The sequence below is a fragment of the Tinamus guttatus genome, unplaced genomic scaffold (genome assembly GCF_059628265.1).
Source record: "Tinamus guttatus ecotype Peru unplaced genomic scaffold, ASM5962826v1 Tinamus_guttatus_pri_ptg000403l, whole genome shotgun sequence".
Lineage (NCBI taxonomy): Eukaryota > Metazoa > Chordata > Aves > Tinamiformes > Tinamidae > Tinamus > Tinamus guttatus.
Window position 1 is genome coordinate 2,706,217 of NW_028288937.1, and position 144,179 is coordinate 2,850,395.

Consider the following 144,179-nt stretch of genomic DNA (forward strand, 5'->3'; position numbering starts at 1 on the left):
CCCCACCAAGAACCTAGAGCCAGCAAAGGCTGAGCCAAGCAAAGGAAATAAATATCACGCGGCAGTTCCAAGGATCTCACTCCCCTGAAACAGAGAGTAAATATCTCTAGTATTTACAGTACCAGAGCTATATTGCAGAAAGCTCCCACAAAGACACTGACGCAAGGGGAAGAATTACCAGGGTTTTGGCTCACACATGGCTTTCTGTGGCCGCTGGAAAGCCTGCTAGTAACTGCTAGCCCAGATGCCGGGGCTCGGGGCTACCCAAAAAAGCAGTCTGAACCTTGCATCCCCCCAGCCACACAAAGCCCAAGTACCTGCAGTTACCGAACAGAGAGTTATTTGGATAGACTCTAGGACTTGTTGCAGAGGGCACAGGTTTCACACTGTTCAGTGACATTTGGACCTACCGTGTTTTGCTCCAGAACTGGCCGCCCACCACCAGTGCAGATGCAGCTGAACACAGGCTCTCTCTTACTGGCTTTCCAACAAAGCTGCTGGGCAGATGGAGATGCTGAGAGGAGGACCAGCTCCACCAAAAGTGGAAAGGCTAAATTTCTTCAAACTCACTTGAATTACAAAAATTGACTCACCAGACAAGCCAGACTGTGGCTAAAGAAGTTAATCTCCATTGCTTTTCTGTAATTTTAACAGATAATAGCTATATTTTTAGTTGCTCCCAATCTGAAACTTCACTTTCCAAGTTTCAGCCCAGACAGAACTTCTGCTGCTGAGTTATGAACCCTGAAATTAGACACTGAGAAATATGTGACTGCAATAGAAACAATAGCACTACCTTGACTTAAAAGGGGCATGATCAGAGCTTATAAATATCTTCAAGGTGACAGTAGATAAGAACCCAGGGAATTATTCATAATTTTAACAGATAGTGGCCATTTGCTGAAAGGTTGTAAGGGAGCAAAACCAAAAAATCTGTAGTTAGGGAGCAGTTCTTGGTAGTAAATGGGTAGCTGAGGACAGCTTGCGATAAGAGAAACCTGGGAGAGCCTACAAGTGAAATATTCACACAATGCAGAAACAATAAATTGTATTGAAGACTTGATTGGCCCTTGCAAAGAAACTATTTTTGGCCATCATCAGGTCTGAGTGGTGCCCCAGGGCTTCTAGGGATTTTTTGCAACATCAGTGACACAGAAACACCAGCATTCAAAGTCAGACTGTGGCTTGGACATGCGACCCTAGAGAGCCAGCATTAAAAAAAGGAGAATGGGTCACAAACTGCTAAAGTACGAGCAGAAACAGTCTGGCAACTTGGAGAGCTTTAGTCAGCCTCCAGTAAGAGGTCATCAAACAAAAACTGGCTTTTTCTCCTCCGTAAGAAATAGTGAAATGCATCTCTAGTGACTTCCATTGCGTAAAGAAACTGAAGGAGCTGGACGTGGATGGTGCATGGTGGCTTCTCATTTATTAAATCAATTGAGTAAGCAGCATCCCAAGCAGGCAACCTGCCACTGCCTTTGCAGGCTGACGAGCAAACACAAGAGCAGGGGGCTGGCTGGGGCAGAGGTTATCGTGCCTCTCTGATAAGCTCTCTGCAATGCCTCACTGCTGCTGCTGTACGTTTGACCTATGCAAAACATATTTTCCTTAGCCACGCTTAGGTGCCTTGCATAAGCTGCAGTGTGCTGGTGCCTCCCAGTATCGTGTTTCTAAAAAGCAGAAGAAAAAATAGAGAAGATCCCATTTTCCTTTTAGTGACTTAACAGGTTCCTTGTATTTCTTTGCAGCTTTTCCTTGTATTTCTTTGCAGCTTTTCCAGCTTACAGCTGCAACTCAACAGCCTGTGGCAGTAGCACAATAGCCTCTGGGCCCAGGCCAGATATACAGTTCCCTTCAAAATTTTCCATGGCAATGTTTTACGCTGTCAGTTTATGTCTACATCCCGCCATGCTGCAAACCTGTGGGCACGAGGGAGATGGCTGGGGCAATATTTCTTGCCTTTATTGCCCTTCATCTTCCAAGCAGCTTTGAGGCAGCTTTTCACTACTGTTTCAACGTTCCTTTGCTGCTTGAGAGTCTCCGCACATGATGCTCTACTTTGCCTAATTAATTTTTAAAGAGGCTTTGTATATTAATGCAAATTCTATTAGTGATGCTTCTTGGCAGCCTGTGTATTAAATATGATGCCAGTAGCATGACAACATCTGACAGTCTCCATAGTGGTAAACTACATGCATTATTATTTTATGCCCCTTTTAATGCTTTTAAGGCACATCCTTAAAATAAATCAGAACTGTTAGCATTTTTCTATTAAAGAATAAAAATACTCTCTCTTAATTTAGCAAAGCATATGCTAAATCTGTGTGCAGTGTGAAATGCAGTTTTAGTGCCTTCGATAGGATTACAGGCACTGATACCAGCTGAGGCTCCGACTTGCTCCTGCTTGGAAGCCACAACATGCTGCTTCTCGTTGGATGATCACTGCTAGGGGTTAATTCCCACATCTAGCAGCCAGGCCCTCGACTCTGCAAGCAGGCTTGATGATAGCAGTTGGTGAACCTCTACTCATGTACTAGCTGCTAGACAGGAACAGGGATACTTTGCAAGTACCAGTCACTGATTGGGAGAGTTTACAGCACAAAGTTTAGCAGCAGCATTGCCTGCCTTAGATTCAACCATTTCATGTTAAAGGAGAAAAAGCTGCTGACAAGTTTTATTCAATAGAAAATAAATTATGCTGACTGTTCATGCTTTAGTAGGACACAGGAAGGACACTTGGTGAGATTCAAGCGCAGATGCTCAGAAGCACAAAAGATTACAAGAGAAAAGAAAACTGAACAAGACAAGTATGTAAGTGAGGAGAAACTTTCAGGGCCCTTATCCATGGGACCAGCAGGGCAAAGAGCTTGGGACTGAACAAGGAATGAGAGGGGAAAGGGAAGGAAGGGGGAAAGGAATGGCCTGGGATCAGATGTGGTTTAGACCTGGACCTGAAGCGATCCATGGTGAAAGACCCTCTGACCTGCTGGATGAGTTCAGATCCAGGAGTGGAAGCAGAGATTCCCGCGGATCACCACAAAATCCTCCAGCAAAGCCTCGCTGCCCTCAAGTGCTTGATACTCAACAGTGTCGTTTACTGTGCTGCTAGTCCATAAAAGCAAAGAAAATTAATCAAAAGGTCTTAACTCCCCTGTGGGTGTTAAATGTGATGCTATACAATAAAGCTCATTGATTTCTAGTTCCTTTCCACTGCTTTTATTTATTTTTTCTTTCTTTCTCTTTAGGTTCTTTTAAACCATAGGAAAAGACACATGCACAGAAAGGACAGGAAAGCAGCAGCCAAGCTCTTAGAGGTTAGACATAGCCCAAGCAAAGCTGCACATGTAACCTTCATTCAGCCTTCTCTACGTTACACCGCAACTGTACGGTTGCACACACTTGTGTTTCTACTGCCTCCCTGTCTCATCTCATTGTGTGGGAGGAGCGACATGTCAGGAGACGGTATTTTGCTCCAGCAGACTTCGTTTGTCATCTCCTACGTTTGGCTTGGTAACCTTAGCATCTTTCAGATGAGAGCGGCAGGTTCACTGATAAGGTCAAGCTGCTTCCTGCCCCCGGCTCTTCATGGCTGCTTGGACAGGGAGTTTAACCGGCTAAACCGAGTAATGGGAGACAAGCAGGGCAGGCTGACAAAAAGCAGTCAAAACACGTAAGACACGTAAGTGCCCTAGTGAAAATGATTTGTGACTTGATCACATTTTGCCTGTGTCAGAAGCCAGCAAGTTAAAATAGGTTACGCTCGGTTTTATGGCTAGCTCCTGCTACTGAAGAACCTTCTGAAGATGCTGCCCACAGCTGCCTTGCTTTATGTGCATGCTCTTTTTTTTCTCCCTATAGCACCAGCTGTGACAAACAGCATTTGCAAACATGACACCCCACCAGCCAAAGACACATCTGCTGTGCCCCCACAGAGGGGGCTGCTTCTGCTGCGGGCAGGCTGATAAGAGCAGCTCTGACTTAGAATCATAGAATCATAGAATGCTCAAGGTTGGAAGGGACCTCTAGAGATCATCTAGTCCAACCCCCCTGCACACACAGGGTCACCTAGAGCACGTGGCACAGGACTGCATCCAAGCGGGTTTTGAAGATCTCCACAGAAGGAGACTCCACAACTTCTCTGGGCAGCTTGTTCCAGTGCCCTGTCACCCTCACTGTCAAGAAATTTTTCCTTAAGTTCCTGTGGAACTTTTCATGTTTCAGTTTGTGGCCATTACCTCTAGTTCTGTCGGTGGCCACCAGTAAAAAGAGGCCAGCACCATTCTCCTCACTCCCTCCCTTGAGGTCCTTATAGACACTGATTAGATCCCCTCTCAGCCTTCTCTTCTCCAGGCTGAACAGGCCCAGCTCCCTCAGCCTCTCCTCATAGGGCAGATGTTCCAGGCCCCTGATCATCCTTGTAGCCCTGCGCTGGACTCTCTCCAGCAGCTCCACATCCCTCTTGTACTGTAGAACCCAGAACTGGACACAATACTCCAGATGCGGCCTCACCAGGGCTCAGTAGAGGGGCAGGATCACCTCCCTCGATCTGCTGGAGACGCTCTTCTTAATGCACCCCAGGATCCCATTGGCCTTCTTGGCCACGAGGGCACACTGCTGCCTCATGGTCAACTTGTCATCCACCATGACACCCAGGTCTTTCTCCGCAGAGCTGCTCTCCAGAAGGTCAATCCCCAGCCTGTACTGGTGTCTGGGGTTATTCCTCCCCAGGTGCAGAACCTTGCACTTGGCCTTGTTGAATTGCATGAGGTTTTTCACCGCCCAGTTGTCCAGTCTGTCCAGGTCCCTCTGGATGGCAGCGCAGCCCTCTGGGGTATCGGCTACTCCTCCCAGTTTGGTATCATCAGCAAACTTGCTGAGGGAGCACTCTGTGCCTTCATCCAGGTCACTGATGTCACTGGACCAAGGACTGACCCCTGGGGGACACCGCTAGCTACAGGCCTCCAACGAGACTCGGCACCGCTGATCACCACCCTCTGAGCTCTGCCATCCAGCCAGTTCCTAATCCACCTCACTGTGCACTCATCTATCCCACACTTCCGGAGCTTGCCCAGGAGGATGTTGTGAGGGATGGTGTCAACATGACTTCCCACCTTCACTTGCATCTTCACCACCTTTTTCACTGAAAAGGCAAATAAAACACATCCTCAAGCAGGTAATTACAGAGCAACTGCAGAGTGTCCCTCCCTCAGCGTGACTTGGGGAAAATGGGCACCAAGAGACCTGCTCATTCCCTTGGGGATGGCCCCTCATGAAAAGCACAAATATTGTCCTTAAGCTGTGCCAGTGACTACGCTCCTTTGAGCTATGCAAGAGGTGCTGTGAGCCTGTTGGAGCAGGGCAGTGCTACCGTGCTGTTGGAGGAGCCTGTGGCCTTGGGCGGCCACCTGTGCTCCCCTCCACATCACAGCTTGGTACTGCTGCTTACTCCCCATCTGGCATGTGCCAATGCACAATTATTTTTAGGTTTCTTTAAACCCTTATTTCCATCAGCTGCAGCTTAGGGGGCTAAAGGGCAGCTAGGAGCAGGGGTGGGAAGGTGTAAGGAAGCTAATTATCACTCAGGTCTTGAGAATGTCTCTTCTAAGGACTCCAAGGCTTGGCTGCCCATTTAAACACAAAAGTGTTTTTCAGGTCAGATAGTCTACTCATCTCCACAAGGGCTTTCCAGATCCTCCCACCCCTCACCCATGCCTTTGCTCATCCAGAAAGCAGCAGGGAGGGGAAGCAGTTGCACAGCTCTGCGCTGGAGGATCACGTGCTGCTTTGTGGCTCTGCCTTCTCAGTCTCTGAATACCCAATTTCTCCGCTCTCGTGTGTAGAAATCAAACTACTGGAGGAAAACGATCTACATTTTTCTCAGCCGTAACATTTGACATTTCAGAAGGCGGTGCCTTGGCCTTCCTTCACCTTTTGGAGCAAAACACATTTCTTTCCCGCTCAGATTCAGTGGCAAGAGACACTTGAGCAAAACATGCTCTTCTGGAGCACATGGCATATGTGAGGTATCAATGGCAAACCTCCCCTCTATAATGTCAGAGCCTAAAAAGAGATTTAATCCCATGGTATTTGAAGATGTTAGAAGAATATATTTTCTTTTTTTATATATTCAGCTTTGTGATTTCCTGCAACTTAAATAATAAATGCCCAATTATTCTTTCCTGTGGAAGGGAAAACTTTGCTCAAAAAAATAAAAAACCAAAACAAACAAAAAAACATACAGTGATGCCTCAGAGTGGTTTTTACCTAGCTCCTTGGAACAAAGAGTCACCACAAGAAAAAAAGCAGGAAGCCAAGAACTTGCATGTTGCAAGGATCAAATGTAGGTCAGACCAGGGCTGCTTTGAATTTATTCCTCTGCGCTGAGCAAACGGAGGCCAACTCCTCCCAGGCCAGAGCGCGCAGACAGAGAGCATCTCTCCTGCTCCTCGGGGCCCTGCCTAGCCTTCCGGCTGCAGTTTCAGGAAGCTGCTACCTGCAGTGATGAAGAAGCTTTCAGCCTAAACAACTTGGCTTTTCCTAATCAGGAGGGTCACACAGGGGCTGCCAGAGTGCAGGATAAGGATATCGGCCCAGCGGCTCCCGCACGCTGCATGGGCCCCCATCCAGCTGCTCTCTGTGGCTTTGCACCCGGCTGAGCTTTCCATGGGGCTGCGCGGGTCCCGAGCAGCGCTCGCTCGAGGTGGCCTCCGCGTCTCCACAAAGAGCTGGATCACGGCTGCACCCAGCAGCTCATTCGCGAAGATGCGAGGCCAGGCAAAAGCAGCGAGACGGTGCAAATTCTGGTTGCTGCAAAGCAGGGCGGTTGTGAACGGTGAGGGCAGCGCGCACGGGCGCGTTTTCCAGAGGGCTCAGCCCACGGCTGAGTCACGGTGAGCATTTCCTACAAAGGCAGCTTGGCAAACACGGCTCTAGTAGGGAGAGCGTGTTGTTGTTTGGCAAGGGGAAGGAAAGAGAGAAGGTTCCTGTGAAATGCTGGAGGGAGAGGGAAAAAGAGCATGAGACCTCCACGAGCCCTGCTTTAAATCCTAGGAGAATTACAGGAAATGGCTGGGAAGCAAAAGAAAAAGCAAATATTCTGGGCTCCAGCTTTTGCTTCAGGTCAGGAGAGCAGGCAGTTCTTTAGGAAAGAGAGGATACACTGAACAAGAGGATAAACCACACCAGCCATGGCTACCCCTTGGCATAACAGGTCTCCAACACCACCCAAGCCAATCAGTCCCAGTGCCAACGGCTCCAGAAGGACAGGCCTGTTGCTGACAGCTCCCAGGTCGTTGCACTATTTGCAGTGGGTCAGTGAGGGTTTCAATGCAGGCTGCTTATCACTGGAGATGATATTTCATAGCTAGTAAAATGAGCAAATTTGGAACAGGGCTAACTGAAAAACAACTGAACTTTGGGAGACTTTTCACCCCCAAGATAATTTTCAAGGTATACCAGGCCCTAAATCACACACTGTCACTAAAGCAGGAGCACCAGATCTTCCACTGGTAACATCAGCTTAGCATCATGTAAATCACCTTGTCCCCACTGAAAATAAAATGCAAGCAAGCCAGAGTAATATGAACCCAGAGAGCAAAACTCTCAGCCTACAGCATGTTACCCTCAGCAGACCCAGACAGGGACCACAGAGCCTGAGAAGAGTGTGAGCCTCATCTCAAAAGTTGGCCACCTGAAGCCAGCAATACCAAATACTCTTTCAGATGGCCCTGGTAAGGAAGCATGCTGGGAATTTCGCTGCTCATCAGAAGACTGCTGGTTGTCACATCCTCCTTTTCTGTCAGGTTGAGAAAGAAACAGCCCCAGGAAACCTGTCAAGTGCTGCTAACATATATATTAGCCAGCCTCAAATCAGCAGAGGGCTCGGCACGAGGCAGGTAGCTGGCGTCCAGCTCCCCGCTCTGCACATGTCCCCGTCCCGTCGCAGGACGGCTGCGTTGACACAGAGCTGCCAGCACTGCCCGTCCATGGGCACCACTGCCTTTCCCTGCACCTATCGCTGCTCCCCTCCAGCTACAACAGTTGCCTTCTTCATGGCTCAGTCTTCTTCCCAAATAAAACAAACATGGGCCCAGGACAACAGTGGCTCGAGACAGCATCTGAACTCGTCAGTCTTAAAATGCTGATGGTCAGAATGGAAAATCCATTGCCAATAGGCAGCTCCTCAGCTGGTTTTGAGTTTTAACACTCAAGGCATGAAGGTAGATGAGAAGAGTTTGCTGCTGCTGGCTGACCTCTTTGCTCAGTCCTTGCTGAGGCTCCCTGAACGCCTATCAGTAACCAAGGAAGCGTTCCTTGAAGTGTAGCTTCCAGATTGCTGCACAAAGGCACTTTGTTTGCTTACAGTGCCTGGGATGCAGTGCTTTGGAATAAGGCAGGTATGCTTTCAAGTCCCTTGAAGTATAGGATGAATTGAGTATGAACTCCTGAAGAAGAAAGCCTGAAAGGGGGAAGGGAAAAGACAAAAATGTTTTTCAGACTGTTCCTTAATACTGTAAGCTTTGCTTTTTCTCGTTTCCTAATGTGATACAATAAAGCTGTCTAGAAACACAGGTTAAAAATTGCTTCCTGCCTGGGTCACTGTTCATTAATGAAGTATTGGATAAAGCCAAAACTGAGACTGAATGCTCAAAAAATAAATGCTAGTTTGCATTTATACAACTTCCAACCTTAAGCCCAAAGATCTGTCAAGTCTGTGTGAGCAACTTGCACAATAGCTTTTGAGGAAGGTTCTGGATATTCTGTGTAATCTAGAGGATCATGAATTAGGGCTGCCTACAACATCACAAATTTGTAATATACTGAGTCAGTGCTGGAACAAGATGAGTATTAGCAAGACTTGATAGACAATAGCATGACAAATCTCAGCACTGCCTAAAGTTCATTACAGTGCAGATGAACTGCATAATAGTTGCCACTGGAAAAAAAAAGCAGCGTGTAGTTTATAGCTAGTTTTCAAAAACACATTTTGCAGTGACTTTCTGTTTGAATACTAAAATAAAAAACAGGTCTTGCGGAAGTGAAAGAGATCTGAGCCAAATTTTGCTCTCAAAGAAATGCCCTTTTATTTATTTATGTATCCTAATGAGATCTTCTCTTATATAGCTGAGAATCAGAGCACTAAGATGCACTTTTCCTAACTGAAACAATGTTGATTCAGCACTGGTGGTGGCTTATATAAAAAGAGCTGTACAAAAAAAAAAAAAAAAAAAAAGAAAAAAAAAGAAAAAAGAAAAAAAAACACACAACCACACAACTTCTACATATTTATCTTCACAGATGTCAGAGTTTCATAAATTACAACTCTCAGGCCAAATTCTCCAGTAACGTGTTCCCTTCCCCAGTTTTGACTCCAATTAAATCAAGGGAAAATATTGCCTCCTTCTCTAGCAACAAATCATGGGCAAGGATTGGAAGAATATGAGAGAAACTTACCCCCTGCCCCAGATGGCTGTAGTGCAGTTGTATCCCCTGGCCAGTGCCTGGCTGGTCCCTGTCCCCATCCTGGTCCCTTTGCCCAGCTTCGCCTGGCAGAGTATCCCTCCCTCCAGCAGTTGCTCCCTTTTCCAAAGCCAAAAAGTGAGACACTGGTGAAGCTACAAGCCTGCAAATGGAAGAGGAGAAATAGCGCCATATGGCAGTTGTTTGATCTTTAAGTAAAAACTACTCTTTTTGTTTTTGCTTTGAAAACTGATACCTGCCTGGAAAGCTTCCTTAGAGTCCTATACACAGCAAACATATTTGCACATTGCTTTCAAAATAAAGAAACTTCTGAGGTTTGTTCTAGATAGTCACTAATTCCTGACAAATTAGGCAGGATCTGCAGTGGCACTCGTTTATTGAAAGATAATCTAGGATTGAATTTTCCCCACTGGAAATGTTACCAATCTTCAACTCTCAGACTTCAGCAGCTGAGGGGTTTTCTTGCTCCTTTCCTAGTGTATTGACCACAGCTGCAGCCACTGTGTTTGCACATAACCTCAGGTAGGCAGATAGACAAGGTGGGATAACAGGTGACATATATTAACAGCTTCCATTTAAGAGCATCTGACATTACCTTGGATCACATTTTTGAGACCAATAATTCTTGTTCAACATTTTTATGATGCTCACATCAATCAATTACTTTAGGACATAAGAAACTGCAATCCCTTTTGGGAAAAGGGACGTGTTCACTCTGACTTGCTCCATGGTGCCAGTGAGAGACCGACTGACACCAGGTCTGGTATGTCCTGGGTGTCATGCTGTGATGCTATCTGGATGGGCCTATAATGAAAACAACTCTAGGAAAGAGACAGGAGTAGAGAGAGCAAGCAAAAGTTCCACATGCAAGATGCTGGCTTTGCTTCCTTTCATGCTGTGCAACTATTTGCTAAAGGAAATCATTTCTCCAAGATGCTCCACTTCCTTTGTAGAATTACTCTGCAAATGCTGATTCTCCATCTGGTACACAGCTCCAGATTCTGAGAGATATTTAGGGACCTGGCTCCCAGCAACTGCAAATAGGGATTAGATATTTGAGGTGTTTTCAGCATTAAACTCCTCAGTCTTTACACATTACAATACAAATATGAGTTTGGCACTTATTTTTCACATTGAATGAAAAGGATTATTAAGTAAACCAGAAGTGATATGTTAAAAATGGACAGACTTGACCCTGAAACTAGGTGCAAATTGTTTAACTTGACATGAACAGGATGTTACTGACCAGATCTACATTTCTCATCCAGGTGCCAATATCAACCATGTGTTCTACTAATGAGGACTTACTGGTTGTTACAGGCTGTCAAGTGTGAAAGCAAATGAAAGTCAGTGTTTCTTCTCATTACACATGCTTCAGAGCAGGATTTTCTTTAGATAAACTCACTTACCACTAACATCTGGCTCCCAGGAACCCTGGCTGGGCACCCCAAGAGAGGTGATTACTTCCATACTGACCCAGGCCTGGTTTATTGAGTGGAAATGGAAAATTTCCTCAGTAAATAAATTCTTCTGATGGAAAACTGGCTTTCAAAGCTCCAGAGATATTGCTATCACCTAGTAGGCATCAGTCATAGTATTTCAAGGGTAAGGCAGAAAGAGTTATGCAAAGGCATGAGAGAGCAGTCCCTGGACCACAGCAAAGCTCCCTGACTTACTCCACTCATCTCCAACTTCACTTGATTCCCCTGAAAAGTCCATCAAGTGACTAAACACGAAGATGCTGCTGGCTGCTTGCTCATTTACTCCTTGTTGAGAGAAAAACTTGAAAATATTGCACCTTTGATGGAGGAACTCAAAAGTTTAAATCTCCTGGACTGTTCATTTTTAAATTGGTCTTTTTCTATACATCATTTTTTCACATTCACACACAAATTTATAACACATGTTCATTTTTTTTAAGAATCTGTCACATTCTGTAATTTGAAGGAAATTATTTTAAAGACATTTTAACAAGGAAACATTTCTTGCAAAAATCTATCTATAAAGCCCACTGCTTTCACTATCATGAATCTATCCACTCAGCTCTCCAAAGAATACACTAAAATAAGTTGCTATCTTAGAATCCTTTTGAGAAATGTAAAGCAATTAAAACCCAATTCATAGGAATATTTCACATCTAGAAATGTGTTGTACGACTTCATGGGAGCCTGGCTTGCCTGTTTTAAAGGTGTGAAGGTCTCAGACAACTTTTATAAATGGAGCCTAAACTCAGACAACATTGCAAAGATGGCAAAAAAAACCATAACAAGTCACACTATTTTAAGTCGTATATTCTACTTTTTTGTCACCATGGGATCTTCCACAAAATTGGAATCTTGCTGCAAAACCTTGGTCCCACTTCCATTTCTCACTGCACTTGCAACAAACTGCCCGTGGGACCGATATGCAGGTGTTGTAAATTTTTTGAAGTCAGTGGCATTACATCAACTCAAAGTGTCTGGAATTTAACTTCATCTTTCAGCTTCTATGTTTAAAAATTAACATTAAGAACTGTGCCAAGTTTTCTTCTTGGATATACAAAGGTCCAAAATGACAGCTCCAAGAAACAATTAGTTCTTTCATTCATCTTAGGATCTATTCATTCAGAAACCAGGTGATGACAGTCCTCCAGCCAGTCTTGCTCACATATTGGTATAGCAATCTACAGCACAACAAACCTTATATTACTCATTTCCAGATATCTGGATTAAAGCTGTGTCCTGTTTTGTTTGATTTGTATGCAGCCCAAAGGAGATCCCTGATCCTTTCCTCCTGTCCACTGCCACAGGCTTACTTCTTCCAGCCCTTCTTGCTTTGCAGTATTCACCTCACTTACACTGGCATTTATTGCAGGGCCTAGCAGAAGTTTCCGACCAAAAGCAAAGCCTGTTGTCCATTGCATGAGCTGTTTTCATACTACTGTGTCCTCCAAGTTCTTTCTGTAACTGTTGCACCTGCTCCCTAGCACTCTGGGGAAGAAACAAGCATCACTGCTGGCCTGAGGGACTTTGATAGCTGTTTTGCAGAAGAATATTGTCACCCTACTACAAAGCCAGCTGGCAGACGTAGGTCCTACCTATCACTCAAGCATTGGAGATTCACAGTTCTATAGCCAATGCCCCATCCACCAGAGCTAGCAACTCAGCTGAGTCTGTAGCAGGTTAACTGACTTCTGCCTGAGGCACAGACACCACAAGAAGTTCAGATTTTCACATGGGGAGTTTTTGTGTCACAATTGACAGCACTGACAAACCTTTCTCTAAGTCTCTCCAATCCCCTTTCCAAAGGGGGAGAGAGTCTGCTATGCTGTCACCTATATATATTTATACATTTACACATTTATGCACAGGGCCCACATAAGATACCCACCAGGCCAGTATAGAGCAGGTAATAAAGCTCCCAAGTCCCATGGGACTAATCTAACCCAGCCTGTTGCTCACCTCTGCTGCGAGGAAGCCTTCTCACAGGGTCAGGCTGCCCCTTCAGTCCCTTTCCAAGCCCCCTCTAATTCTGCTGCGGTGCTTCCTGGCAAGTTGTGCAACGCTTACTCTGGTTAGGCACCAGGCAATCAAGTTAGACAGGATATCCCTGCCACACTGAGCAATGTTCTTAATTTTCCCGGCCTTTTCCCTAGAGGCCAACAGTTACTGGGGCTCCTCAGTCCATGACTGGGAGCTGGCACAGTATGCACAGAAGCCCTGTAGGCAGTGTCTGAAGGCTGAGAGCTGCAACAGTGGCTGTCTAGGGACCACTCGGGGGCTCCCCAGCATCGCCCAGCATGGCCTGCTGTGCCAGCTGTGGTGTAGGAGCAGATATCCAGCAGGAATGGCTCCTTCCTGAGAAGATTTTACTTTGGAAAGAAAAAGGAAAAGGAAAGCACCAAGGCCAGGCAAATGATCTTTCTGGGCTTCTCCCAGAGATGCCACTGCTCTGCCCACACCTTAGACAAGCTCTTCCTCCCACCTTCCAGCCTCCTCCTCCAGCTGCACTCTTCTTTTGCACGTTGCTAAAAACATGAGTCAAGTGCCTGCTGCTGAACCCCGCACTGGAGCGCAGGGGAGGCAGCACGAGAGCAGATGAGCGCTGTCTCACGTGCAACCCAGTGCTGCAAGCAGTCGATGGTGCCACCGGGCAGCGATTCATTGAGCCCTGCGCTGCAGGCCACCAGCCCACAACAGCACCAGCCCGTCGTCTGCGACTCCTTCCCTGATCTTTGCTGTGAGGCCCAGCTCACTGCAGCTCTGCCTGTTTTGCTTCCTTATTAACACAGTTGCTCAGAGTGAGGCAATCAAAAGAAAGCATATGGGTCCTTGATGCATTGACTGGGACAAGTGGATTTCACAAGTAGAGCAAATTGCTCATTTCATCAGCTGCCTCCCACCGCCTTTTTTGCCCCTCACATATTCCCTGTTGTTTAGGCACTAATAAAGATAGCAAAATGATCACAAGTCTCCATGAAACTTTTTTTTTTTTTTTTTTTAAAAACTACTTCAAAGGCTGGTTTCATTCACGAAAGTAAAAACTTCTCTCCTAAGAATGCTCCTCAATGACTGGTTTATTCGATGGTAGGGATGCAATTCAGGTGAAAAGAGGAGAAATGTCCCTTTGCTGTATTACTACAGAAAAGAGAGATGATCAATATTAACCTGCACGCTTTCTCACCACCCTGCAAGTCAGCTGCTCCAGCACATGGGAGGAGATGACTAAGGATGCAAAAGAAGGGAAAAAACATTGTATGTCCTGTTCCCTCAGTATCTATAACTATTGAAAGCGCTGCAGGAAGAACACACTTGTGTCCTGGTATTTTCACCTAGTGCTCACAATTTGCCAGTGAGGAGCTTAAGGGCACTGCTGATCCCCACTGAGGGCTTCCAGGGCACAACTCTAACATTAGCCTTTCACCCACAAGTTTCACCCTTTACCCAAACCTGAAGCAGAAAGAGGTTGCTGTTAATGTGGTATTTTGTTAGCACATCTAATGAATTTGGTATCAGAGAAGCCTTTGGCATCTTTCTCTGTTAGAGAGCCACTGATCCCATCCTTCTCCTCCCCTCCCCCCTCTCCCCCCCCCCAAAAAAAAATTGAATAAATTCAGAAGGGGAGACAGTAGTTACCTTTTCACACATATGTGATCACTTTCAGATCCTCTACCAAGCCAGATCTGAGAATAGATTCAGCCTGCCTGAAGTTCAGGCCTCCTAGCTGGTTGGAAAGCTCAGTCTCACCAGGCTGCCAAGACCTGGGACTCTGAATGTGCCAAACCCCAACTAATAAACCTCCACCTTTATTAGTCCTGTCTTGCCTGGAAGGGGTGAATGTGAAGCCATGATACCATCACTACACTGGTAGCCAAACCTGGTTTTGGTTTGCCAGATGATCTGTGCTATAGGAACATGACCTAGATCAGCAAATGTAGACCGTGACAGTGCAGATAATCTGAACATAAGCAAGCACTCAGCCCTGGTATCCTAGACAGCACAAGAGATTCCAGTTTAGCTTCTGACACGGAGGCAAGGAGCCAAGCCACCCAGTCCCTTCTCCCAGAGGGCTCCCTCTCTTTCGGGGATGTTTCCTAATCAGCTCTATACTTTTCCATATCTCAAGTGCTAGGAAGCACCATTTATACTGCCATGGTGATGGTTGTCTTCTTGTGATGACTACAAGCTTTCTTGTAAAAGAAGAGGGAAGATAAGAGATAAGGTTCTCCAGTGTGGTGGAGTTACACAATACAGCCCATCTCCACCACTACCAGTAGAGGTCCTTTTAAGCCAGCAGAGGAACTCTCAGCACCTTTATTTTTCCTGCCCAATAGGATACTAATATCATATATAGTTAATAGGAGTGCTCTGTGAAGAAAGCAACTCTTGAAGGAAGTCAGTAACAGGACTGAAATATTTAATCTCTGCAACAACACTTAAATATGTTCAAGATCAGTAATGTCCATTAGCAACTGGTGGGAAACCAGGAGATATATCTGATAGAAAAGGAATTTGCACCACAGAAGCATTCATCACTACCCTTGGCAATCCTCAGAGGCAGATTATGGGGAGAGGCCAGATAAACAGAAGTGAGCTCTCTTACGAAGAGAGAAGAACAACGAGACATGTTGGCAGAGGATGGCAGGAGCCAACAAACATTGCTCCCTAAGGAGATGGAGAATTGCCTCCCTTGGCTGAGAGTCTACCAGCTCTCATCAATGGTGTGTGTGTGCGCGCTAGAATCTCTTTTCAAGAATTAAAGGATCCACGTGTTACTTGGAGAGGAAACGAAAGCAGTCTTGCCCAAACCATACTGCTTCTGTGGAGGCTGCAGGGGAAGTAGTCTGCACAGCCTGCTCTACTGAACCACAGGGAACAGACTCCCGTTAGCTACACTGCAAGCACTTCAGAGATGAAAGTAAGCACGCAACAGCAAACTGAAAAGAAGGGCCACACAGAAATTGGTACTGTCCTGCTAAATCAAAAGAAACTCCCTTGTGACTTTAAGAGCATGAAGCATCTTCCTCCATTCACATCACCCACAGCTGGGGTGGGTTTGCAGCTAGGAGCAGGAGAGCCCTTGACGAGGCAGCAGAATTTCCAACTCTTCCTTGGAAAGCAGTCACCGTGGCACAGAACTGACATGAGAAGCTCATGCCAGTATTGGTGCTCTTCACTAAGCAGATAAACAAATAACAATGTAGTCCCTTTCATCCTAGACAGAAACCTGCAATTAGGCATGCCTTTGGGGTCAGATCTCTTAATTGCTTTCTCCCAGGGGAAGGGGACACTGCAGTCTGTTGTCTATGCTGAAAAACAACTAGGACTCCAGAAAAATAATACAGCAGGAAGAGTCATCCAGGTCTTTTCTGGCTGAAGCAAAACAGACAAGGAAAGGGAAGAGAGAGGAGGAAAAACTTCATCAGAAGAAAATATTTTAGAGATTTTCACCTATATTTATTGGGCTATCTTTTTAGATTTAATGTCTCCTTTCCTCCGAATATTTGCAAGACTTATTAAAAATAGGCTTTGCAAAGAAGCCAGCTGCTGCCTGCCATCTCCCCCACACCTATACAAAAACAGTAGGGAGAGTGGGCTAAGTTACGGTAGCATTCCTTACTTTGGTTTTTTTTGTTTTATTTTTAGCTTTCACTGTCTCTCTTCCTCCACTACTCAGAGCTGCTTCTGCACACCACTGTCATTCCAGAGTCTCTTTTCTCCAGTGGATCTCAGATTCTTGTGGTATTTCAAGAATCCCTAGATGAAAGCATCCAGACAAATGATTTTGTTTTGCTTGACCTTAGTACCCCTTTATATTATTTTTCCCCACACCCCCATCAAACAGGCTTCTGAAAAGTACTTCCTGTCTTGGCTGTTTACAAGTAAAAGGCAGCAGGACCATAGTTGTCCTTCAGTACTTTGTACACAGAATCCCTTTATGTTTTCTGGCAGAGTTTTGATGCTGGTTTGGTCACCCAGCTACAACACAGGCTCCCCAACATGAATTTCTTCTCTCAACTCAGCATTAACAAACCAGTCTTGGACCACATGCCCAAGAAGGGAGAATGTCTTACACTGGGGATTCTTCCATCAGATAAATTACGCCTTGGAAGCGAAGGGACAATATTTGGGCATGTTATGACTTCACTTAGTTAATTCCCATCTAGGATTTACCCACTGTTGCCACCATTTCTCCTAAGTGAGCAAGACCACCCTTGAATATTGTCAATAAGTTGGCGTACCTCCTGTCACAGGCTGCAAGTTAGCTTCAACCTCTACTGCTCTTGTCTGTTTTTGACTCATGGAAGAGCAAGGTACAATACCCCTAAAATAAAAAGTGGCCACCAGGCAAACTCTTTGATCTTGTATCCATCACCTCACTCTCACATTCTTTAAAGAAACATTGTAGGAAACGTGCCACAGTCCCTATAAAACACTATGCAAAGCACCTCAAATATGGCGAGACAACAGCAGCACTCACAGATACCAGGCAATGCAATAAATATTCTGCTTTTTGGCCATACTGTGCCTTACCATAGGGCAGCAGCCATAGCAACTCGTCACAGATATGCCCTTGTGATTCCCTCCAGCCCCTCAGGTGACTGAGACTCTCCCGCACTCTCCTGCAACTCTCCTCTTCCCCAGTGGTACATTGCAAGTGCTGTCCAAGCCAAACAGGATCGTGTCTGCTAGAACTGTGCTGTCAACTCCTATCGCTCTCAGGGAAATTCATGGTCTCAGAAATTTATTTCACTTTTGGAATAGAAAGACTCAAGCGAATCCAAGGTGTCACTTGAAATGAATACTTGACTATTAGTACTTAAGTATAATCATTTAAAAAACATCAGATCTAATATAATGAAGAATTTGTAGGAAGAAAATGTGTTGTATTAATGAAGAGTCACGGGCCTTGTCCTGCCAAACCAGGCTCCAGCAAGTGGCCAAAACCGCAAATGGGGCTGTCTGTACAATTATGGTCTTTTCATATACAAGACTTTTGTACTCTCCTCGCCAGCCTTCTCTCACAAAATAAACTGCAGATAATTATTACTTGTACGTTCACCTCTACAAGGAACCAAAACCCAATGTTACAAAAGGCTGCTGGCATGCGTCAATGAGGTTTCATTGCAAATTAGCTTCATAACTGTTGGACCAGGTTTTAAAATCTACATGTTGACTCAGAGTTGCTATAGCAAAGCAGTGGCACTCCATAGGCCAAGCTTCTGAAAGCATTAGCTCATTACCTTCTTCAAAGGTAAAATTAAAATTGGTGTTTTAAGAGCAACGATCCAGAGTTTACCTGATTGACTCCTTTCCAGAGGAGATACCAAGCATTTATCATGTGGTCTGGGTGTCAACTAAACTTTTTATTGCATGTATAGCTTTTACTATTTGAAGTCCTATTTTTACATACAGTTACATATATAGAATACATAGCTTGCAATGACATGATAAGAGACTGCAGGCTGCTGAGTGAGTGTCTTTATGGAATGGGCTGCTATGCTTTCAATTCATGTTTGCACAGCCCCTCAGCAATGCAATAATTGCACTGCTCTGTCACATGTGCCTCACAGAACAGCTTGCTCAGAGCAAAAGTCCTGGGCCAGCCCCTCAGGAAACAGCTTCCAGGGCCACTCTCACCATGGAGAGATTTATTTTGCATTGCACACAGGTTTTCTCTGCAAGCTACAGACAACACTCACAAGATCAGTGCCATACCACACTGTGGCAGTCCAGCTGAATATGCTGACTAGGAGCTGTAGTGAGGAGACAAGCAAATTGCTTTATCTTCCCACCTGCATTATCTCCCCAATTAGGCAGTTATGAGACAATCTCCAGAAAAATCAGGATCAGGAAGGTTTTCCTCTTTTTTTTTTTTCCCCTCCCCTCAGAGAGGCTGAATTATGGCCTGGAACATATCAGTTTAAATACCTCCCAGACCTCTTGAATTAAAAATAATAGCCATTACCTTCAATAGTCATGCAGTTCTCAGCACACAGAGGAAGTCCATTGAAAGCTGAAACCACAGAGCAGCAGCACTATTTTCTACTGTCTTCTGCCAGTCTTATCCATTACAGACTGCAGACTCACTGGGGGCAGGGAGCAGCTCAGTCATTGCATCTGCATACAGCACAAGACAAACTCAGCTGAGTCTTGCTTTAGCATCGCAGTAGTGCCTAAATATTAATGAATGAAAATGTATTAGATTCAAATTCTGATTCCTCTTCTCCCCAAACAGTGCCCCAGTGATGCCCCTCGGGGAAAGTCCTATAGGACAGGAAAGGAAAACACAGACTTTCTCTATAGAAAAAAAAAGTGTTTTTTAAAAAGGTATAAAACTCAGTAACTGAATTGCAGCTCCCATAAGATTCAGATTATGGCCAGTCTAATACTCATGTATTGATAGGGAGGGAGAGCTGCCCCCCACACAGCTCTTCTGTTACCCTTCAGATCCTGTCCCATACACACTTGCCATGGCCACATTACAGTTTCCGTAGCTCTGTAGGATGGCTTGCAGCAAAGGCTGCCGGAAATCTCCCCTTCTCCACTGCATTTGAATCTCCAGTGCAGGCAGGACCAGCCAAGAGCTCCAGCCAGCATGCAGTGTTTTGCTGGCTAGGGACGCAGCAGCCAGCACAGGGAAAGTTCAAAGTGTGCAGAGAGGCTTCCAAGCACGTTGGTTTTGGAAGACCTAAGGCAACCCAAAGGATAGGATTCATTTAAACAGGGGAGGGGAAAAAAGACCCTTTCCAACAACACAAATAAACCTTCTTTCAATCTCTATCCCCAAATCCCCACTGCAGATTTATCAGTGATTTATTATTAGCTGCCTGAGAAGAGCAATTAAAATATAACAAAAAAATACCTACATGAATTCAGCACCTTGGGTGGATATGTGGCAATAAATCTGTTCTCTGGCAGTGTGTGGGAGAACTCTGCTCTTCTGTGGATTCATAGCCAGCACCAGGCAAGGCTCTGTAGCTTATTGCCAAATAAGCAGCAGGACTGGTGCATAGGATGGCAGCAGTCCCAATCTCAATGCAGGAAAGAAAAGCAGTGCCATTTTTTTGATCTAGGTAAACTAGATCTAACTCCTCTTCTATAAGGAAATGCCATGCCATATGTATTATTGCATACAGGCAATGCTGTTTTTCAGAATTTGTCTAAGGGAAGGCGCGGGGCAGAGAAAGACAACAGAGGATGCACAGTGCCTTGTCCACCCCCTTCCCCTCCCCCAGAAATATATATATATATATATAAATCAATATCACCAGGCAAATCAATTTTAAGAGGCAGATCCAGAAACTTTCACTCACACCCAGTGCTTGCTCCAGCTTTTAATAAAAACAAAACTGGCCAAAAGAACCATCATCAATGCCATCAAGCTGCAGCAACCCAATTTCTGGGACTAGCTCCTGTGCCAACACAAGGGGGCACAGCAACGCTGCCCAATCCTTGCAGGGTCTGTCCTGGCTCCTGAGCTGAAGTACAGTTACGTGGGGAATAAGGAAAAAGATGGAGATGCCAGGAAAAAGAAGTCCAGGGAGGAGCTTGGAAAGCTAATCAGGCAGAATACCTCGCGTATGATCCAGCAGTGCACGCCTACCCTGGCTGGCTCCATGCTGTTTGGCCTGTTTTCTACCTCCTGTGGTTGATGGTATAAAGATTGGAAGTCCAGCTTTTAGGTATCTGAGATCTAGAAAGCAAATAAAGTGTACCCCAAAGAGATTGTTTTTAATTTCTCTGAGAACTGAGCCCTTGGGGCTAGACTTCCAGTGAATTCAGAAATAGCTGAGGTTCTGAACACACCCAACACTGCTGAAGTCTCCCAAATGAATGATTCCTGCCTTGAAAGGACCTTGGCTCCAGTGCTTTAGCATGATCGATTCTGCAGCCTACCTGATTTTTTCCCCTTTTTTTTGTGCAGAAGAGCTCAGCCAGGCTGAAGGGTACGTTCTGCAGAGAGGCTCCAGCCTGCAGACAGAAAGCAATGCGCGTACCCGAGGCACCGGGGCTGTGTGCCAGCTGACGCGCAGGAACCAGGGAGCACTCTGAAACCAAGCGAAAGAGCCCAGGGGCCCAGGCCAGGCCCTCCCCTGCTCGCCTCTCACGCTCATTGGGTTGCTGCGAAGGGTCAGAGTGTCAGGCTGCAGTGCTATGGCCATGGGACTGCCACGTGGGGCCTCTGCATCACACCCAGGCATGGCTGCAAAGGCAGGATGAGCATCCTGGCACAAAAGGGCAGGTCAGAAAGATGAGAATGTGATGAGGATATTTTTACACCCAAACGAGTATTGCAGGAAAGCAACTTGGGACATTGCTTGGCCAAATTTCTCACCTTCTTTAGGGAAAGGCATGAAGCTTCTCTTGAGGATGTGCCTTGTTAAGGCCCCTCCCCTGAGCAGACCTAATGCATGCGGAGAGGTGCAGAGGAGGTTTGTTAGCACAGCTGCTCAGTACCCACCAGGCTGAAGATCTCCTTGCTTTGGCCAGAGCAGAAAGCTGAATGCACTGCAAAAATAAAACAAGACAAGACAGCCCCACACACAGAATTTCACACAGTGAAGTGGCACTTCTAAACTTCCATAGGGAAAGAGCTGACTCTTCTTTCCACGCATGCAACCATTTTCACAGAATAAGGCAAGCATAAGGAAAAGCAGAGGTGGACCTGATCAGCTCATAACTGTGTAAACACCACAGAGGAACAGATGACTTCCAATAAGGTCTCAGATCACAAACTGAGATGGGTATGCATTGAAAAGATTGGGGTGAGAAAAAAAGTTAACACTGAAGCATGTCGTGTGCTGGGAGTCATCCAGTCCCACAACAGTTTCTAGGCACTGCTGAGAAGTGGAAGTTGTATTGTGCGTTAAGCAAGGTTAAGACCTGAGCAGGGGACAGCAACAACAATCTCCCTAAACAACCAAGACACAATAGGACTCCCACGTTAGGCTGCCCAGCTCTGGCTCATTGTAACACAACTGGGCTTCTCCCTTCCCTGCTGATGCCTGGAAAGGGAGGGACTCCAGTATCACCTTGACATAACTAAGGCGGATGAACAAGTGTACCTGACTGATTAAAATGGACTGGTAACACAATGATACCATCAGACTTTTGCTGATAATGCTCAGCTGCCTCCCTTGGGCTCTGCATCAGGATCTCCCAGTCCTTCTTGGCACAGGGCCAGCACAGACCCTGCGTTCTGTGCATACCCCAAGGCTGCCCCAGCTTTCTATTCTTGTGCTGAATAAGGGAATACCTCAGTCTCCCTTGAGCTGGAATAGATGTGGGCAGATGCAAAACAGCTGGAAGATCAGCCTACAGGAACATGCCGCCCTGCAGGGTGTTGTAGTAGTTGAAAGCAAAAGAGATATCTGGAAAGAGGGAACAAGTTCACAGCCAGGCAGTATGGTGCCAATAGCAGCTCCATTTCAAGCCCCTCTGCCCTTGTGCCTTCCTGTCCACCAACTCTGAGACTGACTGGTGAAAACCATGTGAGACTCCTGCACCCGGTCACATCACCAAAGCAGCAGCCTCGCTCCTAGTGCGGCATTTGCCAACCCACAGCTGCTGGCAGGCAAAGTGTCAGAGGCAACAGCCTGGTTTTCATCTTCCTTCCACCCGGAGCACCACAGCAGCCCATTGCTCTGGTCATAAGGAAGGTCTTGCTGGTGAGCCCTGGTTGAAGAACCATTGCTTTAGCCACGGTAAGAACAATGAAGCGGTCAAATACATCATTACTTTATTACATCCTACATCACTTAACTCTAACCCCTTGGTTTGGAATAGGGATGGGAGATGAGCGATGCAGCCCTGGCCTATGTATGAGCATTTTTGACAGGAGCATAGTTAGTCAGCAAGCCAGAGATGCCACAGGCCAGCTCCAAGGCTACAGAGGGACAGGAGAGACAGCCCTGGACCCTGACAGTGGCTGAGAAGGCAGCCAGCCCTGGTAATAAGGGCTTGGGCAATGGGCTTAACAAGGTTAACATAATAGGCATCGTGCTCACCTGGGCTGAGAGCATCCAGGTCTGTGCAGCCTCTTGAGAGACTCCTCTTAAAGGGCCCTATTTCTGCCTTTTTTTTTTCTTTTTTCTTTTTCTTTTTTATGGGCAGGAGTGCTATGATCTGGCTTGTGGGCGGTTGCTCAGACTGTCACCAAGTAATAGGAGTATTCCTGCCCAGGAAACAATCTCCAAGGAACTATTTTTAAATGATCTGATAGCAATTCCTATCCTCCACTAGTCCAAAGCTGCCTGCAGGCCCAGAGACAGACTCCTTCAATTTGGGATTGAACCTCTGTTTTTGTCCAGTTCCCTTTTCCCCACCCCCCCTTCTTCTCCTAAGCTGCAAGAGCACAGGGCAATGAGCCAAGCTGAAAGTTTTCTCCACAGCGAGCTAAGGCACCCAGGCCTTGACCTCCAATACACCCTGCCTAGCTGGGACTGGGCTCCCCAGTGCTGCAGGGTGCCAACCTCTATCGCACTCAAGCGTTCAATACATGTGGAAAGTGGAAGGAGGAAAAGTAATAATAACAAAAAAAAATGTATGAAACATTAAGCTCAGACCTCCACATTTGGCTTGGTATTATTCACAGAGCTCTCGTGACAGCAAGGCTTGCTAATCACTCGGGAGTCCACATTGTGCATTTTTTTTTTTTTTTTTGCAAATAGGCATGTCAAAGTTGCTAGGAGTTTAAATTGGGTGGGGAGAACTAGAGATTTCAGCAGGTTCCTCAAAATATTTTGAGTGTTTCATTTATCAGGCTTTCAGGAAGGGAAGGAAAATACTATTCCCTGTTCAGATGCTCAGGAGTTCTTACCAGATTAGCTCCTCTCACTCCTCCATTTTCAGCAAATATCTCCATTAAAAAATAAATAACTAAAAAATGCAGAATATTTAAGGCTGGGGTTGGAGGGTGGGAAGAGGGAAAATTGAAATAAAACTCAAGGAATTTCCAGGACAGCTTTGCTCCCATTTAAGCTTTGGGGCAAAAATAGAGAAATTGCTGTTTCCAGTTACAGTTATACATTAAGAGGCTGACCCATAAATCCACAGAAAGAGATGGTCTTTTTGCTAGATTAATGACCATGCATTTAAAAAAAAAAAAAAAAAAAAAAAAAAAAGGCCTTTTTGGTCTTAAATCATAGTGAAGAATCCCCCCAGGAGTTAGTAAGATACGCAGCTACGTGTTTGGAAGCTGAAGGAGCATGAGGGTTAAGCTTTACACTAAATATCTGGCTGTTTTTTCTTAAAGCCTTCCCTTGTGCAGCACAAACTCGGCCTCCTCCGAGCTGTCTGCATTATTCCACCCCCGTGTGGGAGAGGCGACATCGAGGCCCAGCAGAGACTTGCGATTCCCCCTCGAGGGGGTTCCCTGTCTGATGTAGTCCCCTTTTGGGCAGAGATTAAACAGACACATCAGTGCTCCCCAAAGCCCTAGGTGCCTTCAAGAGGAATCAGTGCACTTATATCCTCTCTTTCCCCCAGCAAACAGAAACTTCTCCCCCAGGCAATTCCCCGCTTTCGGAGTGCTCCTCTGGGAGGTAAATCGGAAAGCACAGGAGCAAAGGCGGCACCGAGTCCCGCTGTGCTGAGCACGAGATGGATGGATGCAGAATAAACAACAGATGAGAACAAAAATATTTACAAGCTTAATGGAGGGAGGAGGGGGAGGCCCTGGGCGAGCAACTCGCTGCAGAGCGGCCTAGCTGCTCCATAGCAGAGCTGGGGGCAGTTCTGCCCCTCTCCTTGTGTCTGTTCTGTCCCACCACTCTGTACAGGGAGCAGAAGGAAAATTCGTCAAGGAGAAAATGCTATTTCTTGCACAGGGTGGTGAAACCTAGAGCAAAAGTAGTTACCTGGCAGTAATACCCAAGTAGGTACAAGACACTTGTTCAGACACACAATGAACTCTTGAAGGCTTCCTAAGAAACATAAACCAGCCTGCCTGACATCCAGAGAGAGCCAACCAATCTAACCTGGAGTTGGGACATGCAGCATGGAGCCTCCAACTGGGTATGCTGGCCCGCAGAAAACAGATGAGGCCCCTTGGCCCACCCAGCGCTGCTGGTTTTTGAGCTCCCTAATCCCTGAACTCCACTTGCACCTGGATCCAGGCTCCAACTTGCTCCTCAGAGATTGGCTCAGCTCAACATTAAGTTTTGCACTGAGAGCAGTAGGTAATGGCCTGACACGACGAGGCCCGAGGGCAAGAACAGTCCCTAGGACCCAGCCTAGGCTAATGAACAGACACATGTTTATGCACTTGGCTGGACTGCACATCTCTGCTGTCGTTCTGGCTAGCAGAAGGCAATCCAAAAGCCCTCATTTGTGGAAGCCAACACCTTCCAAATACAGATTTTTGATATAGTGGAAAAACTTTAACTTCTTTCTTTCTTTTTTTTTTTTTAATAGGTACCTGAGATTATTAAGAAATACTGTGTCTACACTGTTCCATTCCCTCCTTTACATATCTAAGTACAACTCACCTCCTTTGTAATGTTTTGTCATTCCATTGAGCAAAAAGTATAAAAGCTGGGGAGAAAGAAAAAAAAAAAAAAAACAGCTCCACCACCCTCACTTCCAGCTTCCTGAGTCACTTAGCCTCAACTTGAATTTTAACTATGTGATCAGACAGCATCACTAGCTGCTACATCAGGGTTTTGGAAGCAAAGGGAAAAGACGAGGGAAAGCAAGCACAAGAGACAACCAAGAGGAAAATATCTTTGTAGTTCCCCTGAATTGGTGACACTTACCTGTTTTACGCCTCTGGGCTCCTCTGAAATAGAGGAGAGCAATTATGAAGTGACCTACTTTCCTCCTGTTCATCATATGGAAGAAACGGGGGGAAGGGGTTGAGAAGGAGGGCTGCAGAAGGATATATCAAAGAGGAAAGGGAAAAAAAAATCTCACAAGAGGTAGGAGGGTAAATTGTGATGACCCAGTTTAGAGGAAGAGCAGGAACTAGACCTACTAACAGTCAACACCTTCCCACACACTCTAAGGAAAGAAAACAGCAAGAGAGAGGAACAGACTCAGTGCTCATGGCACTTTCTGTACTACAAACTCATCCCTCCAGGTCAGGGCTTACACAGGGAAAGCTCCCCAGCAAAAGAGACTACCCTTCCCATTTGCCTTTTTATCTGTGCTATGAAGGGCTAAGCACCAAGAGGCATCTCAGTGGGGATTGAGCAATTCAAGGCCCAGGTGTTAAAAATTAAGGTCCAAAAAGCTCAGTTGGTTTGTCCCAGCTAAGGCCTTTTCATTCAGGCAGGTAGTGGGACCTGTGCTGAGACCCCAGGGAAACAGCTCATCGTTCTCCTTGTAAAAGGCCTGAGAAGTGGCATCACATGTGCTCGTGTCAGAGAAAATCTCTAAGTCTGATGGCATGATCTAACATGGCAGCTATTGCCTTCATACCAGCCTGGGCCAGCATCTCCAGAAGCTCTTTGTCTCTTGTGGCTCACACCACTTTCTACGACAACCGGCTGTGTTGAAACGCCAACTCTGCAGGGGAGCCCAGGAGCTGTCTGTCTTCTTGACTGAGATGAATATTTGGGAGAAGAAGGGCTTTTCTGCTTTGCTTTTTATTTTTGTCTCTGGCTTCAGGATCTATGAGGTTTCTGTTTCCTCCCTTAAATCATATTTACCCCAGTTGTTACAAACGTGCACAACTCTAACAAAGCCAGTGGTTCTGCACCACTTCACACCAATCGGAAACATGTAGGTGGCAATTACAACAACAAGGGAAGGAAGATCCATGCCCTCGCTGCCAGGTAGATTATTAAAAATCACAAGCCAGCCTGTTGAACTCATCAGAGATCCATCTATTTCAAAGCCTGCAAACACAGACTGAATTGCTCTTTTCAGATCTGAAAGTCTACTCACAGTTTTAAATTGTCCTTGTTTCCTATAAAGGACTATATTCTCCAAATGTAACTATTTTAAGCACAGTTAAACCAGCACATTATTTTGCGCTCACTTAAAGTTTAGTGGTCAAACAGAACATCTGGGCCAAATTACATGGGGAATTGCAAATATATTGGCATTGCACTGTTGTTTTCATGGTCACAGAAAAGTTATACGCAAAACTGAATGGGAGACTTTGGTGCTAAAGAATAGTCCATTTTATTCAGTACATTGGAATACATCACTTAAATGTGCTTTAAGAGGAGAAATTTGTATATCAATTTTTCAAATTGATTCAAAAATTGATCTACATTCTTTTTTATTGGCGTCTGCTGACTATTAGTAGGAACAGGCAGGAAGGGAAAGCCTCCTACTCTCCTTCACTAAGCTCTAAGGCACTCAGAGCTGCAGCTCCTTTCCCTTCCTACCTTAAAACAGAGATTATTTTTAATGAAAAAAAAAGGGGAGTTTAACTCTTGCCTGCTGTCTCTGTCATATGCCCTCAGGTGTATATGTGTAAATATTCCCCTTCCTCCACAAAATACCAAACCAATGTTCCTACTTCTCCTTCCCCCTCATCCTTACCCTGCACACTAGCTTCACCCACCTCTCTGTGCCTACTGAGACTTGCACAGAGCCTTCTCCTCACGTTAGCAATAACTGAGCAATTTATTATGCATCTTGGTAACACATCACTACAGATTTGATTCGGAATGTGGAGCCTTCTCATGTCGTTAGACATCTCCCCAGGCAAGAGAAGGCTCCACGGTCCCGCTGAGCTCTGTTTGCAGTTCGTGGGGATTTTGCCCTTGTTTTGGCTCTGTAATAAGAGGGTGCTCCTGGCCGGTAGCTCATCCAGCTCAGCTTGGAGGACAGCAGCCTGTTTTTCATCCACTTTCCATTCCTTGCTCTGTTGAGTTTAGCTCCCACTGGCAAAGCTCCTGGAGATCTCAGACCAGTCATATCTTCCAACCATGCCAAAGTACGATCTCCTGGGACTCAGTTATGTTGTGGCTGTTTCTTCTTTACACTTTGGATAACAAAATTCCAAGTCTGGCACTGCCGGAAATGACTCAGTTGTACCTTTGAGCTGCTCTGGCTGCTTCTCACACAGCCTCTCCGGGTTGTGTTCTGGGCACCTGGAGAAAAAGGAGTTCTGCACTAACCTGCCCTTCACATGGGAAAATGAATGAACACCATCATAAAGTCTTCTCCATCTTTTCCATTGAACCCATGTCAAAAACGACTAGACACCCAGCCAAGGCAGCGGGACGTGGGGTGAGTGATGCAGACTCACCAAAAATTTAGCTTCAAGGTCCTGTTTAAGCAGATATTTGGGAATGAGGTACCAACACACATCTGGGGATCTGGTCTGAGGATGATCAGGAAATCTCTGGGAATTTATCTCAGAGAATTTATATTGAAATCATATTTTCAATTTCTCTCTCTGCTTTTAGCAGAAGCTTCAGAGGGATCTAGGCTTGGCTTGAACTTGAGTGCCCTATCAGACCAGTCCTGAAAAAAGCTCACAGCCTAACTTTCTATCCAGAGATCCTGAAAATGCAGCCAAAAAAAAAAATGTAACTTGGGCCTAGCCATTGCCCTCAAATTTAATTAGAAGCAGCCTGGAGCAAGTGGATGAAAGTGCCACTGATGGTCAAAATTCAGTAGTTACATAAATGTCAGCAAAAGACGTAAAGTGGTTAGGAACTAGGCATGAAGGGCTCAGTCCTCAAACTGTCCCAGTTGCACTGCCCTTTGCAGACCAGGGTAAACCTCAGCACCAAAGGCTGTGAAAATGCAGAAATCAGAGAGGTTAAGAAACGCTTAGTGCCAAAGCAGGAGCACTACATTCAGCACCACCCCCCTCTCTTTTTTTCTCTCTTTCTCCCAGTTCAATCAGAATTTCTTTCCTTTCTATGAACTTGAAGTACAAATGAGCCATATTTGGATATACAATACACATTCAAAAACCAGAAATGCACAGGGAGGTGGAGGGGTTCGAGGCAATCTCTGCATTACAACTGGCTCCGGGAGAACCTGGGAGGCAGGAGCGTGCAGGACGTTACGGTGCTGCTAAGCGTTTTGGTGTTTCGCCTGCCTAGTGCCTTCACAGCGCAGCTTTGCAGCACGCAGACATGTGTTGTGGAGGCTGAAGGTGACTGTGTCAGCAGGCAGAAAGCGCCACTGCCTGCGAGCAGACCTGCAACCGCGGGCAGAGCAAGGGCCGGAGCTCCCTTCCCGCACGGGGGCTGCAGGCGCTGCCTTCGCTGCCCTCCTCCTCCTCCCGGCCGGCAGCACGAGACCCCGCAAGCTGCGCGCAGCAAAGCTCGTCTGCTGGTGCCTTATTCACGGATGTGCCCACACGTACTAGTCATTCAGCTTGTTGAATATTTGCCTGAAAAATTAGGAGGCAGCTGAATCATTCTTAGACCAAATTCCTTTTTTTTTCTCTCTCCTCCTACTCCATTTTTAGGCTTCACTTCTTACAGCTCTCCTGTACATAGTGTGAAATGAGTGTTTAAATACTACCCGATAGAGTCAATAAACTCTCTGTGTTTTTTTCTCTCTTTTTTTTTGTAATGCTCTATGGTGGAGAATCTGCTAAAACTGCTTAGTAGCATTTATTGCGACAGAAATCCTAGTGCTGTGGTGCAAAAGGCTGCCCTCCTCTGCATCTCCTGGGATAGAGGCATCTGCACTCCTAAGCAACAAAAAAAATCTGCCTTCCCTTACTCATTTTTAAAAATAACTGTAGGAAAGATAGCTGTTCCCCTGAAGCTTAATGGGCAATGTTCACAATCTGTTTAATAATCCTGCCCTATTTTGTTTTATTAAAATATGCGATTTCTGCTGCAGCAGAGCTTGAAAATTAATCTTAAACTGAATTCAGCTTTCTCACTGGACACTTACCAGCATCTCATCCTCCCCCTCCTTCCTTTTCCATCCCTTATCCTCCTTTCCCTAAGTTATGCTGCATTTTACTTCGCCCTCACTGCAATTTCCTCCCAGACTTTTGATAAAAGGAGCCAAATTCATCCCTGCTGATATTCTGAAAATTCTCCTCAAAGCATTTTTGGGCTGCGTCCAAAGCTAGCCAGGATTTTGCAGTGCTGGTGCCTTAATCAAAACAACAGTTTATAACTTCTCTTTTGCTTCCCTTATCTATCGCTAATATGAATTATTAATAAGAACTAGTATTGCTTTCTTGAAAATCATACTTCATTTCAAAACCACCTCAATCAGACAAGCTGTCTGATTGAGATTTTTCTTTTTAACTTCTCAAGCATACTAGGCACTTACAAAATACAAGGCATGCACACGGGTAGCCTGGATTTCAGACCATGACAGAGCCTGGATTTTACCTTGCCATCTGCAATGCAAAACTAACTGAAGCGCTGGCTGCTATTACCCCCACGCACGAGCCGTCCAGAAAAGCTTTGCTCTCCCAAACTGCCGTTTACAGAGCTAACCGCGTCGCCTGATTAGCCTGACGAGGGCTGTTGCTGCAGACCCTTCGCCCAGGCAGGGGAGCAGAGGGGATGTCTGCACGGTGTTAATCTTACGCTGTTAGTCTGTCTTCGCAGCCCTTAAACCTGACAGGTTCTCTCCTTCCCTGTGGCTTTCATGTGCACGGCTCATTAGATACTCTAATGCATCAGGGAGCCCCTCTTGTCTGCGAAATCCTTTGTTGTATATTTAGCAAACTTTCGACTGCTTCCTTCCAAATCAGGCTCAAGGACGTATTTTTGTAGGAGAGGGTGAGAGCTGCAAAGCACGATCTGCGATCACGTTTTTCCGTGGGGAACTACAGAGCAGGGGAGGAGGAATCGCCCGCAGTTCTCCCGCTTTCCCCCTCGCTCTCCCTCCCCTCCCCTTCCTCCCTCCCCCCCATACAACCATAACACGAGATGAACGTGCTCCAAAATCCAGCTGCAGAGCCTTCCCTCTCTCTTCCGGTTTTCCCTGCCGTGGCAAAGCGAGGGGAGGCGGGGAGCCGCGTTTGGGCAGAATTATCACTAATACGGGACTGCTGTTTTGCCTCTGTGTCCTCCGCAGACTGTTTAGCAAAGCCTGCTCACGTAGTGTAAGGCTTAAACGTGGCCAGTGCTCGAGTGTTGCTCCTGAGAGCAGCTCAGACAGCGAGAAGAGGGAGGCATCTCCGCTTGTCTGGAGGTCTGGATGCTTCCATAAATGAATGCACGGAGCTCGCGGAATGGAAAGGAGGCGAAAACTGAGGTTATGAAATACAGTCACGCTTAGATTCAATCCCCATTCTGCATTATAATCCCCACCGAGTAATACTTTCTTCAAAGATACATTTTGCATGACATGAAAGGATTTCCTCCTCAGTAAAAAAATCATACCAGAGAGCGCTTCACTTGCTCCAAATACTTTGATTAATCCATGATCAATAAACCCAGGCTCTTTCCTGGAACCCAGTTCCCGGTTTCCTCCTCGGCAGCACTGGGGTGCTGTAGCTCTGCATGTGTCTGCACGTACATGCCCGGGATTTTGTTTGTTTTCCCTCCCTCTCTTGTTTGTTTTCTCTCTCTCTCTCTCTCTCTCTTTGAACACGTCCCTCCACCTCCAGGCACAACACATGTCCTTCAACACGGATTTCTGCGCGTTAGGCTGCTCTTATTCGCGGCGGTGGCGAGGGGGAAAAGGCGGCGGGGGGGAGGTCTAAAATCCGCTTAACACCCCCAGCCCCCCGACAGGATGCTCTGGGGAAGAAAAAGAGGGAGAAAAGGCAGAATTCACACATAAAAATAGAAGCCCACGTAGGCTGGCCATATAAGGAGCACGGGCACTTCGGAGGGATCCCCTCCTCGGACCACCCCTTCGGCGGGGGGGAGCCGCCGCCGCTGCGCGCCCCCCCGGGCCCCCCGCCCGCAGCGCGGCCCGCGGGGGTTGCGCGGGGGCTGCGCGGGGGCTGCGCGGGGCGGCGCGGGCGGCGGGGCCCCCCCGGCGCGCGGCGCGGCGCGGTGCGGCAGCCGCGATGACTCAAGCGCGCCCGGCCCCCCCGCCCGCGCCCGCCCCCCCGCCGGCCCGGGCTATTAAAAGCTGCTGACGTAGGCGCGGACGGCCATCTTTGATGAGGGCACGGCTCCCGCGCCGCTGAAGAAGGAGACCCGCGGAGGTCAGCGGCGCCTCGTCTCGCCTCCCGCCCGCCCGCGGCTCCGGCCCGCCGAGCCCGCCGCCGAGCGCAGGTAGGCTGGGAGCGCGGCGGGCCGGCGGGGGCTGGAATTATGTTGGAGAAAACCCAATATCAACAAAGCCCCCGAATTTAGAAAGGGACCTGCTCGGCTTTCTGCCCTCGGCCTCTTGGCTGCCGCAGGGGTGGAGAAAGGCAGGGAGAGGGGCGCGACGGCGGGAGGGAGCCGCGGCAGGGAGCCGGGCGGGACTGCGGCGAGACGGAGGGGAAGGGGAGCCCGCGGGGGCTGCGCGCCGCGGAGGGGGCGGCGGGGGCTGCGGCCGTGCGCGGCTCCAGCACCGCGGACAGCAGCGCTCGGGGCTCCAGCACCGCGGACAGCGGCTCGATGGGAGGGCGCTCGGCACCGCGGAGAGCAGCGCCCGGGGCGCTCGGCACCGCGGAGAGCAGCGCCGCGGCGGCGGCAGCGGGAGGCGGTCGCGCTGCAGCGCCCTGCGGCTCCGCACCCCCCCCCCCCCGGGCCGGCTCCCCGCAATGAGCAGCAATTGTGACCCCGGCCCCCGCGGCTCGGGCGGGGAAAAGGGAGGAAATAAAAACAAATGTGGAAAGGTTCGGCTCCTGAAATCAAACGGCGTCCGGCGCTTTGGCCTCTGTGCCTGCCCGTTCGCGGCGGGGGGAAAGGGATTTGCGCGAGGAAAACGGTGGGGGGGGTTACGTAACGGGCACAGCCAGGCTGGCTGCGGGGCGACTGCAGCAGCGCCCGGGGCTTCCCCGCGCCCCGCACGGCCGCCCGCAGCGCCGCGGTCCCTTGGGCGCCCCGAGCGGAGGAGCCCTGGGGGCTCCTCCAAGGCCGGGGGCAGGGGGAGCTCCCCCGCCGCGGCCACGCTGCAGAGCGGCGCGAAGTGAAGCGGAGCGGAGCGCGCCGCCTTATGTAACGCGCCGGGGCTGCTGCGGGCGGGGGGGGGACGGCAAAACCGCAGCGCGCCCTCGGCCCCGTTACCGGCAGCTTCTCCGCTCGTCTCCTCGCGTGCTGCCCCGTGCCGGCGAAGTTGGCAACTTGGCGGGTTGTACGGGGCAAGAGAGGCGCGGGGCCGGCGGGCGAGCTGCATCGACCGCGGGCCCTGCCGCGGCTACGTGCCCGGCTTCAGTAATTGCCGCTGCTCCCGGCCCCGGCTGGAAAGGAGGCTGCGAAGGGGCGGTCTGCGGCGGAGCGCGGGGCAGCGCGGAGCAGCCGCGCGGGGCAGCCCCGCAGCCGGCGGCGGCAGCGCCGGGCCCCGCCGCGGCAGCCGCAAGGACGAGGGGACACTGCGGGGGTGGGGGACAGCCCCTCCGCGGCACAGCCCGGGGTGCACGGCGAGGGGAAGGGAAGGGGCAGCCGGGCCCTGCGGTGCCGAAGCGCTGGGCCGGTTGGCAGGGCGAGGGGGCAGCGTCTGCACCCTCGGCCCATCCTGCTCTGAGCAGCTCTTCCCTTGGGCACGGCAGCAAGGGGATGGGGCGGGAGGGGCGGCGGGCACGGCTGCCAGTGGCCAGAGAAGGGATGGGGCCACCGCAAAGGTGGGTGCCCCGGGGGTAGAGACTCCCTGCTGGGATCCCCAGCTCTGCACAGCCTTGCGGAGCAGCCAGCGAGGCTGGTCTAGGAAAAGGCAGCTTTTCTTTTGCCTCCCCATAGCACAGAAAGGGGCAGCCAGGAAGTTCCTGCAGGATATTTTGATGCCCGAAAGGAGATGGGGCACTCGGTGCCAAAGAGACCACAGAGGTGACCAACCCAGTGGAGCCTGATCCGCAAAGGCGAGAGCTTGAGACTCCCACTGAAATCAAGGGGATGGGCAAAACCTCAGCAGATTATGAAACAAAAAACAGGCAGACAGCAAACCCCAAATCAAAACAGTTGAACTTTCTTTTGAAAACTACCTAGAAAAATAGAGTAGGATACCCAAGGGCACCTAGGACTGGACTCACGGTCTCCTGAGGGCAATACAGGAAAGAACAGCAGAATTCAGCCAGTGCCAAACACTTAAACTACACCTAAGAGGACGAAGCAGATTTATTGCCCTGGACCTGATAGCTGCTCTGCAGTAAGGACCAGGCCCTTTCCATGTCCAGGTTAATGGAAAGCTTTTCATTCATTTCCGTGTGCTTTAGGCGTGGCTACAAGAGCAAGACTAAATTGCTATGGCAAGTAAAGCGTGATCTACAGTTACTGTTTGCACAAAACAAGTACTTTCCTACCACTGTGAACAACATTTTGGGGCTTGTGTGTCACAAAGCTGCAGCTTCTGCGTACATAGCAACCCCTGGGGGAAAGCGGGAAGTATATGGCAGAGTGTGGAGCTCACTCTGTTAACTATTTTTTCTCCCAGGAATGTAAGAAAGCCTAGAAGGAGGAGAAGCTAATTTAGGTTTGCCTTGACCTCTTGTCCCACAACTGCTCTGTTTTCTTTCCTTTTTTTTTCCCTGGATCTCTGCTTTAACTCATTCGAATATAATCATATTGCTCTCAAATGTGTATATGGCTTCATCTATGTATGAATACATCCTCCTTCACATTTATTTCAGGGTTTTCCAGGGTTATAAGCTAGATAAAACTATAAAAATGTTACCTGACCTTGCAGCCTTCTGTTGTATGATTGTGTTTTTCTATCTGCAAAGCTTCATCCACCACTAAAAATGCAGTCACCTTTGGGTTGGGAGAGTGCCAGGTAATCTGTAACAGTAGAATTGTTCAAGCATTTCAGAGCAGGTAATGGAGAGAGGAGTAATGCATCGCTTGAGAACTGCAGCAGAGCGCAGCCAAGCAAGTCCTAATTACCTCTGGGAAGCCGGACTTTGGAGCAGGCAGCAGGGCTCACATATCTGCTCCTGGGAGAGTTGGATTCAGTTTGTCAAGGCTGTCAGTGGTCAAAGGATAATTTATTCCTTTTTTGGCTCATCATTTCTGGCTCTTAACTGATATCTGTGCCCTTACTTTAAATAAATTCTGGCTTTCTTCCTTATTGATCTTATGTATTTATGCCACAGCATTGTATTGCAACAAGCACTTCTCCAAAATGCACATAAATTTTATTCCTGGTTCATACCTATCACCACTCTGTTGCTCCTTCCACAATACTTAGATACATACTTCCACCATTGAATCCTGCCTCTCCTCAGGTGATAATTTCCACCATGCTGTCCTGCATCCTAGCGGATTTGCTAGGACTTTCCTTTTTTAACAGGCACAAAGACAAGTCTACTTCATAAGCTCAAAGTTGGTCCATTGCTGCTTTATAGAAAACTTGATGCTAATCTGAGAAACAAAACTGGAAACTTCCATTCCTTTCTAGCACTACTGAGTTTTAGTGTACTATTGAAAGCACTTGTGCCATTTGCCTTAGTATTTTAGAATGAAATCTAGCTTCATCTTTGCTCTTTCATTCTGTTAACTTGCTATTTCCTCCTCACCTCCAGTCCCCTTTTAATTACTGTTAAGGTGTAGTATGATATGAACTTAGAGCACCAAGATCCTGACTTGAAGGGAGATAACCATGGCCTCTGAGCTTGATTGTTCCACGGAGTCTAATCCACATTCAGTTGAAACCGATGCAGATACTTCCACTGGTGACAGCAGACTTCAGATCAGGCTCTGAGCAAGCTCACCAGTAAGTCTGTGTGCTGTTTGAGATGAGCGTGGGGCATGGGAAGATAAATAGCACTTCATCCCCAGCAATGGGCAGGGACTGATTAGCCTTGCTCTGCTGCCCGAGAGGAGGAAACTCAGACATTACTTTCTGGGACTAGTAACAGAGGCAAATAGTAATGATAACATTTACCGGGTTAGGTTTTCCAAAGGGAAACAGTGTGCTCTGTATATGTTCCCTCTGAGATGTACTGATACGCTGTAATTCCAAGGAGAATACAGTCATTGCTTTATAACTTTTCTTCCTGTAATGAGATGTGTATCTCCTCCACTGAAGAACACTGAATTCTAATACAAACAGAAGGGAGAAGAGAATATTAAGCAATTAATCATGGCTGTTTCAGCTCTGAAAGCTGAAAGTTCGTGCTGACCTGGGTTTTGTCTGGCTTTTTAAAAGGAAAAGATTTATTTGAAAAGCTAACAGTGCTGAATCTTGCATTTAAAATGAGATTAAATGTATTAGTGGGCCACATAATCAATTGGTGTGACTTAGCATAACCCAGCGGTACTGTGCTACACTACAGGCTGCCAAGCTCCTTTGCTATGGCTCGTTATTCATGTTTTTGATCAGAAATGGTTATATCCACTTAAGGAGCAGATTTTTTTCTGTAAACATAAGTAACTTGAACTACCTTTTCCTCAAACCCTGTTTTTTTCCAGGCGGTTTCATTCATGCAGATTCTCAAAGATAAGGTTCAGGCTTAGAAACGGTGAGTGAGTGATGATGAAGCAGCAGAGGAGGAACACTGCATGTTATGGCAGTATTTCAGGTAGGATTTTGCTGCACTCTGCTGGTACATAACCTCAGCAGAACTTTATATGGTGTAAAACCCATTTCTACAGCTGAGTTTTTGCTAGATGCACAACTCTGTATGGAAAAAAAAAGTCAGAACTGAATAAATGAATGTGTAACAAAATGAAACCTGCACTTTCAGATACAGTTTAATTTCACAGACTACATTTCCTATCAGTAATAATGCATTTTTATTCTGAATCTGGAAATGGAGGGAAGCTTTTCTGCATTCCAGTAGTGCACGGTAGAATTATGCACCTTCCACCGAGTCTTTTAAAGCAATATTTTTAACCCTTTGACTACTCAGGCATATTACTGTTAGAGCAGGAGTACAATAAAGTTAAGATAAATGAAATTCTCACTGAATAAATTTCTAAAAATAAAGAGTGGAAGAAGATTTTATACGTTTTTATTGTAATTTTAGTTTTCCTTGAACTTTTAATATGACAAAATGATTGTGCCAATGTTTACTGCCAGAATCCATGAGCAAAATTGCAGTTACCATAGTCAGTGCTAGTATTAGTAACTAAAATCCATACTCTTGTGGAAGGATGCTTTAGGTATGTGACTTTCGACATGAATGTTCAGTTTTCTATTTGCAACTCAGAACTGAACGTCTAACAGGGAGGAACATAAACGAATGCTCTGAACAAACACAAAGGCACTGCAGACTGTTTGCTAGGGCAAATCTGTGATTCTGCATTGACTGCTCCCATCTACCACACATCTGCATAGCCTGTTCTCACTAAAAATCACAGGCTGCAATTTTCCAAATGTTTTCCCTTGCCACTCGCCTGTCAAAGGGACTAGAAGACTAGCGTGGGGTGGCATGAAAACTAAAGGCTATCATATCATTATATTACACCTCTGGTGCTCCTCGCGGGTTATTTATTTGTTATAATTACTGTTCACTTCAAGGAGAGGAATACTGTTTCTGAGTTGCAGTACAGTTGTACCAGAGGAAATAATTTCATTTTTTCAGAAAAGCCAGTTATTTGGAAGATGTGCCAATTGTTCATTTGGTTCATTCCCCTCTCCCAGAAATTACAGCTCTCACTGGAACTGCATGGAGGCCAGTTTATTGATCTGCCTGACAGAGGTAAACATATTTCCTCCAGCTATTGTAAAGCAGCAGCATAAAAAAGAAGTGTACATCTTCAGAAGAGCTGCTCTATCAAAATAGTACTACCATTCACTGTTTTTTTTAATCAGGAATAGAATTATTCCTTGCATAGTTGAGCATCTTTGAAAAGAAAAGGTACTAAAATTAGTATCAATGTGCCTTAGATTCAGATTGAGGTTTTGTTCTTCCCCCTCCTTTTTGGTATTTTTGGTTCAGTCTGGTCCCCATTTACATCTTTAGAAATTTCACCATTTACCTCAAAGGGATTGAGATGAGCTTGCATTTCTGTAGGAACAGGGAATTGCTGTTTGATCCAGCTCCGTGCTGGTTCTGCCTGACATGCCTCCATGCCGTACACACACACATACATACACGCAGAGGCCAATTCTGGAGCTCAGGGCTGCTGTGCTGAGGAGAACTGATCTAAAAAGTGACGGACAATGTTAGGAAAGAAACTTCTGCTCTTAATTAGACATAGACATCTCTCAGGAATAATTTGCTCTTGTAGAAAGCAGTAAGAACAAGTGCAATTTGGGTGAACTAGAAATGTCCAATAATGGACGTTTTAGCTACAGATATAATGGTTTAGTGATTAAAGCACAGGGTCTGCCCACAGAATATCTGGATACGAGTGCAATTATCACACACTAAATAAATGTAGCATTTGACAAATGCCTCGATTACCTTCATCTAGAGAAGAAAGAACTGAGATTAAAGCAGCTTTTAGTTTATAGTCCTCACCTTGGAATGCTGAACAGGTATCCTGTGCCTTTGAAGGAATATTTTTATATATTAGGGCATAACCATCTGTGTTGCATCAGATTGGTGCCCTAAAAACTGATACCTCCAAAATGCATCATACTTAAAATGTAGATGAGTCTCCTTTACCATCAAGCCTTCAAAGGGATGTTACATATGATCCCAGCTTTGTGAAAGGCTTGGCTGGAAATAGGACTGTAAACCGGGGTGCTAGTAATATATTCATGATTGCAAGAAGAGAAAGTGATCTCAGACAGACGGTAGATGAAATGTTCACACATTTGACTTGTCCGCCAGAGCTTTGCATTTTGCTAGAGCTGCATTAAGCCTGCATAGGGGAGACAGGGATCTGGCCCTGTCTATTCAACAGTGCAACTTTCAAATTGACAATGTGACAGCTGAATATACAGCTTTAAGATGTTTTGTGAATATTTGAGCATTTCAGCCAAACATTTGCTTTTCCTTAGAGTATTCACCTAAGTGACACTCAAGGATGTGAAAAGCCCTCAAGAAACAAACCGAGGTATGCGAACCCAATTAAATTGAAATTCACCACTGGCTTCCAGGAGCCGTTCTCCCCAGAGAAGCATTTGTTTTATTTGCTCAGCTGTATGGAAGCAGGCATTGGCTGCCTAGACCTTTTTGAAGGTTTTCCTACAGGTTTTTTGCCATTAAAAGCATGTTCTTGAGATATGATATCTTGAGATATCTTGAGATCTGATATTCTTTCCAATTCCTGAAAATATATGTCTTTTATTATATCAACAAGAGTAGCAGAGACTGAAAGGGCGACAGCAGCAAATGGTTCTAAGATGGTGTCTGATGAATTCATGAAGGGAATTATACGACGTAGCTTTTGGTGGTCACAAGAGACTAGACTTGATAAGGCACAAGACCTTTTAAGTCTGATGTTCCTAAGAGGGTTTTGTTATTAAAAAAGGAAAAAAAAAAAAGTTGGGGGAAGGGCCTGGATGACTCTCTGCTGTGACAGAGGCCTGTCAGTTTAGTTCATTTCAGCACTGAACATGTCAAGAAGGAGACAGTGGAAAAAACCCTCAAGGCGCCAGGAATGCACTGAGCATAGTTGAAAATGCGCTGGACTACTTTTATAACACAACAGCAGGGCTAGCTACATGCCTCAAATTTTCAGTATTAGCAAGGCACTTCAAAATCATTGTACCCAGTTTAATTATCTGTTCTTAATGCTACAAAATAGCTGCTCCTGGAAAAAAACTTTTAGGCTCTAAAGATTATTTTCTGGGTCTGCTAAATAACAACTGGATAACAAATAAGAATGCAAGAGAACAGCAGGCATCACAAAAGGGATGGTAGTTTCTGCAGGATCCCAATTCCCAAACTGGCACCCAGGGCACTTCATGGGATAGTATTAAGCTGGTAGTTTGTGACAGAGCAGCCTCTTCGTCTCCAAAGGCCTCAGTAACTCTCCTGCCTCTTTCTTGGAGCCTGGGGTACAGTCCTCTTTCCAGTCCCACATCGCCTTGTCCAGCACCTGTATACTCCCCTGTATTCCATGAATACCACCAGGGCAACCTCTTTCACATGAAAGAGTTGCAAGGAAAGAGTCTTCAACTAGATTATCTTTTACATGGCTGAAGAACTGAAGGAACATAAGTCAAAATATAGTTGCCTGAAGACATGCCAAGTGCACATTGCTTGCCTCTGTTTTAGCAACCTACAGAAAACAGAGGGAGGAAGGCCAGAGAGAGATGTTGTGATGGAATTGGGACGTCACCCAATGCCACGTTCATTTCTCCAGACCAAGCAGCACGGCACCCAGCAGCCCTGCTGAGGACAGGACTCTCACTCTGCCTGTGCAGGCACAGGGAAGACATTCCCCACCACGGACCTACAACATACACATACAAGCGGGGAAAGAGTAGCAGGACAGGCACACAGCATGTACAGATGAAGAGCTGACTCTTAGCTCCTGGCTACATAAGCACCCCTAGCTACAAGGACTCCAGTGCCTCCCTTCTCTCTGACTGGCTCATTGATTAAGAGGCCAGAAGGGATCACTCATCAGCTAGCTGAACCTGCTGTAAAACAAAACACCCCACAGGCTATAGGCTTCTCTGAATTAACTGCTTCTCCAGCAATGCAATCACCCAATCTTCATTTTAAGAATTGCCAATGGTGGAGAATGTGACAATATATATTTTTAATTGAGTGGTAAAATCCAATACGGCTTTCATTGTGAATGCAATCATTTATCTCCAAAGTTATTAAAGTGCTACCTAAATTGAAGAGCTGTTACTCCAAGCTAGGGACAATGGCAGAGGTGTTGTACAATATCTATATTTTTAAAATACTTGTGGGTAGGAAGTTAGACTATTTCTGGTGTGACACAACCAGTCAAAAGAAATTTCTTCTTAAAGTGTGCATTAGCAGCACACTCCAGTGTTCTGTTTCTCCCTGACAAATTCCTACGTAGGAGGCTTAGTCCTCTTGATTCATGGATCAAGATCTACCTTGGCTGGTGCCCTGGTGTGATTTTTTTTCCACAGTTACTCCCATTCCCTTGTGGAGTAACACTTGCTTTCCTCTCTATTATTCACATCCTTGAGGTCTCTGTTCTTTCCTAGTGAGGATCATATTACATTATGTTCCCTCCTTCCCCAGAAGGTCTTTTCTTGCATTTGCAGACGAAGCTTTTAAAAGGCCTGGCAGGTGAAGAGATAAGACACTGATCCAATGACTAAAACATGTTTCACGATTAGAGCTTCAAGCACAGAATGCAGGACTCTAAAGCTGTGTACAGATTTCAGTTTCTTTACCTTCTACTGTGTCTAGTCTGTTTTTCTCTTTATAAAGAGATGTGTTTTACACTCGGCTGTTCTCCAGGCAAAGAGCTTTTCCACTCGCACTTGCAGCCAGGATCTATTTCTCAGAAGGGTCTAGTTCCCGTAAGGACTCAGAAAGCATTCACAACGTTAACAATCTCTGCAGCATTGTGAAGTATGGTACGCCAAATCCTGGGCTCAGAAGGGTCACATGTCTTAAACAAACACTGAACCACTGTACCAAGGAGGCCAAGGAAGGAGACAAGAGAATAAGAATGAGAAGGAAATAACTAAAGCAATAATAATTTAAAAAAAAAGAGAGAGAGAGAGAGAGAGAGAGAATAAAAGACAGGCAAACTAAAATAAGAAAAAAGATAGGATGGACTTTTTGATTAATCCTCTTTCTTACTGATGTTTCCATGTCAGCATGACAAAGACAATTATCTAGACTTAAAAAACAAAACTTCAGCAGTCAAGGTTCTGGCAGTGGCACCATAAAACTGCACTCAAAGGTGAGGTTATAGTGTTCCCTCCACCCCACATCCTTTTACCACGCAGCCTTCTCTTTAATCTTTATATTTTAATCTGGGTTCACCTCTGCTCCCCTTTATTCCTAATCTCATTAAGAGTTTGCATGAATCTAACTCCCACTTCTTTCACAAAGAAAAGAAACGCTATTGCGTTTGGTGGGCATGCACTCTGAAGGACAGCTTTGCAAGGCACTTTTGCAGGCTGGGAAAGAGAGGCTGATATCCTTGTCTGTCCTGTGCTTCGACAAGCAGCAAGCACCTCCAAGCTCACACCCTAGTGCCTGGCTTTTCCTTAAGCCTTTCTGCTTGCTATTTTTTTCTGAGTGCTAAACATTCCGGCACCAGATCTCCTGGTGAGAAAGGCAGCAGGAAAGCAAAGCCACCTTAGCTGCTTCCCACCTCCAAGTCTGGCTGGTTCTTGAGCCATGATCTCTGCACTGCCAGCTGCAGGCAAAGAGGCTCCTCTTTGGAAGCCTTGGCTGCACACTGCCTTCCTCCCCTCCCCTGCTGCTGCACTGGCCTGCAGCGCATGGGGAGGGAAGCAGCCTCACGGACCCAGGTGTCACAGGGCACAGAGGGAAGCCAGGACTTCCTCTCTGCCAACACCAAAGACCTGGTTCCTGCAAGGCACCAGAGAGGTGGCACTCACATGCAGGCATATAATTGGCATGGCATCTAGGGGCAGCACACGTGCACCATGACATTATTTTTTTGCAGAGAATACATGTTCTTCATGTATTCAAGCTACGTTACCTTTGATGACTGCAGTGAGTTAATTCCCTGCTAGAAATGGAGGAAATGAAAAATCAGCCACAGTGTTTAGTCACACTGAAGTCTTGCATATGTATATACAGACGCCAGCTGGACGACAGTTTTTGTGAGAACTAAGACAACTGTTCCACTGTACTTACTGTTTCAGAGACAAATAGCTGAACAAAACATTAACCACTGCTATCTACTTGCTGTGGTATCTGAAACAAGCATTTGGTCTGCAGCACTTGCTTTGAAAATCAAAGCAAACCATTGTTTGGCGTATCACAAGGTAGAGCATAGGCTTCTCCTTTTAGCTAGAAAACCTCCCCCAAAGGCATTCTTTTACAGTGTTTTAGAAATAGAAACCTATTGTAGAAAAGACATAAAGTTATGTGTGCAAATTAATGGTGCCAGATGGGGGAGAGAGTAAATTACTGCCTCACTGTTGAAGTCATGAGACAGAACAAAGTGGTAGAATATAGAAAGGGCATCACTAGAAGTAGCGGGATCACACTGCACGAGGGTTTGTCAGCACTGTGCTCCTGCTTGTGAGCAATTGCTCAGGTGGCTGGTGCTATCAGAGTGGGAGGAAGGAAAAAAGCCACAACCATTTTGAAGACTGTGAGTCACTGTCTACTACTCCACTTAGGACAAACTATCCAGCAACACAATCACAACATGGTAAAATGTGATGGAGCTTTATCTTTTAACCTGTCTCACAACTGCCAGGCTGGGAGAGCTCACTGCAGGAGTCAAATAAATGTGGCTGTTCAGGAGGAAGGGCAACAAGTGAAGCTGCTGCCAGAGCAACAGGGAACTTCATCAGAGACACTGGTAGCAAGTTTCAGGGCTCTGTTAGTGAAATAGTGTAGTTTTTGTATTAAGAAAACAGTTATTTAATATAAGCATTTCTCAAAACATTTCAGTTTCATGCCACTTAAGTAGGAAAAACATTTCTTCCTGTCCCATCGCCCCAACCCCACTTTCCATGGATGAAGAGGAAGAACCAGAAATAAAGGGACACTTTCACTAGTAGCTTTGAATAGTGCAGGGAAAATAATGTCTAAGAGCTATTCAAATATATTCCTATATGGAGTCCTGAGCAAAGCAGGACATCAACATAAACAAACAAATAACATTTTTGAAAAGTCTTTTAGAGCAGCACTGTAACAGGGTTGTCCTGATACATAAGTGCCTACAGGTATGATCCAGGGCAACAAGATAGCTAAGAACTTTGGTTCTGTGTTATAATGCCACAGGCAGGTCTTACCAGCCACAGAGATAGCCCTTCTTCCACTGACAGATCATGTCTGCAAGAAGACATCCTGCAGATACAGGACAAGAAGTTGATTCAGTGGCAGAAGGCTTCTCATTTCAACTGCATATTTAGTTCCTGATCGTTAGCTGAGGCAAATCAGTACAATGCCATCGTAGTCAGCAGAGCAAAGCTGATCTGCACCACGTGACGATCTTAACTATGACTGACTTAAAAACACACTTCAAGAGGAAGAGGAAGGTGTTTGGGGCAGTAATGAAGCTGATTTTAACTCTCTGGGCACAGTAACAAAGAAGCCTTTTTCCAAAAGCAAGAGGCTTAAGTGCAAGCCTGTCAATAATGCATGGCCATGTTGCACGGAAGATAAACTGTGGTGCTTCTCCTCCTTCAGGTGTGTGACTGAAGGCACAGTGCAGGACGGAGGCGTGGGAAGCACTGAACGTCACGTCCTAAGAAAGTAGAGACTCTGTTTTTGGTCTTTTGCACTCAATTATGTGCAAATAACTAACAGCACAATCATAGCCAACTTTACCCTATATCCCACTGAGCCAATAGTAATTTAATTTGCCAGCTGAGAAGCTAGACAGCAAACTACATACATGCAAACATACAGTGGATTATATAAGGCAGGAACATGGCCTAAAAGAAGGTTTAATTACTTACTATCTACAAAACTCTCATCCAGTTGCGCTCAATAGAAATTTTGCTATGAATCACCATGCATCTCAAGGAAAACTTGGTCTGTTTTTTTTTTTCCAAAATGGCAGCACTGAACTGACTCACTTCTACTGAATCAGTTTATTAAGTATAAAGCAGGGACAAGGCTGAGAAAATTGTCTTATTGGCACCTCAGTAATCACGCGGCTATCTGAAGAGATCCTCTTAAGGAGTGACTCAGTTGAAGAAGCAAGGGAGCAATTCTCAGCAAATCAATTATATAGTGAAATCCCCATTATTTTTCTGGCTTTTGGGATTGCTCACCACCCAATTGTGACTTTTCTCAACTTCTTCCTCACTTGAAATTATTTGCTGAGTCATTTCTGAGAAAATAATTTCTAGATCTTCAGACTGCTCATGGCATGTGTTTAAAACTCCACCTCCACTGCATTCCTTCAATTTAGTGGGAATGGTGCAGAAAATTTTCTGCTTTCTTACTCCATGTGCAAAGGCTACAGAGATTGCTAGAACAGAAAGCTTGGATTTCAAATCCAGATTTTTCTGTGAGTATTCTTAATTAAATATGAAAAAGAACTGATGTTTCTGCAAGCATTACTTCCAGCAATTTTATCCACTATACTTCTCATAACAATCCTAAGGATGGGTTAAAAAACAATGCTATTTTGAAGCAGAAGGGGGATGGATATGTTGGTCCCATTTTCCCGGCTGAGGCTATCATGTTCAGCTCTGCAGAAACAGCAACTGTCACCAGCAACACACTGGAGATGCAGCCCCAGAGAATTACATTGAGCAAAGAGGAGTATCAGGTCAGCAACTTAGCTTATCCAGACTATAACATTCCTCATAGATGCTTTTTCATTGGTAAAGATCTCCTAAGGGAAGATCACTGGCTATCCAGGTCTGCCATGTCTACAATAGCACAACAAGAAGCAATTGCAGAAATACTAATGTAATACAACACAAGCAGGCATATCCAAGTAAATTACTGTGGATGTTGGAAAACAAACATTCAATTTGATTTTTTTTTTAATAAAATCCCTTTAGCCGCTGCTAAGTGTTGTAATATGGAAAAGAGGTCCAAAATTGGCTTTGAACCACTGGGTGTAGACAGTTTTTGGAGTTTGGTTGATAATCTTATTTTCACAAGCTCACAGGCCCAAGGACACTTGGAAACTGGAAAGAGCACAAAGATGTGGGAGATGAAAAACTGTACATCTCAAGTCAGAAGTGAATTATTCTGACCTGATGCAGAGGCACATGTGATCTGCTGTTTACAATTTCTTAATAGAACTGTTGGGACCAGCCTCTCTACATGAAAAGAGAGGATACTGCACATGGACCTGCAAGGGTCAGTAGCAATCTGGCATTCTCTGAGCAAATTGTACACACTGCAGGACTGCCAGATACAGATGGACCACAGGGAAATGTCCAGATGTCACTGCAAATGTCATAGGAAATTAAGCCATTCACTTGTGTTTATGATTCAAGAAGTTCCATTTCTAAGTCAGGCAGCAGTTTATTTTGCTATTACTGGAAAAATCTCTGATTTTTCTTGAAGCTTTCTGTTGAGAGCTCATTGAAAAAAAAAGAAAGAGGGCAAACACCGTTTTTATGGGAAGTACATTGTAAAACCATGTGAAGAATTAAATTCATAGAAGCTAATAGCAAACTACGGGAATACGATGTTGAATTATGAGGTTTTTGTAATACTCAATAAAAAAAAAGATAAATTGAACAAACTTGTAACCATTCATTGTCTCTGTGAAAACTAATTTTGCTAATATTTCTTATGTAGAAAAGTAAATATTTGTTCTTGTAGATACAATTATTAGTGGTTGTGATGAATTATATCTTTGAATAAATTACCAGTAAAGTTTATTCATCTCTACTGTTGCTGTGTCCTGCTGAATGAAATCCTGGTATAGCTGTTATCTATGGGTCACTGAGAGGCAAGCAAATACAATGCAGATAAACTGTTTGCTTAACAAGTCAGTCTAGTGAAGAAATAGCAACATTTTTAATGAATTATGTTGAAATTAATTTATTTCAGAATTTAATTATCTCACTGTATAAATGTCTTCATTACTATTTACACTATTTAATATTTCTTAAATCAGGTCATTTCAATTATATGGTAAAATCTGAAGCCTTGAGGGAAATTCAGTATTTTAAATGAGAAATTCTATTTATCTGTTTTCTATCTATTCCAATAACAAAGAGTACCTCTCCTCCTCAGTAGTAGCATCATCTATTTCATTTATTTTAGTATCATCTGGTTAATCAGTGGGGGTACAGAAAATGCAGCAAGATAGTAGTCAGATTCCTAGCCACTGAGAGGTGGACCTGTGCTTTCCTAATGGGGAAAAAAAGAGTTCTAGAATTTTCCCATAGACTTCTGATTGAGGAAGGCAGTGAATTCTAAAGGTTAGACTTCTACGCCAAGGAAGGAGGAAGGGGAGCATGTACTTAAAGACTCCATGCATTTTGTGTTAAATGGGTACAATTGATCAGGACACTGGTTTTGGATTTCACTTTAGATTTGTTACTTCCTGGGCAGAGACCCCTAAGACTCTACTAAAATCATGTGCTGATGCAGAAGGAAAACTGTCTTGACAGGCCATTTTACACCATTCTGTTACTACATTTGCTAACCAGGGTCAAATGTCAATCAGCAGCTGAATGAAGAAGTCTTCTCAACAGCCCAAACATGCTAGATTCCTTGCCTATTCAAGCTTTGCTGGCTCAGTGACACTAATTTATTCCTAACCTAGTGCTCCCAGCGCTGCAGTTCAGTATGTTTATTAATTCTAGGAAAGAGTTTTCATATGAATTTTGTTGCTGCACTGAGCCACAATGAGGTGAAGATATGTGGTTCCTACTCTGTTGTACATACCTGTGCTATAAAACATTGTGTTCTCTGTGCTTGTATTGTTTGTGAGCTGGTGCTTAGCTCAAAGCTCAGTGAAATCTCTGGGAAAGACAATAACTTCCTTAATTTTAGCGGTAGTTCTTTAATTCCTGTTTTAGTCAGAGGAGGTTTGAAGCAGTAAGGTTTGCCAAAGACTAGAAATCCTATTTCACGAGAAATATCTTTAACCTGGCTCAGAAATATGAAACAATGAGGGTGATTTTTCTAGTGAATGATCATTCCAGACACTAATCAACATCTAACTGAAGACTCACAGGTTGGACAACTGTTTTCATCTTAAGGGATGGACTAGGTTAAAAAGACTCCTATTTTGCTCCAGCAAAAGAAGTGTAGGAAGTGCCACATTTCAGTAGTAGAAAACTTTTTTTTTTTTTTTTTTCCACCAAAGGGGAAAATCACTTGATATTCCTAAACAAGTGAAATCTCTAAATTCAAATAATTATTATAAATATGAATAAATACTGACTGTTTTCATTATGAATAGGTATCTAGTTAGACAATGCAGTTACTGAGAGCTACTAAAATGTATTAGGTATACTAGATTTTGAACTAAAATCTGTTATTATTGAGTTTGTAAGCAAAGACTGTTGCTTGAGCAGGAGTGAGATGAGAAAAGTCATGAGACTTTTGACCTTAGCTTGACTAGGGGAAGAAGGTTTGGTGTCTCATTAAAATGAGAGTGACCTGTTCCAGACTTTTAGGTCAAATTCTCAAAAGAGATCCACTGACTTTAAATCTTTCCCTCAGTGAAATGACTAATGGTTTTGCACACCCATACCAGGGTATGATTGTATATGCTTTCCAGAAGTGAAGAAGCAAAGGAGTGCAGGGCCCTTCTTCACAAGTTGGCTTTGATTTCTTTAGTATAAGATCAGTCTAACGCTATTTTTCCACATTTTTCAGTATTAGCCACTGCTACAGTTGTTTCCATATGTTAGGACAAAGTTTTCAATCATGGTCTCTCATTTCTGGGGTGTCTAAAATACTGAGACTGAAGTTGAACCTTCACGGATGGCTGCCAACTATCTATCAGCCATCAGTGTTCTTGTTCTTTTAGGTTCTATCTGAGATTTCAGACAGAGATTACCCTCAATGTAATTCTCAATCTGAGAATGCACTTAGCCTTCCTTGTGACTCTACTGTTCTGTGTTATTTAAACTGGATTCTAGGCAGCCTCATGGTGAGGGAAGGGGGATATATGGAAAAGAGAAGAAAATAATTTGTCAGCTTTTAGTTGTGCTTCTCTGCATTTGTGTTTGAGCAAAACTAGGACACAACACAAAGGCCTAGCTCACAGCTGTGCTGTTCCAGCTGGTTGAGGGGGAAGGAGTCTGTGTCCTCCTTTCTTGGAGGCTGAGCTCAAGCCCTTTCCCTGACCCACTGCCTGCTGAGCTCTCTCCTCCAGGCATCTCCAGGCATTTCCACTGCCCAGTGAGGCCTTCTTGTTCCCCTCGCACTTCAGCACCACATCCTGCAGCAGTCTGCAGATTCTGCGGCAGCCTAGAGCAAATCCCAAAGGCAGAGGGTTTCTCAGCATCAGATATTAAAATGGATACCGCAGTATGCCCTCTCTGCTTTTATCCTGCCCTTATTTAACATACAAGAAACCTTCCTCTCAGTGTCCTCACTACAAACATAGAAGCAGCTCTTAGAGCAAAGAGCATCCCTCTCTGCAGAGACAAAGACCTGGGCACATGAATCCATAAATACTCCCTAGCTATAACACTCCCCCGTGCTCAGCAGCTTCATGCTCAGCAGTTTTGTCTTCATTTGACCCTCAACCGCAGTGATACCCTGCAAGCGTTGGAAGAGCTGGCAAGCAGCAGGCAGCAGCTGTGCAGGGTCAGGAATCAGGGCTAGAAGACAGGGGTGGGCACAAGGCCCCTTGCACCACCTGAAGAAGCTGACTGTGCTACGACACTGCCTGTACGAGGTGAGAGACAACCTCATGATAGACCTTCTTGCTCTACCGAAGACAACCTGGACAACAGTTGCAACCAGAACATGGTGTATAATATCCCATGATAGGCCTCCACCAGGCTGAAGGGAGCTGGGTAGCCTTCATGTGCTCTGTACTCATTCCCAAGCTCAAAACCAAGGAGGACCAGGAGACCCAGCAACGACTGTCATCAATACCTGAGCCTAAACTAGCAGTGAGGACAGGCAGGTACTGCAGCAAATTTTAAGGCTCACAAAGGGTTTGCAATATATTCCTCTGAGCTGGAGGCCACTCCTTTTTTCTCTGGCAGCAATCCAGTTCACTGAGTGTAATAAATTCCCAAACTGGATTATTTTTATTTAAAAATAGAGCACAGCCCTCCCACAAGCTCTTTAAATAAATCTCTTGCCCCTGTTCTTCTCTGCAGGTGAAGGTCATCTAAAAGTGCAGATCTTCCCCTGGCATGTAGGTATCTCATCACGCTCAGGTGAAGGCCAGAGGGCTTCCTGTCCTTCGCTATTGCTTGCTGTATCTGGGTTGAGACCGGGGCATTTCAGACAATTGTTCAGCCCTCAGTAACTGGGCGTCATGCTTACAGGGGCTGAAACACAGTTACAAAGCTCTGTTAAGCCATTATCTGATTTAAGTGACACAAATATGATTTTCTTTTTTTTCCTCTCAACAATGGCCTGTTTTATTTGTTTGAACAAGGGGCTTGTAATCTACCAGATGGGTCCAGTTTGGATGTCCTCAAGATACACTCTTCAGATGTAATTTCCAAGCTTAAGAGGGTGATTTCTTTTAAAGCTGTAGTCCTCAATTTACCCTAAGGTTAAGTGTGAAGACAGCAGCTGCACTACAAGATCTTTTACACTGCGTGGATTTTCTGCAGTATGTGTCATTAGGGTTTCATGAAGGAAAGAGTCATCTTTCTTTATTTATTCCCTGTTATTGAGAAATAAATGTCATTGCTGTGAAAGCAGTCCAGTCTGAAATATCTGAACAATACTATGCGGAGGGATGTTGCTTGCGGAAGATAAATTCTGTATGAGATGTGGAATTGTTTTCACATTATTCTTAGGTACAGAATGAAGACTCACTGATTCTTCATTCTGGAGTTTAGATGACATAAAATACACAAGAAAAAGATTACTGCTTTAGATTTAAATTGGATTACATTCAAGCAAAGTTAATGGCCCATCCTCTTTACTCACAGTAGTAGCTAGAAATATGTAGTAAAACAGGTCAATGTTCTTCACTGGAACTTACTTTCTTGAAGAATTACTTCATTAGCAAATATTGTTCTTGTTTTGAAAACATGTCCATTTCTAAAAATCCTCAAGAAAACATTTGCAGAAGGAGTAGATGGAAAGAGAGAGCTCTCTAAAATCAGATGAAAAATAAAGGATTCTTGGATGATACTGAAATACAAGAACATATCTACCAAAGTGTGAGAAGATGAATCTCCTCTGCTGGGTATCTCAGAAGGGACACACATACTGCTTCCTGAACAAGTCCAGCAAAACACTCAGGTGCCAACAAATTCAGCACTGCACCATCTGCTTGAGACGCCTAGCCTTGAACACAGACTGCCTAGACATTTTAAAGTGTAAAAGTAACCTGCGGGGTGAAATTTCCTCGTTTTACAACGCCTGATCTCACATACACCACTGGGCCCCACTTGGGGACCCAGCCCAAAGTCCATATTGCTGCTGAACACGCTTTTGGGACGACACGTATATGGCCACTCCCATTATTCAGACATCTCCTCTCTGCTGCTGTCATGGACTGTGCTTGGCCAGATGCTCTCAGTGTTACGAATTGTTCAACCTTCACTCAGTCTTGTCACAGAGTTTGCCCTGTGGTCCTTGTCATACTGCAGCTTTGCAAGCAACTGCGCCTCTTGCTCCTGGGTTGCTGGCCTGAGTCATCTCCATAATGCTCTGGAGGCAGAAGTGTTGAGAGTTGTCTGTCCTTGGGACAAACTCTGCTCTCATTTAAGGGCTCTCTAAAAGCAGATTGTCTCAACCAAAACCCAGAATTCCTCTAGAATTATGCCCAGGTGAATGAATGCAGAAGCAACCAAATAAATATGAATCTTATGATGATGGAGGTTGGAAGGCAAATTCCACTTTCCTGTTGTAAAATAACTACCATTTTAATGTTTTGAAAATCAGATTGACTGTCACTGTCATGACTGTCATTCATCCACTGCAAAGAATATTTTATTCTTGCATTTTGGCATGACTGTTTTACAAGCCTCCAGTCTTAAAACCCAGAAGTCACCCTATGTAGCAAATGATGGTTAAATAAATGAACAAATAAATAAGGTTCAGGGATTTAAACGAGAAAAAAAAGAAGCTTTCATTTCCAGGCGGTGAAACGAAATCTCTCTGCCGTGAGCTGTATAGCACACATTTGCTCCCCAGCTTGAAATCTGAAGTTGTAGAATATTGACAATGAGGTTGTAGGAATTTTCAAGCACAGTTCAGTGAAAATCTTGTGTTTTCTAGATGCTGTGCATTGTCTGTGACCAGACTGTAGTTGCTGTCAAATGTCAGCTATTAATTTGTTTGCTGAATTTGTTCTTGCAGTGGTGGTTGGTTGCATGAGAACTGCTCTCAGCTCAGCTCACTGCCATGGTCCCCCGTCTAGCAACTGAGAGACTGGGTTAGCCTCGTTTCAGCATCCTGTAGCCTCCCGTTCAGAAGAGCCCTGGGAGTTTAATGTAACCTCTAAAGATCTACCCAGCTCGTGCCTTTCCCATGCCTTTCTCCTACAGATTGTATCACTACCTATTTCAATATATCCATGATTCATGGACATGAACTTCAGCATGCAAAAAGCTGCAAAAAGGGGGAGTTTTTGAAAAACATTTTAAGTTTGGGCCTTTCAGTGCCATCATTTGTGGACTGATTAGGTTCAAATTGTACGAACATGGCTGTAAGCCCCAGGAGAGGGGCAATATTCCCCCAAGGAATGCGGCAAACCTTCTACTCCAAAACGACTGCATGCTGAAGCACAAAAGGTTAGAAGCCAGGACAGACCACATTACTTGTCCTTGCAGCTTTTAATTCCTTCACAGATACATGCAAGCTGAATAAAAACAATGACTGAAACAAAAATCCTTATGCAGAAAGATTTTGATCCTCTGTTAAAACAGTTTGAGCGAAAAGGATTTTGCAGTCTCTCTGCTAATCTGCTGGTCACATGATTGAAAGAGATGCCCTCAAGGTACAATCTAGCCTGTTGTTGAGTTGATTGGTGAATAAAAAAAAAGGAAAGAGGAAAAAATACAGAATAGAAGTTGTACCTCTGTATTGGTACAGCTAAATCCTTGCCTGCAAGTCTTGGTAATCTTCCACACTCTGCAGGAGTGCGCTGGATTTTTTTCATCAGCTTGTAAAGGCTGAAATTGAGTTCAGAGGAAAGAGGCTCAACCTTATGAGCCTATAATAAATAATGAGGAGTTCTCAAACATCGCACCAGGGAAAGCCAACGTGTGTGTGTGTCCATGGCCTCTTCAGATTTATATTACTCAATAGTAGGAAATGAATAGTAGCCATGAATTAGTCGTAGGTGTGAATCAGAAAGCAGCAGTGCGTTTTGAAGATGAGTGAATAAGTTTTGTAAATCCACGGAGTACTATTACACATTCCTGGGGCTAATATAATTTGTTATTTAGCCCAGAAATGTCAGGCACTTTCAGTATTTGACTTGTATAAGTGTATGTGTATTGCAAGCATACATTTTTAAGCAGTCATTCCCAGTTTATTGGTTTCACCATAAATATTCACATGCAATCAACAACGGACACACTCCTAGGATATTCCTATCTATTCTCCCAGCCATGCCCACTGAAGGGAACAGCCAGCTCCTCTTCCTTGCATGAAAAGCATCTGTGAAATTGCAGGCTTTTTTAGGTGGGCCAGTGCTAGTCAAGGGCCAACATCATTTTAGAGACATGAGCTGCTTAATGGGAGTGGAATTTTTAGTCTTTGTGGCTCTATAAAGAAGCCTGGAAATAGAACAATTTAGAGCTGGAAAAGATTAGACCAAAATTAGTTTCCCAATCTTTTTTTTTTTTTTTAAAAAAAAAACATGTATGTTGCCTTTAAAAAAAAAAAAAAAAAGGAGAGACTGTGCTGTATCCTTCCATCATGTCACCTGCATTTCATGTACTGTGTATTAACTGTATATAAGCAGAGAGGATAGTTCCAAGTGGGTAGGGTTCTTTCTTTTCGTAATGCAGCTGGTGGTCCAGGCAATCTTTTTTTGTAAAAGGCCTGTGGTTACAGACACCAGTGATTTGAGGCCTTCCTCAGCCTACAGGTTTCAAAGCCACACTACCTGATTCCAGAAGAGAGGCCTGACCACCAGGCTGCTCGATCCTGGGTGGGCAAGGGGCATAGTCTCTCCTATAGAAACCAGGGCACCATTTAGGCAGTCATACGATGCCTAGAGGAGACGTCTGATGGTGCTGGTGGTTAGGATGCTCCCTTCTCTGAGAACATAGGTACAGAGAGAAGCTTAGGTACAGAGAATGATGCTAAAACCATTAGCACCCAGAAGAATTTTGTTGAAAAGGGGTTTCTGGTTTTCGCACAGATTGACAGATGAATAATGAAATTGTGTCATTAAGGATGAGATTCCTTTCATTTGAAAATGTAAAGCATATAAATAATGCGCTGTAACCAAGACTCATAAAGAAAATGAGGTCTTCTCCTTAACATCTCCTTTTTTTGCTATATCTCATAGCTTAAAAAAAGAATCCCAAACATTCTTCGGTTAAGAATTCCATTCTACAAATGACCCCATCAATCCAGTTTCATCATGCTTATATTTTGTCAGCTGCAGATTTGATTCTGGCGATTTAGTTAAAGAAGATTTATTCTTTCTGCTAAAAATATATCAGGTCATTGTCCACGCATTTACCATCAGGCAGAAATGAAAGGAAGGGATGAATATAATAAACATAATTAATTGCTTTGTTTACTGCATAAATATGTCTAAAGGGGGTAATCTGACTATTTACATTCCTAACACCCTCATGATTGTAGCGTATCGGATTATATCCTCGTTTTAGAATTTTCCTATGTGGCAATAGTTGCATTCATCGTCTTTCATCTTTTCTGCCAGTCTCCAAATAGCCTTTTTATATTTGTGGCTCAGAAGAATGTTGTCAACAACCCTCTGTGCAGGTGCTTTCCTCCTGCAGCACACAGATTAATCCTGCCCTGGGTCACGACAGGGATTATGCTCTCTGGCTGTGGTCCTTCTTTGTAAATGTCCTGCCCCAACACCTTCTAGCTCTGCTTTGTAGTTGTTACTGTAAGGTGCTGTACAGCTATAAACGCACTTGAGGCTCTTAAATATTCAAGGGTCAATGCAGAAAGAGATCTAGATTTTGGGGAGAGCTCATGGAAAGCTAGAGATCAACACTGCACTGACTGCTGCTTTTCAGGAGGAGTATAAGCTTTTACACAGCGGGGACAAACTGCATATCATGTTTGCTGTCCAGTCAGAAGGAGATGGCATTTCAGCTGGTTGCACTGGGAACATGAGTCACTGCACTGGTACCTCTCCAAAGAGGTGGGCCCAGTGAAGGTCATAGCTGCATAGGCCAGAGTCTACATTGCCAAGTCTTGCCAGAAGAAGGTGTCCTTTGGCACCATGCATTTGCCTCAGTCCCCAAACAAATGCACTGAAAGCCAGAAAAACCTACCCACAAAAGTCACGGCCAAGTCACAGCCCTTTGGCCTAGCAACAAAGCGCACATGTGCTGCTCTGGCAACGCAATGCTGCAGCTGCAAGATGACAATATTTCTGTAAGACAACAGTTTCTAGGGCAAAAAGGCTGAATGAACTACTTTACAGGTAGAAGCTGAAGTTGAAAACCTGGCAATGTCAATTCATTACCATGGTCTCTCCCATGGCTAGTCTCATACCCTGATTTAGAGTTGGAAAAAGCAAAAACGGATTCATCTTACCTGTCAGGCAGAGGGACTCTACTGACTCAGTCACCTCTACTGGACCAAAGGAGATAGAAACTCAGTGTCATGGACACGTGAGGCAGCATCACCTGATGTCCCCTAACAGCTGAATGCAAGTACTGACTGAGAGGAGTGAAAGGATGAGTCTTGTGTAACAGCTAATTCAACAAATACACCTTTATCAAGTGCTGTTGAGCATATGAAAAGTGAGACTCTAAGAGTAAGGTCTTACTGGTACAATAGTGCCAAGAAGCTGGGGACGATGTGTGTTATAGACTGCACAGAAATCCTCTGAGTGTGAAATAGGCAGAAATAAATGAAATTTTGTCTTCCTGAGTCTGCTGACAGCTTATAAGAAATATCATGAAGTAAAAGCTTTATTCCCATCTATCAGTTTGAAATCAAAGGTAAGACATCATAGATGTTGATGTTAACTAAGTCAGTGCCAATCTTTTTTTTAACAGAAATACTGAGCTATTGTTCTTTATCCTCAAAATTTTCTTTCGTATTTACCCAGCTACCAAAATCATCAGCCATCCCATATGAAGCATGTAAAAGCAGTAGTACTGGTAAAGAAGAACAACCGCTCATTTAGCATTCCATTTTTTATCCCAGCTGCCAGTGGGCCTACTCCTCTTGACTCATTAAGATACATGGAGAGACTCTCTACCCACAGCAGAAGCAATGCCCTTGGTAGGGCATTGATCTGTAAGTCATGTCCACTGACAGGACTTCCAGAGAGGTGTGCTGCTTGCCTGGGGCCAAAATAAAGGATATCACAGAAAGGCTCCCAAGAGTAGTTCAGGAGTCGGACTATTATCCTCTACTATTGATTCATGTGGGTGCTAATGATGCCATGGGGAAAATGAGGGACGTCAAGCAAGACTTCAGAGCCCTAGGGATGGCCATCAAAGGTACAGGTGCCCAGGTGGTGTTCTCCTCCATTCTGCCAACGAGGGGAATGGACTCAAGGAGGAGAAGGCGAATATGGCAGCTAAACAACTGGCTGCGCCGCTGGACCTGGCAACAGGGTTTCGGCTTCTACGACCATGGGTCTCTGTTTGATGACCAACAGCTAGTGGGGAACGATGGTACTCATCTTAGCAAGAGGGGCACACGTCTCTTTGCCAAAAGGCTGGCCAACCTGGTTAGGAGGGCTTTAAACTAGGCAAGAAGGGGGAAGGGGAGTGGCACACTGACGCGGCAAGCAGTACCGCACAGCCCAGGTCAAATGGCGTCCAGCGGGAGTATGGTAGTGGGGAAGTGAGGGTAGGAAATGACCACAGAGGGTCCTCTTTCACCCCTCCTGGGAAACCTGTGGCCTCTGTTGCTTCCCTGAAATGCCTGTATACCAATGCGCGAAGCATGGGGAATAAGCAGGATGAACTGGAGATCTGTGTGCGGTCCCAGCGTCATGATCTCATCGGAATCACAGAGACGTGGTGGGATAGCTCGCACGACTGGAGCGCTGCCATGGAAGGCTATGTGCTCTTTAGGAAGGACAGGCTGGGAAGGCGAGGTGGTGGAGTTGCTCTTTATGTGAGAGAGCAACTGGAATGCATGGAGCTCAACCTGGGAGTCGAGGATGAGCGAGTTGAGAGCTTGTGGGTAAGGATTAGAGGGCAGGCTAATGTGGGAGACACTGTGGTGGGTGTCTGCTACCGGCCACCTGACCAGGACGAGGAGGTTGATGAGGCCTTCTATAGGCAGCTGGATGTTGCCTCACGGTCACAGGCCCTGGTTCTCATGGGGGACTTCAACTACCCCGACATCAACTGGGAGGACAACACAGCCAGGCATAAGCAGTCCTGGAGGTTCCTGCAGAGCGTCGACGATAACTTTTTGATGCAGGTTGTGGAGGAGCCGACGAGGAGAGGTGGGCTACTGGACCTCGTGCTATCAAATAGGGAGGGCCTAGCAGGAGATGTTAAGGTGGGGGGTAGCCTCGGCTGCAGTGACCATGAGTTGGTGGAGTTCACGATTCAGCGAGGAGGAGGCAGGGCTGTAAGTAGCCTTGCGACGATGGACTTCAGGAGGGCCAACTTTAGCCTCTTCAGAGACCTCCTCGGTAGAATCCCATGGGCTAGTGCTCTAGAAGGCAGGGGGGCCCAAGAGAGCTGGTTAGTTTTCAAGCGGCACTTCCTCCACGTCCAGCAACAGTGCATCCCTGTGTGTAGGAAGGGAGGCAGAGGGGGCAGGCGACCTGCGTGGATGAGCCGGGAGCTTGTGGCAATGCTCAAGCAGAAGGCAGCGGTATACAGAATGTGGAAAAAAGGACAGGCCCCCTGGGAGAAATACAGGAACATAGTCAGGGAGTGCAGAGATGCGACAAGGAAAGCTAAGGCACGTCTGGAAGGCAAGCTGGCAAGGGACGTTAAAAACAACAACAAAAAATTCTTCAAATACATTAACAGCAAAAGGAAGATCAGGGAGAACGTGGGTCCGCTGGAGGACGGGATGGGCACCTTGGTTACAAATAACACAGAAAAAGCAGAGTTGCTCAATGACTTCTTTGCTTCGGTGTTTACCAAGGGCAGCCCTTTAGAGCCCCAGGCCCTAGAGGCAAGAGAAGAAGCGGGTGGAGAGGAAGACTTGCCCTGGGTAGAGGAAGATTGGGTCAGAGAGCACCTAAGGAACCTCGATACCCACAAATCCATGGGCCCTGATGGGATGCACCCCAGAGTGCTGCGGGAGCTGGCAGATGCCATAGCTAAGCCGCTCTCCATCATCTTTGAAAGATCCTGGAGAACGGGGGAGGTGCCGGAAGACTGGAAGAAGGCCAATGTCACGCCAGTCTTCAAAAAAGGCAAGAAGGAGGACCCAGGCAACTACAGGCCAGTGAGCCTCACCTCCGTCCCCGGAAAAGTGATGGAACGGCTCATACTGGCCGTTGTCTCCAGGCACATGGAGGACAAGAAGGTGCTCAAGAGTAGTCAGCATGGATTCACCAAGGGGAAATCTTGCCTGACTAACCTGATAGCCTTCTATGATGAAATGACCGGCTGGATAGACGAGGGGAGAGCGGTGGATGTCGTCTATCTCGACTTCACCAAGGCTTTTGACACCGTCCCTCACAACATCCTCCTGGGCAAGCTCCGGAAGTGCGGGATAGATGAGTGCACAGTGAGATGGATTAGGAACTGGCTGGATGGCAGGGCCCAGAGAGTGGTGATCAGCGGTGCAGAGTCTAGTTGGAGGCCTGTGGCTAGCGGGGTCCCCCAGGGGTCAGTCCTTGGTCCAGTCCTGTTCAATTTATTCATCAATGACCTGGATGAAGGCACAGAATGCTCCCTCAGCAAGTTTGCTGATGATACCAAACTGGGAGGAGTAGCCGATACCCCAGAGGGCTGAGCTGCCATCCAGAGGGACCTGGACAGACTGGACAACTGGGCGGTGAAAAACCTCATGCAATTCAACAAGGCCAAGTGCAAGGTCCTGCACCTGGGGAGGAATAACCCCAGACACCAGTACAGGCTGGGGACTGACCTTGTGGAGAGCAGCTCTGCGGAGAAAGACCTGGGTGTCATGGTGGACGACAAGTTGACCATGAGGCAGCAGTGTGCCCTCGTGGCCAAAAAGGCCAATGGGATCCTGGGCTGCATTAAGAAGAGCGTCTCCAGCAGGTCGAGGGAGGTGATCCTGCCCCTCTACTCAGCCCTGGTGAGGCCGCATCTGGAGTACTGTGTCCAGTTCTGGGCTCCACAGTACAAGAGGGATGTGGAGCTGCTGGAGAGAGTCCAGCGCAGGGCTACAAGGATGATCAGGGGCCTGGAACATCTGCCCTATGAGGAGAGGCTGAGGGAGCTGGGCTTGTTCAGCCTGGAGAAGAGAAGGCTGAGAGGGGATCTAATCAGTGTATATAAATACCTCAAGGGAGGGAGTGCAGAAGATGGTCATGGTCTCTTTTCAGTGGTGGCCACTGATAGGACTAGAGGAAATGGCCGGAAACTGAAACATCAAAAATTCCATAGGAACTTAAGGAAAAATTTCTTAACAGTGAGGGTGACAGAGCACTGGAACAGGCTGCCCAGAGAGGTTGTGGAGTCTCCTTCTCTGGAGATCTTCAAAACCCGCTTGGATGCCACCCTGTGCCACGTGCTTTAGGTGTCCCTGCGTGTGCAGGGGGGTTGGACTAGATGATCTCTAGAGGTCCCTTCCAACCCTAAGCATTCTATGATTCTATGATTCTATGACTACGAGCAAAGGAATGAGCAGGCGGGTTACTGAGTTACTGTAGTTTTTTCATAGTGCATTACATTTATGTAGCTGAAGTGCTCCTGACTCACAGACGCCATCTGAAGTTCCAGGATGTAGTTAATAGGCAAACACACAGTTAAACTGCTATATTCCACAGCAACTTGAGAAGTTGGAATCAGATCCTTTGGGGCTCTGCTGGAGACGTAAGGGAACAGGCTGTTGGTCTCTGCCCACCTCCCTCCCAAACTGTGACCTGCTCCCTTTCCCGAGCCCCCTGAACAAGATGCAGATGCACCATCTGCAAACAGCGCTTGTTCATGGGCCATGAGCAAGAGGTTAAGCAGAGAGGAAAAAGAGCACTATGCTTCAGTGCGTACGACTGCTGAACACCTTTGTGGAGACTGGTGCCAGGGGTGGATGGAAGCAGATCCAGAGCATCTTCTTGGTATATCTGCACCTGCCTTTGCCTTCCACTGGCTTCCCTATCACTGCACAGGTTTGAATCCAGCCTTCACTGTAGGGTGAGCTTTGATGTGGACACTTAGCAGAAGTGCCGATTAACTAGATTAGCAGATGTGGAAGAAGCTTTTATGCATATATGGTATCAAGAGGAAGAGCTAGGGCCTGCTTGGAATCTGACGAGGTTATGGGGGTTCTTGGAAGAAGCAGAACTTCTCGACTGCCTCCATTCCATGCTGTCTATCACAGCTGGGGCCAGGACTTCTGTGCCTCTTTCTTTCCCCAAATTCAGGGATGGCAAATGCAACAGATCTTGTACAGCCTCATGGGAACTCCCTTTATGCTCCCCAGGAAAAGCTGTCACCAAGTTTTCCTAAACATCACTCTCTCCTGAATCCCTCAACAAACATATTCCAATAATTCTCTTAGATACATAGATACATATAAGAGAAACATGAGGGGGCATGTAGAAGCCCAGGAAAATCTGGCACAGAAGTCTTTAAGACTCCAAGACCCTCCTGTCAAACATTTGCATACACACACACACATCCTGCACTGTTCACCACTAACATACTGCCAGGATCCAACAGCATTTTGTCTCTTGGCAGCCCTACTTGCAAGCCTAAGCATGCTAATGGCAGTGTGACACTTCCTCCAACTTGAAGTGCGGCTTGACTTTCACCTTAGCTTCTAAAACTGTCCATTAATCAGATTTAGCAGCTTAAGGAGCAATGTAGAAAAACACAAGGCAGAATATAATCAAAGAGAAGTAATATTTGCAACTTTGCTGCAGTGATGGCGAGTGAGTATTTTGAGAAGCACCCGAGTGAATTACACTGAAAAGCATAGCACAATTGCAAATCTTATCCTCTAGCTGTGGAGATTCCCCTTATTTTTCTTCTAGATTCTGGCTACAGAATGCAAATAACTTTGCCAGAAGTCAAGTCATTTCCTTTAATCCTCTCTACTAATACCTGGATTTCTTTTCTTGAGCCACCAACAAGATCTAGCTATGCAAATAGCAGGCGAGGTTGTAGGGTATTTTGGAAGAGGTATCACCTGCAGGGATAAGGAAGTACTAAGGCCTGGCAAAGCCTATACCCTCATTTAAAACACACTGTGAAATGCTGGCTACCCATTCCCAAGGAAAACCAAACCAAACTCAAACCAGCAAAACCAGAAACTGCTAGGATGATCAGAGGAACAAATAGTCCATGTACCAAGAAAGGAGTAACAGAGTGTGCTCATTCATGTCATAAGAAATACTGAGAAAGCTTACGATTTTTGTTTATATAACCCTCAGAGAGAAAGAGAGGCTAGGGAAGGAGAGTAACCATTTAAGCCACTATTTAAGAACAACACTGGCACAAGAATAAGCTAGTATTAACTGTCTGTAAATTAATTTGAGACAGAAGTGAAATGTTTTCTACACAAAGTGATGGTCTGGAATAAGCTCCTAACAGGAGTAGGGGGAACACAGCAAACCTTGGGAATCACAGGACATTGCTTGCCACTTTACAAATCAAGCTGTAAAGCACAGCTATCCACAACAGCAGGGAGTTTGACTCACCGCAGCCTGTTCAGTCAGGGCCTCTGTTCAGTATCCTCTGTGCTGCCTGTAGCCTCCTTCAGGTATGTGGGTTTCTTTATCCTCCACCACTCTGGCTGGTCACTGCCAGACAAACATTTTCACCTGTGATATTTTTCTGTTGCTGTCGGGAAAAGAAAAAAAAAAAAAAAAAAGAAGCAGCATGTGGGATATAGCTTTGGAAATGACTGCAAAGAGATAATATTGAAAGGTTTATTTTCTAAAGTGGTTTTATTAGCAGTAAAAGGGATAGGAAGTCAAGTTGTTATTTCTCTGAAGTGAAATTATTACAAAATGGCTGCTCTGAGCACTTTTTTCCTGTTAGGAACCTGCTAAAGAGATGTGCATGTGCTGAAGCCTTACAAAATAGAAGTGTTGCCTGTCAACTGAAAGACAACAATGACTTCCTTTGTTTTAATGAGGAGGCTCCAGGCATTTCTTTTAGGACCTCCTGCTATTCTTTGAGATCTCAAAGACAACTTTTTTAACCTGTCATTCTGCTCTTGCCGCAGTGCCTGGGGAAGAAGCGTGGGATGTATTGCTCACAACCTCCCTATTTGCAGAACCAGGAGGCACAGAGCCGTTGTGTCAACATGATTTGCTGGCTGTACTGCAACTGCGTATATGCACGATCATAATTATTTATCTGCTAATGATCAGGGGTTTACCAGTGATGGAGGTGCCCACATTTACAGGAAAAAGTAATTTCACTAGAAGTACATTTATACCACGCAATTGCATCCACAGTAAAAAATCTTTTTCTATTGAGCTTTATGTCATTACAGTAATAGAAGCCCATAGGAAAACCACTTTTCATTTTTTTTTTTCCAATAAATTTCCAGCAAAAATCAGGACTCATAATTTTATCTAATTATTCTTTGATATCTTCATTTTGGCCCTTGACTGGAGACTTCTCTTCCACACAGATAGGGGCTCTGACCATAATGATACAACGTGAGATTATGGCGTCACTCCCACTAGTGTTTATCCAAAAATACTATGTGTTTTTTTGGATAAATAGTCCTACATCATACACATCCGCAAATTGAGTGTCAATTTATGTCCTAAAGTGCCTGCAATTCCACTAAACAAGGCAGGAAGGAAAAGTAGTAGTTAATCTTCATTTTATAGCTGAGAGATGGATTCAGTTTTTAAACCCAGATGCAGCCCTATCAGAGGGTATCCAAGACATCTGCACAGGCTGACAGGCACAGCCAGCAGCAGAAAAGCAAATACCTAGAGCATCTCGCATAGCTCTGGGGAACCTCTCTCTAGCCAATGGAAACAAGCCCTAGGCATGAAGTTGTCTGAGGCTACACAAGGAGACTGTGATGAACTAGCATGCAATTCCTGAATATCAGATCTGCAAGATCTCACTGCCTGTCTTTTCCAAAGCAACTTCCTGACAAGCCTTTACCTGGAGGCATTATTCTTCTTCACTGAATATCAAGTGAAGAACAGAGTGAAATCAGCTATCACCACACTCTGTTAGTCTGGGCTGTGAAGCTGTGCCCAAAGGCTTGCAAGCAACCCACTGTGGGAGAGCAATAGCAGAGCAGTGAGGTGTCTGTGTCACATATTAGCATAACCCCCTCCAAAAACAGAAATGTTGCATTTTAGCTTAGCAATGCAAACATGAAAAAGGCAGTTTTTTGGATATGATAGATAGTAACTTTGCTAAAAATCTTGTGGATAACTTGACCAATATCCCAGTGACAGCCTGAGCTGCAGAACTGATACAAGAAACATTCCTTCCTCAAGATACTATTTCAGACCTATTTAAAATCTAAACTTATAAAAATGAAAAAATATTTATTTTTTATTTGCTTTATACAATAGCACAAAATCTTTAAATATGGTTTCTCATTAATAATTAGCTAATTTGTTCTTCAAGTGCTTTTAGATCATATCGACTACAAGAAGCGCAAAAGCAGGAAATGTTTCTGTTAGGCAGTATTAGTTTTAGTAAGCTTTATGTAAAATGGAAATGACAGAAGATCAAACCCATAAGATTAGAACTTGTGGGGGACTCCTTTGAGAAGGCAAAACATATAAAAGCTACACTCCCAACTCCCTTAAATAATTTCTCACCAGCTGTTTTTGTCACATTGACTGTAGGCAGCACACACAAGCCTTTCTTCCCTTTCTGCTGGGAACTTCCTTCAGACACTACATCCTCAAAACACAGTTTCAATGTGATCCTGCTGCTGTTAGCATCATGAACACACATTTGTAGCTAAAAGTCCTCTCCCAATGTATACTCACTTTTTAAGTTGTTTCACTCCCTTCCTCACATTAAAGGCAGTCTCTAGACTACACTGAGCTCTGCAGTTAATGCCAATCCATTTCTCACAACCTAGTTACAAAGAGTCTGCCTAGGAAGCATGGTAAAATTGGTGAAGGTGCAAACCTTCCACGCAGTTGACTTTGAGAAAGCTCTTAGCTAGGCAGAGACCCTGCTGTGAAGGTGTGGTGTTGAAAATGATGCACACCTCAAGAAGAAGAACCTACAAAGCTCCAGAAGTAGCTAATGACTGGTCCCATCCCATCACTGAACCTGCCTTGCACAGCATACAGAATGGATCACAGCACCATATAGGAGAAGACAGTTGTCCACCAGCTGTCATCCATCTTCTTCCCCCTTTGTCAGCATGTGTTTCTTATTCCATCAGAGCAAATTAAAAGAGGAACAGCTGCAAGCCAAGCATCTAACTTTAAATGACTCTACATCTTCCCTGAGATACCTGATGACCAAAGATTCTCTTTGGATTTTCTGTAGCAGTAATAGTGCTATGCTGCTGTGGCAAGGTTCACTCAGCCCTACAAGGGAGAAGCATAATGTGTGGTATTGACATTTTTAGTAGAATACGCCAATGCAGTCATCCCCTGGCTGCAAATATCCATGGGAAAAATAGATGTTTCCTTTAATAAGAGTGAGAGTGCTTAAAAAAGAACAATTTATTGCAGGGTTGCCTTCACCTCTGTAAATTGCAGCGTTTTCATTTGTCTGTATTTATTGCACTGAAGTGTTTATATCACCTTAAAGTAAATATTTGCTTTCAAAGGTCACTCATTGAAACTCTCTTTCTCTGGGGATACATGCAGGGTTCTCTAAGACCCTAGTATAACTCCATAATGATACGCAATGTTCTTGCAATGAGATTCTTTATTGCATCCCAGGACTACTAAAATAGCAGATGCAGAATTCAAACTGTAACAGGCAATGCATTTCCACTAGCCAGTTTCTCTCTGAATTTTCCTTTAACCTTTAATCTCCTGCTTTCCTTTTGTACCAGTACTGGTAAAACGTATAAGATTGTTTCACAGGGAATTTGATACAAGACATCAAGTCCTTGAAATCACTTATCTAGAAATTAGAGCATAATTTGGTCCATGAAACACACAATTTTTTAACAATATTTGGACTTTCATTTTCTTTTAAGACAGTCTAGTGTGTGTTTGCATGTGAACCCAAAGAGTTTGCCCTTTGTGAAATGAGAAAAAGAGCCTCATGAATTTTTAAGCTTGCATTTGTAATACAGTTATTGCAAGTGTAAGCTCCTGTTGAAAATGAAGAATACATTTTGAGATGTTAAGTCTAATTGTATTGGAGATTTCAAAGACAATTACAGGATTTCAATATTTGCTTCAAATTAGCTTGAATGAGCACAAAATATGCAAGCTTTGAAAAATGCAAAAATTTTTAATATTTAAAAAAATATGAATTTATTCCGCAAAGTCTTCAACAGTATCTTCAGTCTGTTCCCATTTTACTAAAATAGCAGCAGGTTTTAGTGGGCCCAATGTTAAGATTAATGCTTTTCGCTTTCGAAAATCCAGCCAGTAATCACTGAGAGAAAACCCATTATGGTTTACCTTTTCTTAGCCATCATTCAGTTTCAACATGTTTTAGTACATCAGCTGGACTATATATAAACCCCAGATTTTTCCTAAGGAACATTACAGGAAACGAAAGTGCTTTTTTTTTTTTTAATGTAGAGAAATAATATCCTTTGAAGCAAATAAACATGCTCTCTATAGTTATGGGATTTTACTGATAAGAGAGAGATTTTGTTGTTTTGTATTATGACTAAAAGGAATAAGTACCTAATGCCTATGGAATTTTCTAGGAAAATCCCAGCTCCAGTCTGTCCTTCTCTACATCTTGAATGGCAACATCTGCAAAAATTTAAACCCATACCCAGACACTTGCAGAATATATGCAGTTTATCATACAGTGAGCAAATGAGTAACCTTTATTGATTTTTGTACATGGTTTTTCTATTAAATAAAGTTGATTCAGCATGGCTACAGGGCACTTCGGTTTAAGGCTAAAACTTGATGTAAAATGACTTGTCTGGAAGAATGTTTTTTTCTATTTCTCAGTCCATTCCAAGTGCTTTACAAATACCAAACAATCTCAATAAACCTGTCAAGTTCAATCACTTGCTACATAACATCTCTCTGGTTACAACCTCTGACATTTTTAAGGTTGGTGAAAAATAGGCTGCATCTGTCACTTAAGAGGTCAACTGATGGCTCCAATTAACCAAAGAATAACTCTAGAGACAAATGACAAAGTTTCACCACTTTCTTGTACTATGCAAGGCTACTAGTGATTCATGATCAAAAATTAACAAGCAAAAGATCAAGAATAAGGCTGGAACCTACTTGAGAATTGATTTATCTGTGCAATTTTTATTACCACTGGCAACTGACTGACAGATTCCACTATTTGTTATTGCCTCTCTCATCTCACCTTCACTTGCTTATGCTTCTGTAGTCATTGAGCTCACACTGGATACGGTTAGAGACTGAACCCAATACCATGTTAGCATCCTATCCTCTGTCTGGTACATCATCTCCATTTTGCAGCTGGTAAAATACTACCAGATAGGCATAATACAGAACCAGCATCCAAGTCATGTTTAAATTTTCTGTGTTTTTGCTATGGCTCACTGATGCTATTCTACTGGCATAGTGAGTGAGGCAAGCAGAGAATATTTTAAGCACTAAATCTAGATTCACAGGCTTAATCCTGGTATACTGCTGCTGAGGCTCTGCCAGAAATATTTAAATGCTGGTTTTTGTCTTGATTTGGGACAAAACCAGATTGTGAAATGGTGGCATTCATGATTGACTGGCTCTAGCACCAGCTCATACCAAGAGGAAAAGGAGCTTGGCGAGCGGTTCTCTGCTCGTGTAATTTCTTGTTATCCCAGTGGAGCCTGCCCTTTCTTCCTGCTCCATTTGCTGTTCAGGGGTGGGCTCCCCCCGGAGCTGCATGGTGTGCCACAAAGGACAGGGCACAAAGCCCAGCGCAGCAGCGTGTGGGCAGGCTGGGGGACCTTGAGCAGCACAAGATGTCCCCACGCTTTCACATGCCCTCCAGGGGTCTGACTCCTGATTCATCTTCCCCTCCTAATCCTCAGAATGCCCGAGTCTTCATAAAGCTTATTTACTGCTGTTTGTGAGCATCCTTGAAGTGCCTGATATTGCAGGAATATTAGCCAGGAAATTAAGCTCTGCATTTGCATCAGCTAGGGCTACAAATGAGTTGCTTAGACTTGATCCTTCACACTGCAGTGACTATGCAGCTGTCAGAACCCAGTGGGCTTGTTCCAGCCACCTCTCCAGCATATACTGAGGCTTCCAAATATTGTGTGACCCATCACAAAATGCCAGCCTCCCTCAGACAGAGATGTGGTGATGCTTTCAGTGATGAAAATAGGATGTTGTGCCAGTAGCTTCAGGGCTGATTCTTCAAGATGGATTTCTTCCTGCTGTAGCTTGAAAGAGCAAAAGCAACCACAACTGAGGACATGGCTAAGGCGAAAGCATGAAGGTCACATACTCCCTCTTAGATAAGAAAAACAGCAAATTCTTTGCTGAAGCTGCATAGCAAGTGCAAGGAGCTGTCTTCTTTCTTTATACATTTATAAGTAAACAGGATATGATCCAGGAAATATCTCTGCCACCCCAGCTGTACCTGTTCAGCCTGCACTCCTGTTGTCCCAATGGAGAGTATGGTAGGATGAGGAATAGATTCGTTTCTTCATTTAAGCAGAGTTGTTACTGCTAAAGTTTTAGAGCCAAACTCTGCCATAACTTACCCTGCTTCATAAAAGCTGAACGTTATCTCAAAGACAGGGCAGAAAACAGCCCTTCGGATCTTACTCTCCTACAGTAGTTTTACTGAAATGGGCTGCTTTTATCCTGCTCCTGTAGTTGAGCATGATGCCATGTGCTTTCTTGTTGTTTAATCTTAATCCCCCACATCTCTTCCATCTTCCTTGTACCTGGGATTAGGTTTTCCCGCGATGAACGAATCTAACATTCAGTGAGCAGTAATTTGCAACGTGCCATGCTTGAATCAAACAGAGAAATAAGCCAGTGTTGTTGCTATAAAGACCTGACAGATGGTAGGAGGGCCTGTCTTTCTTAATCAAGCCATTCTCAGTAATCAAAGATAGCTCCAATTTATAACAAAAAGAAGGTCTACTTAATGGGCTGCACCAGGATCTCTGGTTAGGATGAGTTTAGTGATATTATCCTGTCGCAAAAAAAGATAATTAAGATAATTAAGATCAAAATCTGACCCATCTGGGGTCAACATTAGGTACCAGTTAGGTCATACTGTGTATTCCCCTGAAATGAAGAAGTTTTCCAGATAGATATCTTTAGCGAGTTTAGCTGTAAGTATTTCAGAGTCTACACTAGAGTTTCTTGGACAAGTCATTAGCTGATAAAAATCAACAAAGTTCCTTCGTCTTTAGTTTCCTTGGAGATACATTAGCTGACCATTAGGCCCTCCAAGCTATGCAGCTGAAATATAGGATGCGATGGGTACAGACTTGACCTTTAACTCCTTCCTAAGATTGCTTTTAATTCTAGAGAAGAATGAATGGATCTCAAGCCCATTTCTGATAGCAAACAATGCCTCCTGAACATCCAGCTTCAATTTGTATAGCGTTTGAAACGCTGCCCTTAAGGAAAAACAGTTTGTTTTTCTTTAATGAGTATGACAAGGATACATTCTTGTTCCTTCAGAGTGATTAACAGTGCAAGAATAAAACATTACCTTGAAAAATCCTGTGTGCTCCATACACATATAAACCTACATATAAGAATTGCTATCCAGAATGAAAGAGTTTGGGTGAGGGCACTAATGTAATAAAAGCACTTTGGGGCATTGACATTTAAGTTCGGTGCTTTAAGCAGAGGCAGTTTAACCACACTGTTTTTTTCCCTTTTGCTGTCTTCCAGACTCAGAGGCTGAACACAAACCCTTGATCTGCAGCTTCCACAAACACACCCACCGCTACAATGGCAGAAGACGCGGACATGCGCAATGAGTTGGAAGAAATGCAGCGGCGTGCCGACCAGCTTGCTGATGAAGTGAGGCCAATTACTAATGAAAAACTTGGGGTTCCTGTTGTATGAGACATGTCCAGACACAGGAGCAGAGCTGGTTAAGGATTTATAGGGCTGATTCTGTTTTCTGTCAGCTTTATTTGAGGGAAAGCTGACCCCCATTCAAATCTCAGTCTCTCCAGTGGCGACAGACAGTGACTCAGTCAAAGACACTGAGTTGCTCCCAAGTTACACTGCTGTCACTGCGAGCAGAATTCCTGCACTTGTCACAAGATTTCTGGGACGAGACACATGCAGAATAGAGATAAACTGGTACAAAAATGAATGCCATGTTTAGTCTAGGTTAAATAGTCTAGGTTATCGATCATGAGTTTGATCTAGGTATTAGGTCTAGATATCTGCATCACTTTGGCTGACCTCAGAACAAAAAAACAGTAATTTTCTTCTGAGGATTACTTCCATTTGCCAAATACATGGAATATTAAAAGTCAGCAACAAGATATCTGAAGTCTCAGCTGAAAAACACGGGTTTTGTTTTCAGAATTGGAACACTAGCTGTTCCAAATGCTACCCCTGACCACACACGCAAACGGTGGAAGTGTTAGAAGCTACAGCTACTCAGAGACATGGTAGGGACTACTGTGTTAGTGAACCGCAACAGATAGCTGGGGATGAAGAGATCACTAGTACCCTGCTGACAGCATGATTTTGAGGGATGGCAAAGAGCACAGGAAAAAATAGTGTCAGTATGAGCCTGCACGTTAGTGATGAGAACTGTATCTGCCCAGTCTAAGCGGCTTTTCCTCCATTTTTCAGTCACTTGAGAGCACCCGTCGAATGCTGCAGCTTGTTGAAGAGGTAAGGACTTACATTTTATTTGTATTTCCCTTATGAGCAAAAGTACTGGAGAATGTGACACAGTGAAGTTTTTTTGTTATTTTATTCACATTGCTAAGGCATGGTCATGGCTTTATATGCCACTCCATCACTGACTATCCTTATCCCAGCCACAAAGGTCATATGAGCCACTGTACCTCAGTTTTCAAGCGCCAAGCTGCAGACCAGTAGCTGAGGCACTGTGATTCAGCCATATCTGAGTATTTGTTGAGAGGGACTACTCAAGATAAAGCAAGCAAATAGCTTCTGAAGGTGACCTAAGTCAGGGACAAATGGCTGAGCTCACTGCAGAGTTCCTGGAGCCTCATGCTGGCACGACTCTGACATCACTGCCGTGCTATTGCAAGTGGGGACGGACAGAAAGGCCCTTGGTCTGTTTGCCCGGTCATCTCTAAATATCTCCCTCTACATAAACACTTGCAGCTATTTATAGAGCATCCATCACCACAGTATTTGAGTGCCAATTCTTTATGTATCTCTGGAACATTTATTAGGATTTTGAGGCTCATTCAATGTCGTAGATTGACAGCTCTGGAGAATGAAGTTCTCTGTTTTTCCATAGTGCTGGGCAAGGGGATCCAAGCATACAACTAATGCATTTTATGCCCACCCGGAGAGAGCACTTCTAGGAGGGGAAAGCAGTTCGGTCAGGCCTCATTTCACAGCCTTTGTAATGAAGGGGTTTAAAAGTCTGACCCTCCCAAACTTAGTTCAATCTAGAGTGATCAGCCATCAGGTGGTGAGAAGCTTTGGTCCTGCCTGACAGCATGTATTATTTTCAGACACCATGCTAGAGCTGGTACTGGAGCTAGTGACATTTTTAATCAGGGTCTTCAGCAAAGAACAGTCTCAGCGTAGTGACAACTGTGGGAGTCACCAGCAAAGACAAAGGGCAGAAAATGACATCAGGTCCCATGTTCATGAACAAACACAAGCCCAGCCTTAGGCTTCAAGGCCTTGGAATCAATCATGACTGCAGAAATCAATGGAGTACAACAGAGACAAAATTAAATTCCTGCGTACAGATAGATAGACAGATGGATCATTGCGCACAGGCAGCATCAGTTCTCCTCCAAGGACGCTTTTGCTCTCTTATGGCTTGGGCCCTCCCAGCAGGGGCATGTTCTTATCTCGCATGCGACCTGTGTTTTTCCTCTTTACCGCATAGATACATGAACATGCTGCTTCTAACCATCACAGTATTTCAACTTGGTGCTTGGTGCAGCTCCTGATTAAACCAAATCAACTATATATAAGATTGTCTCTCATGTATTTGTGGGTACCTCCACAAATACAAAATAGGAGAGCCTGCTGCTTCAGAATGCCTATGATTTAAATAGACAGGGCAGATGATGAGTGGGAAGAGAGAGAAGCACAGGAAAGAGAAATGATTTGCCCAGGGCCAAACCATCAGTAAATATCAGACCTGCCTCTCCCAAGCCATCTTTGTGTGACCTACGCACTGCCTGAATTTTCCTAGCATATTGAACCAGCATATTGCAAATGTCACTGAAATTTCAGTATTAAACCATAGAAATTCACAAAGTGGGAGGAACGCTGGGACTCCTACATCTACCAGTGAATTTATGTAGGACTCCAGTGCTTCTCAGAAGATCTCAACATCTCTCCAGATCTAACTGTTTTTCTGAATCTACAATATCTTCCTCAAATACAGGAATTTTAAAATTAGCACTGAGCAGTCAAGGGAATTCTTTTACAAGGAGCTGAATATAGTTTTCACTAAGGTGACTACAAAAGACCTTTCAAATTCTTTATGTGGTCTAAATAGCTGGCTGCTTATTCTCATCCCATTTTCTAGGTACTTTTAAAAGAGTGCAGTATTTAGGGAGTGAAAGATTTCATACTGAAAAGATGAATGGAAAGAGCCTGTCTAGTTGAGTTGGGACAGAAAAATGTAGAATTTGAGGGAAATAACATGTTTATTATATTATTGTGTTTATTATATTCTGTTGATAGAGCAAACGTTATTCTTTATGTGGGGAAATAAAATCTCCACTTTTAAACACTATAGCTGTATACGTATATAGGAACTTAAATCATGGACAGCTCCACTGTGCTTGGAGTTTGGGAAATACAGAGCAAACAGATTGACTTGGCCCCTGAGTATGATCTAATCCTGAACAGCACTCCAGAGACAAGGGCTGCAGTCCATTCAATGAAGTCTTACAAAAGTACAAGCCACCTTCACATGCTGAACTGTAAATCATGGTCCGGGGGACAGATCCAATGTGCAGCCAGGACCCTTCTACTCCTTGTCCAAGAAGACTAGACCAAGTTTGGAGAGAATGGACTGAGCCTTGGTGCTGGTCCCAGGGAATATCGGCAAGGAAACTGTTCTCCTTGCTGAAGGACCAAATCTGTTACTGCTTCTTATTTTTATTACCCAGCTTTGCAAGGAGTTGATTGTTTCAGTTCTAGCACAACAGGGGGAGCAAAGAAGGAATGGTGAGTGGCCATTGTAAAGTAGACCCTGCTTTGCCCCAAGGAAACTACATACTGGGAAGACAGATTGCAAAAATCACTTTGGTCTGTGATGCTGACCGTACCCATACAATATATAATTGCATCTACATTAACCAGTGCTCATTAAATGTCTTAGACTGAGAGCCACTCAGTTACACAGTGCTATAAATAAGTGTATTTTATAGTGCTGCTGTGCTATGTTCCAGCTAAAACATAAAAATGAACTGAGGCTGAAGAAATAAGACTGCATACATAGCTTAATGCTGGTCCTATTTTCTCGTTCAAACTTATCACCTTTGAGCCAACTCTATTAAATACAAGATAACACAGTGAGGAAAAAACAGAAATCCCAGGAAGAAAATGCTTAGCAACATGTACACATGGAGGGGCTGCTTTGTATGTTCAAATCCAAACAGGACTGCTTTCTCTTCTTATATGATGGAGGGTTACAGTCAAGCTTACTAACATTCCCAAGCCGAAATGGTAAACTAGAATGTTTATTTTGATAACCTTGTGATGCTGACCCTGATGCATGACATTGGACATACAGTATGCTGCTTTTCTGACTTACATATACTTATCATGCCATCATTTGTGATTGGCAAAGAAGCTTCCCTGACATTATTATCATAGTCAAAATGATAGTCTGAGGAATAAGACAAATAAGATTCTATTAATTTAGGCTTGTCAAAACTAATTTAAAAAATCCCTTTGACATCAGTAGCTAGTGAAACAGTTCTGCTCCGTCAAATATTTTAATCTGTATATTTCCACAGAAATATGTATCAGATGCAGATAAAGGTGATTCTTTGCTGTCAGTTTTTGCTGTGCAGGAGTAATCCCTTTTGTCATTGGCCCACAGGATTCAGGGAGAGGTGCACTGATTTGTATTGGCTGAGGATCTAAACTGTGGAGTGAATTAACAGGGCGAAGAGAACCAACATGACTCTTAAATCAGACATAAACAGACATTACAGCCTTAACAGGGTGGCAGCGAGCTTGGAGCAGGAACTGAGGAGATGCATTAGAAAGGATGACTAAAAAATGTTTCTCTGACCACAGTTTTGTCTTCAGGGAGTTGACACTTCTCTTTAGTGTCTCTGTGAACTCCTAGCAATGTCAGCCTGTCCTGGTGTATAATTGTCTGTATTAATTTATTCAAAACAAACTTCATAATCTATATTGATCGAGGCAAAAATCCTTACTGAAGTGAAAGCTTATGTATTTTTCACAAAACTGTGAGTGTATAGTTGCTTTGCAGGGCGCTTCCTGAAATGCTCAGAAAGTGATTTCTATAATTCAAATTCTCTAGCTGACACATCATTCCTTCATATTGATATGTAAATTATGCCCAGAGCTTAAACAAAGCTGGAGTAGCTGTTTTTGTAGCTGGCCCAGATAGGACACAACATACTGTGTTCCTGAGACGGGCCTTTTCAGCAGCCATTCCAATTCCCTTCCTAGCTTTATTCTCACCTTGGGAAATTAAGTGACATAGTAGTAATAACATGAAATGATAAAGCTACGCATCTCCCCTCCAAAGTGCTAGCAGATGTCAGCGAATGTCTTGTCACTGATTTAAATGGGCTTCAAGTGAGATCCTAATAACAAAAAGATTTAAAAAGCTTTTAGAGAAGATTGAAGTTAATGTATATTATTGTCTCCAACGGGGTTGCAAATTATACTGTTAAACAGATTTCACTGAAGCACTGACAGACTTAGAATGATGTACCTAAGAGCTGAATTAAGCCCAGAGGTTTTAAATCACAGGCTCCGGATTTCTAATTAAGAACCCCATTGCTTAGACTGTGCTCCAGCAAAGAACTTAGGCACGTGCTTTACAAAAGCCTACAGCAAATCTCACTTATTGGCAACGGCGCTCACACAGTTAAACCCCCTTCGGCAGAACATATACTAAAATTGGAACGATACAGAGAAGATTAGCACGGCCCCTGTGGTTTTTTTTTGTCAGCAGGTCGAAGGAGGGGATCCTCCCACTGTGTTCAGCTCTGGTGAGGCCGCACCTCGAGTATTGGGTGCAGTCTGGTTTCCCCAGTGCAAAAGGGACATGGAGGTTCTAAACAGGGCAGAGCAACAAAGATGATTAAGGGACTGGAACATCTATTGTACGAAGAAAGACTAAGCGAGCTGGGCCTGTTTAGCCTAGAGAAGAGAAGACAGAGGAAATCTGATCAACATGTACAAGTACCTTAGGGGTGAATGTAGGGAGGATGGGACCAAAATCTTCTCAGTGGTGGCCAGTGATAGGACAAGAGGTAATGGGTACAAGTTGAAACAGAAGTTCTGTCTCCATGTGAGGAAGAACTTCTCTGCTGTGAGGGTGACAGAGCCCTGGAACAGGCTGCCCAGAGAGGTTGTGGAGGCTCCTTCTCTGGAGATCTTCCAAACCCGCCTGGATGCCACCCTGTGCCACGTGCTCCAGGTGTCCCTGCTGGAGCAGGGGGTTGGACTAAATGATCTCTAGAGGTCCCTTCCAACCTTAACCATTCTGTGATTCTGTGAAACACAAACTGGTATTCCTTGTCACTTTGCCTTTATTCAAACTATTAGAGCTTGGTGTTATTTAAAGGCAGAAGGCCATGGACTTACTGTGTTTCATGAACTCTGCTGGTTCAATATTCATTGTGTTATTTCCATGTTTATGATTAATTTTTGAAAGTCAAGGATAGCCTCACAGTCCCAGGAGCTGCAAAACATCTGGTGCCATGGACTTGTCACTCAATGCTCTCCTATTACCTTCCCTGGAAGGCATCTTGAGTGGGACCACCACAGGAGAGGGGCCTTTGACACAACCACCTGTGAAACCTTTCATCTTGTACACAAAATATGTCAGCTCCTCCACTTGGCAGAAAAGCAACTGGCTACTCATAACAGGCTCCATGGAAATCAAAGACTGGAAGGAGGCAAGGACTGACCTGCTATTTCTAGGCTTAGGATTCAGTATGTCTGACAGCTAGATGGGCAAATTATATATTTTACTGTTTGTGATATGCTTGCTTTATGGATAAACAGAGGAACTCCAGAGCTGTCAGTTTAATGCACCTTGATAAGAGCAATACACTCTATGTCATTTTCTTCTAAAGGACAGAGGTGTAAGAAAGATGTTTGTTGTTCTGTGACAAAATCTGGCAGTCCAAATTCTCTTCTCCAATACAATGGGAAAACAAAGAGAGTCAAGAGCAAATCTGAATCGACGGGGCATTACATTCGTAGATTTGGAAGCTGAACTAAAATGGTACAAACTCCTTGAACTCTGTAGTGTCCTCTCAGAGATGTATTTTTCGTCCCACTCTGGCCTTAACAAATCTGGATCTTAACAAATTCCTCCATTGCGTCAGAAGAGATAAAGGCCCTGTTCCTTGGAAAAGTTTATCATTAGCGCAAATTTTCATAACAGGGACCTTGCTGCAGTTCTATCGATTTCTGGCTCCCCACCTAGAGTCCTGTTCACATTAATGCTCAGTGTATGGGAAATGGGACTCTCCTGGCACCGTCACCCTGCCCTGCCATGAGAGCAGCTCTGCTGGAAGCCTGTCACCAAGGTTTTATGATCAGTTGCTGTAAAACGTATTCTTCTGAGCTGGCACTTAGCAAACACAGATTTTGTCCCATCCTGTTACATGCTCTCTAAACAACCAGTTCAAGTGTGTTAACTGAAACCTGCTCCTATTGAGACCAAGGGAAGTTTCCGTGATATTTTCAGTGCAGAAAATGCCAGCATTTTCTGTGTTGGGAAATCTCTCCCATTAGCCCAAAATGAACTGGTGTGGTACCTTTTCTTCCTCTGTATTCCTTTAAATGAACAGTGTGTTGGAGCTTTCCAGGGATGCCTTAGTCTGATGTTACTGAGGGTCAGATATGCAGAGAGTTTCTTTCCTGCTTGACACCTGGAGGATGAACACATTTTCAGAAAAAAAAAACATATTTGTAAGTGTGCTGGGTTCTGAACTATCTAAGATTGGTCACAAGGTAGATACTCAACATTTAGGGAAGTCTGGATCTGTTTAAAATGCACAAATGTTATTGGTAACATTTTAATTGGCTTTAAATAGTTGTTTTTTTTAGAAAAAAAAAATGACAATTAGAGCTTAGTAGAAACTTGGAACAGGATGAGATTGTCACTTGATGCCTGATTCACCTCTCATCTTTGTCAGTGAGCATCTTTTTATTAGCTTAAATATGCTTTGGATTAGACTTCAGATGCAGAGATGTATATTCAATGCACAGTCCTTCAAAATTTTCACATTAGTATTAATGCTGTGGAAGGTTGAGCTGTACAACACCTTCTTAAGAGATAAAGTATCGCCTGATAATATTAAATAGCATTGATGGCCAGGTGAATGGAAGAAAATTGTGCCTCTTCTGCCTTGTTCAAGGATTTAATATGAAATACAAACCATAACGTTTTCGTTAAGTTCTTCCGTAAGGAAGGACTAATTGCTGAGTTCTCTCAGCAGAGCTCTCATTCAGGTCACTGGACATCTTAACTGAATAGAGGCAGCTTGATCAGATCTTAAAATATCATAGGAAAATAGATTCAGGCAGTTAATATGTCTCAGCCTGGCTATGTTTGACTCACTGAAAGGCAACAACTATCAAACTACCAATAGTGGATTTTCCAAGTTCGGTGTCTGAAAAAGACCCATCTCAGATTGCAGCATATTTATCCAAATCCAAGATGACTCAGGATTTAAGCAGCTTCCTTGCATCAGCATGAGGTATATTTTTTAAAATACATATTGTTTTTTCATGGTAAGATACCCCTGTGTACCACGGGGCAAGAGCACAGAGAGAGCACAGCAGCAAACTGGTGCAGATGGGGTGCTTAGAAGATCTGGCACCTGCAAGATCATTAATGGCTGCCTTGTTACTCTGTATAGGCAAATCTGATGACTTTAGGACCTTAAGTTTTCTAAAGGATGCAAAGGAAGCTGGCTGGCTTTCAAGTAAACACGGTAGCAATTTGAAGGGCAAGAAGGAAGCAGCAATTATCTAGTAGAACTGACCCAATGAGCACTAAGGCCCAGGGAACTAGGGGGAGGATAGAGGTGGCATCTTCTCTCCACCTGGCAAGTCATGCAAGGGAAGGCCTAGGAAAGCCAACCAGGCTGCACATATCTGATGTTTTTCCCAGTTTTTACAGTGACACAGACATTAAATACAAGAATGGGAGTGCAGTGGGAGGTGGATAGGAGTGTAGCAAGAGGCATCTTGCACCCCTCTCGAACTGAGCAGTTCCTGACGTACCAGAGGCACCAGCTGGCCATTCCCCGAGTGCAGCAGAAAGTGAGGCATGAGGCTGAGCCAATGTGGGCAACATGCAGCCAGCCGGGCTCGGAGCACGGACCAGGCAGCTCACAGCCTGAGAGACGTCACTGCTCCCAGACAAACAGACAAGTGATGGCAGCAAGGAGGGCAGTTGGAAGGAAGGATAATTCTAAGTCCTTAATTTGCTTCAGGGAGACAGGATGGCTGGCAACACAAGAACAGTCAGGACTCCATGTTTCCATTCCTCAAGTCCCTGTGCCGCTCTGGGCGAGCAACTTCATCTCCCTTGGCCACTGCAAAACGGACACCAAAATCCTTACCTATTTCACAGGGGTCTTGGTGCTGCTATGTTCAGTGAAGCAGCTGAATTCCTGCTGTACATGCCCAGGTAACTCCACTGGCAAGATGCTAGGGCAGAGAAGACTTACTTCATCTGTACTGAAATACAGCAGTCACAGGAACCTTCAGACCATTAATTATTCATCGACATTATCACTGCTCTAAGCAGAACAAAGCTAGATTTCGCTTTGTAATCAAAAAGGAGCTAATGCAATCTGTGATATAGCTTAGTATTACAGCATCCAGGAACCTGAGATACCTGACCACATCCCAGAGCAATACTAATGCATGTAAAAACTATTTTTGTGAAAGGTGCCTTGCTGCTCATTTAGACAGATGGAAGGTCTGAAACTGCTCAGCTTTGCTCAAATTCTGTTCCCAGCAGAGATGAGAACAGGATTCCCGAGATCCTCAATGGGAGCAGGGGTAGGATCAGTGTATACGTATTCTGAAAATCTTACCTTCACACTAGGTCCAAATTCCATAGATATGGCTGAATTAAAATGGCTCAATCCCTTATCTATTAGATTGTAAAGCTAAAATAATATGGCTTAATCCTATAAAACAGTAGCCTGCTTTAAGATGGAAGCCTAAGGAGGGAAGCTTCTGACTTCTGTGGTGCAAAGGCTATGTACTAGTCACTGTGCCTCCTTAACAAATATATGTGTCATCTATTTTCCCTGGGAATTTGTCTTGTGGGATGAAAAATGACCATTCCCTTCTTCCCTTCTCCTGCTCCCAGGAACTTGGAGGGGAACTTGGAGATGGACCCTCTTTTTAGAAATGATTCTCGCATACAATGATTAAATTAATCTCAAGGTCTTGGATTTTCTCTCTTCTGCAGCAGTTCAGTATCCTAGTAAATTCTAAAGGCTGATGGTGCAACAGAGAACACCCAGTTCTTTCCTTTACAGTGTCCATTTATATAAGGGCTTCAGATTATATCACTAGCCCCGTATGACCTTGCCATTCCTTTCACTGTTTTTCTTTTGCCTTCTGTGTCCCATACCCAGGACCGAGTGTTCCCTCACTGATCTCTCTTTCTCTCTCCCCCTTTCTCTTTCTTTTTTTCCCCCTCTCTCTCTCCTAACCTTGCTACCACTATCGGGATGTAGAGTAAAGATGCTGGTATCAGGACTTTGGTTATGTTGGATGAGCAAGGAGGTAAGTTCAGACTGTAAGGAAGTATAACTGTTCATGAAGAACCGTATTAACTGTGTGTGATTACAAAAATAAAGGCCATAAAATATGTCTGTGTAGTTGTGCATGAGAACCCAAGAATCTCTCTGCCTTTAGCTGTGTAGTCTGATAGAGGAACATAAAATAACTGTTTAAGAGTCTATACTTCTTTGGACCTGCTTCCCAATAATATGAAAGGAAGCTGCAGACTGAACACAACAAGATCATATTTTTCTCAGTGTGTTCCGAGCTGGGATCGAACAACATGATGGGAAAGTTAGCCTACATAAATGTGAAATCCAGCATTATTTACACAGGTGCTATGTGATTTTCTCACTTGTCCTAGCTACAAGTGAAATATATGCTATAAATGCATCCCAAGAAAGGATAAAAGAGGTATAGTTCAAGTAGCATTCAACTGCTTTTTGTTCACTCTCAATTAAGATAACAGGAGCTTAACATTAGAAACCATAGGATAGCTGTCTGTATAACTGACCATGTAGGAGCTTAAATTAGAGGAGTCCCAGTCTGAATAACATTGACAAAGATAGAGCTAGAGCTATTCGGTTCAATCCCAGGAAATTTGTTCTTCGCAATATTAAAAACTAGTAGGTCTCCATTTGCAGCAGACCCACAGCACCAACAAAATGGTGCACTAAAATGAAAAGTAATAGCAGGACTTAAACAGAGGGTGTTTTCTCCTGTTTGCTTTTACATAGATGTCCGTCTCTCTCTTTTTTTTTTTCCCCTTAAGGAAAAGAATTATTTAACCCAATCAAATTTGCCTCACAAATTTGTCCAGACAAGGAAAATATTAAAGAGAATATTTTGGTGCCATTGAAATTATTTTAATTCTTTAATTCTTTTGTCTTCCTGATAAAAGGATTGCCCATGATTGCCCATGAACACAGAAAACCAAGGATCAGTTGTGTTAAAACAGACACAGCACCTGCCTAAATAGTGTGTGCTTTTTTTTTCAGAAGTGAATTATACTTTTAAAGAAAATCAAAAATATTGTCAGGGAAAACCTCCAAATATCCAGATGGACCTAGTGATGCAGTTCACAAGCAGATCAGCAGAGACCTCAGTGCTGCCTAAATCTTCACTTGTATTACCTCTGATTACCTCTCGGGAAAAAAGGCTTCTTTTTTTGTTTTGCCTTTTTTTCCCCATAGATTTGTAGGCCTTTTATTTTGTTTTTAACTCTTTTTTTAAACCTTAGAGTACTAAAGTCCTGTATGCACAAGTTGCACTGACTCTGAAATCACTAGTCATGCTAGGAAGGAGTGCCTGTGTGAGCAACGGAGCTGAGCCTGGACCCATTGAACTCTCTGGAGTCCAGGAATCTCAGTATTAAACACTTAGTGCCAGCGAAACCTGAAATGTACATTGTATAATCAGAGATGGAACTAGGCAATACTTCCAGGAAAAGAGCTGACAACTTAAAAGCCTCCTTAAATTGGTTATGGTCATGCTTTAAGTGGTTCAGTGAATTAAGCTAGTAATTATACTTTATGGGTTTCTCAAATAAAACAGCCTAATAATGCTACAAACCCTGCAAATATTGTAATCACTGTACTATGTTAAATATTTAATTACGTTTTGTCCATTTTAGCCATATGTAGCTCTAATAATGCCCTTTTTTTTAGTGGTGAAGGACTTATTATATTACTGAACAAAATACACTAATGATGACTTTGAAACCTCTGTAATTAATGCAATATGTGCAACGCATGGATGTCTCAGCAGATTATCAGATTAAGGAAATCATTTGCTAACACTGCCATGTGATCTCTTTTCAGCTGACTGCACAAGTCACTTAACATTATTAGGTGCTATATAGACAAAGACCATGACATTGATCTTTCCAGTGGGCAGCAAGCAGAATATCTAATCTCCACAATTGCTCAAAGCTGTGTTTTGAGGGGTTTCTAGACAATTTGTTTGCTTTGAAATTACACATACTTCACAAGAAAAAATTCTTTAAGCCAGTAGCACAGAGCAGAACACATTTTCTGTCATTAAGCAAAAGTCTTTCTGTTGCCTAGAAGAGTTAAGTATATCTGGATGTCCAGCAGGTCACAGAGTATTTTACAGACCTATTTAGAAATATGGAGCTTCACAAGAGATTCATTTTCACAGAGATTGGGACTGCCATGAAAATTAGAGACCTTCTCCAGTACCTTTTGAAGCAACTGGGAACCTTTACGTTAGTCTGAATAGGCTTTTGGCGTAGCCCCTCTGCAGTCCTGAAGGTCCCTGGTGTCTTCTGGGGCCAGGTATTCTCATCCAAACCATTTCAACACTGTCCTCCTCCTGGGGAAGCCATAAGGAGGGACTAAGAGATTAAGCTCTCCTCAATGAAATATTTCATCAGCGAGAATGTGTTCCTGAGGGTCTAACTCTCAGAACACCCATAACATGTTTTTTAAACCTGGCCTTGGGACAAACTCCCTTATTTGTTTAATTATTTAAAAGTGTGTGTATATATATAATGTATATATTTGCATTTTAAACTAATGTGTTTACATTTTATACTAAAAAATGTCATGCTGTGAATGATTATTGTGCAGTAGCAGTTGCTGTGCTTCATTAAATATATCTTAAAGATACTAGCTTAGGAAAAAGTTAATATTTGGATGAGTTAATATTGTGTTGGTTAAAAGCAGACCATAAAAAAAAATGAAGCTTGTAGTTGGCAGTGAGGATATGAAGATAAACGTGACTTTTACACATGGCAGGAACTTCCAGAGCGTGTAGCTCTCTTCCTCCAGAGGAGCAGATCTCTATCCTTCTCAGAATCTCCCACCACCTGGGGAGTATCAGCAGGCAGAGCTCTTTGGACCTGTGAGGATACTTGAGCGACCACGTCCTTGTGCAATATGTTACAAAGGAATTTCATTCTTGTATTGAAAAGGCAGTGGTGGCGGAATGTTTCCACTAACACCAATAACAGCACAGCCATTATTTTCATCCAGGACAAGACAGAGGAATGTCCTCACAGTCCTTAATGAGCCACAGCAAAAATGCCACAGCAATGAAAACTTTTCTCCCTGCACTGCATCACATCAGTTGCAAATACACAGCCAGCAATGCCAATAAACGCAGAGGGTGGCTTAATATACTAAGCTGCGCCTAATGCAAATTTTTATTTAGGAAAATACTGTCTGTCTTCTCCGGACAGGCAGACCCAAAGTAGATACAATACACCCACAAGCAATAAGTGGACAATAAATATAATAAAATACTTAAATATATATTCCTTGCCCTTCCACTGGGGGTGGTAGAGGAAGGGCAAAAAAGCCCACCTTGAAATTCTCACCAGCATTCTAATTTCCCTGCACAGGAAATTAGGATTTCTATTGACAGATGACACTTTTAGATTATAGCACTGACAGACTGAAAGACAGTCCAACGTCTTGCAGGTTAACCCTTTCAGTTCATACTGGAACAAGTCTACTAAGACTGAAAGAGCTGATCAGAGGGAAAAAAAAGGTTAATTAGTTTGTTAATTACTGAAAATAATGATAAGCATCGACTATTCCAAATTTTAAAGAGAAAATGGCATGGATTATGTTGAAATTGTACTGCAGAAGGAAGGAGAAGACAAAACTCCCATAGAAACAGGTTGTGCATTGTCTGTTGTTATTTTTAGTCCAGCTAGCCTTGGTTTCCCAAGCACTCCCCGTCAGTTCTCTTCCATTCACATGCATGCTTAGCAATGCCTTTCAAAGAAGAGCTAGGTCAAGGCCCAGGATTTTTGAAAAAGCCGTCCTAGAAACCTACCTCAATCCAATCTGATTTTCCTTTGCGGAAAATGGGATCACTGAGTATCTTCATAAAAATTTAACCTGCTGACTCTCCTTCCAACACAGCCCTCTATATAATTATGATTACAATGTGCTCTTAAACTTCCTTTTTAAAATTAAAATTGTCCTTGGTGGAGGTTGCTTTGTTGCACAATACTCCAGGCAGAGATACAAGTTTCCTTCTCTAAAAGCATTTAACTGCCATTTGAGAAGCACAGGCCCCAAATCCTGGACACAAATTAAGAAAAAATTCTTACATATTGTGGGTGAGGAGGTAAAGGTGCCAGCTGCCAATGTGTTGATCCTGCTTCCAACACTGTGCTAAGAGCCTTCTGCAGCTGCATCAGCTCAAGAGACCACGGAGCAGCTGAGGGATATCCCCGCTGCTCACCCTGGAGGAGTCCCACAGAGGAGATTTTTCAAGCTGTTGCAGCTGATGCAGTAATACTTGAGGATCTCCCACCTGGTGCTCCCCCTGGGATTCACCAAGCAAGCTTCGGGCATACGTTACACTGCCAGAGGGACACAATGCCACTGTAAGGCTAATAGGACTAATAAGTGTTCTCTCAATAACTTATGCTGTTAGTCTGTAAGTAGCTCACAAGTATAATGATAGAGGTATAAAAAACAATTTGCATGCCACCAGGTTGCTATAAGATCTGGAAAATGATATATGTGCATTATTGTGAATCAAAGTGATATTTTCAGACATCAGATAATATCAACAAGGCACAAGCTGTTAATAACAGCTTCCTGAAAAAAAAATGAAGCAAATCTTAACGAAAAATAACCCCTATATATATTATGATCCAGATTATGACAATGCCAATTCTTATATATTGTGTACATATACATATATATAGTGTGTACACACACATAATATCTAGAGATGGAGAATGTCTAATGAATACTGCAACAAATCATCAAAAGATAAAAAGTCTGAGCCTGATCTTTGAGCAGTGTAAATTTTCATAGTTTCACGGCAGTATATGCTAGCAGAATGTCTTCCCTAAAACCTTTTAACACAACACACAAAGTCAGAAGAGGGAAAAATATGACAACATATTATATTACCTTTTGACAACCATCTAATTTCTTACTTTCAAGGATTCATTCTGGGTCATATTTTATTATCAGCTTTATCAAAATGACTCCAGAGTGATCCCATTAAATTAATTCCTCTGTAATATTTATATCTCTGTAATGGTAGAAAATACATTTCACAAACCAGTTTACTTGCATGTGGGACCACATCTGTGGCACGTATAAACTGGTGCTGTGCCATGAAAACAGTATAACTATTCTGAAATAAGGCAGCTAACGATCCATCCCACTATATTTACGACAAGCAAATGGCTTTAGGAGCAGATGTCTAGACTTCTGGACTACAAATGTCACATGTCTTTTCACATTGATGAGCTTTCCTTTAATGAAAGATAAACTAGTGATGTTGACTTCAGAAGTAGCATAGGCATAGACACAAATACTGAAGGAAGATAAATTTAGAGTCCTGAAGAGAAATATAATTTAAAAGAAAGTCTTTGTGTCATGTCAAATATTTCCTTCAACTAACACCCACCTACTTAGGCAGAATAAAAATTGGGAAAGAAAGTTCAAAGAGCCCTACACTGTATGTTTGACTTTAGTGAAGCTGTATCTGATCTAGTAAACATGCTTAGGCTGAAAGTTGACCAGTAATCCATGATTTAGGACTGATCCAGGCAATCTCACTTAGTGCCTTCTCCTGACTAGACAAGGTTAGAGAAAAACAGGTAGTAAAATCAGTGAATGAAAAAAAAAAAAAAAAAAGTCAGTACCATTTGTCTCTCTCAGTGGAAACCAATTGCCCTGAAAATATGACCTCTGCAATCACAGTTGTCTCCTCACAACAGGAGGAAGGAATTTGTGGCTGCAATTTAGCAATTCCCGGTCATGCTACATAAAAAGACAGCATAAAAGCCAGTTCACGCTCACACAGTTGTACAGGCTCCACAGAGCTTGAGCACATGGTGTCCAGCTACACAGGAGCAGAGGATACCAAGCACGTGAGGACCAGGATTAGCACCTTTTATCACATACTCACACCTCTGACAAAAACATCTTCTTAACTGGAATGGCACAAAACCCCCTGGGCAAGTTAAATCCATGATATGTGGGTACAAATATGAAATAAAGTTTCTGCTCGAGCCTCCAAACCAAGTAAAATTGCAATGTGTGCTAAAACAGTCTGATCTTGTATTTCTTTGTTTAGCAGCTTATCTGGCCAAACTTGTCCAATACTTCTCTAACATTTCTTTATTAACTTTCTATTTTTTCTCACATTAAATGGGCTCCTTTCAAGGAATGTTGCCAGATAATTCTGATCTCCCAATTCATCCTTGGATTTGGGATCAATAATCCGTTCAGTATCAGGAAACAGGCACATCCTGCTGAGGAAAATGAGAACTGACAGCCAAAAAGCAGATGCAGCTGGCAATATTGCCATGGTGCCTCTCCATCTCCAGCCTCATGCAAGAATTAAATAAACAGCACAAGTTCAATATTATAATTATTTCAGCTTGAATAATTTAGGCTGAAATTTTCAAAGCCCTCTAGGGGTGAGATGCCCAATTCCAATTAAAATTAATTTTAATTAATTTTAAATTTGGACATCCAAGTCCCCCAGACAGCTTTGAAAAACTAAACCTCAATTGTTAATAGAAAGAAAGAAATCAGGCCTATTCCTATTCCCAAAGAAGGCAAGGGAGTTTTTTACTGATGTCAATACGTCTGTGATTTTTTTAAATGTTTCCTTTTATCTTGACGTAGGTAACAACATCAAGGATGACATTATATTTCTCCTATGCCCTGCACCGTCTTAGATCCTTACCTCCTAGTTCTAATTCTGTGTTTACATTTTCTCTACTCAATAGAAGGAATAGAAATGTATTTTATTGGGGTTGCTTTACTTAGCCTCTTTAAGTACTATGAAAAGTTCTACTGCATTGAAGTATCACTCCAACTAACTTCTTTATTCCATGTAGTAATAACATGGGTTCATCTCGCATTAAACAAATGGCCAAGCCTTCCACCAGTTTTAAATGTCACAGCTACACCAAACTTCACATTGCAACCCTGATCCAGCTGCATCCATGTCTGTCCGCATCACTGAAGGATCTGGTCTGACAGTTTTATATGTGCCATTCTGCTCCTTCAGGCCATTTTTCTCAGCTTTAAGATTAGTGAAAAAATTAACACATTAAATTATTCTAAGCTATAGTGTTACTGAAGAAAACCCACATTAAGACAGTCCTAGTGGAAATAAGAAAAATTCTTTTTGATATTAGTGGAGAAACAGTGTCTATGTATGGTTAATTACTGGGCTTGATGATCTGGTCCCTTGACCTGGTGCAAATCAGAAGGGATCCTACTGAAAAATGTTAGTCTTTGCCTAACATTTATGTAAGAATCCTTGAAGACAGAGACAAAATACGTCATAGTCAGTGCTCCTCTTTCAATGGGCATTGGATCAGGTTCCTTAGGTGGCTGTAATTCCTCTGTGTTCACTGGGATTACTCATAATTTACAGCAATCCAAAAGAGAAGGAATCGATCCTGAGCCCATATTCAGACTAGAGATTAATATCCAATGCTCAAGTGGCACGTTTCAGTTTCCTCAGCCTCTGGAAAAAGGAATTCTTGGACACAATTCTTTACAACTCTCCCCATCTCTGATACCACTATGACCAAACCTCTCAAACACTCACACACTAATTAAACCAGTTCCTTTGTCAAACATCATCTAATTCCAAGGCATTTGTAAGTAATTAAAGCATTTTCTATGGAAGGACGCTCCTATGTATTAACATGCATAAATGCAAAATAACAACATTGTATCTTTCTTTCTCTTGGTTGTCATTGGTGTTTTAGTAAGTGGATGTATTGTATTATGTTTCTGGACCTTAAAGTTTATAACCCTTCCTTTCTACACCATTACATCTTGTTTAAATTAATATATTTCAAACATCTGCCTCCTTTGTTTTAACGCTTCCCATATTAGTAAAAAACATCTTCAACATCCAGTATGGCACACATCCTTGCCACAATGCATCAGCTCAGATTAATGCATTGTACACCATTATTAATTCAGTTTTACATGGTCATTTTTCATGTTCTGTTGAAGACAAAAACAAAGATACAATTCATTCCACACTGTCATCCCTTTGTCCTGACCAGAACAACTCGATCGTGTTGAAGAAGGCATGAACCATATCAACCAAGACATGAAGGAGGCCGAGAAAAATTTAAAAGATTTAGGGAAATGCTGTGGCCTTTTCATATGTCCTTGTAACAAGTAGGTACTGGGTACCGGCTCTGCTATGTGGTGTCCAGTTTTTTTTGTCACAGTGAATGTCTGAAGTTTTTTGTCTTTTTTTTCTTTGTCCTTTTCCATCTGCTTCATTCTGTGGGGATAAAATACTTGTGTTTAATCAGAACAACTGGAACGCATCGAAGAGGGAATGGACCAAATCAATAAGGACATGAAAGAAGCAGAAAAGAATTTGACGGACCTAGGAAAATTCTGTGGTCTTTGTGTCTGTCCATGTAACAAGTAGGTGCTGCCTGCCTCATCTCTTTGAGCACTTAAGGCTGATCCCAAAGGCCTTGTGAAGCTCATCCTTGCTAGGCACATGGACAGGATGAGCATGTGGCATGCAGAAAGAACGATTCTGATTCAAATGCATTCATCTCATAGCATAGACAGCTGACTGGGAATTACTGTAGATGCATTAAAATCAGGCATACTACAGTGAAAGCTTCACTGTCGACACCTTTTACTGGTAAAAGTTTCAACATTTTATCTGAAGTGTACTAAGTGCTTCCATTTTTACAGCAAACAAAAACACTGGGGCTACTTTATTCCTGCAGGCCCTAAAATTTTAAAACTTATTTTCACCAAAAAATAATTTAATAAAAATTCATAGCTTAAAAATGCAGAAGAAGGAAATAACAAACATTACCAAAAATTATGGAAGGAAATAATTCTATCTCTCATTGTTCAACACACATCGTCCTTGCTGAGATCTTGATGGAGACATGACATTTTACAATTGGAATTCAACTTAAAATGATTTTCATCTTGTCTTAGGGAACCAAATTTGAGAAAAAATGAACACGTTGTGTCGATTTCTCTCATTTGGGTAGAATGTACACTAAGCAGAAATGTTGAAATGCATCGAATTTTGCTTGCATGCCATCACACTTGAACGAAACTGTTCTCTGAGTAATGCAAAGCTTGTTTTAAATGCCAAAGGAAAGTGATATGTGTGTATTGTGGGTGCAGAAATTAGGAAAAAACTGTGACAACCAGATTTCCTCAAGGAATAGCAAATCCAGCATGCATGAGTTAGCACTCAACCAGGTTATCATAACAACATTTACAAATGGTTGACCAAAGATTTTGCAGGAAACAAGGTAGACTGCTGTGTTTCTGTAGTGCTGTACTCAATTTTTGCATAGTGCAGATATTTTTTTTCACAACCATAGCCCAATCCTGATAGCCCATGATTTTCAAGACTAAATGACTGAAAGCTATTGTAGAATTCAGTGGGAATTTTGTCTGGAATAGGAACAGTAGGGCTGGGTTTCTCTCTTATCAGTCACCATTTATTTTCAAATTAATTCCCTTGGAACAAAATGCAGATATGGTCTCAATTTTAAAAAATCAATTTTGCTCCTGCATACCAAGCCACAAGCATTTGAATGGGGTATGTATTTTGCCAAGAATATGTATGTCATTGCCTATAAGTGCAAAATGAGAGAGAGGAAAGTGGGAACTTAAAGAGGAACACTACCATGGCTTCCTCCTCCTGGAGAAGCCTAACATACCATTCATGCCAAAAGTTCATCCTTAAGATACTTAACAAGCCTCATGTATTTTACAGGAAATCTTCATTTTAAGAGTAATTTATTATTTTATCCTTTAAGGAAGGTTGCTCAAAATTGAAAGCCAGACCTGTGAGTGCATGAGATTAGAATCTGATATTCAGTCTGAAACCATTTACTGTTCCACAATGCACATTTATCGTGCAATATCATGAAATGTGTAGATGCAGTAACTGATAATACCTGCATTTAGTGAGTTGGGCATCCATTTTTAAAGAGACATCATTCTTACTGACCTTTGCAGACTACTGCCAGGTTGAATAAAACAGCATTAACAATTGGTCAACATGTTTAAAAACAGAAACTTTGACCCACCATGCCAGGAATCTACTGGTGAACCTGAGATGATATTCTGAGAAGAGTTAAGCAGGGAGAGAAATCCAAACAATTCTGGGCATCAGAATGGCTATGCCTTCATTCCCTAATGCTCATCTGGCTGGTGGTAAATTGCATATATCCAAAAGAAAAAAAGAAAAAGAAAAAGACCATTCATACACAGTTATTCTCTTTACTTGTAAACACAACTCAGTGAACCACACCAAAATATATGGCCTCATCCTATGTTCCTAGAAGATCCAAAATTCTCATAGCATACAACTTTTACCAGAGGAAAGACAGTAAGGTGACTGCTACTGATCTTGAGCAGGTCCAGATTCAAGCTGTAGACTTCAATGGGAAGTTCACATGCACAAAAATCGGCTTTTAAGTTCTTATATTATAAAATCATTTACCTCAAACATAAACACTGTGTCACTCTCAAAGTTGTGCAGTTCTAAAGAACATGCACCTGTAATTGCATGTGCAGCAAGAGAACTAGCTTCACTCATTTCCAGAAACACCAAAGCCGATGTATAGTTTTAGGGAACTCGGAATAAATAAGAGCAAGCCAATCAACACCTCTTGTAAGTCTTCACATTTTTAAAAAAGAAATAAACAACAAAACAGAGAACTTGGGAAAGACCCTCTTTTAATTTATATTTTAGTTCCCCATCGAAGTATGCTAAACAGCTTTGGAGGACACAGAGAGAACGTTAATATCAGAGTTGGGCTTCTTGTATCCTTTCCCAACACGATGTACAATTTCAGCAAAGCCAAGCCACAGGGCTCTTCATACGATTTACTAGCAGCAAAATGAAGAACACTGAAACCATGAGGATTTGTAGTTTTCAACAAAGCTGTTGAAAACTGCACCATTTCTGAAATAAGATTGAGGATTGTAGCTACAGACCCCAAACGCTCACACTCACCTGCTTAAGTCTGATCTTGTCTGATCACCCAAGGACAGCAACCCAAAACATGCTGGCACATATGCTAATCTGCCACTGAAGGTATGCCTGGATTTTAATATTCTTATCCATGGCAGCTCAGTCAAAAATGGCTCTCTCAAAGCTAATGCAACTATCATAAACAACAAATAGAACAACCTGAAAGGTTATTTTAAAGTCCTGTGGTTTAAAGCTCCTAAAGGAAGTGATGATCCATTTTTGCCTGTGTCTTGCTTATTGTGAAGGCTGTTACTGCTGATGCATTAAGAGTATGATGAAATACTGGGGCAACTGTGCTTAGTGAGAATGCTTTACTTCTTATTCATGCCTGTAGCTGGTGCATGAAGAAAATGTAGAAAAATTTCCCTTTCTGATGCTAGATTGCTTGTATCTTTTCTCCTGCACTCATCTCACTTCTGCCTATTTTACTTTTTGTCTCTGTGGAGAAAGGTTTGTACATCAACTGTCGATGTATGATTACTATTTTCAAGTACCGATATATTATCAAGAAATCCAATGACTTTATGACAAACATTATCCTTAAATCACCTTGGAAAAGGTTCATGGCTTTAAATGCCTATTAGGCCACATACATGTTGAACAACAACAAAGCCTAATCTTCTGTAAGGTAACTTGTTTAAATCTAGCCAAATCTTTTTTTCTCTAAAAGGGTGTGTTGCTGTGATGTGATGTACATACTACACTTGGCAGTTTTGTTTTTTATGTCTGTCTGCCAGTATGTTCTCTGTGTTCGATGTCAAAACATATGTATCACTGAAATGAAACAATGTTTTCCAGTTATCTATTTCTTCTCATCTTCTTTTCTTTTTTACTTTTCTTTCTTTTTTTTTTTATTCTTCTCTCTGGAAACTAAGTTAACATCCAAAAACCTGTGTGCAGTGTTGTAGACTTGACAAGTGCAATTCACCCTATTGGAAACAAAACCTTTGACCATCACAGTTGTTGTGGCAGAAAAATAAAATCTCCTTTTATTCAGGCTTATGATATATCGGTATACAATGACCCTCTATTTGAAAACTCATTTGCTTGATTCAGCTTTTAGCTTGGAGAAGTAAAGAGTTTTGCATTTGTCTTTGTCCTCTTGCTTTGTTACTCATCATCTTTTTTGCATAGGCTTAAATCAAGTGATGCTTACAAAAAAGCCTGGGGTAATAACCAGGATGGGGTTGTAGCCAGCCAGCCTGCACGTGTTGTAGATGAACGGGAGCAGATGGCCATCAGCGGTGGCTTTATCCGCAGGTGAGTCTTTTCATCCACTCTTTTCTCTGTATTTTACTTGTCACTGATATATTTAGAAATCTTCCATATGGTCATGTGTTCTGTGCTGTTCATTAACTCCCTCGGTGACACCAGGTAATGAAAGGGAGCCACCATTTTCCACTGGGTGGAAGATGCTTATATTAAGGTTGTCACTGAGGAATACAGGGACAGGCCCTAGACACCTCCTGCTTCCACCAACTCACCTGACCCTGTGGGTGCTTGCCTGAGCTAGTGCAAGTAACCATGAGGATGTTGATGAAAATCCTGGAAGTCAAGGCTTCAGCCCTAGGAATCAGGTGTTTGCCTCAAGTCTTCTTCTTTGAGATTACCAAGAGTTCTGTGATAATTAGATATAACATCTACTTATTTAGTTTATAGCCAACATGCTAGGTTTAATATTCTGAAGGTCACTCAGCATTTGCCACATCATCCCTGTGTGCCAGCTCCCCAGCACCATCAATAACTTTTACTTGTGGCCTTGTTATGGGTCTCATAAATGAGATTTGGTGAAATGTCTTGGAAATAGTATGTCAAATAAAGCTAGTTTATAATTACTTTGGTTTTCATGACATATAGGGCTTACTATGCATTATCTGTCCCTGCCAGAGGGCATATCAAGGCATTCAGCACCCCTCCCTCTCTTTTCAAAGAGAGTCTCAGACCCTTCACAGAGCAGAGACAAGCACAGAATCTGAAATACATTTTCACTAGAGGTAAACTGACTTCAAGAAAATCACTTTCCTGCTTATGACTATTACCCAGAAAAATCGCATTGAATGGGAAATGATGCACTGCTCCTCAACTGCTGAAATGCCATAACCATTGAAAAACACTGACACTTTAGTGGCAACCACTGTGCATCCAAACGAAAGCCAATTTTAAATGCACGGCTATAGTAACAGCAACCAAGCTGCAAACTTTCAGCAATACATAAGGACCCAGGATAAGTACATACTGATTACAGTACTTACTGAGCATGTATTTAGATGACAATGCTATCAGCTGAATGGATAAAGGCATAGCAGTAGGCAAAGCTTTGATGTCTGAAGATTAAGAACACTGGATTAATAAGTAATTAAGATAATAAGTAATTAGCTTTCCAAAAGCTACTATCCACTTATTTTTGGCTGCTATATTAAAGGGAAATCAGCATGATGGAAACAGTGCTGTCATGCAATGCAGCGTGTGGGATTGCGCTGCTATTTCTATTTGCTGGGACTACCATTCACCTTATCATCTCTGGAGGGAGGCTCCATCACCATGAAGGCTGGGGCAAGCTAACAGAACAGCAGTGAGGAGAGTTTACAAGGGTGCTCTGCCATAATTGCTCTGCAAATAGCCTAGGCAGCCTTTTTGGTGCCCTTATGAACACAAAGAGCAAAAAATCTGTCAAAGTAGAATTTTCTGAGCATCGCACATGGGCCTTGTTTCTCCCGGTGACAGTCACCAGATAACTCTCTAGTGACTGGAATGCTGAGCTGGGCCCTCCAGGCTAGAGGGCAAGTTTTCCCCCTGCCATCCCACCCCTCCTTCCACATACCAAGCAGCTGAGCAGCTGAAAGATAGGGCTAACAGGAGAGGTGGTGCATCTTTACCGAAGCCAACAGAGAGAAGCCAGCAGAGAGAAGCTGCTTCTGTCATTTACTGGAAACACATTTGATTAAAATAGGAGTTTAGGTCAGGACTTCCACAGCAGAAGCTGCTCATGCCCAGCATTCAGTTAGCCCAAGTCTGCAAGGACTGCGCTATACCAGCTCGCTCTGTGCAGCCCAAGGCAGGGAGTGCAATTCCAAGGCCCACCAGCATACACTGTAAGCACACAGCAGTTAAACAGAACACACTTTTGTTCTTTTGAGAAGCGATAGCGCTGCCGGCCAGGTGTGCTATGTGAGCAGACGAGCTCAGACAGCAGCACTTCCAGGAGCAGTAGAAATGAGCATTGCAAATGGAGTAGTAACAAACCCAAACAGTTAGTCCCAACAGTCAAAAAGTAAGCATGAAAAGGTTTTCAAGTTACCTGTTCAATAATTAATCCTTTTTCTTCAAAGCTCAATAGAGCAGCATGCTCCACAAGTCGTAGGTGAGGAAGGATGTAGGGGAGGTTTCAGGTGAATCAGTGTTTCAGAGGGATCTTCTCAGTCTCTACTCAAAGGTTTGTTTTTGCACTCGCAGGGTAACAAACGATGCCCGAGAAAATGAAATGGATGAGAACCTCGAGCAGGTCAGCGGCATCATTGGAAACCTACGTCACATGGCCCTGGATATGGGCAATGAGATTGACACACAGAATCGCCAGATTGACAGGATCATGGAGAAGGTAAGAGCCTACATTTCTAAGAGAACCCCAAAGGGTGGCTGTGTTTCCCTTCTGCAGGCCTTGATGGCCACAGGCTGCTACATGAACCACAGAAGACATGTAACCCAGTCTGTTCCCAGCTCCTTTAGCTTAGGGCTCACGCTGCAGTTTCTCTACAGCTCTTTCAGAGAAGGACAAGAGACAAGGAGCTACTAGAGTTCCTCTCCTTCTTCCAAAACTTTGGAGGAAAGCAGAGCTTTGTGCTGTAGATCTTCACTCATTCCTTCACTGCTGGTCATACTGCACTGCTGGGTTCAAAAAACAACAGCTGGCAAGGGCAGCACTTCACACAGATGAAGGCTCCTTCTGCAAAGGTTTGGGAAAGAAGTGCCCTGAGATGTGCAGAACTGTGGAGCTTGGGTCTCAATGCCTGGGCATTTCCTGGCAAATGTTAAACTTTTCTGGACTTTTCTTCCCTTGGAAACTCAGAAATATATATAAACTGGGTTCTGCATGGGTCCAGTGAGCTATATTAACACTGTGAAATGTCTATTTAAAAAAAAGCAGAGAGCACCATTCCAGTGCCAGATCTGCACTGCAGGTTTTCCAAAGCAGAGAGTTGCACCTCCACCCCCATCTGGGAACTCACTCTTGTCCTCAGCTCCCAAGATCTGCAGCCACCTGCATTGGCTACTGGCAGAGCTCCAAGCACAGACACAGCCAGGCTGAAGTGACAGAACAGACTAGATCTTTTTCTGGTGTTTAAAAAAAAATCAATACCTTTGACTTCAGCTAAGATTTATACAAGCTGAGGATGTACCCCAAGGATTTAATGTACTGCTTAGAATTAATGCTGACCTTAAGGGGTTGAGCTTGTACTCTTGAGCCTTCTTATGCATAACAAGCTATAGCGAGCAAGATGACCATGCCTGGTTCTCATAAGAGCCCAGCATAATAAATTAAAATAAGAAAATATTGCTGTCAAAGTTCATACAGTCTAGTAGCTTTCCCTGCCGGAGTTTGATTTCAGGGAAAACTGGGTGAAATGTGTTGCCTTAAAGGGAGTTTATTTCTGACAGACTGATAGTCGCATAACAAAAGAGCACACATCTTTGGAACAGTCAAAACTACTATTTTAAAGCTGAATTTGTTAGTTTGAATGAATGGGAAAACTCAGAGTATTACTGTGATGCCATTCTGCAGTAGTTCATATTTCTGTGAGAAAAAAAAAGACAAGGGTAGGGAGAGAGATTTACCATTGTTACTCATAAGAAACACACTGGAAAGTAGTCCATTATCTACACTGCGAGAAGTGACTGGAGGATTATACAGCATATGTCATAACTACCCTTAAATAATAAATCTAGGATACATACCCTTTTCTCAGAGAAAGGACAAACACAAGGACTACTTTATGTTTGCAGCTATTCTAGTTATGACAATTTTAGCAACAGATAACATGCACTATACTTGGAAATCAGGTGTGTTCCATCCATGGCTTTAGGATGCTATCACCAAATGCAGTGATCCTAACTTTGTAACGCTGCACTGCTCTCCTATCAAGTCATCTCTGCACACTTCTGGCTTTTGAAAACGTTGACTAGACATTTTGTGCACATGAAGTACATGGACCAAGTTCCTAGGCGGTGCATAATGACAGCAGGCGACTGAGGGACTGGCTGTCCACATCTATGGAATCTCCTTATAGAGTTAGCTATACAGCATTTTTTACAGTAATAAAAAAGCATTGCAAACTAGTATCACCCACTAAATCCAGCCTCATGGGCAGGCCTAGAAAGGCAGAGATCTTTGCTAGGACCAGTGATACACTTTTGAAAGCTGCATTTGCAGCATATACAGAAGATTAACATGGTAGCAGCGCAGAAACAAGACAGTTCAGTCTTTAATGAAGATCTGAAGTTTGCCAGGTAAGTACACATGGTCTGAACAGCAATGATATACAAAGAAAACAAACTATATATTAGAAAAACCCTCTATGAAGATGTAAGAGCAACTGAGAGATGGATAATGCTGAAAACAGATCAATACGTGCCTATTTTGTAAAGAAATACTACATTAGAATGTTGCCTGGCCCTGGCTGGTGGCAGGCTATACAACATTGCCAGAGCCCTTTTCTGTTCTGACCAGCTAAAAATCATGCTTTTGATCAGCTATGACCATTAGAAAGAACCTTTGCAAAGAGTAGCAGAGTTAGACCTCAGTATTTGCATTCAGGACCATTATGTTTCATCCCTGAAAAAAGTGCATACACATATATCCTTATAGTATTCATATATTTTATGACAAATCTAACTGCTTCCAAAACCATTCATTTTTTTTTTCTAGGTAGTGATACTGTTATATGAAAGGTCAAACTCACTAATATGAATTAGTGGGGTTCATATGAGCAGTTATGCTGATCTATACTTGCTGAGGACCTGGCACATGCTACTGTGCTAAAAAGACGTATCTACATAGCATTTGACAAAGCAATTACAGAGAAAAGCCCAAGATGTTCGAGAATTATTTACTCCACAACAGTATAACCATTTACAAGGGTTTGCGAATATATGTGGAAAAGTTGCTTTATCTTTCCAAAATGAAGATTTAAAATAAATCTGCACAATTTGGACACACCCCAGAGAAGTAGAAAAAAAAATCAAAGCTAACAAAATGCAGGCATCAAGCCACAGAAGAGTAACTTCACTATTTAAGTTCATGTTTTAAACCAATAATATTATTCTCACCTTTCCCACAAGTCTGATTTCAAGAGCTGAAAAAATGAAAGAGCTGCTGCCCAATGACAGCTTTCCCTGTCCTGCAACCACACCAATGAATTCTGCTTAGAGAAAGGAAGAGCAGCATCGCTCCTACCTCTTCCCTTCCTGTCTCATGTAAAGCAGAGAGACCCAGCTTGATTTCTTTTCAGATAAATGCATCTTTCCCAGCATTCCCACATAAGATTATCTGGCTTATCTACTCCAGTGATTCTCCAGTACACTGAACAAAATTTAGTTTTGACTGCACAGTAATCCAAACATTAGCACATCTTTCAGCTGGGGCAGACTCCACATCCACCAAATCTATTGGTCTTTTACTCTATGAAAGCTTGAGACAAATAAAATCCTTACATACATCACTAGTTGTCATCCAGAGCATCACTATAAATGGAGTCACCAATTAACATTGGCTACAGACCTGGCAGAGCAGTAGAAGAGTTCACAGAAACTGCTAAACACAAAAGCTTTACTCAGAGGCTATTTGAAATATCACAAAACCAGACAAATCTGTAATTTACATCTGGGATAGAACACCACAAGAAAAACAGTTCTCCACTATTTTCAAAAGTTTATTTTTTTCCCCCTCTGACCTAGCTAAAGCTAGGGAAGTGTCTACAAAGCATTGCAAATGTTTTCTCTCTGCCATATAATCAACTATTTATTTTCCTTGTGTTTCCATAGGCTGATTCCAACAAAACCAGGATTGATGAAGCTAACCAGCGTGCAACAAAGATGCTGGGCAGTGGTTAAATGCAGCCAAGTGCATTTCCTTTTAACACTGTCCAACAGGGCAGCACCTTCATGCTTTTATCATGGTATTTACCTACTAGGTTTGCACACATGCACATATCAGCCCCATTGTAAATGTTGTCCTGTGTAGTTCGTCAGCTTTCCAAAAATGATACTTGTAATTATTTTTTTCTAGATATCTTTCTTTCCAAAGGTTGTACATAGTGCTGATTTGATGGCTATAGCTCACTATGATGTTTTTTGAGATTTATTCCTTTCCTTCATTCTGTTTTGGATTCTTTTTTCCTCTTCTCCCCCTTTTTTTTTAAATGATGTTTGCTGAATGACAACAATGTTGGAATGCTAAACGTGCTGTTAACCTTTAAATATACAGTATTGTTCTTGTAAAACTGTGACATTCCACAGAGCTACTGCCATGCTCCTGTCTTTGGGTATCATGATGTTTAAGCAGTTAAACCTGCTGTCTTCGGTTTTCATTACCATTATCCGTTGTTATGATTTCATGATTAGACAATGTGAAATTATATTACTATAACAAGCATTGCACTAAAAAGTGATGTGATTTATGCATTTATGCATGAAGAATAAATAGACTTTTAGACTCCTACTTAAACCAGACTTTTCCCATGGCAGTAGCACACCAACAATGACAACAAAAGCATGCTCAGTATTCGGACTCTTTTGGGACTATGTTATACCAGCAAGTTTGCAGTTGTGCCACTTTTTTCTTGTTGATATATATATATATAGTTATTAATCATTATCATTTTTTTAATAATGAAAAAGAGGGATTTGGCACTCACCATTTAGCCATTGCCAGCAAAACAAAAGCTTGGCTGAAAATATGTTAAAGACAAAAAGAAGTAAGTGTAATATATTGGGTTTGTCTGCTGCTTTTGAAGACTATCTTTTGGAGGAAATGACTACCATATGAAATTGTGCAAAGAAATGTAATTTTTATAAGGCTTTCTCTACTAGTCGCTATCCCCATGTGGTTTGTTATCAGTACAGTTCTTTGTTGCTTACCTAGAGCTATGCACACCAAATCGCTGAGATGTTTAGTAGCTGACTCAGTTAAAAAAAAATAAAATAAAAAACCTAAATGAATGAACTCTAGATAAACTGTGAGATAAATATCATTTACAGCATGTAATATGAAATTCCTTATGTCTCCTGTCAGTTTGTGAAGTGATTGACATTTTGTAGCTAGTTTAAAATTATTAAAAATTATAGATCTCAGAATCTATGCTTGTTTTATCGATTTGTTGCCCTATGTATCAGTGACACCTAGCTATTTGCCACTTATAGGGAAAGGGAGAAACTCAGAGACCCTTTACAAACTGGTTCTGTATAAGTGGAAACCATAGATCTCCATTTTGAATGCTGTAAAAAGGGACAGGTACTTACTCTAAAAATAGTACTTTACACTGAGCACACTGACCATGTATATTATTTTAAATAATCTGGTTTGGTTTGCTGAACACTGTATGAAAATATATTTTTCTTGTTTGGGGAAAGAAAAAAATTAAATAAATGAGATGGTACAAAGATAATTAATTCCTGTAGTGGCTCTTCTCAGGGAATCCTTTGAATTAGAAAATGTGTATGTTCTCCTATGCATAATTTTATCAAATTATTAACAATAACCAATGTTTACTGCCAATGAAAAGTGTTAATATATTTTCCAAGTTGTTTTTTTTTAATTCCCCCTGTATGGACAAATTATAATTAGCTCTACATGACTGACAGTTCACTCATGTGTCTCGCATGGCCCTAAGTCAAAATACACAAAGAACATAAATGCTTGTGTAATTAAAATTGCATGATAATGTCGACACAAGCTATGTTTTATTTTGTGTGGTTTAATTTCAGTATCTATTAATATTTCATTTATGCAAATATTTTCCCCCCACTACTTCACAGCAAAGAGAAAGCTTTAAGCAAATATTTTTAATCTGTTGGCCATTTCCAATCCAGTTCATTCAGGGATTCGAGTATTTGTGACAGCACTATTATTCCAGAACAGCAAGGGCTACTGAAAAGAGGGCAATAATTGTGCGGGAAATGTGTCAGAATGAGAATATAAAAGTGCAAAGGTATTGGAGAAATGTGAGAAAAAATAGGAAATAATGATGATGATAATGGAGGAATTATTCCCACCTGTTAGATAAGAATGTAGCCTGTCTGAGGAAAGGCATACTAACCAAAGGTCATTATAGCTGATGAAAAATACAAGTTACTGCTCGGAAGGAAGGGACTAGTCTTGACATTTGTTTTTGCCTTGTGTGAAGATTAAAAAAACTACTGGAATGTTTTGCCAAATGGAAAGTTTTAAAGGATAGAAATGTTGAAAAAATTCATTACATTAATCTTTGTCTCTCAGGTCTCTCAGGGGCTGGCCAAAAAATTATCAATGGACAAAGAAAATAAGTGTAATATTGCATTTATCTGATGTTTTTGAAGATTGACTTTTGTAGGATTCATTATAATAATTCAAAGAAAGACTCAATCTTATTCATTCTAGCCACAAACTGCATGAGGAGAGCAACTATCTACATTGTTTGTGCACACCAAACTCCTGGTATGGTTTAATAGCTAATTTAACATAGAAAAAAGTTTAGAGGAATTTACCTCAAACGTGTCACACTCATCCTCTCCTCCTCCCCTCGGTCGGCCTGTGCCTCCCGTGATCCACCACTGATCTGATCCACCGTTTTCCTTTAAGACTGAACAAGAGCAGTGCATGGCAGAACACTAAGAGGCTGGGTGAAGAATTGGTTGCCCATTTGAGGGACATGGTTCACGGGAAGAAAAGGGACACAGCAAGGAGATGGAATTAAAACTCCTAAGGTAAAATGGCTACACTGATTATGGAATTAAAAACTGTCCTATTTTTCTGAAGCCTTTCCTGGTCCCCTTGACCAATTTGTACTTTCCAAGCAGAAATTTCATTTTCTCTTTGCACTGTTGCAAAAGTTTTAGACTAGGCCAGAAGTGGAAATATCAAAATAACAAAAAAAAAAAAATCCAAATGTTATTCCTCAACAGGACAAAATTCAAAATTCATGTTCTACTACCTCTTCATTAAATATCTGACCTGATTTCAGCAGTGGCAAACTAAGAGAGAAAACTGGAAGAGCTCAATAAAACAGAGAACACGTAACCTGAAAGAAATCCTAAAACCTTAAGGATAGTGTCATTATGTATAATAGAAAAAGACAATTCTAATAGAAGTGAGCAGTGTATTTTTTTTTTGAGAAAAGTAAATTATATTAGCTTACATGGTTAAATAAAATGTATCCTTTGTTTCTGATGAAAATTAAACATGCCACAGTTTGCACAACTGTAAAGTGCTTCCTTAGAGATGCTTGTAGAACATATAGACACACTTAAATTCTCTAGAAATACAGAGAACAGAAGTATTCTCCAGAAAATTCCACATGACATAGCCTCAATGCTGATAACCTCAACAGGCTTTGCATTTGGCCTTGAAACTGCCTAGATTGCTCAAGACTTATTGGAGGATCTGGAGGCAGATAAATGAACTCCTTTACTTTTTCCTCCTTCTTTCTGTTATGTACATGTACATATAAATCCTTAAATTTAAAAGCATTAGAAAGGGAAGATACAAGTACTTAGTAATAAGGAAAATTATGCGTGTCAGAGACAGCTTAAGTATATGCACTGCTGCTGTGCATGCCTGTAGGCGTAGGTGTGCAGGATGTGACTGCTGTCTTCTGAGGCATTTTGTTGCCTTTCTAGAGAGATATGGGGACAGGTTGTTTGGAATTTAAAAGGAAAACATAAATAGAGTATTTTTAAGTCTGCAGATAGCCACAAGAAATAGAGATGTAGGAGATGAACCCTGTAAAGACAGTAGGGTTTTTCAAGGCACTTACCAAACTGAATTGGATTATATTTTAAAATATCAGGGAATTTTAGTGCTTAATTTTAAATGCTATTTTGTTATTATTATAAAAGAGAGAGAGAGAGAGAAAGAGAGAGTAGATAAATTACAGAGGACCATCCCGATTCCTGCTTATTCTGGATCTATTCTGGATCACTGTTCTTTGTGTGGATGACACATGATGAACCAAGCAGCCAGCAGCAGATGGGGTGGACAATGCTGAGCAGGTTCCACCATTACCTGCTGAAAGTAAAAGATAGAAACTGGGGTTCCAGTGTTCGGTTGCTGCTGTAGAAGATGATGGTGCAGTGGGGATTTTTCACAGGAGAGTCTCAGCCTTGAACTCCCCTCTCTCTCTCCACCTGCTTACCCACAACTCCAGTATACCATGCATCTGTGTGCCAGGACCCCATCAAAAGCTAGCCCAGCTTTAGACCCTTATCTTAAACATATTTTCAGAGTCCACTGCATATTTCTGTTTCTTAGATTAAATTAGAATACAAGGGGAAACGAACCAGAAGCATAAAATTTAATGAACTGCTGCTTCTCTCAGGCTATCCTTAGAGCCATACCCTCAGAAGTCAAGCCATATTCACTGATTCTTGCTGTGCCTTGCAGTAAAAGAGACAGAAAGCCCATTTGCCCTTAAACCAAAGCATAATTAGATTTAGCCCCAACATACATGATACAACATGAGCACTGGTAAATCAGGGTTGGAGAAAGGAAAAAGGCTGGGGCCAGGGGAAGGCGCGTAAGAAATGAAAGCAGAAAATGGACAAAATAAGCACGGGCACTGGGAAGGAGCGTTGCTGCAGTGGATGTGAGGACACAGAGGACTGAGCCCAAAAGCCTGCAGTACTGCTGCAACATGACCTGATTTAAAGACACGGTAAGTGAACAGTCAGCAAGGACTTACTACTAGAGACCACTGTTCAGATGTACAGTTACTTGTGTGAGCAAAGACGTAAGAAGTCAGGGGTTCAGCCAATACTAAGTTGAAAAACCTATGGAAATCCATACACTACATCTGCATACACATATAACAATATCATGAAATTAGCCTAGAAGATATTCTTAGTTCAATACTGTTCTTACTATGCTCTTTAGTAAACATGAAACCAAGAGTAGCAATCTAGGGGATAGAAAGTCTGCAAAAATCTCAGGAACATATTCAAAATATTACTTACACTTCCTTTTAAAATATTTCTGTTGAAAGCCAATCAGGAGAGTTAGATAAAGTACCTTAACTGAAGTCTGCTGGACTGCACTCCAGGAAAGCATCTGACTTGTTAAACATTAAGTGCCAGCCAGAGGTTCTTCTAGTCCATCAGATCTTCTGCACCAGCAACATTTTTGCTGCAGCAAGGCTCCTACTGAGGTCAGCATCCCTAAGGCACAAACACAGATTGCTGCTGCCCTAACAAGCTTACAGTCTATGCAGACTAAACAGACAAAGGTGTAGTTAGAAAGGGAACTGTGTGCAGGCAATTTGCTGAAAGCCATTGTGTATATACCTTCGGGAAAAAAATGAATCCTGATCTCCAAATTGGCACAGGAGTGTTTTCTTATTTTTCCAATTGTCATTACAGATAAAGATTCCTCTTGGAGTCTGGCTGGCAAACATGTTGATAGTACAAAGTCGGAATGAATACAGCTCATTCTTCTACAGCTATTCAGTGAGTCTGCAAGAGCTTAAGTCATCCTAACTAATCAAAATCCACCTACTATTTACGATCCAACATACAACGTGTTTCTGCAGCATTTTAAAAGCGAGAGGGATTCCTGAGAACAGGAGTTCAGTATATACATCATTTTGATACATTACTCCTTGAATCATTGCTACGTACTGGCTTTGATTTTCACCCCTTATTTAATTATGCAAAACTGGAGCACAGTATCAGTCATTTATATATCTAAACCAATAAAATGCTAAGGAAAAAAAGTGAGAAATGATGAATAGGATTATACTCACCACAGAAGATTTTAAGTTGTACTTCACATTTTGCAGAATCCCATTGAGTACTCTGTGGAAATGCTCAGTTTAATAGTTCTTGCTTGAGCCGAACTCCTGGAGCTTTGAATACCATGAGGGGTAGGATAGACTTTAATGTAATTTCAAAATGATTTTTGCAAATCCTTTGAAATACAGAACACCTTCTAAATGTAGAAAAAGTGTAAGATGAGAGTGACAGGACTAGAGATTTTACGGATTATATGAAATCATGACAGATAGCTAAGTAGAACATTTGTTCTGATTTATTTTTCAGAGGTTTTTGACAGTCTTCAGTGACTTTCAGCTAAGTATTCAATTCCAAGATAATACAACAATTTAGCTAGTTTCTGTTTTGAGTTTGAAACTGGAATGCTCAATCCTATTTTCATTTAAATGGAAATAAACCAGGACATGCATGACTTAATGAGGTGACCTAGGCAATGGTAAAATCCATTTAGAAAACAAGGAGATGCAGTTGCATACAAGCTCTGTGACATATGCAGCAACTCCTTAGAAAATACACAGAACCACTGACACTGTCCCATTAATAATCTCTAGGATTAGTTTCATGTATCGTACAATATTGTATGATACATCAGCTTTTATGAAGTTGAAGCTTTTACGAAGTGACTCACAGAGCATTCACACATCAGAGAAGTTTCAAGAAATAAGCTCTCTGGGAAAAGTACAAGTCATTGATTCTGTGATGTATAAGGACGCTGTGCACTGCTGCCAGTGAGTCACACAAACACAGAAAACCTCCATAACTGAGGCAAGAAAAAATCCCTCTCCCCCCTCAAAACAAAACTAAAACACCCACACCACTACAGAACGCAAGCTGAGGAAGGGACAAATTTCTGAACAGGCCCTGTTTAAACTGAGCCCTTTCCCAAAGGAGGAGCTGGCAGAGCTTCCATTTGAACTGAGCACTTAAGAGGCAGTAGGACAACCTCAAACCCCCCAAGTCTGGTACGTTCCTTGATTTTGACTCACTTCCTACAAAGTGTCCCTAGAGATCTCTTTTTTCCCCTCTATTGTAACATCTCTTTCAAAAGCTACCTACTCAAATGACCAGCCACATAAATTCCACCTTCACACCAAAGAAATGGGGGCTTTTTCTCCTTGTGAGGAGAACAAAAACAAACAAACAAACAAACAAACAATAACAAATCCACACACATCCCCATGAAGATGTTTTTATCAAATTCAAACGGCAAATTTAAAAGAAAAATGTTTTTAAAACATTAAAGCAGTACTTATTCCTATTCTGAGCCGATCTGGATCTTCTGTAGAGGAGAAAAAAAAAGAAAAAAAAAAAAAAGCCATTTTTGTCCAAGCTTCCTCATGTTTTCCAGCCATCTCTCTGTTTCTTAATAGTGCCTATACTGCAGCAGCTAATTTTTCCAGCTCAGAGTAACTTTGGGAAAAAGGATATTTTTTAGCTTAGAGAGCAAAGAAAATACATTGTCAAGACAAACTACAGCTGTCTAAATCATGCCTCCGTGAAGCAACAGCTTCCCCGGGGGATAATTCCCAGAGGTGTATTCTCACATCTGCAAATGTCTCGGCCAATCCTCCCCCCAGCGCAGCGCGCACAAAACTGAGAGGATGAAGTTACGCTTCTACCAGGCAGGAGGCTTGGGGTTTTTTTTTGTTTTATTTTGTTTGTTTGTTGGTTTTAAATGCTTTAGAAGAGGGAAACCCCCCCCCCCCCCATCACAAATATTCCCTCTAGAAGCAGCAGGAACTGCTGCAGGGTGGCACTAAGTGGCACTAATGGCTAAAGAGAGTGTCTAAGTGCATACTCTACGGATGCCACCAGGTTTACGATGTTGCTCTGTGTGCTCTGATATATCACAGCCATAGGAATGTACAAATGGTTAACAACAACGAGAAAAAAAATCTGAAACTTAGTACTATTCAGTCTAGTTTTGCTCAAGTGTAATTAAGTGTGTAGTTCTGGAAGCATGAGGTGACACCAGGCACTTGATCTCCATCAGAGCAGACTCAGGATAAATCAAACCTTAATGACTGTACTCGCCCCCACCAAAACAACCAATCTTCTCAGTTCATCTTCTGGAAAACAAACAAGATCTCTGGACAGGCACTGGACTCAGCTGTGCAGGGATCTAGGACACTCTGCACATGGTACCCCACACTCCTCAAAGACTAAGGTGTGTTTCAGAAGGCACTGGCACAAAGCAGAGGCTCTCCCTGTCCTGTCTGTCAGCTTTTAGCTCTCCCAAACACTGCACACACTTGTGGTGCCACGGCCTCTGCGCAAGGAATGCTGAGGAGCGCGTGCCCCAGGGCACCTCCACGATACTCATCTTCTGCCCTGCCCTTGAGGGCTGTGGGCGTCACGGGTGAACGGGGACTGCACTCTGCACATCTCGGCTTGGCCTCCTGAGCCCCGAGCTCTGCGCGTCACGCACTGCACCGCTAGCCATTAAGGACTGAGCTGAAAATGCCAGAGCAAGATTTGTTAATGCAGCTCCACAGGGAAGTGCGGGATTAGATCAGATTAGTGGCTGACATTGTAGTTGCACATATAGAATTATGTAAAATGGCGCTGCCCATGTCCAGCAGATGCAGAACCACATGACTTCTACTGCAGGCACAGCTAGGAAAAAAACAGATTGGATTCAGCTTGGGGGTTTCAGCTTTCTAATGTTCCCCCACATGTACTGTATCATATCACCTAACGACACACAAGACCAACATAGCACAGTGATTTCAGCATGAGAAGCAAAACGCAGTTCAATTATGTTTAGACAAAACCATTCTCCTTTGTCTTTCTCCTCAGCTGCATATGAGCCTCCAGGATCAGCAATCACCTATAGCCACTCTTGAAAAGGGACTGGGGCCTCAGTCTAATCTTCATCAGTTTGTATTTTCAATTTTAACAAGAATGTTTTCAACTAATAAGGTTAGCCTATGCATTTTGATAATGTGTTTCCTCTTCAAAGGCGGGTCTGCTATCAACTTAAATAAACTCAGCTGCCTATTAAACAACCAGCGCTGAGGCATGCACCAGCCAGCAAGAATAAGTACACAAGAATTAGCTGCTGAGAAAACAGGACAGTTAATGTCTTCAAAAAAACCATAAATTAAATTAATTTAGATTGAAATGTATTAATTTAGATTGAAATGTGGTCAACATCCCCATTAATTTTAAACACAGAAGAGCTAATATGTGGAGTACATGGCCTCAAGAGTCCAATCATTTCAGACATTTCTTACTTTGGGCAATTTCACACCAGCTTGTTCTAATTGGTGCAAAAATACATACATAAAGAATATCTCGCCTACAGTAACTAAATAAAACAGCAGAGGCAACTGGATACTCTATCTGTACAGGTCAGTAATGGTGAAACTTGGGTCTTGAGAGAACAGGCCTTCCCCTCTGCCCGTTTTGCTAGTCTGATCAAGAACTCCCTAATCACTGCCTACTGCCAAGCTCTCCATTCCTGAGCAATCTCAGAGGGTCTGGCTAGACAACAGCTACCTGTCCTCTAAACGAATCCTGTACTTCAGGCCTGCTACTGTCGGCATTTAGGGTGAGACACAACTGAAAACATGTTAGTACCACTAATGCACAATGTGCTGCCAAAGGTCAGAAGACAGACACTCATTTTCATCTTCTGTGATGCCGCAGCTGCATCCAGCATGGGGAACAGCGAGATCCTGCTGACTATTTGCCAGATGTAGGTGGCAGGGTTTTAGGGTAATGTACTAGAATGGTTTGGGCCCACCTAGAGAGATAGATCCCCAATGAGAAGGATGCACTGCCTTCATTAGGAAACTTGCTCGTAGATCACACTAGAATCAATCCTCTTCCTCCTCTCATTCAACACTTGCTCAGCCTCCAGGTGAGAGGGGGTGAGATACCCCAGTGCACATCCCTTCAGATTATATAACTTTACCACTATTGCTAGTCATTTGGATAAGGTCAGCTCATAGACAAACAGCTGAAAAAGCCGAGTCTGAGGGAAAGAGATACTCTGTGCTCATTTTGTTCTGTGTACTCTTTATGCCAGAGAGAGAAACCAAGGGAGAATCCAAGAGAGCTTCTAGAGCTTCCATCCTGGCTCTAGCTGATGATTTAGGCTTCAGCACACACTCTTTGTAATATGCATACACAGATTACATGGCACAGTGTAATGCAGAAAAGCAGCTCATGGCTAACTAGCAAGGAGAATAGAAATAACATCAATAAGGCCGTATGACACTCAGTAGCCTCAGTATTACAACAAGCCTATCCTCCTTCATCCATCTCACACCTGCACTAGATAAGGTAAAGCAAGTTTGGGCAAGTGCCAAGCCCTACAGAAAAACCCAGAAACAGAAATCAAAGATTGAGCAGCAAGACAAAGTCTTCATATTTGTCTATTAAAATAACTGTTATAATGATTTTTGGATTTTGAAGGAGGAAAAAAACCTCAGAGATCACAGGTATTGTACCTTATTCGCTTTTTAAATCGACTTTCAGGAGAATATATTTCATATTTTCAAAGTACATCCCTTGTATGGAAATGGAAGAAGAAATACAGCATATTTTTGCTGCTCATTCAGTTTCTAGATACTAGTCTGAAAAAAAAATAATGCTTTCACTGAGAAAAAAATCACTAACAAACAAATCAAAAGGCATGGAAGTGCCTCCCAAGTGTCCACTGCAGCACTTCACACTGCAGCATTTCAAGTTCCCTAAGAACTCTGGATGTTTGGGTGATTTTCACTGAATTTCAGCACACTATGTTGCAGGCAGGGAAGCTTGCCAACTATTTTAAGATGTAGCAGCTACATGACCCATTTATGCCTTCGCCAACATGCAGCTTCTCCCTTAAGAAAAAAAGAAAACAGTATAGATTTCAGTATCTGTCCTGTATTTTGCTTTCTATTTGTGAAATGGTTGTCATACAACCAATCTGAAAAAGCAGCAAAGATTGACAGTGGCCAGCTAATGAACTCTGGCTGTTTTCCTTCTTTCTTGAATTTTTAATCTTATGTCCAGACCAAAAAGTGAAAGACTATGAAACAATCTACTGCCAAATAAATTAGCATATGCCTAGTACCCAGTAAGGTCAACATAAACAGAGATCTCATCTGACAGGATCAGGATAACAACACTATTCATCATCCCCCTGAAATGGCTCTGCTACCTCCACACCTCCAATTAATGCTTTGGCTGAGTGTCAGTCAGCTGGTCCTCCCACTGCAGAGGAGCTTTTGGGAGCCCAATATTTATATAACACTACTCTGGAAGAAGAAAGGGACCTTCTTTAGGCTTCCTGCAATTCAAAGAACCAATAAGGAGGTTGCTTGCCCTGTTTCTCAAGCTGGTATGGACACAGCAACATTGGAAAACTAATCCTGGGGAATGTGAGGGGATAAAAATAAATAAATAAATAAAATCCAGACAGCTACAGTGCTAATGGAAATGACCAGCTATAGGATGTCTCACTATGCACCTGTTTTTTTTCCTAGATTTCTATCAGTTGTGCGAGCACGCACATTGAAAACTTGGCCTCTTCTGTGCTCCAAGCATTCCAAAATATTACATTTTTTGAGTAGGTTAACGGAAGAGAATTTATGTGATTTTTCCACTGTGCTTCTAAAGATGATCTGGACTTGCTTGAGGTTAACAATTCATGATGCCCTCTTCTGTCACTTACAGCTTTCAGAAAAAAAAAAAAAAAAAAAAAAAAAAACTTTATATACATATACAAATACACACATATATAAAATATAACATAAAAATTATGAAAGCAGCTGTAATGGATGGCTTCCCAATAACACATTTGGCTGACATTGTGAACTACTGACAGAACAGTTAAAATGGAACAAGGCTTAGGATAGAAGAGTCTTAATTAAAAGGGAGGGAACCCTCCTGTTTAAAAAGAATTTGAATGAATTCACCAGATAATCTTTGCAGGTAGCTTTTGATCTTTACCATTAATTCCTATTATTTAAGTAGCCCTGTTTTGTTTTTAACTCAGAAGATGTCCACTGTAGCTTTTGTTGAATTTCAATTTGTTTCCTACACAGTAAAATATCATCCAAAGCCACATATTCCCAGTTCAGATATCAGAAATTCAGTGCACACCCTCTATCCTAACTCTCAGGACACTATTATGCAAAAGATACACATGTGGAGCCTGTAAATTTTTGTTCCACTCTTATCACAGCATGCAGTGACAGAAGCTGCCTGCCCACCCTCTGCAGTCACAGCTGTGAAGTGTCACTTCTGCCCCAGTGTTGCTGTGTATATAATACAAGACACCTGAACACTATTTCCTTTTCCCTCAGACGTGTCCAGCAACCTGGAATCTGTGCTTGCCACACCGATAGCTCAGAGGCAGCCTTCACAGAGCCTCCATGCACTCACACGACGGGCATCCGAGAGTCCAGCTAGAGCGAACATCACTTGAAACAGAAAACAGTTCCACAAGGAGGACATCAAGGGACACACAGATCAGTACAACAAGGCTTGGGCTAATAATAGCCAGTCCACTCCTGGGATGAAATGAATCGCATCTTCAGAGAGTGCTAACAAAGAGCTTTTTAAGGCCTTCTACACCACTGAATGACTTTCACAAAGTCAGAATAACGCAAGGAGGAAAAAGAACACTACTGACTTTGGATCCAAGATTAAAATTACTAAAGTTTTAGCAAGATTTGAGATTATTTCCTCAAAAAATAATATCACAGAATATAGATTAAAAAAACCTAAGATTCATGGTGAAAATTGTTTTAAAATATGTGCCTAATTTCACAAGCTTGTTGATAGGATGGAGGATTTTGGAAAAATCCAACCACATCTGTCTTTGTTGTACTTGTGGAGCAGGCTGGCACCAAGGGAAAAATGCCTGTCTTTCCCCAGCCACTTACACTCCACTCCTTCCTACAGCTCAGGTAGAATACGCCCAGTTCCTCAGGCCATAGCCTTGGTCAGCACCTTTGGTGGAACTTTCTAACTAAAAGCATTGGAGAACATGGCCATCAGCATACTGTATTTATATTACCTTATAAGAAGCCCAAAAGCAATATATAAATGATGGTTCAAAATTTTCACAATTTTTAAATGATATCTTAATTGCTCACATCAACTGCATTAAAAGCAAAATAGTTTCCTACGTACTTGGAAAAAGAAATTCCTATTATTTGAAAACCTTAGACTAATCTGGATGAAAGCAGAAAAATAAAGGGAACCAGCTGTAAGTAGTAAACAGAGGCTCAACAATCCAGCTGACAGCCATTTCTCCAACAAAATCAATAGGCTAGTAATCCCAGTAATTTATTCTGGGACAGCCTCAAGAGTTTGTGTTCCTGGGGACCTCAACCCAGGAACCTCAGGTCTCTGTGTATAGCAGCCAAAACAAAGAATCCCCTTCGTGTCTTATTCATCCTTCTTAGTGTTTGTTTTTAGATTGGAGCGAGGGGGAGGAGAAAGTTATTAACTTTCACCAAAGTTTTTCACCAAATTGCCACCAACAAATAAAACCATCCTAGCCTAGGCTAGCTAAGCCTAGAAAAGTCCTGCTCCATGACTGGACCAAGTGCACTAAGGAGTTCTGTGAGCAGCAAAGTTAAGAAAATGCTGTGCCCTGCAATCCCTTACTTCTAGTAATTCCTTCTATTCCTGTGCGATTTTCCATTTTCCCAAAAGTCTCTTCCTCGACTTCAACTGAATTATGTCAAGATTTTCCACCTTTCAAATACAAAAACAAATAAATGAATCCTTATAATTGCAATTACTTTGGAAGGAACACCTGAGCTGTAGAAGTTTAACAAAGAAAATATCCGATGAGCAAAAAAATTATCAAGGACAAAGCTGTGAATGTTGGAGCTATTTAACACATGAGAAGCTTTCATCTGCAGCCACCTGGCTTCCCTATTCTGCAAGAAACTTAATTATTCCGAAATGTCCAGCCTTCTAGAAAGTTTGGATTAAACCATTCGGAGGAGTTCGAAGTTATCACTTTATCTGCATCGCATCATTTCAATTATCTTCCATCTCACTTCCACTGTTTGGTTAAGAAACAAAGTTAAAAAACAGAAGATTCCTCCTAGCACCAGATCAGTGATCACAGCTTCTAAGAGTCACAGAATCCCTAGAATTGGGTTCCTGTTATCAAATTACAAAACTAATTTAAGGTAGACATTTAATACTCACTCTTTTTAAGTAACTTGTAGTCTAATGAGCTGCATCTAAATACTTGGATTCCAGAGCATCCTTCTCCCTCCCCACAAAAACCCTGTAGAAATCCTATTTTCGTCACCTCTTCAGATGATTAAGACAGGTTTCATTGCATTTTAACTTAAACCACCAACTGGAAACGTAAGGATATCGCAAAGCAGTAGTGTCAAATGGATTCAGTCAAGCTGTTAAAAGTCCCTGCAGGAAGACAAGTTTAGTAAGCAATAACTTTCCTTTTATAATAAACATTCATTTTCTCTGAGCTACTAAAACAAGAAAAGTATTTTGCTTTTTCTTCTCCAAAACTCCTATATTTTTGTGACAGGAATTCTTCAATAACAAAACTATACTTCACTCCTGAGCACGTTTTCTTTTTGTAAGCAGGTTAAACATTACAGCATTGAATTGTGGAAGTTAGATCAAATAGTTTGTTATTATCAATTCTGTCTCAAGATCCCCATATCCAATTATCAGGTTGCATAAGATAGGGTAAAATTGTGAACATAACTTTTTCTTGGTAAAGAAATTCTGCTGACAATTCCCTGATATATAAGACATCTAATCACTGGATCAGCTGCAGAAATAAGGAATCTTGGGATCACTGGAAAGAACAAACTATGCACAGGAAAAATTAATGTGGGAAAGGAAGAAAAACTGATATTTTGGGTGCAAAATACTTAATATATTGCTTAAAGAATATTGCATTCATTTAGATACCAGTTTTAGATATAACCCTTACCGACAGACAAAGTAAGACCTGACATTACCAAAGCATAGCTGAGCTTGACCTTAGAAAACAAGGAAGAACTCAGATCACATTCAGTCTTTATGGAAGAGACCTATTTGCATTCATCCCGGACATGCTGGTTAACTGAAAACTTCAAGCCAATCATTAGCTGTTCCGGATATCCAACCTTTCTGCTTCCAAACCCCCTGAAACAGAATGCTCCAGATCTCAGAAGAACTGCAGCATGTGGATGCACTGTGCCTGCGTTCATATATTGCCTTTGCCCACTGAAAGGGCAAAGAAGATAACTAGACATTTCATAAATGCTTTTCAGCCATCAGGAATTGCTTGATACTGATTTGTTGTAACATATGGTGTGACAGTCCCTCCTAAACAGAGGCATGTAATAGAGAAAATGGTTATAAATATAGACTCAAGTAAATAGCTGTTAATGTGAAAAAAGTTCCAGCTTTAGAACCTTTGTTTACTCAGGCTGCCTCCTGCTTAGAATGCTGTATATCACACATACCTAATGGCTGAATATTAATGCAGCTCATTATAGAGCACCATTATAATAAGCTTAAACGGACTTTATACTTTCCTCTCTTATTGTCTACCCCCTCTTCCAAGAACAAGCCCTGGGCATCATGTAAGGCCTGGCCCACTCTGCCATCCCTCTTCCCTCAACCCAGAGAATTCAGAACAAGTGATTATGCCAAAAGAGATAATGAGAAAGACGACAGACTGTCTGCTAGCTTGGGCAACGGTCTTCAGTTTTCTGCTCAATAAGATGATGGCACAGTGGCTTAGGCTAGTACTCCCAACTGATTGTCCCATGTTTACTATATAATTAACTGAAGCATCTGTGAATCAGTTATTGAAATGTCTCAACTTATGGCCTAGCTTTGTCTTAGTCATCACCAGTTTGCATTAAAAGGCTGTGGACTGAAGAGCTGCAGTTCAGCAGTGAAAGCCCAGGGGCAGGCCAGTCTCCTGGGCGATCCGACATCTCTGATCATGCTATTCCCCAAGCCAGGGCTAAAACATTTAAAGAATGAGTTCAACAGCTTGTTCTTCAAAAAGATTTGCCACAAATCATGGACATTTCACTTTACCTTTTTGTGAGCCAACAAAAACAATACTGCAGTGCTTTGCTTGCCTATGAGAGGTGGAAGAGGAACACTGCTCAGACCTAAGCAACTCTGGTAATAGGTATGTCCAATACAAAGTGTAAAATGCCCATTTATAACACAACTATATCATAATTGCAAATTTTATAAGCATTTTGTGCAAATTAAACCAAAGCATTGGGAGTAAGGTTTGCTTGCTTCACTATAGCAGTACTGGATACAGTCCTGTGACTGTTGCAGCAAACCAGGGAAATTGATGATTTCGTCTTACAGCATTTTCCATTATTTTCCTGAAAACAGGGCTGGTTTAGAAAGACTAGACACCTGTGGTTTTTTCTGTCTTTCAGTGATGAAAGCGTAAAAGGATACAAATAGCAAAGTGAAGAAAAGAAGCAAAATCATACTGGTAGAGCTTTGCCTTTTCTTTTATTTCCATAGTTACTACAGACATAAATTCAGCAAAAGGGGTAGGTTTCCTCTCTCACAGGATTGTTTCCCTAGTCTGACATGTTCTTGAAAAACACTTTTAAACGAACACACTGTCTTGTCTTCAATATCAAGAGCATCTCAAAGGATTCGACCTTTAAACCAATATGAACTTCAGTGTCAGTTTCATACCCAGGTATGGGAGCACTGTGCTACAGAGCAGCAAAATCCTGAATGTCCAGATCAAACAAACCCTTGTTCTTTAATTTATAAAGATGTGATGCAAATCAGAATTTTAGGCCTTCTATAGATAAGATGGGAGTCAAAGATTCCAATAGCAACTCTTCTCACAGAAGGTGTGACCTGCACTATCTCAAATTCGGGCTTCCTCTTCTACTCAGTGTGGAAGCTGCATCTCTCCACACTTGCTCTGTTGTAATGTAAGAAACTATTATGGATTGGGTCATTGTTGACACACCATTTACCTGAACAATGCCCCGATATCTTGTCTATGAAAAGATCAGCTCAAAACCCAAACAAGGACATTATCTCTCACCATTTGCACCTCTTAACCCTGGCACCTTATCTCTAGGAAGATCAACTGGAGACCTGAGCAATGACATTCTCAGTAGCGCCCACCAGAGCAGTCTGTATTGAATCGAGGGTGAAGAGAAATATAAAAACCACACAGCAGGTACAACACGAACAACATTGTACCAGAAAACTTCAAGAAAATGGGAGGACTCTTTGAGAAGGGGGATAAAAGGACTACAACGAGGGGTGCAGGACATCACCTGCACCGGCGGCATGGCCTTCTGTCCCTGAACATCACCTGCACCGAGGCGCCTGTACCTGCACCGAAGCAGAGCCAATGACACTTAGCCAGACTGATGGTGGTGGCACCGATAATCTTGTTGCATCCCTCCCACTTACTTGCTTATCTTTCTTTCTTTTTCCCCCCTTCTTCTCTCTCTCCTATTTGCACTTACAAGAATAAAGCTAACAAGGTAATATGGCATTTGACCCCATTTGTGTCTTAACCTCGCTCTTGGGATCGTAGCGAAACCTCCTGCAACACTGGCTTGGGACATGTAAGGATTATCTAGCAAAGTCTACCCCTTATTTTATATGCAAACACTAGGGCTTAGAGGAGAGCAAATATATTTATATTTTTGTTGTATTTTTTAGAGTGTGCTCTCAAAAGATTCAGCCTTGTAGTGGATACTGTCACACAGCACAAGGACTGCTTTCCTGCTTCTAAGGTGAGTATCCTTTTCAGGAGAACATGGACAACTCTCAAGTTGGTCTCTTAATTTCCTTCATCCCCAGAAAACAATAGAGTTAATTATTTCCGTTAGAAAATGCTCCATATATTACTTCTCCATATACAATAAAAATAGTAATAATCTGCTAAATTCACTTTGGGGGCACTTGTGATTAGCACTTGCATTACAAACAACTCAAGGTTACTTTCACTACACATTGCTGCATTAGGGTCCAGCCTGCCTTGTGTTTTGCAGATGGATTTTTAAATTGCTTTTTTAGTATTTTGCATGATTATAACACATTTGTTTACTTGGAGCAGTGTAGACATGTAGGCGCCAGGAACCTAAATCATTTTAAACACATGCCATTACAGAATAGCTAGCAAGTCTCGAATGCATTTACTATTAAATAAATTCCCTAGGCAACTTCACCTGCAAATATTATGTATTCAGTGTTATGACTGTTACCATCAGATCGCATGAGTTATAGAAGATATTCAGCATTGGTGGGTAGAAGAATAGGGACACCTAGAGAATTCAAGGCAGACGTGGGTTTTATGGATTTCTTCCTCTGTTGTTATACAATGCTTGGGCCTTAAGCTCAGCCCTCCTGTTTAGTCCCTGAAGCGGATGAAAGGGATCTTCATGAGTTCATGACCAAAGAGCCTGAAAATCTTCCCCTCTAAAGCATGACTCAGGGTCTTAAGCAGACACAAGTCATGTTACAGCTCCTGTTATATCTCCTCCTGCCATTTGAGTATTCGCACAATGGCTTTGGCCACCAGCGGTAGTCAGAAGTAGCACAAGTGAGGTTAAAACCATAGCGCTGCTCCTTTGTAGATCCAAAATTTTAACTGGGCACTTGATGCTCTGCTTAAATTGCTGATTCGCAGAATACTCTCATAGCTTCTAGCAGGGTTTTCAAACTGTTCCTTATAATTCTCTCCAATCCCTTATAGACTGCGGTACAGACTAAAGATAATTATCTACATGGATTTCTATCTTATTCTGGACTTATTAATTTGTCTCATCTTGAATCATATTGTTTTGGTCCATACTTGGCACCTTTCATATTCATAAACAGTATCAAGGAGCCAATGCGAAATACTTAACACAGTGGGAGGAAAAATGACAGCCTTCCGAACATTGCCAAGGGAAAGAGCAGGCAGCTAAGACTCCTAGAAGAGCACTATGCTTCAGACTTCTATGAGCCAAAATTTTAAATACTTCTTTCTAAAAATTGGAATAAAAGTAGTTTCCCATTTTTTCATAATATACTAACTACTGAGTATCATATAGGATTCATCCATTAAAAAGCAGGGAGAGGGGGCAAAAAAAGCTCTTTCTGAAGATCAGAATATACATAATAAGCTAATCAAAAGAAAACTATAAACATGCTAATATTTAAGTTAGAAGAGGCCAGGATCTCAGTGACTCTAGCTGTTTCTGAGAAAAGAGATCACAGAACCATGGCAATTTTCTCCAGCTGAATGCCTGGTACATTATTTAAGGCCAGAGGAAACCAATAAAAGTTAGTGCAAGCTCCTATACAGCAGTTCCTACCCTCTGGGTGAAGCTATGAGTCTTTAGGAAGGCACTCAACATAAAATCTCCATTAGGGCAAGAATAAACATTTTCAGTTGGACTTCTGCTGATAGCCAAAACCCTAGATGCTATCAACTCTTTTTTTCTTTTTCCTCTCTCCTCACTGAGAGGCAGCTATAAATGAATAAATCCATATAGGAACAAATACTAATTCTTGACATAACACTCCTGAATGCAAGTGCTAAGCACGCTGGATGCAGTTTGTTTGATGAGCTCTACTAAATAAAATGAAACTTTCTGCATTATATATCCCATGTACCAATTTTGTGTCTAGCTTTCTTTCCACTAACAGCAAAACGAAGACAATAGTAACCTTCCTATAAGCAGTCACAAAAGCTATTCTGTGTTTTTCTTACCTGGAAATATCAGTCTAATTCTCTATTCAGGGAGCCGTTCTACACAATTATGATAAAACTGAGTGCTTTTCCCCTGCCTTATACAAAAATACTCTGGCCTGTGGCTTCAAATCCATTTGCTCTTCATGGCTGTTTCTAGGTTCCACAGCTGTAATGAGCAGAACTCCATTTACTGTGTTACAATTACTGCCATTCAGAGTCATCATTTAGGCAGACAAATATTTTATGGACAGTATAAATACAGATAAATAATTCTAGCAATGACAAACCAGTGATGAATTAAAGGTAAAACTCAGAGCAAGCAAAGTCACCTCTCTACAAGGTCTCACAGCAGAACAGAGAAAAATATGACTCTCAAAGTAGATTCACAGCTTCATTTCAAATCATTTAACACCCTGCGTCAGGCACATAGCAGCTGCTGTAAGTATGACCAAATCACCCTGAAACAGCTCTAAGAGGCACATAAATTCTTATTTCCTAGTACCAGAAGCAATCCATCTCAAGTTGGTAGACATATTTGAGAGAGGTTGAATATTAACATGTTTTTTTTTTTAAAAAAAAAAAAAAAAAGTGGCCATCTTCAACACTCTTCTCCAAGCAAAGCTTCAGGTAAAATGCAAACTTATTCCTGTTCTCTCAGAAGTATAATATAATATACCTAGCAAAGCTCAAAGAGATGCAAAGTCTTACTTGCTGTTCAGTTCACTGTGGTGTATTGAAGGCACGGACTCCAGTATAATGAACCAAAGACCTTTATTAAGCAACAGATAAAAATTATACATCATGCTGTCCCAGATACAATACCTTATTTGAAAAAACACGTGAAGCGGGGTTGCTAAATAAGCCAATAGTCTAACTGATTACATGCAAGATTATCCAATCAGCTATGGATTCGTGGCCTTGCAGATACCAGTAATCAGCTGGCTCCGTGCCATCTCCAACCTCTCTCCAAGTTTCACATGGGAGCTGCAAAGGGAAGACCAGTACACACAGGTCCTTCAAGGTCACGGGAGAGCGCCCTTCCGTCTCAAGCTGTACGGCCTGCCACAGCTCACGCGGATGGTTCTCAGAGACTAGATCTCTGATATGTTGATCAAAGTCAACAATTGTGCCCCCAAAATTTTCAGCTGCTGCTCATGCATACTTATATGAAACTGCCAAATACCACCCAATTAATTTACTCCCAAAGAATCATCATTAGTGTTTAAAAACATTTTCTTACCATTATTTCTTTTAAATGGGATGTTCAGACCTCCTTAACCACTTCATGATTTGACCCTTCACCATATATATATTTTTTCCTCTCTCCAACATTCACACTTTATCCCAGCAGTTATGAGGGAGGGATGTTCAGATGTGAGAGCTTTCTTCTGTCACTGTTGACAAAAAGAAACAAAAGCCCTGCTGAGTTCTTTCTGGAAAAGCACACACACAACTCCAAAAACTAGAATTCAAAGAGGAAGGGGGAAAAAAAAAATCTATATAAAATACCAGGACCAAAAAGTGTCATGCTATCCACACTTGCAAAGCTTTTAAAACAACAGAACTTGTGTGCTACTAAGTTTTTGCCTTCTAGAAGAAGACAGGCACTTTAGTCCTATTAAAAGAAAAAAGAAAAGAAGTCCACAAAGCTATAATGTCCCTTCTCTGAAAATGTATTTCAGGAAAATAAAATGCTTTTATTAACAAAATACCATAAATGTTGTCCTGAAAAGTGCATTTTCAAATCATAAAACTTTTGTTTAAACTTGACAACAATTCCACCACTCTCGCTTACACTCAGATAGATTTAGACAGACTTATGTCCCCCTATCCAGAGGGTAGCATTCTCAAGATCACAACTGAGCACTTCCAGCTACTACCCTAGATTTTATGGATGCTAAACCAAAAAATAAGGTTGTGTTTATATTATGATTTTTAAGTCTATAATGCAGAAAACTAATTTTAGCCACCTTGATAAGAAGAATTTTAGCCTACGTTTTTCAAAACACGTAAGAAGCCATACAAGATGTGCAAACTGAAATCAGCACAGCTATGTGAAACATAAGATCTCTTTTCTCATACAGCTAGCAATTGTAAAACAGCTTTCATTCATGCTATTTGCTGCAGTTTGGTTGAAATGTTAATTTCATTCTGCATTCAGGAACTCTAATAATTAAGTCCTAAAGCAATTGCTTAGAAAAATTCAGTCACAGTGATGCATATTTTTTCCACAGTTAATAAAAAACAGCATTGTCTTAAATATAAAACATTTATTAGAGAATGGTATGCACTGCTACCATTGTCTGTATCTTCATAAATTGGTTCCAGCCCTCGCCAACATGCATAACTCCAAATGGATACAGTCCAGAAACACAACGTTTCTCCAGGATGTAAACCAGCAATCTATTATTAACCTCAGAAATTCTATAATGTATTGTGTCTCTTTCTTAGCATATGCTATATTAAATGTAAGCAATAGTGTCAGGCACAAGTTATTCTTGTGTAGGAGTAAATTCTCCTGTGGCCCACAGAGACAGGCTGGAGTGACATCTGCTGTTCAGCATGCAGCTTTACAAAAAACACTTTTTATTTAGCAGCCATTTTGATTAAACAGATGTAATGGAACTATCTTCTTAACCCAGGAAAACAAGACTCGAATGTACTTGTTTATTTTCCTCTCAAAATCCTTCTGTTCATTTGGATGCCAATATAGAACAGTTTTTGAAGAGAATGCACATTCACAGTCACATCAAATGCATATAGCTCTTATTTGATACTGTGAATATTTCGGTATGCAGTACAAGATTTTACACAGTATTTCTCCTTAATTAAAAAAAATAAACCAATGTCTCTGTTTTTGGATATGAATAAGGGATCAAAGAGACCTTCATCATGCAAAAGAAGAAAAAAGTTTGATTATTTAGATGAGGTTTGTGTGTTTTACTTTTAGAATTTTGTATTATATTCTTCTAGTTACTGACACATATAAAATTGTTGACTTTCAAAGATAAGAGAAAACCAAGACAGCTAAGATAACAGAAGATATTCCTTGATTAACTAACCTTTAATTAATTGGAACTGAGAGCAGCTTCAGTCAGAGATGCTCCCAGCTGAGAAACATCAGCACATCTGAGTGGTCAGAGCAAACACCTCTTCAGCAGTTAGATACAATATCAAACAGGGATTGCTTATAGTCAAATTCATGTTTACAACTAAAAAACAGTTCAAGACCTGAGATACCTCAGAGAGCATACTTAAGCCAAACATAGAAATTACTGTAATGCTGATAACAGAAAGGTACAAAGTTTAAGCAATAGAAGAGATAGTGTTTGCACAGGCATTTTTAGGATCATTATTTTAAATACACACACAAAAAAGGAACTTAAATTACAATTTAGAAGCCTAACTTTCCTTTCATCATCAGGGTTTTTATTTTTTAGCTATTTGCTAATCTGATCCCAGTCAAGATGAAAAACAAGGAGCCAGGGTTATGACATGTAAACCAAAGTGAAGAAGTTTGCACCATCTTTGTTACACCAGGAGTGTTGTACTACCTGTTTACTTGCTTGAAATAGGAGTAACAGTAACATGACAGAAAAAGGAAGTTAGCATAAGTTCACATCCATGCCACACTCATACCACAGCTTAGGGGACACTGCGCCAGAGCAAAATAAACAGGAAAACTCATTTTTGTGTCACCTCCTAGATTACCACGATCATACAGCAAGAGGGCAGCCAATCGTTAATCCTCCAGCTATATCACATATGCTCTCATAGCTATCCTTAGACCACATTTAAATAGATTTTTATAGGTATGATTAAATAGTCATTCCCCGTTCTTCAAAGTTGCAGCCTGGAAGTCTTACCTAAAGCAGCCTGTAGTCTGTTCCAAGCAAGTTCCCACATAATTCCACTTCTCAAAAGATATTTCTTATTTTCAGGCTTCCCAGAAAGCTACCAGAGAAAGGAGTCCCCATCACTAAGCTCACCTTCAAGAACTGTATTCTGTACAAGCAGATCTGACACCATTCCACGCTCCCCAAAAATGGCAGAGAAGAAGAGAGAGCGCTTTCTAACATTTCAAAAACCTAACATACCAGTTTCACTTCATTTTTTTTTTCTTCTCCTCACTCAACTTCAGGATCAATGTAACTGCTCTCCTCCTCGCTTAGTGCAAACACCTCAGCCAACAGCAAGAGCACTACGAGAACTGGCTCTCAAATGAAAACAGTGCTCCCCTACAACTGCTCCAGATAATCCTCATCAGGACCCCACTACACACTTATCAGGGCACAACCAATAAACTGAGGCTCCTAATGACCCTTTCGGAGTTGGCCGCAGGTGGCTCCTTTGACTGGTGGATCATCAGGAACAGCACATGTGTCTCCTGAAGTGATCACTACACAAATAGAACAGTCCTTTTTTCCAGCACTTTTCCAGGTCTCAGGCTTTGCTAATGCTTGGTGCTTTCATTAGTTCAACTTCCTTTCTTCAAGTTTCTTTAAAATCAGCATTTTTCCCTGCTCTTTAACACCAAACAAAAAGGCAATCCTAAAACTACTTCCTCTGAGGTATTTCACTAACCCACTGGCTTTTATCAAATTCTGCAGTTCATTTCCTACCAGCTTTGTCCTTATTAGATGCATTTTTCTTCTGCTACCCATCATTTTTGCCCCATTTGCAGGTATTTTGCTTTTCTAATACCTTTTCTATCATTTGCTGTATTTTTGCTCTTCAGCATCTGTAGCACCACCCTCCTGCAAGTCCCTGTCTTCCTTACAGCTAAAGGAAAGCACCCAGCAGACCACAAGGTGCAAGTCACAAACCAGATCTACCCAAAGAGTATTTCCTTAGTGTTTGATTCTAGCAGCCTCCATGGACCAACACATGTAGCGAGGGGGAAACACAGAGAGAACCAGTTATATGAGACCCATTTCTCTTTCTCTTTGCTATTTGCAGATTGCCCAGAAAAGCAACAACTGTGTTGTATGTGACCTATCCCGAACTCCACTCCCTTCCCAGCTGTGTAGTGTGCTCTAAGCTGCACAGTCCCCTTAGGCAGCTTCCACTGATCTTGAGGTCCTGGAGTTCCCTGGAATAGACCAAATCCCGTAAACAAAGGGCTTTGGAGGCTTTGAGTTCTCAAACCATTCCCTTCTCTCTATTCCCAGCCCTGATAGTTACCCTAACGCCACCCCCATTAAAACTTAGTTTCAGTGACATATATTAGCAAAGAGTAATAAATCAGGGAATGATACTCTCACTCTGCTTCTCAAATTCACAAGGTCTTCCAAGTAACGAAATTGCAATAGTCCCTACTCTTCCCTGAAAAAATTCTCTGAAGTTGTAAATTGAGTATACAGTTTACTAGCAGAGAATCCTCTTGGCCTTACATGAAAGCAATGACGATTCAGAATTCAGCGGAGGCATGGGCAGAAATTATGAAAGTAGCTTTTCCCCATCCTCATATTTTCTCTACCCAGTAGTCACCAGGTGTAACAGATTGGAGTAACTATGGATGGCTTTTACAGAATAAGCAGGTGTTGTCTAGCTTCTCCGTTTGCAAAAGACTTAATCATATTACATAAAGAAAGGTACAGATGAGGAAAAGCTGTTATGTTGTAGTAGGCTGTCAAGCAAAAGCTTGACAACATGTAATAGTGTTATAGTAGTAAGAAGCTAGTAGTTAGTGTATATTGAAAGAAATCTAATAATGTTTGAGCTGAAAATAACAAAGATAATAGTAGTCAAATCTGGAAAACCCAGATTCATCCACGACATGTGTTACACCATTCCATAATGTGAAGACTGGAGTGCTTGCTGCTGGCCATAGAGCTAACTAGTACTAGGCAATCGCTCTTTGTCAGTGAGCAAGCATAAGCAGCTTGTAATTAGATCTGGTTAAAGATACTCAAGTTCTAGAAATGAATATATTATAATGTGGTTAGCTACTGACTTCTCACAAAGTGCACCTGCACTGTTTATAAACTTGATGGAAGCAATCTCTTTTACAATAAAAACTGTTTCTGCATCTCAGTCTCAGACCAGTAGTGAAGACAAATCCAGTTTAAAAAAGTTCTTCCTATGACATGCACTGATTCATGAACAGACACTGATATTTCTGATAGTGAAGAGTATTGTCCTTATGAGTCACTGCACATGATGCTGCTGAAAATGTGACAAATGCTACCATCTGCTGCTCAGCACAGCACATTAAGGGCACAAGAAAAACAAGTGAAAGTTCAGTTCTGGGGTAGGTTGAATTCTGTTTTGGAGATATTTTGCTGCATTTGAGATACTTCAAGCAGTATTTTTCTTACCAGTTTTCGCAACAATAAGGGACCAACACCTGTAATGGCTGTTCAGCATAGAAATGCCCAAGTGCTTTTGAAAATAATCAGTATTACCCTACTGATAAAAGAGGTTAGGTTTCCTGAGCTTGTAAATCCATTTCTACCCTGTGAGGATCTGCATTGACGAACAGGATACCAGTGTACACACATGCAGAGCGCACGCATAGAGGACAGGACCAGTACAGAAAGAATTTCTGAGGTGTCTGACAGTGCTTGTATTTCAAGTCCACCCATTCCCACAGAGGGCTACAAATTCACACTTCTCTGGATGTGCACTGGCCCTGTAAGGCAACAAACCAGGTTACCCTTAGCTACACGAATACAGCTTAGCTACACTAAAACTCCAGGAGGAGTTTTGGGGGGAAGCCTGCTGCCTCCATACATAGGGAGCCCAGGTGAGCTTTCCTAGAAGGTTAGTTTTCAAGAAGCCCATGTAAAACCTGGCCTAAGTTTCTTTAGAGTAATGCCTATGTTCTGTCAAGCAAGGATTCAAGTTTGTTCCAAATTATCTACTTCTCTGTTTCCAAGTAACAAATGATTTTTCATTTAAACATCTGGATCTTATTTAGAAATCCTCAGCCACAAACTTCTATGCTTTAAAATTAATAACCCTGTGCAAACTGTGGAAGGCAATAGGCATGACTGAGGTCATGCTCAGAACACTACTCTCCCAGCAATGACTGTGTAATGCTAACTTCTCCTGAAAGAATAGACTTTAAATTTCAAGGAGGGCAAAAGAATAAAACCAATGGTTTCTCAAAGGACTTAAAAATATTTCATTTTGTGAATCCCAAGACACAGGGAATAAATTGCTCTTCTTGCATCTCATGAAACATTTTATCATGAAACATGAGTGGAGCAAATTTACTTTTGTGTTGCTCTTACATTCCAAGTCAAAATTCTGTTTATTTGCATTTCAGAAAAATACTCAAGTTGGATACCTAAGTTACCAGACCATTTTACAGGAACTCTGTAGCACAAGTGAGAACTGAACAAAGGTGAGAGATTGCTAGCTGCTCATTCATCCTTCTTTTAAGTCACCTTGGGCAGCTAAATTATTGTTGTTATTGTTATCAAAAAAAAAAATCTTGGTTTGATTCAGGTCTCCATAAATTCTTATCTACTCATCAAAAATTAACCAAAGATCTGCTCTACCTTTTACACTTTCTTTAGTTTACATTTTCTTTTGCTATTATTAAAATATTTTAGACAATAATACAGCTACACTTTACTAAGCTTTCCCAGTGCTTTCAGTGTTCTAAATATTCTGATTTAATTAAAACTGTGACAGGAGGGGGAAGAATAGAACCTGAGGCAACTCAACTATTTCACAGTGGCTGTGAACTGATCGTTAAATACCAGCTGGGTACTAGCAACGATCTCTACATAAATATTGCCTTTTTTCTATTTCCTCTCATTTAACAGCCATACTCACCAAGTTCAACAATTTTGCGCTGCACAACAAGGTGCTGTTATGGAAAGTAAAATACTCTAATTTAGTAGTCTGTGTTAGAGACTCATCATCAGCTAGAATATCACCAAGATTCTTCTGTGTTTTAAAATATACATCATCATCATTATTCTTGATGTTTTCATATGTTTCATGGTATCTGGGAGGATCAATAAATGTAAACATTTTTAAGTAACTTGAAACAATCTTCGTCTTAACACTTGCAATATTTTGCTCACATATTCCCAACTGGTGTGTCCTAGCATTGAAACAATCATTTAAGAGATTAAGAAATCTAAATAGCTTCACATTTTTACAATAAAATGAAATAACTGTGTAAAAACTTAAAAGACTGTGTAAAAAGGTCTGAAGAGTTCTATTTTTAATTACATTTCAAAATAGTGTTATATAGAACATTTTTTTTCTATTTATAATCAGTACATTTATTAAAAACTTCAGGGAACAAATAAGCAGACTAGTCTGAGTTGCTTTAGGGAACGGTCATCAACAACTTGACTTTGTGTTTGAAAACAAAGAGGAGAAAAGAGGTAAAGAAAAATATTTTAAGAAAGAAACTGCAAGATTCCTTTTCATCTTGCAAATAAGCAGAAATGAAAAAAGGTAAGTTTCAATCGCACACTCTACAGCCCTATTTAATGACTGAAACAAGCCACAGCACAGTCTTACTTCCTTAGAAGAAAACAAGCTATGCACAGTCAAGGAGTTAGGAGAATGCAAAGTGGAACATTCTTCGCTTAAAACTTTGCTTAAAACAATAAAGACTTCATTATTTACAGACTGCCACGTATTCTCCTGCACAAAAGTCTTTCCTCCCCCCAGTTAGCCTGCCATTTCTTTTCAAGTCTTCCAGTACCTGCTGCCTTAGTGATCTTGAAGTTGGATTTCAGTATCTTGCTAAAGAAGTTAGCTATATGATTTGAAAATCTTGCAGCAATTTAGAAAGAGGAAATGTATATAGTGATAACACCTTTGGAACAAAATTTGAAAATAAGTGGCTCGATATTTGCTAAGGTAGCCTTCACTCACTTACAAAATTAAAATGAGCAATGATAAATATCTTGCTGCAATAGTCTGTTTGAATGCATAAAGCTTTTGTTGAAGCTACATGAAGTCTAATCCATAGCATATGTTTTCTCATCAACACAGTAATATTTTTCAGACTCCAGAGCTAACAGACATTCAACACTTGCATAAAACATGGAGAACATCAAATAGGTCACTTAAAATTCAGCAGTAAATATACTGAAAAAGCACATTCAAATCTCCTGCCAGCATGTAAGAAATACCTCTTTTTTGTCATTCACTAGTCTGAATATTCTACAGGGAAGAGTCATGTGTTACCACACATGACCATCACTTAGCACTTTCTAATAAAATATATATAGATACATATATTTGAAAAGGCTACAAGATGTATCAGAATCAAGAAGCAGAAAAGTAATTCACAGCCAACAATGTTTGATTTAAAATTTTTCTATTGTCCATATTCTGACTGCTCCTCAGCATATCTTAACATGTAATATATTACCCTGCTTTCAAGTAAGTAGTTTGCTGTGCAATACAATTCACGTAAGAACAGAACTAATTTTGGTCTTCGATTATGCATGAGATATCTAAAATCAGATTGGCTGTCTCCACAGCTACTTGTAAGCCACTACATTTTGCAGCAAAACAGTCCAGTGTAAGAAAGTCAGCAACTTTTACTGGAGGCTCTTTGGGGCAGCTCTGCAGAACAGGAGAGCTAAACTGGCTTTGCAAAACCCTCCAATTGAGATTCTGAGTGTTATCGTTAATCCCACAACCACATTTTGAAACTAAATCTGACCAGTTAGAAACAAAGGAGAAACCTGACGGAACAAGCCAACAGTGTCCATAAACCGTGTCTGTAAAAATGTCTCCATCATCATGATTTAGAGAGCAAGCTACAGATTCCAGTGAGCGGCAAAAGGCATCAGCAACCAATTGGAATTGTGTCCGAGAACAATCTATAGCTTTAAAACTGCTAGCTGGCAGATCGTGACTCTAAAAACAGAAAAAAAAAATCAACAGAAAATTAGAAAACTCTTTTACAGAAATGGGTAATTTTATCAAACACATAGTAATGTTGGCATTTTTATACAGATGGTTCACAGCAGTCAAATAATAATAATAATAAAAAAAATGTTAATGTGATGGATTTTCTGAAGAGTAAAGACTTCTAGACAAGCCAAAGTTGAGTTCTGTACGATTAGTACAATACAAAAATTCTACATACTTTTATACTAAGTTAAATACACACGCACAAAAAAAATCAAGCCTTCCTGTTATTAATGGATCTCTATAGTGACATTGAGTACAAATAAACAGGAGAGAAATCCTGAAATGGACATTAGCACTGTATATTTCAAGATTTTTTTTATATTAACTGTTAGAGAAGAATATTTATTAATTTAATATACTGAAAACAATTGTTTTATCTGTTAGAGTAATTCTACATGAACTAAATTCTTGTTTCCTCTTAAATGATCTCACAGCGCCTTACATACCTTGTGTCTTATATACGAAGCCAAGTGAGTTTCTGAACAGCCACCACCCAACAGTGCCAAAGGTTCCTTGATTGTCAGCTGTAACACATGCTCTGCAGTTTCATAAGCACGCTGAAAACCACAGAAATTCACCATTTCACACACCATAATTGGTTTTCACAAAAAAACCCACTATCAAAACAAAATTTTGAGTAAATTTTGAAATACTCTTTGTAAAATGGAATTAAATGTGTATAGACATGCTGAGGGATTTCCAAAACATTTACTTAATGAGAAATTGTATTTATTTGTCCATACTTTGCATTGAAAAATATAAATTAAATAACTGTATCTGAATCTTTTTTGCAAAAAGAATTTTTTCATAAAATTCAAACAGTAACAACATCACCTTTACAGCAACTATTCAACACAGAGCTATGATGGACTAGTTCCAGGTGCTGCTGCAGAGCTTGCACTGGGCAATTTTTCCCTTGTTCTCTCACAGATCAAGTAATGATAATGAAAATCGTTCCACAGCACTGGCCTCGAAAACAGGTGAAAAAAAAATCTGTCTCTAAGTGACTTCCATGATTAAAACAGAAGCATTACATAAGCAAGAGAACTTCAAAGTTCTTGTAATTCCAGGAAGAGGCAGATTTTGAATTCCTTTTTTGAAGTTATGTACTTAAACTCTAATCAAGTTCCATTAATGTACTAAAAACCTCCTATCTGAGCTCATTTATACTGCTCATTACCCTCTTTCATTATTTTCCACTGAAAGTACGTTTTTAATGAAATATTTCAGGAAAATTTGCCTACCTTCAATTCATCCCATGTGGTTTCATTTCTGTTGCAGAGCATCAAACTGCAGATAAGTGTGTCATTAGGAATTAGATGCACAAAATGTTTTGGAGCAAAACTCACAGTACACACATCCTTCAAATTGCCATAGCAACTGGGAGAAAAAGAATGCATGGAAGCTATAGGCACTGAACCTGTTCAATTAAAAAAAATAGAGAGCCATACATATTACTATCACTAGCTGTCTGTTGCATTTCACAAAGCATAAACTTATTTTTTCCTCATGATTTTTTTTATATAGTAAGTACTCTTTAAGGTGTATTCACACAACACTTCCATCTACAGAGAAAATCTCTAGAAAGTGTTGGGGTTTTTTTTTTCAAAGTGTAAAATTTAGCAATAATTCATGATAAAAGTAACTTCATTATTCTGATCAGATGGAGCTCAAAAATAATCTACATCTGCCATCCATTTCTATCACTCCTGCAGCAGCAAGCAGTACTCATGTCATCATTACAGCATAAAAAAAAAATCTTTTTTTTTTTTTATTTTTCAAAATAAAAGAGAATGGCAACTCTTGCTCTGAGGCCCAGGTAAGATAAGAACAAAAAAATTCTTACCCTGCAACCACACTCACTATTCCACTCACTACATATTTTGTAGGGTATTATTATGAGGCAAACACTAGAAATACTTATCATTTAAAACTCACATCTTACCTGTCATTTTACTCAGGGGCTCCATCATAGGTAGTCCAACTCTGTCTACAGCCACAATATGATTCTCTTTCAGATACTGTTTTAAGGATGGATGGATAACTTTCTGGCACGCTACAAGGCCAATCCCATCATTAACCAGCTGCTTTCCTACATTAAATAACTGATCCAGTTCTGACATTTCTAGACAAATTCCATGATCGACTGTTATGCTTCCTTCATCAAGGTTGGAAAGGTCTCCTGACATAGACACACAAAAAAGTGCTACCTTGATCATGTCTGAAGAAGTTCTTTTGATATACAGTGGTTTCGGAAATTGATTTTCTGTTGTTTCCAGCAATAGTCCAGGAAAAACTGTAGAATCCACAACTCTTCTACCTTTCATGGGCACTATTACACACTTTCCTAAAACAGCACTAGTTTCAACATGACATGGAACAGTAAGCAAAAAAGCCTTTACAGTCAGTCTAGTGAGATGGTCAACCTCCATTTTTCTAAGCATGCAAGCAGGTTTGCTTGTTAATATGCTACGTACCAAACAAAAGAGAGTCTCGAGATTGCTAAAATCTACAGGTACTCGACAAGCACAGGCCTCAGACTGGAGGTAGTCAGTACATAAGCTCAAAAGATACTTGCTTATTTTAATAACAGTACAAGGCAAAATGTTGATCCTTTTAAAGTTTTCAATCAAGCTACAGCAAAGAATGGCAGTAAATAAGCCACAGTCACTGAAGCGGGATACATGATTCTGTACAGAGGCTGTCAAAACCCTTAACACAGGATGACTGACAGAAATACAACGGAGCACAGCTGAAGATTGTGAGGTTGTACAAACGTAGCCTCCCATGCCATTGTGGAGCTGTTTGAGCCTACCAGCAGGGCCATAGCAAGATTTCAAAACACCACTTAGCACAGACAGTGACCGATGAACTAAATCTTCAGATAAAGGTTCACTAATATATAATGAAGGCTTTTTAGCTTCAACACGAGACATTTTCAAAACAAGACTGTACTGTCCAATGAAACATCAGACTTCATTTTCACCCAAATCTCAAATAGTACACTTAAAATGGTACATTTTTATTCTTTACAGGCAAAGATTATTAGTTTAAATGTAATACAGTATAATTACATTCATTTAGGTGTTCACAAGAAGTCTTTTAAAATCCAGCTTAAATACTACTGTGAGACAAATATGCAATAATAACAGAAAACTATTTCATTCATGACGACCTTTTTTAATTTCCGAATGTGATTGGGCTGATTTTTTTGCAACTAAGTTTACAAGCATGCTACCAATATGGACACCTATAACAGACAGTCCTGCTACAAGCAGAAAGTTCTTCCTATTCCATCTAGTCTTCATCTTTGTCTTTTCACGGCACTCACAGACGAGAAGCTTCAGAGTTAGTTATATACCTAAAATTAACATAACATTAAGATATTAGTGCAATCTTGCAACAATATTGTATAGTGTGAACTGTTATACTATTTTTCAGGAAAAAAAACACTCGTGTAGCTAGCAAATTGCAAGCTACAATGCTATTTAATTGAGAAAACCTACTAATACTTTATGTAATACAAGCAGCTGGCACACATGTATTTCCATCAATTAATATCTTTAATTATGGCTTCCTGTTTGTATACTGTCTTGCCTGTAGGTGTGTAAACAGCAGACCACTATAAACTGCAATGAATTGCATGAAAATGTAAGGTTATAGTGCTGCTAAACTCTTATACTGTAGAACAAAAAAACTGAAATACAAATCAGTGCTTCTCAGGGAACAACTTTAGAAACAAAACTTCTTCACGTTCAAACACCTTTAAAGACTCTTTACTCTTGAAAGGAGGTTTTTTTACTTGAAAGCTTCTGCATATTTCAGCTCTCTCTAAAAAAACTTCTGAATTTAATTTTATTAAATTAAGAAGTACTGTCTTTACCTATGTTGTAACCATCTGTCCTTTGGTATTCAGTAATTTTTCACTGCTGAGATCTTGTTTCATATGAGTGCCAAGGGTTTGAACTTGTTAAAACAATGGCTTAAAAAAAAATACTATCTGCTTTATTACAGTACCAACTAAAGTGTCATTACATTCCTGTAACAGTTCTAAGATCCAGCATTTCAGGATGAAAGCCAAATGATGACTTCTTAAAAATAAAAAATGTCAACAAACCTAACACCACTGACACCTTGCATATTGGAAACACCAAGAAATAAATCTAACACTAAACATCATAATTATTTGGGTAGTTATTTGTGAAACACCAAATTGGACTTGTAGTATGATGATATAACATTTTAGCACATTTTAAGGCATGAAGTGCACCATGAGCAAGTTGCATGCTAGGATTTGGTAAAATTATATTTTGGCCACTGCTTGCAACAGTAAAGGAAATCTTTATTGTACAACAGCAAATGTCTTTGATGGTTTATGTTATGCACATTACATCCTGGATATGTATGTAAAATGTCACTTAATCAGTACATTTAAGGAGATCTTGGGTATTTTTAACCCTTAAGGGTTAAACATAAATATTGAATAAACCAAATAGAAATCTTTAGGGACAAGTGCTGGTGCTTAAGAATTTCAGAATTACGGTGAGTTTTTTTTCTGCCCTCCCCACTCCCCTTTTTCCCCTCCCTAACTTAATGATCCCCTACTGAAGGGGAAGGGCTACACTTACAACAACAACAGCAACAGAAAATAGCCCAACTGTTTGAATCCCCATGGTAATGCACCCTTCAAAAGAGGTAAAAGCTGGCAGCATGTACTGGTGCTTATAGTCCAAGGTCACTTGCAACTGTTCCCAGAAACAAGCAAACAAAAACCCTTTCAACTTTGTACTGAAGATTCTTAAACAAAACTACTTTTTAAACTTCTGTGCAGTCACTACAGTATTTAAGACTCTGTACGACATAACATGTAACAGTCTTGCCTTTTCTTAAGTAGCAATGGCTATCACTGTTGCAACAACACAGACTATATTACTACAAGTAGTCTCAGCTATTTCTATGCTCTTCTGGTCAGCCACACTGCTCTTTCAGGTCTAAGTCAGTTACAAGCATCTGACTGTTCACACATTTTGTATGCTCTTAAGCAACTCCAAGCTACATAGTAACATAACTTAATTTATCCCATCTCAGGATTTAGCAATGTTTTTTGAGAAGGCAGATGATATATTTTGGGGGTCTATATAGCCACAGTGTTAAGTTTCCAAAAAAAAAAAAAAAAAAAAAGTGTCTGGAAGATTAAGATCAATGCAGCAAGATCTCCTCTGCCAGGAGATTCCAACTTAACGGACTCTATCTACTGTCTCAAAGACACAAATACAGCTAAGTAAAACTTACCTATCACACATAGCACTACTGCTACTTTTCTTTATTTTTGTGTTCATTTCGCATCACGTATGACACAATCCCAGGTTCTGGAACAAAGTTTTCCTCTGTCTTCACTTGGAAAATAGGGCTGGACTTGAGGTGAAACCACCCCCAGTGCACCAGCCCAAGGCCAGTGCCCATAACAATCAGAACCTTGTAGTCCTTCCAGAAGGTTTTAAGACCCATTGTAAATGGGCATCTACCTAGACAAAGATAATTAATTATGTAAAGTATGTCCTAAAAATCCTTTCATCCTTTATAATAGCACAGAGCAGATAAACTTGTGTTAGTTAACTACTGTGCAGCAAGTGCACAGTAAATAAAACAGGACAAAATACAGCCTTACTTTGTGAATTTAAAAGGGAGCTTAAAATACGTACATATATATATATACACACCTTGAAGTATTAATTGCTTTATTTGAGGAGCAGTCATTCCCTTTATCTTACCTTATCCTTGCTTTTTAGAGTTACTACAAGAACACTTCAAAGGAATAAAATTGCCAATTAAAAAAAAAAAAGAATTTGCAAGTTCCTCCTTTGCATAGGTTTTTTTTGTTAAGAAGCACCTAGTGGGAAAGGGTGTGTGGGGGGTGGGGGGATGGGGGTGTAGAAGTGTATGGCTCAGATTTTGTATTCAAAAAACTACTTCCTTTAGCGGTTACAAGGGCACAAGCCGCGGAGCGGATGTTCTCAGTCGCTCTGAATCCATCCTCGTCTTCTCAGGGGCTCCCGGATCGGCCAGCACCTCGCTACTGGGATCACATCGCCCGGCGTCTTTCCGTGCCGCAGCAGAAACGGGTTCAGCAAACACGCTCGAGCGGTACATGCGAGGGCGCGGAGAAGGGACCCTGCACGGGGCCGGGCGGGCCGCAGGTCACCGGCTTGGGCGGGGGACCCCTCACCCCAGTCCGCCCCAAGGGTGGCCCTAGCACGAAGGGGCGGCTCGGGGCTCCCCAGCCGCCCTCCTAGCGCTCACCTCCGGTCTGCGGGAGAGGAGGGCACGCAGCGCGCCCCGCAACAGAACAGCCACCACCTCAGCGGGCCGAACTCTCCAGCCAACGGCCGTGCTGCAACCGACGCGTTTAAACCCCAACGGCTGCGAGGCCTCCTCACACCATCCTCTCCCCTGGAATGGGGGTGGATGAGGCCAAAGGCGGTGCGAGCGTCTCTGTCCAGCCATTGGTCCACACGGCTCACGTGACCACCAAGGGCCTTTGCCCTTCGTCTGGAGAAAGCGGCGCCGCCGTCTCCGAGTGATGGTTTTGTTGGCGGCCATTTTGCGTTCGGGCAAAAGTTGGGTAGGCAGCGGCTACAGCAGGCGGCCATTTTGAATAGGGGAGAAGAAGCTGGTGCGCGGTAGCCATCTTGGTTGAGGGCAGAGGAGCCGTTAGGAGCGTTGGCGGCGTGAGTATGGCGTGAGGCTGCCCGTTTGTTCCCTCCCGGGGTGGAGGGGTCGCCAGGGCTGCCTCTGGGTTCCCTTCTCGGTGTTTCCTTGCTTTGTAGCTCACCGTGCGGTCACTCTGCACCGCTTACTCGTTCCTCTGCCTGCAGATAGACAGTGTGCCCTAACCGAAGTCCTTCAAAATCCCAGTCCTCTCCAGCCCTTTAGTTGCTCGTTTCACGTTTGCTCTTACCTGCACTTTTCTTTACTCAGTCTGCTGTCCTTCTACTGCTGGAGCTGCTGCCAGGAATATCCTGTGTTGTATTCCTCTGTTTAAGGTGTTGCTTATATTTGATTGTTTTTGTTATCCTGCAGTGTTTTGTTGTGAAAACGTGACTCTGAGGCATGTGCAGGTGCTCTTTAGTGAGCAATAGTAAAGTTTTTGCGTTTCATGCATAGTTGCAAAGTTCATAAAAATAACACGTTATATGTTTTTAATGTATAGTCTCTATGTAGAAAGGAACATAACAACAACAAAAAAGTATAAATTTCCTCAAACATTTGGGATTTGCCAAAAACAAAATAACGGACAACTCTATGTTAAGGGGTATGTTGTTTCTCAGTTTCTCATTTGTGTTTTCCCTGCACTTGAAAAGTGAAGGCATGTTTTTGATGCTAAGTTGCTGAACTTTTAAAGCAACCTCTGAATGAGGAAGCTTAGATAACAACAAGGTAGAAATATACAAACTAGTCGGAAGAGAAGCTTCCAGTGGTTCAGCAGGCAAATACTGAAAGGGGAAAAGCTGTTTGGGGCGCTGAATTTCCTACACGAGGGTTATAGTTTCCCTAAAAGAACATTCATAGATACGTGGCTTCCATAAAGAATTCTGGGCCCTAAATCAGAAGTGGTTTTGGCTCAGATACCAAAGATCTGGAGAGTTTGGGGAAAAAAAAAAGATTTTATATTGTGATACTTAGTTTTGACTCTTCTGTAAAAATTGTTAATAATGACTTTTGTTAGTGGTCAACATATGAGGCTTTTTTTTTTTTTTTTTTTTTTTTTTTTTTTTTTTTTTTTGCCTTTTTCAGGTGCCTGATTCTCCCTGTTCATAAAGACACACACGGATGGGCAGAATGTTCACAGCAGTGCTACCAAAGTGTTAGAAACTTCCATAACTTTGCAGGTGTGCGTATGTGGAGCTGGAGTTTTCAGTTAGTTTAATTTAGTTCAGCCTCTAAGAGGCCATATCTTTTGACTCCTGCTGAGTTTCTACTATTCCACTTACCCTCAAATTTGGGAAAGAAAGAGTGCATCATTTTTGAAACATGTCTGACTCTTACTAAAGGGAATCTAGATGTTTAATCCTAGATTTTGCTTTTTTGCCTAGATAGGTCACAAGAAATTTGAGAATTGAAACACTTATATATATATATATATATATATTCTGACTATTTTCTGAGGAGAGTTTTTCTAATTTACTCACTTATGTCCACATTTCCTTGCTTCCCATTTTTATATGCTCAAGTTACTTTACAGGTTTAAATCAGTTGGACAAATACTGTATTCCAGGAAACAATTTTTGTCACCCAACAGTAGCAGTTCTAGGAGTTTCTTTTATTTCAGCAGCTGCTGTTTCAAGGATTACTATGTTTTTCTCTCTCATTAAGACTCTTACAGCAGTCCTACTTATTTCTGTGGAGTACTGCTACCAGTATGAATCAAAAGAGAGCAAATGATGTAGTATTCTAAGTGGTCCAGACCACTGGTCCCTACTTTATGGTTTTGGAAACTGTTAACAGTAAAGTTGAAAGAATTAACTGCAAAGTTTCTAGGACTATTACGTGAAGGGAAAAATGCTAGTTCATGTGGCAGAAAGCGTGGCGTGGCATCCGAGCTTTTGTCTGTGTTGCTGTTATTTGAAAACATGATTTGTTTTGTATCACTTCCTGCTTGCTATTGCTGTGTAGCTAATGTGATACATTGGGTATGAATCTTGTGCTTTTGAGCTTTTCAGAACATAGTGGAAACATTCATTTTTATTTCTTATATTAATTTCTGTTTTAAGTAGTTGCTTGTAGACTCGCTAGCTTAGTAAGGATAATGATTTCATGAGGAAGGAGGAGGTAAGCTTCGCTGAGAAGGAAATGTTTGAAGACTCTTGAATAGAGCAAGTATTATTTTATGTGTGGTGTGTGTGTGTGTATAAGCAAAATGCTCCAGGAATTTGATGGTTTCTTTTTTTTCTTTTAATAAGTATTCTTCTTTTTGAAGTATTGACAAAATCATCTAGGTCTCTCCCTCCTCTCTCCGAAAAAATCCTTGTCATTTGGCCTTTTCATAGAGATTTGAGTTATTTAGTTCCTTCAAGTGTTGATCATTTTTAATTCATATTTTTATAGGACCAGTTTACATTGAACTGTCATGGGATCAAGCAAATTTGTCATTAAGGTAAGAAGAATTTCATATCTTTCATTTAAAAGAAGTGCTGATAATCTCTAATACTGAGTAGAGGATGTGTGCATTGTTTTTTAAAAATGAATGAAGAAAAGATGCATCCTTCAGACTTCTGGTCACAATAGCGTATTTTATTTCAGCTTTCCTTTCTCTTGGAAAGCAAACTCCTTCAAGTACTGCAGTATCACAGCAGAGTGAGCCTGGGATCCATCTTAGCTGAAGATTAAAGTCACATGTGCCTAATGGTGATCAGTTGTATAGCTGGGATCAGAAACCTCATGAACTCTCAGTAAAACAGTATTAGCTTACCTGAATTAAAATCTGGCATTGATTCTTTTTTTATTGTAATTTTGTGATATTATTCACCTATTTGCCAGATAATCCCAAAGTTCCTGTTTTAAAGGGTAATAATATTTTTAAACTCTTTAACACTCCTGACTCTTCATTTGCATCTTAGTTTGCCTTTTTTCCTCCCTCATTTTCAGACATTATCCATCTTAAAGACAACTAATAAAATGCTTTTGCAGTTTATTTTACAGACAGTCTCTAACGCTTGGTTATATATCAGAAGAGTAGTGCTTTTTGAAATATTCTGTAATAAGCATTCTGCCTTAACTAGTTTGGCTCACTAGTAACTCAGGTACACAGAAGAAAAAAGCCTACTGACTGTCCAGGAAAAAACGTGCAACCTTCTCTTTGGTCAGTTTTTTCCTATTTCTCTTTTCTGTTAGGGGTAGTGCAATGCATGCATGTCTGAATATCTAGAGCAGTATGTTACTCTCGGAAATGGTTTTCCCAAGTATTTTCTTCACAGAAGAAACTGTTTTCTGTGTGGATTATCTTTTGCTTGTTTGCTTTTTTGGGGTCAGCTGCAAAAAGCTTTCTCAGCTGATCAAGTTGTGGAAGCTTGGTTTTATGGCTAACTAACCTGTTGAAAAAGCAGAGCAAGCAGTTGGTTCTCTGTGGTATGGAGTAAAATCTGGCTCTTTTGCAGGGAGGGCTACCCGCTTAGTGGGACATTTGCTCAAATCTATTTTTCTTTAACTCAATCAAGAATTGTAAACCTTATATTGATGGTGACTGTTCACTGCTCCTGAACTGTTACAGAAGGAGTTAGAAAGGAAAAATTTCATTTTATGAATACTTCAGCTGAGATTCAGACTCTTTGTGCTCGTGCTGTATGGTAACAGGAGCTGAGAGTGGAACCATTACCTTTCTTAGCTGAGATCTCTTGGTATCATCAAAATGAATGCAAGTGCCAAAGCAAGCAAGTGGTATGCATTGAAATATTTTGCTAGATCAAAATGGCGTAAGATCTTTGATTACTGATCTACATTATGGTTAGTTTGCTAATCCAGCATAGGCACTTTATCTTCACCTAGTATGCACTCCTGCAACTGCTAAGTCGTTTGATATCATTATCTGAGCAAATGGATAGTTCTTCGTTGAACTTGTGTTTGTCACTAACCAATATCCTAGATAAAACCTTTGAGAATGCCAGTGAGCTATGACATTTTTATTTTCTTCCTTGTAGCATTTGAAAAAAACAAGGGAACATTTTTGTGTACATAGAATACTTTAAATAAGCTCATGTTGAGTTTACATATTTGTAATGTATTCTTATTCTGTAGTCAAGGGAAATATGTGAAAATGTAGTTGTTGGAATTTATTTGTACAGACAGATGCATAACACTTCTTCTGCAAAAAGCTCCCCATTAAAGAAGAGGAAATATTCTTACTCCTCCCTACAGGGGAAGGATAAAAGATACTATGTTCTTTTAGGTTCCTCACCTGTTTAAAATTGTTAAGGGTGTGTTGCTGTTTTGAAAATATTTTGTGCGTGTTCATTTTCTGCACTCTTCTTTTAAGTGTCTGTCTTTGGAATCATATAATTTTTATGGTTGGAAAGGAGTGTGTATTTATAAATTGAAAAAAAAAACTAGGTATGTTAATCTTTTTAGTAAGACCCTGAAAGTACAACTTATGCAACACCATCTTTCATGTGGTGAATTGAATGTAATTTAGGAGAAAAACATGTATAATATGTTGAATGACTTTGCTTCTTAACACCACATGTGTTTTGAAAACGTGTTCCTCCCATGTAGTGGTCAGTTATTTTCAGTAGAGGGAGTAGTTGGTCTACTTTTGAAAGGCAATTTAAGCATGGTTTTATGGACAATTAAGGGCAAATGAAATAAAGTAATTGATGCAATAAAATTGCTTTAAACCTTAATACAAAAGCTACAGTTAAGTCCTAAACACATTTTTCACTTTCAAGTGGCAGGGTTCTATGGTGTGCTTTATGTGCAATAGATGCTATTTTATACAAGTTAATTTGATCAATAATTTTCAATTTTAAATAATACTGATACTTCATAAAGGACTGTATGGTAAAATATCACCAAATCTGGAAAATCAGACATATGAATTTAATTATGTTTTTTTGTATATCAGTGTTGCTAAAACATTTTACTGCTGTTTTGAGAAATAAATCTTAACTTCAATCGGTAAAGCTTAAAGCAAAATTGTGAACAGTATACAGACTTCAAAAATAATATCACTAGGGCCTTGTTTAAAAATTCGGAAAAACTAGAAAGAAGAATTCTTCCAAAATTATGTAAACTGATCTTACCCATGCCAAACTACAGAACTAACTTTAGTAATTCTTATAGCTGTAATAGAAAAATTTCATTTGCTGTTTTCTTTTTTTCATTTGGCAAATGCTGGAGACTTTTGAATTGTTGCTGTACTTCAATAAATCTCAGCTCAAAGGAAAGCTTATTTTGCTCTGGTCTTTTTTACATTCAGAAATCAAGAGCTCTCCTAACTTAAGACTTATAGGCCTTATATAGCACATATCTGAGATTAAGATAATTATAGTTTGAATGTTCCCTCTGGTCATTCAGAACAGTCTGTCATAGATTTTTAAATGTGCTCTTTGTTCATTATTTCATGCTGGGAGTGCATAAGAAACTCCCGGTCCTTCCCACTTTAATCTTTTTCTTACTTTAGATCACAAACTCCTTTGAAGCAGTCAATATCTCTATTTTTTTTTAATTGGGAGTAAAGATAGAAGTATTGGGTATGATTGGATAGCAAAATGACATTGTCACTGTAACATCCTCAGTTTTCACTGAAGTTCTTTATCCTTAATACACTTTGAAGATAACTATTAAGATACTGTTAAAATCTTTATAAGCAAGTGCATCTTAACATTTGTCTTTGCGTGTCTTACTGCTTTGTGAAAAGAACTATGCAAAGCATGTGAATTACAAGCACGAAGACTAGGTTGGAAAGGATGTGCTCCTGGGAGCCCGAGTGCTAGCAGGTACTTCTGTCCTCTTACAGGTTATCCCAGGGTGAGCCTTCCCACTGCTTGCAAGATACTGTTCTTACTGTTTGTTGGAAAGTAATACAAAAGCAATACAATGAAAATATGTTAACAATGAAATGTGTTGACATGGACTTGCATATCAGATGTGTCTGCTTTGGTGATTCTTAGATGGCATCGAAGTGAGCAAGGCAGATTAAAATCAGCTTTTCTGTAAAGCATGTCTATTGAATTAACTGATCAATATTTCTGTAAATATTTTCCCCTGTTAGGAAGTGAGGTGTTTGTTTCCTCCAGCAAATTGTTTGACTGGGATGGTGGCGAAGAGGGGGAAGATAAGTAAAGGTTTTAAAAACTACTTTATCGAACAGTAAATATATTTTACTGCTATAGATAGTCTGTAGGAATATGAATATGCTGTTCTAAAGTGGAGAATGAGACTTAGGAAAGCTTTCCCTGAGAAATGGTTATTTTTATTTGTGTTTAAAGTTAATTTTTTTATCTGTTGAGTTCTGAGTTACTAGACTACTATTATGGACTTCTTTACACAAAGTTTTGAACTGGTTAATATACTGTTTTCTTGTCTGAAAGCCAGGTTATTAAGACAGCTTAGTTGAAGTAGCTATCAGACAATATTTCTAATTTTTTTTTATGCTATTTTTTGTTGCAACACAATGTGTTTTAGCACACTATTTATGTTGCTGGAATACTGACAAAAGTTTCAATCAAAATGTGATAAGATTCCATTTTCTAAGGTAAGGTAGAATTTGTATAAAATATTTTGAAACTTAGGGCATCCAAATTCTCAGAATTGATTAAAATTTGTTGCATTTTGAACTTTTTAAAAAATACTGTATTATTCAAATAGTGATGGGCTTGTAGAGATGGAGTCATAACAATTATAAATGGAAGTGATGAAAATTTTTATGAAGTAGCAACATACACCAAGCTCCATGTTAATGTTCGTGTTAGTTTGTTTTAGTAGTTAATGCATAAATTTCGATTCTTCTCTAAAAGAGCTTAAAATCTTTTAAATAAATAAGGAGCTTTGGGAAATCTTTAACACAGGAGGTGGTAAGCAACAGTAAAAGATGGAGAGATATATATTTAGTTACTCTTCCTTTTGTTCCTTGTAACTATGCATTTCAATTTTAGTTTATGGGACCAGAATTCGGATGATATGGAATGATTAAAGTGATAAGTAAGTAAGTTTCAGGAAAGAAAAAAATAATAAAAAGAGGAAGTTGGGGAACAGAGTGGGTAAGAGACCGAAGTGTATGATCTAATTCTAAATGTCCTGGAATCAATAGAAGTTTTCTCCCTGACCTCAGAGGATTAATTTTCAAGCCTAGGGAAATGATGAGTGGATGAAGAACTGAGAGATTAAATGTTAGCAGAAGGGGAAAGGAATAGGAAGCCAGAGGGATAAACATCAACAGTGGAAACACTGCTTTCATGGGGATCCTTTCAAATAAGGAATAAAAGGATGACTCAGCTTGCATAAAATTTACTTGAAATATTAAGAAAAGTAATCTGACTAGTTTTAAAAGCAGATTTGTGCTAGAAAATGAGCATTTTATTAACTGCGAATACTGTGACAGTGGTATTAGGAGTCTAAATATATGCTTTACCAAATGATAGGTTTTTTTTTTTTTTAAGGCATAAATGTGACACTTGCCATCTGCCTTATTTCTGCCAAGCACTGCCATATTTTACTTCTGTACCATTCTGCATCTCAGCGGTGTTGGTGGCACTGCCTGCATGACCCCTCTGTCCAGCAGCAAGGCAGGAGCGGATGAAAAGGAGACTGCAATCTCTCTCGGGCCAGCAAAGCATCAGAGATGCTGCATGGGGTCAGTGAATGTCTTTAGGTCCTGGGAGAGACTTCAGCTTGCACTGGAGGTGAAATTCTTTAATTCCCTCCAGTGAGTTTGGATGGGGGTTAGTAAGCTGAGAGGTGAGGGATCCCCACCCGCCATCCTCAGCAGTACCCCTAAATGCCATGTCCAGAAGGTTTAATGATGCAGTGATGCTTATTTTGCTCCTAGTGCTAAGGTTGTGAAAGCTGAATATAAAAACTTGTGCATTGTGTTTCACATGATCTCTCCCTGTCTTGTGCAGGGGATTTCAATATGTGGAAATTATTGAATGCTTGAGATGTGGGAATGTTTTCACCAAAGTGTGAAACAAAAGAGAGAAAAGAGGCTGACGGCGTGTTTTAATTTTCCGCCTTAGCTTGATCAAAGTAGTTCACTACTTCCTTAAAATAAGGCTATTTTAAAAAGCAAAATTATTACTTGGTTTCATTTCTCCAATAACAACTTGGTTTCTGGGCATTTTGTGTATGCTGCAGCACTTACCATTCAACAATGACTTTGCATTTTATCTTGACTCAATAACCAAACTTTTCCTTAACTAAGGGTACCACAGGAAATGCCATACCATGTATTTCGGTGTTTTGCTGCAGTCATTGTTAAGTGTGAGCTGTGGTGACGCTTGGCTATTGTGAAAACCCTTTAAACTGCTGATAAAATGATGACTCATGGTCACCTGATGAAAACAGATTCATTACCATGACTCCAGAAACTTTATATCCCCTATAAGTGTTTCACTTCCTACAGTAGTTTTTCTATAAGCGATGATGATGCACTTATTTCTAACAGTTGACAGCTGCTCAGTTAAGCCATGACAGTGCGATTGGCAAAGACCATAAAATATTTTTTTTCTTCACAGTTGAATTAAGTTCTTATGATGGAGCTGACCCAAACCTCAGTGAACTGAATGGTTTTCTTGAAATGAATTTCTAAGTTTGTAGGAATATGTTGCTAGCATACAATAGCTTAACTAAACGCATGCTGATTTATTCCATTAATGGCCTTATTCAGTTTAATTCCTCTCTCCTTTGTTTAAACAAACCTGTCTGCCTATAGTGTCAAGGTGTAAAGAAGGCTGAAAAAATATTGGAAAGGATACTGCTATTAATAAATTAAAAGTCAACTTTAGTTTCAGTGTGAGAAGGGGATACTTGTGGAAGGAGAAAAAGGAGAGGGGAAATAAAACTTTGCCTCTAAATGATTACCCAGAGAGGAAAAGATGATTAAAGCAAAAACAACATTATTTAAAAAAAAAAAAAAAAAGCCCTGGATTTAGACCTTAATGCTGTTCATTTATGTGCTAAAAAGTAGAGAAAGATAAGACCATTGATGTTTGGGTGCTCAGCCTAACAGGACTTAACAAGTAATTGAATGCAATATAGCCTATGTAACCATGTTTATTTTTCTGTGGTTTTAAGCTGGCTCATGTGGAACCAATCTGAATATATTTGTATCTATGGCACGGTTAATTCACTCTTAAACCATTAGGAGTTCCACCAGTGATTTTGCTGTACATTAGTTTCACTCTTGACTGCAAGTATTTCTAATTTTAAGTGCTATGAGGCCCACCATGCTAAAGAAAATTGTATAATTACTTTAGTGATTGCAAATGTGTATGACTAATACTTTTACTAAATTGTATAATGCTAGTATATGCATGGAACAAGTGTAGAAATATCAGAATAAAAGAAATATTCTTGTTTTTTTGCAAGAAAAGAAGAATTAATAAAACTCATGCTTTAAAAGTTAGTATAAAGTTTCTAACAATGATCTCTTAGTTAAAAGGCCATTGCCTGTTCATTTTTTAATATCTTCCATTTATTTTCCTGTTGACTTATTCCAAAATTAGGTGATGAATATGGTTTATTTATTTTATGCTAAAAACAGTTACCCATGTAGTTTAGAAAAAAAAGGGAAAAAAAGGTCTGATCAGAATCAAATAACATCAGATATGAATAGAAACAAGATAAGATTTTTTTTAGATGCTGTAATATTGTTCATATAAACTGCGTCAAGAAATTACTTATGGAAATGTTAGTGCATGCTTTTTTCTCCAAATCCCTCTCCTGTGTGTATGTTTTTTAAAAAAAAATTTATTACCAAAAATGTGGAAATGAAGAGGCAAAAGTTGCAGATTTAATAATGAAATGCATTAATACATCAGAAGTACATTTGAAAACAAGCAAACAAGATATTTAACATGGGATGAAGTATCCTAATCCACAAAGAACTCTTGAACATAGATGATATGTTCTGTAAAGTTTGTATTATTGCCCATCTGTTATTGTATATTTTTCCTATGTTCTGCTTCTTAACAGAACAGACTATCTGTTTCCTTTTGCTGTGGTGCGATATTGCTTGGGCAAATCAACAGAAAAAAATTCAGGTAGCCTTTAGATAACAAATGTAAATGGCTGTATAGGTTCATTTAGTTATACACTGAGATGGTAAATGAAGATAAGTCTTGCTTGCTCATCTTTGGTAAGCAGTGTGGTATGCAAAGGTGGTTTTACTTTTGCATATAAAACTGATTTATTTATTTCCATGCTTCATAAAATATTTTTGAAGCGTGTACAAAGTTAACTCTCTGTCCTCGCTACAAAGCACTTTATCTGTAGCTGTGAAATTTTCACTTGAGAGCTATACCAGGGAAGAGACCAGTTTGTCCTGTAGGTCACATGGAGACAATGTTGAACCAAAATCTTGAGTGGTTTGAGTGTTTTAAGATTATCTTTTCCTATTGGCTGTTTAAACTTTGCTGGGGAAGTGGTGTGTTCATAAAGCTTTCAGTGTGTTTGCAACTTGTTAAGTCATCTCAGCTATTTCTGCTGTCGATATGTTCTTGTTCTGGGATGAAATCCTGAATCTACAGGCTTGAGCAAAGCAAAGATTTTGTTCCCTTTTCTATGTAATTTGCAATGTACATGTGAAAGTGTTCAAGTGGAGAATTGCCGTGCACAAATTGTGTTGAATGTTTTTTGAAAAATACTTGCTACTCTTGAAGGAGCATGAGGAAGAGAGCAGAGGTAAGGAAGAAGGGCCTAATGTCGCTGGTTCCCATGCAAGAAGATGTAGTACAGGCTCAGAATGTTTTCTCAGTGTTTTCTCGTTATGGATGACTGAGGTTCTGTATC

At 41.7% G+C, this 144,179-nt stretch overlaps 4 protein-coding genes and 1 non-coding gene across 6 annotated transcripts; 2 read left to right on the plus strand and 3 right to left on the minus strand.

Annotated features, from left to right (window-relative positions):
* Nucleotides 1-31,940: 31,940 nt before the first annotated feature.
* SNAP25 (synaptosome associated protein 25) lies at nucleotides 31,941-98,428 on the plus strand. 2 transcript variants are annotated; one of them, XM_088531300.1, is made up of 8 exons: nucleotides 31,941-32,083; nucleotides 68,786-68,917; nucleotides 69,710-69,751; nucleotides 79,018-79,066; nucleotides 87,105-87,222; nucleotides 91,214-91,339; nucleotides 93,533-93,677; nucleotides 97,118-98,428. In XM_088531300.1, exons 2-8 carry the CDS (start codon nucleotides 68,846-68,848, stop codon nucleotides 97,184-97,186), a joined length of 621 nt encoding a protein of 206 aa, XP_088387426.1. In that variant the 5' UTR covers nucleotides 31,941-32,083; nucleotides 68,786-68,845; the 3' UTR covers nucleotides 97,187-98,428. The 2 variants fall into 2 exon arrangements, with proteins under 2 accessions (XP_088387426.1, XP_088387425.1); XM_088531299.1 differs by lacking the exon at nucleotides 87,105-87,222 and adding an exon at nucleotides 87,363-87,480 and having other exon boundaries at nucleotides 31,942-32,083.
* LOC148593380 (U6 spliceosomal RNA) lies at nucleotides 74,162-74,231 on the plus strand. Its single transcript, XR_015913737.1, has one exon. It is a non-coding gene; the product is annotated as a U6 spliceosomal RNA (small nuclear RNA).
* Nucleotides 98,429-126,036: 27,608 nt separating the features above from the next.
* On the minus strand, nucleotides 126,037-129,616 carry MKKS (MKKS centrosomal shuttling protein). The gene is made up of 4 exons (XM_010225964.2): nucleotides 128,626-129,616; nucleotides 127,925-128,100; nucleotides 127,127-127,237; nucleotides 126,037-126,623 (listed from the first exon to the last, which is right to left on the minus strand). The coding sequence occupies exons 1-4, from the start codon at nucleotides 129,614-129,616 to the stop codon at nucleotides 126,183-126,185; spliced, it is 1,719 nt and encodes a 572-aa protein (XP_010224266.2). The 3' UTR covers nucleotides 126,037-126,182.
* Nucleotides 129,617-129,826: 210 nt separating this feature from the next.
* Nucleotides 129,827-130,050, minus strand: LOC104578406 (uncharacterized). The gene has a single exon (XM_088531301.1). It carries the CDS (start codon nucleotides 129,986-129,988, stop codon nucleotides 129,842-129,844), a length of 147 nt encoding a protein of 48 aa, XP_088387427.1. The 5' UTR covers nucleotides 129,989-130,050; the 3' UTR covers nucleotides 129,827-129,841.
* Nucleotides 130,051-131,991: 1,941 nt separating this feature from the next.
* On the minus strand, nucleotides 131,992-132,238 carry LOC148593381 (uncharacterized). The gene has a single exon (XM_088531237.1). It carries the CDS (start codon nucleotides 132,186-132,188, stop codon nucleotides 131,994-131,996), a length of 195 nt encoding a protein of 64 aa, XP_088387363.1. The 5' UTR covers nucleotides 132,189-132,238; the 3' UTR covers nucleotides 131,992-131,993.
* Between the last annotated feature and the right edge of the window lie 11,941 nt (nucleotides 132,239-144,179).

Coding starts and splice junctions, on each gene's coding strand:
- SNAP25 (XM_088531300.1), top strand. CDS start 68,846: ATGGCAGAAGACGCGGACATGCGCAATGAGTTGGAAGAAATGCAGCGG. Junction 69,752..79,017: donor TGCTGCAGCTTGTTGAAGAG/GTAAGGACTTAC, acceptor ATCGGGATGTAG/AGTAAAGATGCTGGTATCAG. Junction 91,340..93,532: donor AGCGGTGGCTTTATCCGCAG/GTGAGTCTTTTC, acceptor TTGCACTCGCAG/GGTAACAAACGATGCCCGAG.
- MKKS (XM_010225964.2), bottom strand. CDS start 129,616: ATGTCTCGTGTTGAAGCTAAAAAGCCTTCATTATATATTAGTGAACCT. Junction 128,101..128,625: donor GCCCCTGAGTAAAATGACAG/GTAAGATGTGAG, acceptor TTAATTGAACAG/GTTCAGTGCCTATAGCTTCC. Junction 127,238..127,924: donor CCACATGGGATGAATTGAAG/GTAGGCAAATTT, acceptor TGTGGTTTTCAG/CGTGCTTATGAAACTGCAGA.
- LOC104578406 (XM_088531301.1), bottom strand. CDS start 129,988: ATGAAGACTAGATGGAATAGGAAGAACTTTCTGCTTGTAGCAGGACTG.
- LOC148593381 (XM_088531237.1), bottom strand. CDS start 132,188: ATGGGTCTTAAAACCTTCTGGAAGGACTACAAGGTTCTGATTGTTATG.